This window comes from Babylonia areolata, chromosome 20, assembly GCF_041734735.1.
Source record: "Babylonia areolata isolate BAREFJ2019XMU chromosome 20, ASM4173473v1, whole genome shotgun sequence".
Classification (NCBI taxonomy): Eukaryota; Metazoa; Mollusca; class Gastropoda; order Neogastropoda; family Buccinidae; genus Babylonia; species Babylonia areolata.
Genome location: NC_134895.1, coordinates 53,360,539 through 53,485,618, shown reverse-complemented (window position 1 = coordinate 53,485,618; position 125,080 = coordinate 53,360,539). Strand labels below are relative to the sequence as shown.

Here is a 125,080-nt window from a genome sequence, read left to right as displayed (position 1 = left end):
AGAGATAAACCACTCGCGGCGGCCCCTTCTTACTGTCTATAACAGTGCTGGAGCCGTTTTGGGGCACACACGCAGTGCGGAAGGGTGGGGGTAAATCACCCACTCCTTCCCCACCTGAAGGAAACTAGTCGGTTCTGACGGTTCAGCTGCAGTAAAGCGAAAGTTAAGTTACGCCTGGAATTCCCCACGTGTAGTAAGATTCGCTGTATACAATGAAAACCGATTCATTTTTGCTTTGGTTTTTAGCACGTTTGCATCTGCTTGAATATAGATAATATAAAAAGAAAATAAAGCAGCTCCCCCCACCACCAACTCCCCCCCCCCTCCCTCAGCGCAATGTTGCACATGAGAGAGACAGTTATAAATTATTGAACTGCGTTTTCGTAACGCTACTTTTTCTTCACACTTTCTGGTTAACATCACCATTTCTTCAAAAAAAAAAAAAAAAAAAAAATCAAAACATAAAACACATATTCAGCTCTGTCTCTCTTCTAACATCTGTCTATACATACATATATGAATACATATATACATAATTTCATATAGATCTATCAGTATGTAAATCTAAATCTATCTATATGTACATAATCATATATATAATTCATATATATATACGAACGCTTCATGTTGCCCGAGCAGACCGTTGTATTGTGCTGTATCTCTCTCTCTAAGTCTCTGTCTCTGTCTCTCTCTCTCGGGAGTTTTACATGGCTGTTAAAAGCATCTACGATTCTGTACTTGTATGTGTTCGTGACAAAGGTATTTATTCAGACTTTTTTCAGTGTCCAAGAGGGGTTAAACAAGGTTGTATGCCAAGCACACAGCTGTTTTCCTTTTTCATCGGTGAATTGGCAGTGGAGTTATCAAAGAAGGGGAGATATGGAATACAAATGATACCTGGCGCAACAGATTTGCTCTTAATGCTATTTACTGATGATGTTGTTCTCTTGTCTGACACACCCATATGGTTACAAAATCAATTAAATGCCCTGAAGCAAGAAACAGACAGACTACAACAAACAGTGAATCTCGATAAGACCAATATTATAGTTTTCCGCAATGGAGGTCATCTTTCGACTCGTGAAAAATGGTGCTGTGGTGATAAGGAAATAAAAGTAACCAATACATATAAATATTTAGGAATGTTATTCACAACAAAATTGAGTTTGACATCTGCGTGGGATGAAGCAAACAGAAAAGGGAAAAAAGGTGTAATCCAAATTATAAAATCACTCAGGAGACTGCGTTCGACTGACGCTTTCCTTTCGTTTGGGCGGGGCAAAGGCAGCTCATGAATAATGAATGCATGTCGCGGCGCAGGCTGCCTGGCTTCAGCAATTTCTGCGAGTGTTATCTCTCTTTTCTAATCTCCGATGGCACGCACACACACATGCGCACGCGCACACACATACACACTCATACACACACGTGCGCGCATACTCACAAACACACGCCCGCGCACACATGGACACACAAACTGACGAACACACATACAGACACTGACGCACACATATACAAACACGCACGGACATACACACACATACATGCACGAAGAAAAAAAGAGAGGAGAAACAAAAATTAAAACAACAACAACAACAACCCCAATAACTGAAAATATAGATGCATACATTCAAGAATCCTGCTACATGTATAATGAATTACACAGTAATGCGTGTGAATGACTGGTGCGAAAGCGCTTTGATTTGTCTCTGCACAAGATTCAGCGCAAAATAAATACCATTATTATTACAAGTTATTATTATTTCTGTTTCGCACTCATACACACAAACACGTACACACGACTCGAATTCACAGCACACACCCCGTCCAGCGCACACAAACCCCTTCACACAACACACAAGCAAACCGCCAATGAAAGCATATACAAAACATTTCACAAATAGTAAGTGGCAACCAGCAGATACATATGTGTGGTGTGTTGCTGTTAATCTTTTTGGACAGTTAATAAGATGATTCTTTATATTTTAAAAAAAAAACACCTTTTCGTTTAATGAGTGGAAGGTTATTCCATAAATTTCCACCAGAGAATAGCAAGCTGGATTTGTAAAGATAATTTCTAGGTCTAGGTATACATAACAAATGGCTGTGTCTGGGGTCCTTAGTTTAAAAGTTTCTGTAATCTTTTTTTTTTTTCTTCTTTTTTTGGGGGGGTGGGGTGGGGGGGGGAGGAATGGGGGGCATTTCCATATGTAATATTATACATGCAAACAGCCTTGTTGAAGAACAGCCTGTTGTGGAAAGATAATACATTGAGTTGTTTATAATCCATATGGGTTTGGGAGTTCGACTTCAACAATACTAATTTCAATGCTCTTTTATATATACGGTAAATGACTTTAAAGTATGTACTACAACAGTTGTCCCACAAAGTTGACGCATAATCGATGATAGGCAGAACACGTGCTCAGAAGAAAAAATAGCTTTCGTGAGTCAACGTCAAGGACTGATCTCTTTTTTTCTTTTTCTTTTTTCTTGTTCATTGAAGTACTTGCTGGAGAGATGTTTTCATAATTAAACTATAATTGTAACCAAAAAGTCAAAAGTCTCTGAATGTTGTCTTGAAATTCATCTGTTAGTTAGGCATCTGGATTGCTTGAATGAAAGGAAGTGTCATCTGTGTGTGTGTGTGTGTGTGTGTGTGTGTGTGTGTGTGTGTGTGTGTGTGTGTACCGTTGGAAAACACAGGAAACTGCTGTGGTGTAGTTCATTGAATTGCTTCATCTTTGTGGAGAGCTCTACATTATACCCAAGACTGAAAGAAACACATTAATGAATGTAAGCAAAGCAATAAACAATACAAGTTGTTGTTTTTTTTCCAACAGGAAAGAATATAGAAAGGGATCATGGGGGAAGCAAAGGAGGGTTTCATGTATATATTGATGATGTAATTGCATGAAATCAGAAAATAATTGACGTTCAGTTCAGTTCGTTCGGACAAATCCATATACGTTACACCGGCCACATCTGCTGAGCAACTGAATGCCTGATAGACCTTGAGGGAAAATAAAATAGAATAAGATAAAATAAAACAAAATAAATGGATAAATAATCAAATGAATTGTTAAAAAATTAAACAAAATAACAATGGTGAATTAATTGATTAATTAATGACCGTAAACAAATAAACAAAAATAAGTAAATAACAGAAAATAAAACTGATTAAAAACAAAACCATATTACAGAATCAACATTTTTAAACGTAATAAAGATCAGTGAAAAATGAATGAAACATTAAATCGAAGGGGCACATAAACAATATTATTTCTGTTAATGACAATCTATGAATTGTAGTACGTTAGACTGTAATTCTCTCTCTACCCTCCCCTCCCTCCACATACACTAGCACACCCACACACACTGACAGACACATAAACCCATATACTAAATTGAATAGATGTATTATATCAAAAATATATAATGCACCATACCACTTTCACAACCATGACCACTCTAATACTCCCAAATTTGAACCGACAGACCGAGAAAAACACGAGAGAGAGAGAGAGAGAGAGAGAGAGAGAGAGAGAGAGAGAGAGAGAGAGAGAGAGAGAGACTCGGAGAAAGAGACAGACAGACAGAGGGAGAGAGATACTGAGCGATAGGTAGGGAGAAGGAAGGGTGGAGACCACTGAGATCGTGTTTATAGGTCAGTGGTGGAGACAGAGGGAGAGACAGACAGACAGCCAGACAGAGGGAGAGAGATACTGAGTGAAGGGGAGGAAGGGGGGAGACAGAGATGGAGAGAATGAAGAAGAGGTAGGACGTGCATGGATTGAACATTAAAGTAAAAGCATAATACCAAACATAAAAAAAACACCTGTAGTTCAGTGCGGGGTAATCGGTCGGGTATCAACTGATAAAGTATTTCCTGACAATGTTGTAAAGTTTACCACGGACACACTAGAAACACAGACAGACAGACAGACAGACAGACACACACACACACACACACACACACACACACATTCGAAACAACAGGTTGTAACATGGGCTCATTTTGTTTACTACAAGTGAGCCAACACAAGCAAGTTACCACACACTGGCACACACAATCACACACGGAATTCGCGAAACGGAAGCGGGATCAAGGGATCGCTCCCTTCTGGTCAATTGTTCCTACTCCAAAAGGGAATGGGACGTTTCCGTAACAAATCAAGAAAACGAAACCACACAAAAAGCTTGACAACAATGACAATATAACGACAATCATGACAGACACCCCGCATAACCAGATCCATTATTTCACATAGTAACAACGACAACAACAACACAAGAAGAAGAAGAAACAGAAAAAAAAGAGAGAGTAAAAACAAGGGAGGTAAGATTATTTTCCAGACAGAGGCTCATTTCCGATTCACATTATTATTCCTGTTCCTGGAGTTTGCACAGAAGGTTGGTGAGCTGGGTTGTATGCTCAAGATAACAAGTATTACGCATGAGTTGAGATATAGCCACTATCAGATACTTAATAGACAGTTAGATACGTATGAATGTTGTTGTTGATTTTTTACGACCAGAGCATGAATAATTACATTGGCAAATAAGGCAATAATCAACAGATGAAATCAGTATGTCGCCAGTCGGCATTTCATTAACTGATTTTGATGGAACGGTTTGGGCGAGGTCGACTGAACGCCGATTTTGTTTTCTAACAACTTTTATTGCGGTAGTTTCTCTTATTTTCTGATAAAATAAAAGTTGTGGGTAATCACAAATGTGCATTCCATGATGGCGGAAGTTCTTCATTCCAAACTGAGCCAAGACTGGAGACGTAGATTTCGTCATGCCCAACAGAACAAGCAGTGGTCACTTGGCATACCGAGGCTGAGTAGTGTAATGATAGTGATGATAATTCTGGTTCTACATAAATTTACTAGTGTTAACCAGTGCAGTACTGCCAGTAAGTGTCCTTTGCTTTTTATTAAGACAATGAGAAAAGATGGTTTGAAACATTGCGTCCTGTATGTTACAAATTTATCCAGAACCAGATAGCCAGCAATGAACCATTGATTGAATAAATGTGACATCATCTCATGCTAATTAATTTGGTTATTTGCTTGAATGAAAGGCAGTGTTGTGAGTAAAAGTCAAACCACTCGCCTGAAGAAAAAAAAGAGATTTTGTTAAGGAAGAAATTTAATTCTTTTTATTTTATTTTATTTTTTCAGCATCCCCAACAATAAAAGTCGAAACAGCATTGCAGTGTTTGCTGTAAAAATTGCTTTGTCATTCACAGAGAATTGTTGAAAAATGAAGATACTGCCTTGAACTGTTTATTGACTTCAAAAATTGCTTTAAAAAAATATAATTTATGTGTTGACATCAGTATTTAAAAAAAATATATATATATATATTTGAAACTGTCACCACTCTTAGTCATTCTGAGAGACTGTGGATGGTTTCTTGTCGGCTGGGAAGACTTAAAAGGAATGAATAATGATTCAGGTACAGAGTGGTATGGTTGAAATAAAAATTGATTAAAAAGTAAAATATAACTTTATAAGGACTTGTGGTGGCTCACACATAAACCTCATTGGGTCATAGTTACAGCTTAACAGCTTATTTGCTACTGATCTTGTAACTATTAGTGTTAACAAATGTAGTAAACTGTAAAGTAGCATTGCCCATATTGAGACAAGCCAAGAACTTCTGACCATGGCTGCTTCCCAGCACTTTGCACATTGACACTGAGTCAAATGAAAGAATTTGTTTTAGAAAGAAGAGCATAATAAATTATGACCAAAAATATGCAATTTGCACTTTGACTAGCTAAAAAGTAACTTTCCTACACTTTAGTCAGATGGAAAAGAACAGATGTGATCTTTGTAAGATAAATGATCTACTTTAACTTAGTTTAAGTGATATTAGAAGTGCCATGTGTGTGTGTGTGTTTCTGTGTGTGAGGTGTAAACAGAGAAAGGATAAACAAGAATAGTGGGATCAAAGGTCCGTAAATTATATAAGTGAAACAGCAGTTAACAACATGAACAAAGTTCTACAGATATATATATATATATATATATATATGTAGGTTGTATAATAGAAACACTCCTGTTGGTCAATGTAACAGGGATTCCGCAATTTTGAATAATAATTAATGGTTGGACATTATTTCTTTTATGTTTTGTTCTGAAAAAAACAACTTTTTCATGACTGTGGAAGCAACCTGACAATTCTCTGACAGTGAAGTAAATAGTGGTTTCATGTGATTTGTTTACCCCAGACATGATTTTTTTTTTGTGGTTTTTTTGTTTGTTTTTTGTTGTTTGTTTGTTTGTTTTTTTGCTAAACTTTTTGTCTTAAAACAATCAGTCCTATGCGAGACACCAGAGAGTTTTCCAGTCTGTATGTATAAGATAATAGTATAATCAACAATCCATCATTTTTTGTTGTGTAATTTCAGTTGTAAACCCCATTTCCTTTGTTTAAGTACTCCATTGTCAGTACTAGCTTGACATCTGCTCCACATTGAACTTGAAGACTGAAGAGGTCTGCAGCATTCTGAAAGTGATTGATGGAAAAGTATTTCAAATGTATTGTCTTTTCCGTGCGCATCTTTTTTCTTTTCCTTTTTTGTGCGTGCTACTCTGTGATATTGTCTGTAGTCAGTTGCCTTAGAGTTAGAGTTAGAATCTGTTGGAAATATGCATTTCATTCAGTTGATAATATAATTTATATGTATATAATTATAATGAGGTTGCTGTATGACCATCTTTGGTGATGGTAGTGGATCACTGTGTAACTGTTGAGTGTTAGTGTTACTGTAATGTTAGAAGATATACATTTTTGTATGAATGTCATACCAGTGACAATCATGCTGACATTTAATCATATGAATAATATACCAGTGATAGTTATGATGTCATTTTATATATGAATATTTATAAATACCAATGATAGCCTTGATGTCTCTGCAACAGATAAACAAGGATCAGCCAGTCTCTTGAACCGTGGTCACAAAAGCTGTGAAGGTTGGTTTTTCTTTCTGTCTGTTGTACTGGTGTTGTAAATTTTAACATACTCTAGTAAACATGCAGTTACTTTTTATTCTTGCATGGATTTGTAACAGTGTACAAGTTGGTTTCTGTTGTCATAACTTTGCACACAACAATCTCTTGCACAAATTTCTGTCTTTTTCAGTCTATCTTTCAGTTTGTGTCGTTAACTTGTTATGAAGCTGCTTGTCTGCATTGTTCTTGTGGCTTTCGATGGGATTTGAGGATTTGGGTTGTATTCACCTCTGGGTTGCTGTTGAAATGGGTCCATCATGACAAGCTTTGAGCATACATAGGAGTTCTATCTGTGCAGCACTCAGTGACTTGTGAAGTTGTGTTGGTGTTTTTTGAAGTTGCAGATGTTTGCACATATTTTGTGGAATTATTCATCAGTACACAAGCATACAAATACTTACAAACACACACACACACACACACACTCTCTCTCTCTCTTTCTCTCTCTATCTCTTTGTCTGTCTGTCTGTCTCTTTCTCTCTCGCTGTCTGTCTCTTTCTCACTTCTCCCCCCCCCTCTCTCTCACATTCACTCACACAGTCAGTAACACACACATAAACACTTAAGAATAATTGTTTGGAATGTAAATTATGATCAAGGACACAAGATGGGCAGAAATTCTGGGGCAATATTTTTGGAACCAAAGACTGAAACAGATACGGTTTTACATTGAAAGGTCTAAAGGAATTCATGGGCTATGATAAATATAACTGTCTTTATTTTAATGTAAACTGCTTGCCTTTGAAAAGGTATTTCATGGAGAGAGAAAAATTTCCTTTTAGGTACATTTAATTTAATTTATGTTCTTTACTTTTGCTTGTTATTTTGAGTGGCATTTTCAACTTCTGTGTTTGACTTTGAGATACAACAAAGCAGACTTTTTTCTTCTTTTTTTTTTATTATCCAGTCAACAGAGAAAAGAAATGGCATAGCATGCATCCATGTTTTTATTCCAGTTTCCATTATTGATGTCTGGATCTGACATGGATTATGTGATTAATGTAGACTTATGCATGCACACATTGTTTACAGTTATTATAGTATAAATAGTTATAATCTTTTCTTCTTCTAGTTCTGTCCTGGTAATGAATTAAGTGTAAAACAGTGGCATCAGGTGAGTATTTGTGGTTTGTAGATGACACAGTGGACAAGCAGCATTCAGCTGAGTGTTATTTTCAGTTGATTTTTCAGAAAGGATAATCATTTATATGTTTCATTTGTTCATTTTGTTTAAATGTAGTATACAGATACAGTATATATCTAATTCGTGGTAATTCTTAGTTGTGTATTATTACTTGTAGATTATGGGACTGAGTTTCACAGCCATTTTCAGATTTTGGTACATTTTCCAGTGGTTATAAATGAATTCAGGTGACTTTTTTTGTTTGTTTGTTTTTGTTTCATCTGTTTTTAATCTTTTGATGGGGTTATTGTATTCCGGTCAGACACAACTTTCTTGTCAGAATAAACCACATAACTTAAGATCTGCTGAAATTGGTGTGTACTATTTCTGATGTCTGTCTGTCATTCTTCATAGAGTACAGGTGTAAATGTCATGAATTCCTAATGTAGATTGGTAAACATTCACAGTGATTGAATCTAATTTCGTAATTTTGGTGTTACACTGTTGGTGTATTTCTGTTACATCTGTTTTTGTGTTATTGTTGATGAAATGTGTCTGTTGTGCATGAACACTTTTGTTTAATTTAAGTTGTTTTATTTTGGCATGCTTTGTAATTTGCATTGCAGCTGAGAATTGCCTGCTACAAACATGAGCAACTGCATTTTAATTTAACTTATTTTTTGCCTCTGGACCTGTTTCCCATTTCTGCTTCCATTTTATACATTGCTTATAGTCAGCCTGTCTGAATACCTGTTGTGGAAGGTGAAGTGAAGGTGTAGAAGGTATCATCATGTGATAATGTGATAGGAAATTAAAGAACAAACAGACCAAATGGTACAATAATTGGTCGCAAATTAAACAAGAAAACCCCACAATGCCTTGATCTTCAGCTGTACAAAGTCAAAGAATCAGCTAATATGATGTGTGAATAACAATAAGGCTCATGCATTAACTGCACGCAATCTTCAGTGAAATTGCATGGAAGTCCATCATGACCTGTATCCCCTGGTTGTTGACACTTTGTTGAGAGGTTGAGTGTGGCAGAATGGTTAAGACCCTTATCTGCCAGTTCAGTGTCTGTGAGGGTGTGCGTTTGATTCCCACTCTCGCTCTTCCCTCAAGGTTGACTGGAAAATCAAACTGAACATCAAGTCATTCAGGTGAGATGATAAACCAAGGTCCCATTTGTAGCACACACTTGGTGCACTGAAAAAAAACCCATGGCAACAAAAGTGTTGTCCTCTGGCATAATTCTGTGGAAGAAATCCACTCTGATAGGTATACAGATATGCATGCACTCAAGACCTAAGTACGTTGGGTTATGCTGCTGGTGAGTGTGTATGTGGTGTAGCATGTATGGATTTGTCTGACTGCAGTGATACCTCCTTGAGAAACTGAAACTGTGCACTGAGCCAGCAAACTGAGGGGTTGAATAACCTGTTTAATCAGGAGTAGATGCACAAGCATTGCTTGACATTGGTGGGAAAATGCATGCACTAGTGGCTGAGCAGTGTGTGGGGCCTGGGTCTACTGTAGCTATCTGATGAATCATTTTCATTCTATTCCTAGGGAAAATTCAGTTGCTCATCTTTGTGGCCGGAACTTGCTGTACAGTTTGCGAGTGTTATTTTCAGTTGGCGGTGTTGTTTTGTTTTGTTGTACCGTGTTCCTTTTGCTGTTTCCTACAGGCCTACCTTTCCTTCCTAACAATCAGCATGCCTGCTTACTCACGAGATTCTGACAACATTCGAAAACTGAGCGCCGAGGTGGAGCGGTTGCGGACACATGCCCACCAGCCCCACCTCAAACTCTCGGTGACGATTCGGGAGATGGTCAACTACTGTAACTCAAACATGGCTGGGGACCACCTTATTCACCCTGAGAAGGAAAACCCATTCAAGCCCAAAAAGTCATGTCAGATCCTCTAGATGAAAATAGTGGAAATGTGGCAAAATCTTGGTTGTATACATCATGTGTGGTCTTTAGCTCTTGTCCAAGAGCAAAACTCCCAGGATATGCATATAACGAGTCAGTTTACTTCGGAAGCTGAATATGTAATTAATCAGCTTTGGAAAGATAGGGAGAGGGAGATAGTGTATTTTCTTTGTTTTGGAATTTGCCCCTTTTCAAGAAATCAGATCTGAAGACAATTTTTTTAGGGGTGTGTGTTGCTCTGAGGCATAATGATGGGGTGGACCACAGCATTCCAAGTATTCTGTAACCTAGAAAGGTTTGTTTCTGATAAAAGAACTTTTCATCCTCTTTTAACCCAGCACCTGTTGTAAAGCATGTTGTAAGGTTGGTTTTTATGTTGTTGCTGTTGTGATTTTGTTTTGATATGATATACATAGACTAGAGTGCTTCTTCACTTGATATGTGAGTATTATTGGATTCCTCAGTTTGTTTCATCTGTCTATTCAGGAGGTTTCAGTTGTATATTGACAGTGTATATTACTTTTTCCATTGTGGTAAAGTCAAATTAAGTCTTGAGTATAATGTATTATATAGTGGTCATATATTTATATGTTCTCTGTTCTCTTGAAAGGAGAAAATTTCAAAGGGAGCAAAGGTGCAGTTGTGTGCGCACATGGATAGAGTGACAGTGGATTAAATGTGTGAGGAAGGATTCTTAACTATTCAGCACAGGTCTACATTAGATCTGGATCAGGGTGATAGATCAGGTTCAGACAGATGCTGCATCACTCTACGTCAGTCTTTGAATATGATCCAGCATTCTCAAAGCTGTTGATGAATGCATGCCATACTTAAAGTAAGCATTGTAAAACCCATCCACAGTCTTGGGTTTGTGCCAAAATGTTGTTCTGGTTAAATATTATGATTTGAAGTTCATAGTAACCGGGGTTTATGAAGTATGCATGCTAGTGAGTAAACAAGTTAAACAAGTACGTGAATTGAAAATGAGGTGCTATCAGGAAAATAGTAATTTTCATTATCACTTCTTCATGCAGTTTCAAGTTTTTTGTTTATCTGATAATTACTTGAGTTAACTCTTACTTCTTCCAGTTTTCATGAATAGATTCCTGACTTTAGTTTAAGAAATACTGTTGAAATATTTGTTTTTGTCATTTTATACCCTAGTCATTTTATGCCATGCTTCATAGCCTTTTTTATTAGTGAAACAGACACACACAAAAAAAACAACAAACAAACAAAAAAACCCAGTATTCCCTAGTTAATGATTCAAAAGAGAAAAGTGAAAGTGGAACATCCGGATAATGGCAGAGCAGTCTTTCTTTTTTTAACATTTTCTGGCAGAATACTTTGGGGCTGGGAGTGTGACAGAATACACACACACGCACATGCACTCTCTCTCTCTTTCTCTCTCTCTCTCCCCACACCCCCCCTCTCTCTCTCTCTCTCTCAAGCAGATGACAGATACCAGTTTTTCAATTATGACCTTTGGAAAAGGTATGATCTGACTGAGAATTATTTTGAGAGATGGTGAATTTTTAAGATCAACAAGGAGAGAATAGTTCCAAATATTTTTATTAGTAGGAACCAGAAAACTAAAAGAACAATGACTGACAGTTTTTACATTCATTTAATTACTAGGATTTTATGTAGCTTTTCACTTCAGGGTATAATGGGGTATAAATACTGACTTAACCTTAAGCCGAGGTCAAATTTGTTTACTTTGTTGTTGTTGTTGTTTGACATTTTTTTTGTTGTGCAAAATATTGGCCAGATAACTAATTTGAAAATGCTGTTAAACTGGAAATGTAAATGAGATCTTATGCATACATGTGCGCTTGCGCTTGAATTTTTACTACTTACCCCCCACCCCAACCCTGCTGAACCCCACTCCCCTCATTCCACTTACCACACCACTCTTCATTATGCAGGTGAATCAGTTTCTGCCAGAGTGTATCACAGATTATATGACCATTTGTTTATTATTCTCTAGGATTTTTTCCTTTCATTGTTGCTGTTGTTTATTATCATTAAATTCCTTGTGAAAATTTTTTTGAGAAACATCAGGCAATCTCTCCATATGTTGTTGATTGGAGGAGACAAACCAGCTACATTTTGTTTCCCTTGGTGGATTTTTGTTTAATTTGTTATTATCATTATCTTTTTTTTTTCTTTTTTTCTTTTTTAGAAGCAGGAGTAAAGTATTCCTGTTTGTCTTTGTTAAATCACACAGCTACTAACTACAAAGTACCAGATACTCAGATGTGATAAATATGTGAAAAATTAATGAATACAAGAATTAAAATATGTGAAAAATAAATGAATACAAAAAATAACTGAAACTAACTGAAGAAGTGTTTCTGATAATTATTCATGGTGGTTCATGTAGAATATTATTATGAATGTCCATTAAAAAAAAGGCATCAATTGAGGCTGTGGTAATTTTGTTAAGTTCCTTCCTTATCCCATATTAACGTTAAACCCTATGTGCCATTTGAGTGTTACTGTTATATTTGGTTTTGGCAACCAGATTATTTTATTTGGCATACCCATGCATTTTAATCATTTTTCTTTTCAAAAAGTTTGATTCGCATTTGAAGAAACACAACTCAGTTTGAAGTTCCCTGCCACTACAGCACTGAATGGTGCAAGGGAGAAAAATAATGAGTAGGGTGGAAGTATTTATAGTTTGTATGCTAATGCCGAAAGAAAAGAGAGGGGAAAAAAGGTATTTATTCTGAGAGGGTTGGTTTCTTTCCGTGCAATCAGTTCAGACTTTTTTTCATCTTCCTTTTTTTTTCTTTTCTTTTCTCCTTTTGTTTCAATGATATTGAGATATTTGATTCTCTAAATCTAGTACATTTTTAGATTCTGTTTGTAGCGATATCTGATGATGGTTGTTTTGAATTTCTGTGATCAGGAAAGAAATTTTAACCTGTTAAACCTGATTCCTCTGTGATAATTATTAGATTGTTAGTTAGACAAATTCTGATTGATTGAGGCTTTCATAATGACAAGAAAATTGTTTTCTTCAGTATAATTGATTATTTTATGTGAGTGGTAAAACATTTGATGAATCAGTCAGTTACATTGTTAAGTTAATTATTTAATTGTTGGCTTGCTGACAGATTGTGTCAGGTCTTTTTGTGACATCTGTGGATGAGAATAATTTCTCCGAAAAAGAAAAATCTGCAAAGGCCAACAGACAAAAGATGGATAAACCTTTGAAATAGAGCAAAATGCTGTGATTGTGACGGGCAGGTATTGTGTTGAAAGGCAGCATACGTTATACACCTTCAGACACGACACAGGCCCTATAAGTATGAGGTCACAAAACATTCCTGTCACAAATCAGCCATGAACATGATGATAGATCATATACTTGTTGTCAGTGGAAGGGGGGTGGGGGGATCAGACATAATAAAAATGAAGCGAGATTTTTTTTCAAATTCATGAAATCATTTAGAATTATGTTGTTGTTTTTAAATACATAAATATTTGTAAGCTTTTGAGTGGATTCGCTTGCTGATCTTAAATGGCAGTGCCTTATTTGATGTAATGTGCATGTTGTCGCTTGTGTTCTTTATTTTTGTTGGTTTTTTTGTTGGGTTTTTTTTTTGTTACTTCATTTAATGTATCGTTTTAAGTTGTTTTAAACTTCTTTGGTTTTCTGTTCACCTGTTTCGTATGCATGCAGTTTTATTTGAGAATGTCATTGGCTTGCTGTGTTATACTAATAAACTTTTGGTTTCATCTTCTTAACTTGTTTATTGTTGTCCATTTTCTCTTTGCGTATGTTTTTTTCTGGCCTGTTGGCTTTGTCTAAACACATTCTAGCTCTTCTTGCTTTCTCTCTCTCTCTCTCTCTCTCTCTCTCTCTCTCTCTCTCTCTTTCTCTGTGAAAGAGAGAGGGGGAGAGAGAGAACTTGAGAGAGTTGGTGAGGGGGTGTATATGTATGTGTGTGAGAGAGTGAGAGTGTTGATATTTGACTTTTTTTTTCTTTTCTTTTCTTTTTTCTTTTTCTTTTTTTCTTCTTGTTGAATATGTTGTTGAATTTTATCCGATACTGGGGTGGGTTTTTTTTTTTGTTTTGTTACATTTTGACTCCCCCCACCCACTCCAACTCCCTTCAAATCTTATAACAGTATTGACTGCTTGTTACATTAAAAGTATTGACAACTCAGTTTTTATGGAACATGTTACATCATGAAGAAGTTATTTATCATAGAGAAAGGTAAGAACAGAGGAACACATGATCATTTACATGCATGCATATTCAGTGTATATTTATACTGTAACACATATGCAAAGTTTTTTATTCTACACTCTCACATGCACATTCATGTACATTTGTGAAAATGTTTGTGCATAAACTTAGGCACACAAATTTACAAGAAAGACAATAAGTATAGATATGATGTTATAAGTGTTGGAATTAGTGTTGTGTATCTTGATTCTGTCTGTGGTCAATGGACACATCACTCACACAACACACTCTCTCTCTCGCTCTGCCTTTCTCTCACTCTCTCCCCTCTCTTTCTCTCCCTTTCCCCATCCCACACTACCTGTCCCTGTACCTGTCCAGCTCACACCCACCCTCTCCACACACAGACATGTTTGTGTTAAACAGTACAAAGCCACAAACGGGCGCAAGGCTTGCTATATGGTTCCCAGACACAATGCATCAACTAATTACTTGTAGGCAGCTTTTCTTCCTGAAATCTTGTTGGAGCTGACATGAACCAGACTGCTTTCCTTCAGGAGATCCAAGTACATTCGTGCAGCATGGGCTCATCTTGGCCCAATCAGTCTGAAAGGTTAATTAAATAGATGATGTATCACTCGATGAGATTGGTCTCTGTGAGTGTCGAGAGTACCACTCAAAATCTGATCAGGGAAGTGGTCATGCACAAGCCTGGCAGCACTGGTCTGTCGTTGATTCTATCCATCATATAAAGGAAGGTCTGAGACTGGCTTATGCTGCAGTGTTGTGTGGAGTGATGGCAAGCTGAGGAATCCTCTTCCAGCAGTGTCGGAAAATTAAAGTTTGTTTTCTATTGATTATTTCACAAGTAATGCTATACCTGTTTTGCTCATGTTCAGGTTTATAACAGGTGGGGATAGGTTGTTGTGCAAGTTGGATCTGTAAGACTCGCTGTCCATGTCTTTCAGGTCTTCTGGATGATCACTTGTTCTTTTTTTCTGGTGCTGAGTGATTCTGACTGATCACCAATGTAGTCACTGGCATTGCAGTTTATCTCCTTTGGGATCCACAATAATGCTGGCTTAGTGGTTGGTGTGTTGTAACTGTTTTCAAAGTGCCGACATATGTGAGAACTATCATCAGTAATACTGTGACTTGATGGAGAACAGAACTACTCTGGCATGATAGCAAGAACACAGGACACCTGAAAACCAAGGAACATTTGAAGACACCACACATGCACTCACACATGCTTGGTGCATGTACACACATGCACTTGCACACACACACACACACACACACGAGGTAGTGAGAGATCATTTCAATAGATGATGAACAAGAAAATTATAGGAACAAAAGAATAAATGAATAGATGGATAAATAAATGATATAATAAGAGGGGGGAAAAAAGCCCCGAGAACACCACACCTCCACAGTAAAAGAGGAACCAGAAAGGAGCGGAAAAGACATGAGGCATAAAATGGCACCATCCTAGATATGATCACTAATTTTACACTTCATGGCATGAGCTCAAATCAACATTTTCTGAGTGTCTCTAGCATGTCAGTCTGCAGCAGTGAAGATGGCAATGGTGTGTAATTGCTGACACAAAAACTGCAATGTATTGGAAGTTTTCACTGTAAAGTAAGCTGGAAGTTTTCACTGTAAAGTAACACTGTAAAGTAAGCTGTTAACTCTAACTGATGGATTTTATTATTTGAAAAATCCAAAACAAATGAAAGCAAAAGCAGGAAAAACAGCCATCCACTCATAATCACTCCCCTAACACCCCCATACCCCCTACCCCCACCCCCCTCCAACAACAAAAAGCAAAACAACTCCTTCACTAAAAACAAACCCAAAAAATGCTTTTTGACCTTCAATTAATCTCAGTTGCATTTCTTCTTCTACATTTGTGACCTTCGACTCTCATGTTCACTTTGTATAAATTTACAAATGGAATGTATATACTAATATAGAGATGAAGACACAAGCAGATCTGCACATATGTTGACCTGGGAAAATGGGAAATACTCCACCCTCAACCTTCCAAGTCGTGATGCCGGAATTGAAGCCAGGACTCGCAGAATGAAAGCCTAACACTCTAACCACTTAGCTGCTGCATTCGTCATTAACCAAACCTCCAACTGTATGTGCTGAGTTCATAAAACAGAAGTGTGGATAAACACAGTTCATTGATTTTATCGTGCTGCAGAGGTCTGGAGTGAAAGTGAAGGATGAATAAATCTTCAGCGGTTCATAGAAAGCCTTCCATTTTACGTTAGAATTTTCTTTGATAAATGTCTCCATTCGTAAAGAGAAATCTGTAAGGGAGGTTTTAAATGTGCACTTCCTCATCCTCCCCATGAATCATTTGAGGAGGAAGAGTCGCTTTGTTTTAATGGAAACAGCACAGGACTGAACCTGACAGTTGTTCATTTTTCATGCTGCTGAACCTTAACCCACAGAGTTGCACCCTGGCCTGTCTGCTACATTTCCAGTGCTGACAGTCCACAAGGAGCTGTCGCTGTTGTGACAGTTGTCATTGTCAACTTGTTCTGGTGCAGTCTGTGTTTTGCATCCTAAACGTGTACTTCCTTGTTCAAGGTTTGTATCCTGGACACGTACATCTTGGGTGCTTGTGTTCTGCTTCAGAGAGGGAACCGGGATCTGAAGACTTCACTGCATGACTCACCAGAATGACACGTAGTTACACAGTAGCAAATCAGTATGTACACTACGCACACGCCCATAGAACATGTCTACTCATGTGCACAAACACAAGAAAGAGAACTGTGACATGCTTGCTCATGTGTACGCACATAAATGCATGATGCATGCATATGTGCACAACCATTCACAGCCACCATGCTCAATGTATTTGAGAGTACATGGGCAGGTATTTTTATATACTGTATGCAGGTCTGTGTATGTTTATGTAATTAAGACATGTTCTGCGTATCACACACAGGTTCTTTTTTTGTTCTTTTTTTAAGCAAGCAAATAAACAAAATCTGTATGTTCGGTTGGAGGAAAAAAATACAATGATAATCTTCTGACGGTCATAACAGAAAGCAGAGAAGCAGTGACAATGGGAGAGAGAGGGTTGTATGGAACAGCTGAAAAACTACTTTGTGTGTGTGAATGTTTGTACTTAATGTGTGCAGAAAGTTGTGTAGTTGACCTGTGTTAAGTTATGGATATTATGTGTGTCTGTGTGTTTTAAAGTTAAACTATACATTTGAAAGTGGACCAGTGCTGTATTATGGATAGTATGTGTGTCTGTGTGTTTTTAACTATATATTTGAAAGTGTTTTTGTGAAGTGGAAAGGTGACAGTGTTATAATGTCATTACCTTTCATTCTTTCTCATTCTGTCTCTTTTCCTTGTTTCTTTCAGACTTTCTTATGTATGAGAAAGAGTACACATATGTGTGTGTTGTGTGTCTGTGGTGAATGTGTGTGTATGTTTGCAGTATGTGTCTGTTGCGTGTGTATGTGGTGGTGGTGTGTGTATGTGGTGGTGGTGTGTGTCTGTGTTGTGTCTATGGTGTGTGTGTATGTGTGTGCATGTTCATCTGTTCTGTGTGTGTATTTGTGGTGTTTTTCATGCAACTTTTCTGACGAAAGGTTTCCCTGACTGTGCATGCAGGTAAGCCCCAGCGGCCGCCATGAACAAGTTCCAGGAAGGGCTGCAGCAGCAGCGACGCCTGATCGAACAGCTGCGCTGCGAGGCGCAGATCACACGCCTGCGTGTGTCCCAGTCCATCGACGATCTGGTCAAGTACTGCGAAGCCCACGCTGAGGAGGATTACCTGATCCATGGCTTCACCAAGCCCAGTGACAACCCCTTCAAGGAAAAGGGAGGCTGCAATATTCTCTAGTGCCTGCCGGTCAGGCATGGGTGATGGCATTGTCACGGAGGAGATGGAATTGTCTGGATTTCTTGTTACGGTCAACAGCTGCACCATCTTCTGTTTCCTTCTTTCCCCCTTATGGGTCTTCAGCTCTGCTGCCTTGTGTCATCACCACCTGGGATGAAGAAATTGTATCAGTACCACATGGCATTATTACTTGAGAGTCAGAAAACTGAAACGTGCTCATGAATATAAAAAAAAATAGTGTAAGCTTCAAATTTAGATACCTGTGAAAGCAATCATGCGTGAGTGTGTGATACACAGTTGGAATTATGTTCTCCATTAATGACATTTGGGTAATTTTGTGGATGTTATATTTGTTACAGTAGATTCATTTCGAATTACTTAGGGTTCTTTGTTTACAAGATTGTATGTTAGTGTCAAGTCATATTTCATTGGGATCATTTATTCATGATTTTTTTTTTTTTTTAATAGTAAATCAATATACATTCGACTGACTGAGACCAGCAGATGAGCTGCATTTGAAATTCTGTTGCATCACAAAGTTGGCCAACAAGTATGGTAGGCAGGTATAGACCAGGGTCGTTGCTGTCTTCAGTTCCACTTTGAAGGATCTGAGCTTGATGTGTTACTAGTATCCTTGACCACGTGGTAATCCATTTATTGCACTGGTATTTTGATTAATTGATTATTATTGTTGTTTATTCAGTATTTTTTTTTGTAAACCTACTTAATAAATAGCTGAACTGATGTGCATTCAGACTTTGCAATATTGGACCCGTGCATTCATCCTTTTTTTTTTCTTTTTCTTTTTTTTTCTAATATCCCCACTCCAATCACCCCTCCTCTGCACTTCTAATTATAGACTTTTTTGTCTCTGAAACAAATTTTTAAAATCTAGCGCTGAGGAATATTTTTTGTTTTTATACCAGAAGCATATTAAGATTTGGGAAGTTTGACAGTTGTGCAAGGTTTTGATATTTATTTCTTCTTCTTTTTTTTTTCTTTTTTTTTTGTGAGTGTTGTCTTCCTCTGTATATCTTTTATATACATACATATATATTCTTTTTGTATGTTTATTCAATGGATACCAAATAAATCACTGTGCAATGCTGAATTTATGTATATGATTTTGTATGCGATGTATGATTGTGTGTATGTAATATGCAGTAAACACACAAAAGTATCAAAAATTCAGTGAAGCTTGCTCAGTAATAGTGGTTTTTTTGTTGTTTTTTTTATAATTGCATGCAACAACTCACTAATTCCCTCCCTATCAGCGTGAATATGAAGATAGTAAACTTGTTATGGATTATGCCTCAATCACTATATATATTTGTTTTATCCATATATGGATGTGTATAAACGCATGTCCTTCGATAATGTTCTTTGCCATTGTTAATTTCAGTTGTGAAATATCCACATAAATTGAAAAAATGAACAACTTTATTTACAGTGATATTTGAAGATTGTTTGGTTTCTCAGTGACCAGTTTGAACACCTTTTCAGCCCGGAAATGTACAATAAGCAACATGATTTGATTCCATCCACATTGTTCCCCCCTACCCCTTTGTCCTCACCATTTGTGCTATAGTTGTGACTGTTGTGCAATAACACAGAGAATCTCACTTGCCTTTGAATAGAATGACCCACGAGCAGTTGTAAATTTATCAGGGATTCAGAAAACAAACTGCTTCAGCCTTATTTCAGATTTTGATTTGAAATTATTTCTTCCAGCAAATCGTAACACTTTTGAGGTGATCATCTAGAGTGCAACAGGGATGTTAGTGTGGCCATGGAAAAAGGTTGTCAGCAGAACTGTGTATGCCATTGTCAGCTTCAGAGAGCAGTGCAGGTTGGGCTTTCATTAAAGAACATTTTGAGATAGCTGTTGACATTCAGAGATGATGATGATAATAGTTTCTGTTGTACTTCAAAATACAGTGATGCTCAAGGCACATCACATGAGTAGATATAACAACAAAAACAAAACAAAAATTTACATAAAAATAAAAATCACAAATTCTTTTTTGGTAAAACTATCCCATGCTTAGAACATAGTCTTCTCAAACACATAGTAAACCCAAATATCATCCATGTAATCATAATACCCAACCACATGTGCACAGTCACAGGAATGTATGAATACTCGCACTCAGACTCTCACACACCCTACACACACACACACACACACACACACACCTCTACAATTTGCTTCTCACAGTTCTTTCTGTCTATTTTGCATGTAGAGCAGCAATTCCCACAGTCCAGTCAATGGTGGTGAGCTTTTTGTACTTTAAAGATCTGTACTTTTCCATCGTTCTGTAAATTGGGCTGCAACTCCAACTTTCATTCTTTTCAGCATGTGGGCTTTAAAAAAAAAAATCTTTTTATACTAAGACAATTTTACCAAGCCAGCTAAGTAGCTATATTCCATTTTCAGCAATGCACATGCTTGGTGTTTTCTTGTTTTCATAACCACCTGAAGGTGAACATTTCAACTGGATCTTCAGTGGTATTTGATCTTATGCATGTGTAAATATGCCTAGGGGATTAAAGCATTAGCAGTCCGCATATATGCTGATCTTGGAGATCAGAATATATCCACCCCTTGCCCACCAGGCATCAATAACGGACTCAAACCCAGGACCCTCGGATTGAAAGTCCAGGGCACTAACCACTCAGCACTCGTCAGTTCTTTTCAGTCTGCCTTCCATATATGACTAAATGGTGTGATACAGTGTGCTGCAGAAAGATGCAACTGGTCATGACACACTGTTCCTTTTTCACACACACTCTCTCTCATCTCTCTCACCCAAGTCCGGCTCTTCACTGCAGTCCAGTTTAACACACTCAGCTCATAACAGCAAACCAAGGTGCAAGATACTTGATTGGTCCAAGGAGCACTTCAGTGGAACATACCTGCACAGGTCATCATGCAGAGCAACATATCCTAACTGTGACTTGTACACGCCTGTACAACTGGGTTATGCTGCTGGTCAGGCATCTGCTTGGCACAAGTAGTGTAGCGTATATGGATTTGTCCAAACACAGTGACGCCTCCTTGGGTAACTGAACAAAACTGAACTGTACAACTAGAGTATGACAACTTTTACAGTCACCATAACACCCACATGCAAACGCTCATCATGAATTGCTACAACTTATACTGCTGCTTCTGTGACACAGCCTTTAAAAAAAAAAAAAAAAAAAAAAAAACATTCTCCAGCTTTGACAACCACACTGCCTTTTTAAAACAACAACAACAAAAAACAACAAAACATTCTTCAGCTTCAGAAGGATTGAGAGAAGGATGAATTAACTCAACAGACAGGGACAGAGAGATGGGTTGGGTAAATGTTTTTTGTTTGTTATTATTTGTTTTTTGTTGTTTATTAAAACTTAAAGATTGATTCAACAAAGAAAGTAATATTCAAAGAATTAAAAGAATCAAACAAACGAAACTGAAATAGATAAAGGAATTTATCGTGCTCTTGTGTGTGTGTGTGTGTGTGTGTGTGTGTGTACTGTTTTGCTCAAGGAAAGTTAAGAGGATGGTCCAAGTCCCAAGTGATCACTTTCATGTAAAACACCACAATGAAAAAAAAAAGATATCCGTGGAATAGGGTGATTTTGGGGGATATTGATTTCTCCTCCTTCCCCAAGTGACGACAGTGAAGAAGCCAGACCACGGACTTATAAATAGATATCGATATACCTTTAGATATAATATCTATACAAATCTATTTTTGTACGTGAACCACAGTATTCAAGGGAGGTAAGTTGGTTCACTTTGCAAATGGGAGTTCTTGAGAGTGCTACACCTTGCATTACACAATGGCAGACGACGAGGAGCTTGAAGTGATACAAGCAATTTTCTGCCAGCCTGGAGAAATATGTGTCACCGATTATGGTATGATATTGCGATGTTTCTAGTCTGCCCAATCTTGTTCTTTCTTTCTGTTCTTTGCATTTATCGAACTGCACTATTTTCTCTAAGTTAGAGGTACATGTAAACATGTCGCAGTGAGCCTCGGTGTATCTCAAGTGATCAGTAACACTTTTAGTAGCAGCCTGTTAAAAACAACAACAACAACACCAACAACAACAAAAATCACGTAAAGTATAATCATAACAATGCATCCGAGTGTACATATGCACTTTTGGAGATTTATCACAGAAAAGGTGTAAATGTTGTAATTGTACATTATATTGTATCTTAGTAATGCTTCACCTTCTGGATAACATGATTGAAGACAAAAGCGGTAGAGAGGATCATCCAAGTTTTAAAGAACTTTCATTGTGTCAGCAGGTCTTGCATTCATGACTCTGTAAATGTAATGGAGTTCGACATAAACTGCCTACTGCAGAGTGAACTGTGCTTTGAGTCTTCAGTGTTGGCAGATTCATGGGGGACTCGTTGGACTTGGAGGGACATGGTGGCCGTCTTCACTCTTGTGGGGAGGGGGAGATGTGTGCTCACTCAAGCTCCATGACAAATCAATTAATGTCATCAGTTGGGGACATAGTAGCTGGTGTCCTAAGTTTGTTAAATCTGAACGGGCACAACTGAACTTGACCAATCTGACTTAATGTCAGTGAAGGGTCTGCTCTGGTGTGTGACCTACTGGTAACCTAAAATTGACTGTTCCCTGTGGACTACTGATGCTGGAACTGTAACAGATGAACCTGCGTGTGGCTGTGTATAGTATCTCAGAATCAGTGGCATGAGAGTAATGTCACAGATGCAGATGGGGCACAAAAGAATGTGTGTGTGTGTGTGTGTGTGTGTGTGTGTGTGTGGAGAGGGAAAGGATTGTTTGCAGAATTTTAAGGGAGATCTGTAAAAAAAAAAAAAGAAGAAAGAAAGGATTGAACCTTATGAAGGGAAGAAGAAAAAGAAAGATGGCATCAGGACTGACCAGTTAACTGGACAGTATCAAGATGATCGCAGCCACACGTTTCAATCCTGTGCTCTTTTAGTCTTTAACAGGCTGAACAAATATGCCATATAATGATATGCAGTTAGAAAATACTGGCATGTAATATTTGTGTAATTTAAACAAAGCAGCAGTCTCATTTTGCTTACATTATTGAATGATTATATAATTTATTGATTTTTTCAACTATATATCAGTTTGCAGTTGTCCTTGCTTTTGCCACAGCACAGAATTATATGATTTTAATAATCTAATATGAGCCACATATGCAGTATCCTTACAACAGACTAATAGGTAATCACATAATATGCATTGACAAGGTGGTGAGGGCGGCAAAGAAGTGAAGGTGAGACTCGAACCGGACCTTGCCAGGGATGAGCCTCCCCATGGTGTGACCGCCCAGCTGTGCCTCTCCCTTCCGTCCAGCTACCCCTCCACACAGCCGGACATCTCTGTCCGCAGTGACAGCTTGTCCAGAGAGGAGATCACCCACCTCCGAAAAAACCTGTGCGCTTACGCCACTGAGAACCTCGGCAATCCGATCTTGCTGGACCTTATCAACTTAGCTGGAGATTATGTGCACAAGCTGGTTGAACATAGACAAGAAGCAGCAGTGAGAGAGAGTAAGACTTGCCCCAAGTCACAAGAGGCAGAGGGGGTCCAGAGTCAAGGCACCGACTGCAGACTGGTGCTTCTACACCTAGACCACATGCGGGCCAAGACTCAGTATGTCAAGCTGATCAAGAAATGGGTCGGGGAGTTGAGTTTAAATGGTTGCCTGATGTTTTGTCAGCGCCTTATTCTCATCGTGCTTCAAGGGTCCAGCAGTGCTGTGAAGGTAGAGCGTGTTGTATGTGAGACTGTCGGTACGTGTGTGGTTGCTTTGATGAGCGTTGTGTGTGTGTGTGTGTGTGTGTATGTTGCACATTCCATTGGGGGGTGTGTGTGTGACCTTTACTTTATATATTTGTTTTATTTCATATTAGGTATTGTATATAGGATTTTATATGGAGGGATTCTGTCATAAATGTTGGGACTTTGGATTGGAGATTCATTCCATTCATTTAACCCATTCAACCCTGGGGAGTTTCAGCCTCGGCATGCTTCCAGGCCACATTGATGCAGGAAAAACCCACAGAAAATATGCAGTTTGCCTTCCAAATTATGTGTGGACATGTCCAGAAAAAACACAGGAAATATGCTGTTTGCCTTCCAAATTATGTGTGGACATGTCCCGAAATCTGCAGAACTTTTAGAAATTAGTTCCTTTTCTGTACAGTTTTTGGATATGTAGGAAGATGAAAACTGATTTCATGAGACAAAGTCACATGATGACTGATGCCAGACCAATGCTCAGACGCAGGGCTGAAAGAGTTGAGCTTGTGTCACTGTCAACAGTCCTATTTTTCTTTTGCATTTCTCTTTCTGGTTCAGGTCCCAGCTCCAAATTTTCTGAAATTCACATGTATAAGTAAATACTGTGTGAACATGTTGATGTATGTGTTCTGTTTGTAAATGCCTAGGGCTTATTTTCAAGATCAGGCTTAAATGCTCATAATAATAGTAATAATAATGTATAGATAATCTACAAGCATGTGCATATTGTGTATGTGTGTGCACAGTTTGCATTTGTGTTGCATACTATGTGATGTGTTTTGTGTGGTTAATTATGATGTTGTCCAAAATATACACATTTGGTTGGTGTATTATGTCATGTGTGTGTACTTGTGTGTGTGTGTGTGTGTGTGTGTGTGTGTGTGTTTCAAACATGCATAGAAAGCATGCACGGAAATTGTTGTTCGGTTGGGCCTAAGTGAATGTCTGTGATATATATTTATTGTTTCCTGACAGGAGTACATTGTGCGGCAGAGGACTAGCAATGTGGATGTGGACGCCAGGGGCCATGCCTGCAAGGAGCGGATGTTGTCAGTGCTGTGTGATATTCCATTGGAGGGACATCATCACAGGTGAGGGCTTTGGCATCAGTCCCCACATGGGCAGGGTTTAAAGGGGGAAGGTGGTCGAATAATTGAGACGCTTATCTGCTTATGTTACAGTGTCTGTGAGAGTATGGGTCTGGCTTCGAATCCTAGTCTCCACCCTTCTTCCAGGTTTGATTGGAAAATCAGAATTAGACTGAGCGTCTAGTCATTTTATAAGATGATAAACCGAGGTCCTGTGTACAGCATGCTCTTGAAGCACTGAAAAAGAACCCATAGCAACAGCGGTGTAATTTGTTTACGCCTCAGTTTTATGTTGTCACGCAGATATAATGATCAATATTTTGTGAATAACTGGTGGATTAAAGCAAGTGTAGAATTTTCTCTCTCTTGTGTTGACAGTCATTTTTTTGACTGTTCAGCGTAATGTCATTATTGAAAGAGGGTTTTCGATTCCACCCCTTCCCCCCACTCTCACAGCGTCTTTGAGTGTGTGGACATTCTGCTCATGATATATGGTGAATGATAATTGTGTTTCCCTTCGTTCTTTAGTTTCACATCTTTTCACTGTAAGTGATATTAGGTGAAGCTAGGAAAAAAATTGAGGGGGGAAAAGAAATTACTGTGTACGCATGCAAGCAAGTGAAAGTGTGTGTGCGTGCATGTGTGCGTGTGTGCGTGGTGTGTGTGTGTGTGTGTGTGTGTTACATATAGAAAATGATTGATTTAAGTTTTGTTAAAAAAAAAAGGAAAGAAAGAAAAACATAACAATATAACATCTTTCTAATGAAAAACTAGCAACTGTAACAGCGAACCAACTGGACTATTTAACAAGGATTTGAAAAAGTCATACATTAGCAGTGGACTGCTGAAGATTGTCAACACTAAAGATGATTTCAGTTCAGGGATGTGAGACTTAAACATATGGCAAGTTGGTATATGATCAGCTGTTATGTGAGCACCACAGATGCAAGAAACATTACTGACATACTTGGTCTTAAAACAATTCATTTTCCATCTGCAGATTAGAGAAGTGATTTGCCTCTTTTGAAAATCATTTTGGTAATGTTTTCCCATGAAACCATGTATCTTCTATATATTTTTATGTAACTCCGACTTACCAGTGTTTTTTTCTTTAAGCTGAAATTTTGACCATTGGACTTTTTCTACCATGGTGTAACATTCCTGTAGTGAAAGCGAAATATTTAAATCTAACTCCTTCATGGAACTTCTAGCTCCTTTTTTTAGCCAAAATGTCAACTTTTTCATCACAGTAAAAACCGCAATGAGAAGGAATCCACCAAAAGGTTATGTAAGAGCCTCTAAGAAAGAGTTCATGAATCAAATGGTTCATTTCAGTAATGAGTTCATACCTAACCATTTCTTTTAAAAGTTCAAAAGCGTGAAGAACTGATTTAGAATCAACACAAAATAGAAACTGAAATGTAGTTTTTGGAAAGGATATTATGAAATTTAACGCCATTAGTTCAGCTGTGAAGATGGACTTATTCTCTCAAAGATGAAATGAGTTTTGAAAGTTAAGGTCTGGAATATCGAAAGCTGCACCAGCTCTATTATTTACAACAGAGCCGTCAGTAAATATCTTTCAGTGATTAACCCTTTCACTGCCAGTCAATTTAGAGTACAGAATTCCCTTGTGGTATAAACACAGAAAAGACAATGGCTAAGAATAGCTGGGGATTCCCCCCTGCAATGTATAGAAAATATGGCCTATCCTACCACCGAACATTAAGAGCAGTAGGTTCATGGATAACAGACCAATGATCTGGTCACCTTTCAGTGACATGGGTCCTCGACCATGCCTGTGCATGAATGCGAGCTTGGCGGTGAAAGGGTTAAGGTATTTCTCTTCCAAATGAATTCTTACATGCAGTGTAAGTAAATTTATGTTGTCATCTTTGGTCAGATCAGTATGATCAATATCAAACTGCGCTCTTTGGACTTCCCATACAGGTGTAGGTGATACCACAGACCTCTTAGTAAAATGTGGGGTTTTATTCACGCAGGAATTTGTTAAAATATTTGACGTGTATGTTCCCAGCATGGTTTGAGAGGATATAGATCTAGCTCTCTATGGAAAATTGCAGTTGGATTTGAGTGTTATTTCGGATTCCAAATCATTTTCATCAGTTAAACTTCTCAAGACAAATTTACTACACGCAAGTTCCCTTTGATCCTCTAATGGTAATACTCCCGCTGGACTGTACGTTTTCTTACTGGAAGCATGGACTGGTAAGCCAAGTGCCAGTTTATATGCTCTGCAGACTATGCTTTGAATTTTTTTTAGTAAATATTTCTGTGCACTGAAGTACTTCTTGTGCATATTTTAGCTTTGACCAAACAAGTGATATGCAAAGGTGTAGTAGAGTGAATATATGTCCTGGCTCCATGGTTGTTTGCATACTATTTTCAAGAAGTTTAATGTTTTCCTGGCCTTTGTTAAAATGTAATCGATATGATGACTCAAAGTTAGTTTTGATGTAAGGTGCACTCCAAGGAATTTAACTACTTTTTTATATTCCAGGGTGTTATCGTAAATTTTAAAGGAAGGCAATGCTGTTGAAATGTCAGTCCCTACCGATGTTTTCTTATTTGAAATGGAATAGACTGCATCTTTCATTTCTTGGTGTGTTAGAGGAGCATTAACGTAATGTTGATTATCAGGAGTAGGATCGTTATAGATTTAAGATTTTTCTTCTTTTTCTCTGAGTGCTTTCTTTGCCTGTGGTAGTCCATCTAGTCTGCTTACTTTAGAAAACAAATTGACAAATGCTTCAGTTTTTTCTGATGTCGAAGGGAATTTGTTATTTCCTAAAGTGACAGGATATTCTGGGAGTTTTAACCCATTCTTCATGATATTTAATTGATTCCACACTTTTTTAATATCTTTATAGTCTGAGACTTCGGTGTTACAAAATGTTGTCCAGAATGTTTTCTTGGCTCTATTACTGTATTATTTTTTTATTTGGCGTGGTTCATAGCATTGTGTTTCAAAGTCGATACTTTTCTTCTATATATTCTTACACACACACACACACACACACACACACACAGAGAAAAGTTCATGACATCTTAGTTTACAGATCATTTTAGGAACCGGTATGTCCATGTTGTTTATTGCTGGCTACTGGAACGGTGTTTTAAACCGTCTTCAAGCTTGAGAACTGGAATGCACCCTGTGGCTAAAGACCAAGGAGTTACACTCATTCACATTCATCACAGAGGATGAAATATATCTCCATTCATTATTAACATAATTGTTAGATAGGCACCAAAACTTTTGGGAAGAGTGTTGGACTGATGGGAGGAAGGAGGAAAAATGGTTAAGACGCTCATTTGCCAGTTGTATGTCCGTGAGGGTCTGGGTTCGATTCCCACTAACGCTCATTCAGATCAGACTAGAAACTAAGGTCCTGTATTGAGCACACACTTAGTAACTGAAAAAAAGAACCCATGGCAACAAAAGTGTTGTCCTCTGCCAAAATTCTGCAGAAGAAATCCACTCTGATTGGTACACAGATATATATATATATATATATATATATATATATGCATGTACTGAAGGCCTGACAAACGCGTTTGGTTCTGCTGCGGGTCCAGCATCTGCCTAGCAGATGTGTAGCGTATATGGATTTGTCGGAGTTTTGCGACACCTCCTTGAGAAATTGAAACTGTTGGGACTGATGGTCATGGGTGCTGACCTGTTAGTGTCTTAACCCCCCTTAAAGTGGATACACACTAACACAGGCAGAGGATCAGATGTGTGCATGAAAGATTCTTCAGTCCACATCAGTGTTGGATAGGTCAAGGAAACATGAACTTACACAGCATACACGCCCCTGAAAATGGAGCATGGCTGCCTTACATGGTGGGGGAAAACACACTTGTAGACACAAAATCTTATTTGTACATGGTAGTAAACCCCATTGTTTCAGAATCATGCTCACATTTCATAGGGTTTTTGAGTTTGTTTTTTATAATAAATTTTCTCTCTTAACAATATTGTTGTTTCAGATTTGACAGCTTTGGGGTGGTTGAGAAGAATACAGCAGGAGACCTAGAAGAAATTTTCTCAAAATGGTGCTTGCGTGATATATTTTCTGAACATGTTGAAAGACTGAAACATTTTCCAGGAAGATGAGTGTTAGAAAGTGAGCATGTGTATGAGGAAGGGGAGTGTGTGTGGGGTGTGTGTTGGAGGTGGGGGGGGGGGGGGATAATCACTGCTGTCTTCCTGATGCAAGCAAATGTGTGCTTTGAATGAATGTATGTGTTTTGGTTCAGGAAGTAAATGCTTGGAGAATGATGTCTGTTTAATTGTGTGCGTGCGTGTGTGTGTGTGTGTGTGTGTGAAGCACTCGTAGAACAGTGTCTGGTTTAGTGTGTATGTCTTGGAGTTGAGTGTTTAGTTTTGAGTGTCTGCTTACATATGGTCGAGTGGGATTGTGCACAGGACTTCCAAATTGATTATGTGTGTAATGCCTGCAATTAATTCACTAACAACTGAATGATATGTTCAAGAGGTAGAGCAGCTCAACAATATTTTGCCTGATGCATTCAGCAGAGTTGTAAAATGGTAAACTCCTGCACTCCCATGCAGGCTCTTTCTTCCAGCTTGTGACTGATAATTTTTTTTTTTTTTTTTTTTATCAAACCCAAGATCACCTTTCATGGTATATTTCATGCAGCATTACACTGATGACTGTATGCTCTTTGCACATAGTCTGATAAACAGAGCCATCCCAGTAAGTGGTAATTCCTTCCATACATCAGTGGTATTAGTCCCTGTTCTAATAATGAACATACCCACTTTTGGTGGAAATACTAACCCTAGTCATGTGTCTCCTTTTACAACATTAATATGGTGGAAAATGGATTCTGTTGTTGTTTGTTTAGAATTGTTTCAGTTTTTTTTTGTATTATCTTTTTTTGGCTTTGTTCATGCTCTTGTAAGATTTGTCGGAAATTTATGTTTTGTGTATGAGTTTGAGTATGTGCACATGCACACGTGTTAATGCATGGATGCAGATGGGCATGTGTGTGTGTGTGTGTGTGAACTGTTACCTGCATTGTTGATAGTTGCCCACATGATTCTACCTTCTTAAAAGTTAAAATGGAGGTAGGTTTACCCATTGACATTCAGAACTGAGTAGAGATATTGTTTTGGAAAAATATATTGGGAGCCCTTCCTTCTCAATACCTTTAAAAATACAAAAACAAAGATGAATTACCTCCAGATATTTTTCTTGCTGTGTGTGTTTATCCAGCCTCTTTAACTTTGCAGCATAACCAAATCACACATTCAACGAAACAAACCATCTTCATTCTTACAAATGTTGAGTTTTTTATTATCAAAACAAAGCCCTACAGTAGGAGGATCTGTACAAGACCAAACATGTGATTATAGAGACAATCAGACATATATTGATATAAACTGATGAAACCCAAGCCTGAAGTTTAAAAAAAAAAAAAAAAAAAAAAAAAAAAAAATTAAGCGCTCTACCAGTCCAGTAAAACAAGGTAACATGATTAATATCTCCAACATGAAACATTCTGTTGTTCAGCAAAACGTGAAGTTTGCAGTGGTATGTTGCCCACCCAGTACATATATGCCCACATGCATTTTGTAAAAACAATTATACAGTCAGCGCTTCAGTGAAAACCACAAGCCAACAGACGTGGGACACACACCATCAGAGGTAGAAGGAGACAGGAGGGTTGGGTGGGATAGGGGAGATGGGGGTGGGGGGGCTGGGTAGGGGTGAGTGAGCAGTAGGATCACATCATGACTTTCCCCTTGGCCATGAATTTGTACACAGTCTGTGCAGAACATGATCTGTAGAACTGAACTGAAAATTTTTTTAAAGATGACCATTTCTGTACATGTTCTGAATAGATAGACTCGTTGTGAAGATGGAAGTCTGACACAGGTGTGATCCAACTGACTAAAACATGCGCAGCATCACTGACTAAACACATCCACAAATCCTTCCTCTGACAAAGAGAACAAACAGGCAACTGGAATATCCACTTATGATGAAAAACACTTGTATTGTGTGTCTGTCAGAGACCGGATTGACGATGGGCACTGCCAACTCTTAGAACATGTATATTTGTGTGCTTGCAAACTGAACGTCTGTTCAAATTTCTTATGAAGTTAAGTAAATGCTATATTGTTAGCTATAATCATCAACAGTACAGAGGGATGACAATCTGTTATTTGAAAAACAATTAAAAAAAAAAAAAAGGGACTGTAGTAATTCGTTCCCTGCTCTTACTGTGACCTTGGTTTCGATACCCCTCCACTTCTGTGCTGGGGGCGAGTCTTGTCAAGATCTGTGTCGACAGATTCATGGAGGAATGATGTGAAGGGCCATGACGGCGGTCTCCACTCTGAGGGGACACTCACTCAGTCCAGCTCCTGACTTAGTGATTGCTGTCGTTATTAGTGGGCTGAGTAGGTGGTGTTTTAAGTTCATTAAACCAGAACATGCACAACTGTGCCTCCTTGCAACATAACACTGATAATTCCCTGTGGACTGCCGACAAAGGGACTGTGACAGACACAAGGGTGTGGCTGTATATGGGGGATTTGGAATGAGCAGCATGGGACTAAAGCCACTGAAATGCTGCTGATGGGGTTGTAAAACAAAAAAAAAGAAAGAAAAGCAAATGAAAAATCAACAACCAGTACTTGGTGGGGTGCCTACTGTCGACACTAATTGAAAAACAATAAGATGGTACATGCAGCAAAGGAGACACAGCACAGATACCATTGATCAACAAACTGTTTGTCACCATCATGTTCATTAACATCTAATGACTATCATCTTCATAGCTCTTCATCAGTTGATCAGAAGGCATTTTATGTGTGAGCACAATGAGAAAAAAAAAATTCAAACTGACAAGATGTTGGCAGGTCTCTGGAGTTTTTCACCACAAAGATGTTCACCCCTAAAGTGAAGAATATGTAATATTCTTCTTCTAACAAGTGATTTCACTCATTAGCTGTCAAAGCTGGTGAGTTAACATTTCAAAAGAGTATGAGTGGTCTTTGTACATGTAAACACAAAGACTTTTCATCAAGGATGTAGACAAAGATATCACTGCTGGCATATACAGCTCTGTGTAAAAAATTAAAAAAAATTAAATCTTGCACTCTGCTGTTATAAACCCTTTTCATGAGTACATATTTAAAATATCTCTCTCTGTATAGTAATAAAGATAAAATCTGTTTGTGGATGCTGAGACAACAGCTAAAACAATGTTGTGTACACTTTAAAAAAAAAAAAAATCCCTGTAGATCATGCAATACTAATTATGATAAAGATTCAGACCATCACCAAGATATCATGATTTACTATTCGGGTCTTATTCACAAATATAGGGATCCAAACATGCACACAAAATTATTTCTACACACAAAAAACACTGAACTCTGTTCACAATAGTTCATATATCTTTCTTTTTTTACTTTCTCCCACACCATATATGTATATAAAATGCACATTCGTGTTAAATGCTATAGAAATATAAATATACAAATTTGTATAAATATACTGCATTAACCAAAAAAAAAAAAAAAAAAAATGATGACATTAAGTCTGCAACAACTTAAAAAACAAACAACTACCACAATCAGCCAAAAAAAAGGTGCTACCACATTCAGCCAACTACCTATCTTCCAAGTTAAAAATCCAGTGGCTAAAACCACATCACATTCATGAAAAATAGATGAGAGACAGAGAGAGAGAACATAGAACTGTGCATAGCGATGTTCATTATTTGAATGGTGTAAAAAATAAGAGTAATAAAAAAGCCAGGTTAAACAAAACTCATCCTGAATTAAAAACAAAACAAAAAATGAGAAAAACAAAATGAAGAAAAGACACGTACTGTACTGAGCAATGCATACAACTAAGGCCTCATCCAGGTGTTTTATAAATAAATACAAGGAGGGATAAAAACTCCACACAAAACGGGCCGTTCTGTTCCGCCAGGTTCATGAACTTTGGTCCAGACAGGATCATTCTACTGAACACATTTGAACCACAAACCAATGTCAAAGGACTGCACACTATCTAATGACTTGGGCATCATTAAAAAAAAAATCCATTGTCAACGCTGAAATTCGATGCTTTTGTAAGAGTGGCACAACACTTCTTTGTTGCTTTTTAATAATATATACATAGACAACAACAACAAACTTTACAACAGAAACTGGAGAAGCAATACGCAAAGTGATTTTATCCTTACTGAGACAAATGAGGATTTTTTATGACTTCTTTTTCTTTTTTTCTTCTTCACATTTTACCAAATTTCCAGGCTATTATTCACAAAGCATGAACAGGGGAGGGTGTAGGGTGACACAATCAGATCAATAAACAACAAATCAGAGGTATTGTCTGATCATCACACAGAAATCAATATGGCCTTGACATTATCTTCACCATTTACTGACTGAAAATGATTACAATATATCCTGGTCAACAGAGGTAAATATATCTGACATGAAAACTAAAATAAAAAATAATAAATTACATAAGAATAAACAAACATAAAAGTTTTTGAACCACACTCAAGAATAGCGTATGCCTACATGGAAAAAAAAAAAATGTTCAAAATAAGAATGAGAAGAGAGAGCATCAAACATTACCACTACCTTCACCACAGTCACCATACCGGAACCCCTAACTTTCAATGGTTTTTACATTCTGTCTTGTCTTTTTAAAAGAACAAAACTGAACAGGACTTGGGCAAATTTTGAAACCAATGTATTAGTTGTCTTGGCTCAAACATGTCAGTCTTGCAATAAACACAGGCAGGCCAGAGCTGCCTTCCCTTGCACTAAACCGACTACTAGATCTTTGGCCACATTAAGTAACAGCTACAGTGAACATATTCAAACCATTTAGCAGTATACATCCACAACAATTATCCTCAACCCCCTAAAAAAAGGTGTGTTTTTCTCTTCACATTTACCAAACAAGTCTACAGCAATGGCAGCTATAGAAACCTTGTTTATACTGTGAACTAAAACTTGCAGCACTTGCAAACAAAGTGATCCTTTAATGTCATAATGCTTGTGAACAAACTGGTCCAAATGATAAATAAATGTTCAAGCAATTTAGTTATCTGCATGTCTTGAACATATGTTTTACTTTTTTTTTCTTTTCTTTTTTATATCTCTATCGGTTCCCAACAACTGTTGATACAGTGAAAACACTGCCATCTTCTGCTGTCTCTGACATGATTCATCATCTTCCTGCACTCACTGATGCTAGACAACCAAAAACAATGCATCTACAAGAATACCTGAATAAAAAGATTTCTACAAACCAAGGGAACAAACATGAATACATAAATATATAAATAAAGAGATTTCTAAAAACAAATAGAACAAAGTAGAATACCTAAAGTTATAAATACTAAGTTTTCTTACAGAAAAAAAAGAGAACAAAGTTGAATGCATAAACATATAAATAAAAAGATTTCTTAAAACAAAAGGGACAAAATAATAACCACAATGGCAGTAGTATACTTTCAGCAACTGATACCATGTGTTTCCCTTTTGGGGGGAAAAAATAAGGTTGTATGTAATTCTACATCACTTTCAACAGCAGCAATAACATAGCAAAATGCTCCCAAACCCATAAGAATAAGATGTTGTTAACACTCCACATATTTTGTGCACATTTACAAAATCATCAACCAGACTACTGACAGACACAAAGCCTATGTTGGTGTTATGTGAAGTAAGAGTAACATACACTTCGTACTGACCTCAGCAGATCCTGGATCTGAGCCATAGTCTCAACAAAATATACTGTGAATATATAATAATATATGATATATATATATATATATAAATACAGACAGACAGAGGGAAAGTGAGAGAGAGAAAAGAGTGTGGTGTAAAATTAATTCCTACACTGAGGATAGACAGTGCAACAGAAAGTAAAGAGAATCCTATTTACAACAAAGCAAACATGTGTATATAGATATATATATATAAACCAACCTGCAGCTATACACTGCATTTATATCCGTGAAAACATCAAAACAAGATGTGCAGACAACCGCAAAGACAACACCAAAGAAAGTCACCAGACTCAACAACTACTAAGGAGAAGCAACAAATATATTGTACACATGCAAACATAAATTCACCATAACATCATTACAAAATGTCTGTAAATATATATATATATATTTTTAAAAAGCCAGACATTATGACTGTCACAAACAATGAGGTGGGAAGAGAGAGAGAGGGGGGGGAAAAAAGGCATGGGAATGGTCTCTGAGAAAAAAAAATCTGGTTCAAAGAATTACACAACCAGGATGAACTATATATTATTATTACTACTATTATCATCATTACCATGTTTTACAATCATATGTAGTGATGACTGAACCAAACATGTTATTTCTGGAGGAGACACTCCGGCTTTGGTAGATATCTTCAAACAAAATCAAGACCAAGCATCAGAAATGGAAACATCTGTCTTTCTTCTTTCTTCAATGAAATGAAAGTAGTGTGATCAGTATCACTGTACACAGAATCCAACATACAGTATCTCATTCTTCTCACACAAGGTCCCCTCCAAACACTGTTAGGATTAATGACCAAATGATTTATTACCCTACCAGAACCCCTCCAAACACTGTTAGGATTAATGACCAAATGATTTATTACCCTACCAGAACCCCTCCAAACACTGTTAGGATTAATGACCAAATGATTTATTACCCTACCAGAACCCCTCCAAACACTGTTAGGATTAATGACCAAATGATTTATTACCCTACCAGAACCCCTCCAAACACTGTTAGGATTAATGACCAAATGATTTATTACCCTACCAGAACCCCTCCAAACACTGCTGGGAAGATTAACTAAATGATTTATTATCCTACCAGAACCCCTCCAAACACTGCTGGGAAGATTAACTAAATGATTTATTATCCTACCAGAACCCCTCCAAACACTGCTGGGAAGATTAACTAAATGATTTATTATCCTACCAGAACCCCTCCAAACACTGTTAGGAGTAATGACCAAATGATTTATTACCCTACCAGAATCCCTCCAAACACTGTTATGAGTAACGACCAAATGATTTATTACCCTACCAGAATCCCTCCAAACACTGTTAGGATTAATGACCAAATGATTTATTACCCTACCAGAACCCCTCCAAACACTGCTGGGAAGATTAACTAAATGATTTATTACCCTACCAGAACCCCTCCAAACACTGTTGGGAAGATTAACTAAATGATTTTTTTCCTACCAGAATCACCCCTCATCTGTTGGGAGGAATAACTTGAAAATTTATTACCCTACCAGAATTTACCATCATCATTAAAAACCAACAAACACTCTCTCTCTCTGACAATTTTATACCTAGTCCCTTCAGAAGGTACAAGGGAGCTGGCAACATAGCACTGACCAGAAACTGATACGGTCATAATTATTTTTCTCATTTTCTTCTTAGTTAAAACATTTGCTAGGTGGACCTAACCAGAACGCTTTGTTTGGTAGGAATTCACTCTGTACAACCCACACAGAAACAACACAAGCAAATTCTTCAGGTGTGAATGTCCACGCACACAACACGCTGATCAACTCATGAAAAAAGGTGTGCACTCAATATGTCTGCAGCTCGTTGGCCAATTTCTCCTCTCCCCCACAGGCAAACAGAAAAAAAAAAGAGAAGAAAATACCACCCCTCACATAAATACATACATAGACACATACACAACAAAAATAACCCAAGAATCACATAATCATCCCCTGTAGCCAAATTGATTCAAGGCATAAAAAAAAAAAAAAAAATCTCCACCACTGCAAGTGAGAGGAGAATGGGGAGGGGGGTGTCAGGGTAACATGCGGAAATATTGACTTGACAAACACAAAAATCTTCTCAACAGATAATATAACAAAAGATACATGTTTCTTTCTTTACATTAACAACAACAACAACAAACAAACAAACAAAAACTGCACAAAAAACAGTGACAGAAGAGAATTTTACAGAAAACTGAAGAAAGCAGGAGGGATGTTTCAGGCGAGAAGACAAAGTGCTGAAAGCAAACAAGGAGAAGTGGAAGACAGAGAAAGTAAACCTGCAGGCATCGCAAAACACCGTCAGCAGGCAAGACAGATCCAGAAAAAAAAAAAAAGGTTCAGAAAGCTGCACAACAGACAGCGCAGAAAGAAAGCATACAAAGACGACAAGCTGTTGGCTGCCATAGAAGCTATCACAGCTGTGTGTTAGTAAAAAAGCCTTCTGCACATCTATCTCCATGACTGCTGGTGGTGGTGGTGGTGGCGGCGGCAGTGATGTCATCGTATCACCGTGGGCTTAGAAGTTCGAGTATGTGGCACGGACCTGCACACACAAATACACCTTGTCACCAAAAAGCATTCCTCAAGACAAAACCACACCTGTCACAATAAAGTATTCCTCAAAACAAAACCACACTATTCACCATATGATAGCATATCCCTCAGGACAAAACCACACCTGTCACCATAAAGTATTCCTTGAGGCAAAACTAGACCTGTCCTCGTATGATAGCATATCCCTCAGGACAAAACCACACCTGTCACCATAAAATATTCCTTGAGACAAAACCACACCTGTCACCATAAAGCATTCCTTGAGACAAAATCACAACTGTCACATCACCATAAAGTATGTCAGTTCCAGAATTGAGCCAACACTCCTCCTTTATGATTCAATGTCACTGCTTGCTCTGAAGCCTTGGCAGTATCACAGCAAACAATGTTTCTACCTAATCTCTCTGTCTGCTGAAGAAGTAAACCCTGAGTAACCCTGTGTTTCTTTCATTGAACGCTAGCAGGTGGACTGCTCAGATGCAAAAATACCTACATGAAACTTCATTTTCTTGGCTGAAGATACAGTTGACCTTACACATTTCCACACACGTCATTTTTATCATGTGCCATTCTGTTGTTGTTTGTTTTATATCTTGCAATCAATGACTCATGAATGACAGCCATGCATACAGTCCACATGTTTAATACATGACAAAAGCAGCTGAAGGACCTGTAGCCACATAAAATACAACAAAATTCACTGATGACTGCCAGCAGCCAAACTCCCCACTGCAATGTATGTAAAACTGGGGGCTGACTCAAGTCCAAATCAAGATGGGCACAGGTCTCTGAGTAAAACAATGAGTACTTCAAATACCTGTCCATGTTTGAGTATCCTGCACATGTTCAATTGTAACATCCCTCAAACATGTCAACGCTTCCTCCTGCAAATTTTGTGCCTCACACCCTGATGACCATAATTACAGTTTAAACTGTACATAATTACTGCCCCTGCCTCCAGAAAACAGGAACTGAGTGAACAAGGCAAGTAAACAGCACGCTCAACTTGTGTCCTGACAGAAATAATGACAAAAGACACGAAGAGGAGGGTGAAGAAAGGTGAGAGAGGCAGAGAAACACCAAGAGACAATCAGAAAGAGAGAGGCAGAGAAACACCAAGAGACAATCAGAAAGAGAGAGGCAGAGAAACACCAAGAGACAATCAGAAAGAGAGAGGCAGAGAAACACCAAGAGACAATCAGAAAGAGAGGCAGAGAAACACCAAGAGACAATCAGAGAGGCAGAGAAACACCAAGAGACAATCAGAAAGAGAGAGGCAGAGAAACACCAAGAGACAATCAGAAAGAGAGAGGCAGAGAAACACCAAGAGACAATCAGAAAGAGAGAGGCAGAGAAACACCAAGAGACAATCAGAAAGAGAGGCAGAGAAACACCAAGAGACAATCAGAGAGGCAGAGAAACACTAAGAGACAATCAGAAAGAGAGAGAGGCAGAGAAACACCAAGAGACAATCAGAAAGAGAGAGGCAGAGAAACACCAAGAGACAATCAGAAAGAGAGGCAGAGAAACACCAAGAGACAATCAGAAAGAGAGAGGCAGAGAAACACCAAGTGACAATCAGAAAGAGAGAGGCAGAGAAACACCAAGAGACAATCAGAAAGAGAGAGGCAGAGAAACACCAAGAGACAATCAGAAAGAGAGAGAGGCAGAGAAACACCAAGAGACAATCAGAAAGAGAGAGGCATAGAAACACCAAGTGACAATCAGAAAGAGAGAGGCAGAGAAACACCAAGTGACAATCAGAAAGAGAGAGGCAGAGAAACACCAAGTGACAATCAGAAAGAGAGAGCCAGAGAAACACCAAGAGACAATCAGAAAGAGAGGCAGAGAAACACCAAGAGACAATCAGAAAGAGAGGCAGAGAAACACCAAGAGACAATCAGAAAGAGAGGCAGAGAAACACCAAGAGACAATCAGAAATAGAGGCAGAGAAACACCAAGAGACAATCAGAAAGAGAGAGAGACAGAGAAACACCAAGAGACAATCAGAAAGAGAGAGAGACAGAGAAACACCAAGAGACAATCAGAAAGAGAGAGGCAGAGAAACACCAAGAGACAATCAGAAAGAGAGAGGCAGAGAAACACCAAGTGACAATCAGAAAGAGAGGCAGAGAAACACCAAGTGACAATCAGAAAGAGAGAGGCAGAGAAACACCAAGTGACAATCAGAAAGAGAGAGGCAGAGAAACACCAAGAGACAATCAGAAAGAGAGAGGCAGAGAAACACCAAGTGACAATCAGAAAGAGAGAGAGGCAGAGAAACACCAAGAGACAATCAGAAAGAGGCAGAGAAACAACAAGAGACAATCAGAAAGAGAGAGGCAGAGAAACACCAAGAGACAATCAGAAAGAGAGAGAGGCAGAGAAACACCAAGAGACAATCAGAAAGAGAGGCAGAGAAACACCAAGTGACAATCAGAAATAGAGAGAGAAACACCAAGTGACAATCAGAAATAGAGAGAGAAACACCAAGTGACAATCAGAAAGAGAGAGGCAGAGAAACACCAAGAGACAATCAGAAAGAGAGAGAGAAACACCAAGTGACAATCAGAAAGAGAGAGGCAGAGAAACACCAAGAGACAATCAGAAAGAGAGAGGCAGAGAAACACCAAGAGACAATCAGAAATAGAGAGAGAAACACCAAGTGACAATCAGAAAGAGAGAGGCAGAGAAACACCAAGTGACAATCAGAAAGAGAGAGGCAGAGAAACACCAAGAGACAATCAGAAATAGAGAGAGAAACACCAAGAGACAATCAGAAAGAGAGAGGCAGAGAAACACCAAGAGACAATCAGAAAGAGAGAGACAGAGAAACACCAAGTGACAATCAGAAAGAGAGAGAGACAGAGAAACACCAAGAGACAATCAGAAAGAGAGAGGCAGAGAAATACCAAGAGACAATCAGAAATAGAGAGAGAAACACCAAGTGACAATCAGAAAGAGAGAGGCAGAGAAACACCAAGAGACAATCAGAAAGAGAGAGGGAGAGAAACACCAAGTGACAATCAGAAAGAGAGAGACAGAGACAGAGAAACAGCAAGAGACAATCAGAAAGAGAGAGAGACAGAGAAACACCAAGAGACAATCAGAAAGAGAGAGGCAGAGAAACACCAAGAGACAATCAGAAATAGAGAGAGAAACACCAAGTGACAATCAGAAAGAGAGAGGCAGAGAAACACCAAGAGAATCAGAAATAGAGAGAGAAACACCAAGAGACAATCAGAAAGAGAGAGGCAGAGAAACACCAAGAGAATCAGAAATAGAGAGAGAAACACCAAGAGACAATCAGAAAGAGAGAGGCAGAGAAACACCAAGAGACAATCAGAAAGAGAGAGGCAGAGAAACACCAAGAGACAATCAGAAAGAGAGAGAGGCAGAGAAACACCAAGAGACAGAAAGAGAGAGAGACAGAGAAACACCAAGAGACAGAAAGAGAGAGAGACAGAGAAACACCAAGAGACAATCAGAAATAGAGAGAGGCAGAGAAACACCAAGAGACAGAAAGAGAGAGAGACAGAGAAACACCAAGAGACAGAAAGAGAGAGAGACAGAGAAACACCAAGAGACAATCAGAAAGAGAGAGGCAGAGAAACACCAAGTGACAATCAGAAAGAGAGGCAGAGAAACACCAAGTGATAATCAGAAAGAACCTCCTGTCTTTTTTGTCTGGAGATTAACATTTTCAACCTGTATTTCTACTTAATTGTTCTTTTTTTTTTTACAAAAAGTCATAAACAATCAAGCTTAGATCAACGCAGAATGGGAATTCAGATCATTGAGGGTTTCAAGGACTGACTCAACTTGTAAAAGCTGAGCATTTTTTTCTGAACAGTCTATGTACAAGACCCATTCAGTGAAGCTGATGGACAGACTTTTCCTCAGAATAAAAAATCAACTGGACACACACATTGCCTCCAATGTCAACTGAATTCAATAAATCCATCTGACCTGCATAGTCAGAAACTGTGAACATTAATAAACATATACCTTATACATTCTCTTCTTAAAGTTCCAGTACAACTGATTTACTATCTTTCACAAAAAATCAGGTCATGGAAAACAAAAAGTTACTCAATACCTAGTTTATGAAATTAACTCAACAGACAGGATTTATGTTACAACTATCCAACACACAAAATTATTGTTCAATTTTTAACAACAATAAATGTGTGTTCTCTTAAATGTCGTGATGTGTGTGTGTGAGGGGTGGGGGGTGGGGGGGAGGGGATAAGAAAGTAAAATTAACAAGAAAGGAAAACGAAAACAACTGTTGACCACATCTCACTTCCCTGGAGATTATATCATGAGAACAAGAGAGGCAAGGCCTTCAAGACTCACTTGTGATACACTTTTAAAAAAATCCAAGCTTTTTATGTATTGAGTATAATTTCAAAATGTAATGTTTAAGATGAGAAAGATCAGTTTAAAGCAAATTAAGTCCCCTAGCATTAATTACAGAGTAATTTCCCTTTTTACTATCTGCACCAAAACGTTTGCAAAATAAATAAAACTTCCATGCTTAGCAAAAGAAGTTCCTGTTTGAACAAAAAATGATAATAATGACTCCTCTTGTTGTTGGTTCAGAATATCAGATCAAAGTGCCAAGTTTAGAGAATACAAAAAATATAAATATAACAGTAAATGCAGTTTGCATATAATTAGGCTTCATTTTTTATTTTTTTGTGCCCATCCCAGAAGTGCAATATTGTTATAAACAAGATGACTGGAAAGAACTGAATTTTTCCTATTTTTATGCCTAATTTGGTGTCAACTGACAAAGTATTTGCAGAGAAAATGTCAATGTTAAAGTTTACCACGGACACACAGACACACACACAAGACAACCGAACACCGGGTTAAAACATAGACTCACTTTGTTTACACAAGTGAGTCAAAATTCACCGCATCACCAGTATTTGTACACCAAGCTGCCTCCTTCACATCCACATGCTAACTGCAAACCAAATCATAAAAACAAAACAGAAGAATCCGTATTGAATGTACACATTACATCCTCATCCAAGAGAAAAACCTCTTTAAAATAATCCCATATAATATGCAAATAAACATAATAAAATATATTTCATACATAAAAGGAAAAGTGAAAATTAAAACGTAATAAAGCAAAAGAGTTCACAATTTTACATATTAAAAACAGTATTGGTTTGCAACTTGTTTTTTCTTGCTTTCTTTCTCAATTTTTTTCCCCTTACCTTTGTCTTCAGCTCTCTCCCTCTCCCCCAACTTTCTGGTATGTCACTCTTTGATACACGCACACCCACACACAGGTAAAAAGAAATACGATGAGTAAGCCACTTGCATTTCAAACTCACAGCACACTGCTCAAGCACTCGACTTTAAAAATATATATCGGTGTATTCACCACAGCAACACTTGCAAAGATTTTTCCCTTCCCCTTGGAATGTGTGTGTGTGTGTGTGTGTGTACAGGGGGAGGGGGGAGATCAAGAGAACACCACCACACTCCAGGCGATGAAGCCTTGTTGTCACTGTCCACTAGCAAGCATGAAATAACAGCAGCAACAATGGAACACTTGCAGCTGGTGTATTTCTGACAAAAACTATCAAAAATTCCTGTGGAAAACGAAAAAAATCAGAGTAATATATATTTACACCCATCTGATTGGCCCACACAGAACAAAAATCTCTTTTACTGATACCCTCTTTAAAAAAGAAAATTCCTCTTTACATAATTGTCATATGAAACCTCTTTTCATTTAAATATTTTATTCTGTTATTAACAAAACAAGTATCTGGAGTGAAAGTTCAACACATTGCAAAATGCACACACACACACACACACACACACGAGGTATCTTCCAAACATGTGTAAATTACCAGCTATTTGAGTTAAGTATGAAATAATTCTGTCAGCAAAAAAAAACAACTACTGCATGTAAGACCAACAGTTCAACGCATCTGGAGTCACTGCTACTGGTTTGGCCAATTTGTGTGTGTGTGTGTGTGTGTGTGTGTGTGTGTGTGTACGTGTGTCAAGAGAGAGACAGACATGGGGAGGAGCACAAAATAGGACTGTTAACTCTGTGAAAAGGAACATCAAAATACCCCCCCATCCCCCGACCCATAAAAAAAAACCCCAATAAAAAACAAACTCACGTCCAGTCCAATGTCGATACCATAACTTTTTTCTTCAATAAGTGAGAACTAGGAGCATCACACTCATCACTCCAGTTGAGTCCAAGTTTTGAGTCTTGAGGAGGATGAAAAGTTTCCACACCGTATATCACTGCACAGCACTAGCACTATAAAGCAGCCAACATGTACATGTAATGAATGAGAAGGTGGTGAATACAGTGGCAAGACACGCTGACATCACACAGTACACAGATCCATATCCCCGAATAAATAATAATAATTTTCACCCCCCAAAATTCCAGACATTAAACCTTTCATCTAACAAGAACACTTGACAAGCTTTGTTGTTTCAATTCAATGATACACATGCTTCACACCCCTTCTGCACAGTCAGCAAGATGTCACGCATTTCATGTTAACCTTTCTTTTTTTACTTCTTTTCTTTTTAATACAAATGAAACCTGTGGGTAGGTGTGATATAAACAGCACATCAGCACTGTTTGGGTGGTTGTTGGACTTTCAGTGCTTCAATGCTGTGACTGAATGGTCGCCGGTTGTGAGTTGGTTTTGGTTTTTTTCAAAGTATCTTTTTCTCTATTTTTTAAAGTATTATCAATTTGTCTCCAAGAAAGATTTTCAACATATATCAATAAATACAGCACATTGGTCTGGGTATGTAATCTCATCCTTTAGCTCCCCCCCCCCCCCCCCCCAACCCCCCTTGCTTTTTTTTATTTTTTTTTTTTAACACCGCTTTCAAAAAACAACTGAACCTTCACACAGAAATGCTTTTATGTTACCCATCTTGCGCAAACAGAGTAAAATAAGCATGTACATAGCCACACTGATACACATTTTCTTTGCATGAAAAAGAATGTGCACACCAAAAAAAAAACCAACAAAAAACCGCCGAGAAACCACTGCAACGTTAAAAACTGTGTAGGCTCACAAACAATAAATTCAGCAGCTAAAGAAAAAGCTGCTTTGGTGACTTGAAAAGTTTTAGAAGTTTGCAGCGTTAAGAGTGTACAAGTGGGCTCACAGCAGAAGGAAAGAAGACACTCCAGTCAATGACTTGAAAAGTTTAGAAGTTTGCAACGTTAAGACTGTGCAGATAGGCTGACAAACAGTAACAGCACCATGAGAAGAAGTGATATTGCCCCAGTGACTTGAAGACACTGTCACATCACATCACACTGTGCAGTCTCAACCGTACCTGAACAGAAGGTGATCGTGTGACAAGCCCTGAAACGTCAGCCAGCCAGAATTAATGTCTTCGCTTATGGCAGAAAATCAACTGTGCCAATCATGACCTAGGCCACTTTCAACGAAATGGCTACAGTTGAGTCTGAATTAAGTAGCATTAAAAAAAAAGGATCAATAAAAATTATGAGGGAAAAAAATCTCCAAATACGCATTTACTGCAAAACAACTTTTCTATTTTTCATTGTGAATACAGAAATGTTAATGAATATAAAATATATACCCCCTCCCCAACTCATCTCTCTATCTCCCCCCCCACCCTCCCCCCCCACTCATATATACATACACAACCCCCTCACCATATCTTCATAAACACACACACACACACACATCACACATTTTGAAACAACTTTTTATTTTTTCATTATAAATGCACAAAATGATTTTAATGTTTGTGTGAAAGAGTGTCCATTTCTATGTGGAGTGTACGTGTGTGTGTGTGTGTGTGTGTGTATGCGCGTACGGGTGTGTGTGTGGTGTGTGTGGTGTGTGTGTGTGTGTGTGTGTGTGCACATGCACATTGTTAAACTGAAGAATACACTCATGATTTTCATGAGGGTTCATCCTTATTTGTGGTGTCTTTCAGCAATCTCTTCAACCTTCTGTGGAATCATTTTTCCTGTACACATTCAATTTCTCAAATCAAGAGCACAGCACGCACACACACACACACACACACACACACCCATAAGCCCTCTCAGGATAAATGAAAATGAAGGATAGTGACAACACACTCACTGCTATTCAGTGATAGCAAGCACTATCCACATCAACCAATGCTAACAAACACAGAAGAAAAAAAATATATATATATATAAAGACTAACATTTACAACAAAAGACTGTAGTGTAACTGTCTCCTCTACTGCTGTGACTACAGATCCATAAAGCATGACTGACGTGCTCACAAAACCAAAAGGATAAAAAATGAAAATGCTGATCAGATCACTCAGTTAGAGGGCAGTCACACACACTGCAAGTTTGTTAGCCCTGTGGCTCTCTGAACCTCCATCAACAACAGTCTCTGGAAAACATGACCACATGAGAATATCCAGCTCTGCTGGTTCTGAACCCTAACTCCGTTCCACATCACATCCCCACCCCCTCCCCCTAAAAAAGAAATGGCAGCAGAAAAAGGCAAACTAATTTTTTCATATATCAGTTATACAACATCCCCCATGAGGTGAAATGAAAACACAGATTTTATTCTCTGTTCTCCCCTAAATTTCAAGGACACTGAAGAGAAATCTGTTTTCAGAATGGCTGCTCCGACTAAGAGAAACATTTTACGCTGCAGAATGTAATACGTCTTCCTCTGCCTGGGAACAGAATTGTCAGTATTATCATATGCCCCACTGCCCTGGTTGTGTTAGGTAAAAAACCAACCTATCCACTTCAGTATTCAGTATTGTGTGCAGCCATGACAGAAGACCACATCAGGAGGGGGCGGAGGGGGAAAACAACCCCAAACATTATGAAGAATCTAAACAAGTGATGATAATGGTAACAATAACAACAACAAAAATTAATAATAATAAATCGCCCAAAATAATGAATGTTTACACTAAATACATGTGAACAGTTATCCAATCACTCCAAAATAAAACTCTAGCCACAAATACAAAAATATGATTTATTTCTGCAAATGAGAAAAGTACAGAAAAAAAAAAAAAATCCAGTGCATGTAAATCAGGGGAAGAAAAATAAGTAGCACACACACATGGATTGCAAAACTTTTAACTAAAATTTTTTTTTATCAAAAAGTAGGATGATGATGATTTAGCACAGTTCTATGACACACTCAAAACAAGTAAATAAAAAATAGAAATGTATAAAAAGCACACCCCAAAGTGCACAGAAAGCGGCTCACTCGGGCAGACTTACTGTGTGGCTGGTCGAGCGCAAGTGATACTTGTAGGGCCAGGTGGAGATGAAATCGGTGGACGATGTTTTATAGATATCACGGTCACGACTACTAGTAAGCATGCTTCCCTTTAACTCCCTCGACTTATGGTCGGGGAAGTCAAAGCCAAAGCCCACACGAGGTGAGCTGCTGCTGATCAGAAACAGAACAAAAAAAAACACACCACACGTCATGGTCAATATGCATGCCACTCACACTGGGATCAAACTGCAATCCGCTATAAGTTTTAATGCAGTGTCCACATCTTCACTAGAAAATCTGCTTCCTTGAACTAGAATAATGCCAGTATCTGGGATCAACAATCCACATTCTCTTTTCTTTACCCTAAAACAACAGTTGAAAATATTACTGTAATTGTCAGTATCAGGTATTGCCCTTTGCGATAATAGCAACAGCTGTTAACATCCTGCACAGACACAGTATTTTGGCCAAAAAAGTCAAACTTGTCTGAGAGGATAAGCCAGCTTTCAGAACTTGTACAATTCACTTTCCTTTAAAAAATACCCAGGGCACATGACAATCATCTTCCGTAAACAAGTGCCTTTGGATATGCCAAGTTAAAGTCTTGATTACACAGGGCTGATACAACCCACTGAGACAGACACACTAAAGTAAAATGTTACACAGGGCTGACACAACCCACTGAGACAGACACACTAAAGTAAAATGTTACACAGGGCTGATACAACCCACTGAGACAGACACACTAAAGTAAAATGTTACACAGGGCTGACACAACCCACTGAGACAGACACACTAAAGTAAAATGTTACACAGGGCTGATACAACCCACTGAGACAGACACACTAAAGTAAAATGTTACACAGGGCTGACACAACCCACTGAGACAGACACACTAAAGTAAAATGTTACACAGGGCTGATACAACCCACTGAGAAATGTTACAGAGAACAAACAAGACAAGGCAACAGACAGGACAAAAGAAAAAAGAAAATAACCAGAACAAGGTTTTTAGAAGGTGATTGTACTCTTTCCAACTGGAAAAAATAAACCCCTATGCATCACATTATCAACGAACCCTAGCCCATTTGGAGTTTAGTTAAAACTTAAAACAGCAAAAAACACTTTCAGAATGTGAACAATTTATTCAAGTTTTAAACAGAACCCTCTAACATCTGTACACAAGATTTCACCACCAAGCAATTCTCAAATAAGCATGATTCCGTTTGGCATGTGTAGTATACTTTCTGTTTGAAACATGCAACAGACTGACTTTCAAGTAAGCACAGCCCTAACATGCAAGATCTTGCATGGTCAGCCAAGCATGTGCATCACCAGCCCCCACCCCCAACCTCCACACACACACACTTTCTCTCTCATGCATGCATGCATGCTTGTTTGCTTGCACGCAAATACACACGAGCACACATCACACATATGTGTATACCTGCCAGTGTGGTCGGTTCATTTCAGACATACACTTTCTGCAATCATCAATGCTCAACATTTGGATTTTTTTCTTATTGAATTAAACACACACACACACACACACTCACACACACACACACACACAAGCACAGACACAAAAAATAAGCAACTGCACACACACATACACAAACACCAAATTCTATGAAAGTATTTCCAATACTATGCAGTTCAATCAGTAATTGTCCCATACAGCTTTTTATGACAGAACATAAAATTACCTTTATATTTGAGGAATAAACAATGCACTCATGGTTTACACATAATGCATTCATGGTTTATTCATAATTAAATCTATCCAGATCACTTTATCCAAACTTCAAACTTCACTCTTTGTGGTACAAATGGGGAACAAGGGGGTGTGACATTCTCCATGTTCATCATCACTGTGTGCACCAAAATACGTATCATGGTTTTTACTGGTTGTTTGCTTGTTTGAATGCTCTTGGTTTATTTTTCTTTTTTGTTGTTGTTGTTGTTTTTTAACTGTATAGGTAACTAAGTTACCAGCAGAAACTTATTTGGATGATTTGTGAACCAACTTCATTTATTTAATTTCAGCTTGCTTCTCTGGCGAATGTACAGATGTTTACCACTGGATTTTTAACAAGTACAGGTAATCAATTGCTCAACAACCCCAGAAAAACAGGCAGTATACCCACCAGATGAACTCACTTCATAAAATGGTTCCATCCACCAGCTCAACACTTGTCTCTGTTTCTCCCCATCCCTCATCAGTTATCAATGATTGAGTATCCAAACAGCCTCCAACGATTATTTTTCACAACAACAAAAAACAGAAAAAAACATGATTGTTCTTTTCTGTTAGCTTTATTTTCCCCCTCTGACAAAAGTACTGTTTTTATACAATGTTAAAGTGTGTGTGTGTGTGTGTGTGTGTGTGTGTGTGTGTTAGAGAGAAATCAAGATAGCATCAGTGCGTGTATATCATGTCTTTGAGACAGTTTACAACATGTGTGTCCAAACTCACATGACTTTGCACGTGCTTAACTCAACTGACTGTTCGCAGAGACATCAACTGCTGCATGTTCATACTCCTTCCCTGTCCCACCTCTAATCTCCCTGACGCATTTCTCAACAAACACACCACTACGGGCCTAGCCAAACACCGTATGACCACAGCACAGCAGATACAATGACCACAAGCCAGAAGGTCGCAACACTAAGCTTCAGAACTGTCCAAAGAACAATGCACAGCACAGCAATGAGAGTGTGTGCAAAGAAGAAAAAATGCACAGTTTCAAGTAGGTCTGCCAACTTCCTGCCATGGTGCATGGACAACAGAAAGTGAAAATGACACAAATGGGAAAATCAGAATTACACAAATTGCCTCTGTCAGCGAAGTGTAATCACTGGATGCACACGCTGGTTTTCGACTTGATGAGACTAAAGAAAGGCAACGAAAAGCTGTCCACATTTCTGGGCAATGTTTCAGCAAAGAATGTTCCTAATCATACATCTTAAGTTTCAACTCAAATCAAGTTAATGAAAAACACTGAAATACTGTCCACATTTTGTGCGGTTCACATTTACAGGCAATGCATCAGCAAAACAGTATCATAATCATACATTGTTTTTTCATTTATGCAATTATGTGAAGATCAGGCATCTGCTCTTTTTTCCCCCTGCAGATGTGGTGCAGCATATATGGATCTGCCTGCACACTCCGACAACTCCATGAAACAGAAACCTTTAATTCAATTCCAATCAAATGAAAGAAAAATACTTGAAATGCTGTCCACAATTTTTTTGAGCTGCACATTTTTCCTTCTGCATTCTTTGAGGAGTGTTTAGATAAAAAGCGTTTCTTGTGACAGTTCTGAGGACTGGAATACAGTACTTGGACAGAGGGGACTGCAGATCCAGCCAGTGACGAAAGCTATGAAAGAGGGAGTGAGAACGCTGGGTCCTACAAGAAAGGGAAAAAGGAGCCAAGGATAAACTCTCAGTATTCAACAACGCCCAGGTCAACTGCTTTCACATCCCCACAAAAAGAAAATTTATTGACAACCATTTCTAGTCATTCAGTGGCCACCGTTCAGTGCACTTTTGGATCTGATGCTGGGACAAATGTCACCAAGCTTCCTTTCTTCACATACGCTCACTTGCATACACTCACACACAAGCGCACACTTGCACACACACACAAACATACATACATGAACACATAATATACACATAAGCTGCAAAAAGAAATATTTGCACCCAAGCTCCAACAAACAAAAATAAACTTTGTCCCCTCAAAACAAAATTGATCAATGATTCTATCCATATCTAATATATCCACTCTTTGTCATGTCTTAAATATGCCTGCTTACAATTAGCACCAACCGGTGCACATCATCGCAGAAAACCACAAAATGCCACCATGTAAATGGGAAATATACACACACCGAGTGCAACCAAAGACACACAGAACCAGAAGCCAGCAAGATTACAATAATAATACATATAAATCAACAAACCATCAACCACTGGGAGGATAACCAAAAAGTATATTCACAAAAAACACCCCATAAAAAACACAAAAACAATTAGGTCATAGCTGCAGTAATCTGAAAACTGACACTGCATCAAAAGTCACACACAGTAACATGCTTGTCTGGCACATTAGTAATGACCCAGTTGTCAATGGCCTGTGTAGGGTTCAGCCTGGCGGGTAACGTGCAGCAGGCAAGAGCCAGGTGTGTGAAGCCTATTACCACACTTTGAAATGATGGTGATGTCAGCAACATGTCAGCTATGTCGATTGATCCCGTCAACATGATGATGCTGATGATGAAGGGAAGTGTGGTGAAACTGGATTGATCAAACAAAATGTGCACACATAAACACGCACACACACACAGGGTAAGAGACAATGGACAGACTCCACAACTACTGTGGTGATAACTTCGTCTATTACCACATATGTGAAAAGGCGTTAGCTGCAAGTGCTGCTACTACTATCACAGGTGAAACTCTCTCTTGGCATGGTAAGGCCAAAGAAATAAATTACCATCATTAAAAAAAACCCCAAAAAAACATATAAAATGTGCTGCCATTTTACCGATCAAAGGACCAACTACAGAACCAACTAACCATCCTCTGACAAAAGAGAAAATAAATCTTGGCATGTTTTCTGTTCCTCAGAAATTTTCATTTCATTTCTTCCTCTTCAAAGAGAGGTGCAAAATGTAACTCTCTCAGACGGGCACAATAGCCGTGTGGTTAAAGCATTGGACTTTCAATCTGAGGGTCCCGAGTTCAAACCTCAGTAACGGCGCTTGGTGGGTAAAGGGTGGAGATTCTTCCAATCTCCAAGGTCAACATATGTGCAAACTTGCTCGCGCCTGAACCCCCTCCATGTGTATATGCAAGCAGAAGATCAAATACGCATGTTAAAGATCCTGTAACCCATGTCAGCGTTCAGTGGGTTATGGAAACAAGAACATACCCAGCATGCACACCCCCAATAGCAGAGTATGGATGCCTACATGGCGGGGTAAAAATGGTCATACACATAAAAGCCCACTCGTGTAAATACTAGTGAACGTAGGAGTTGCAGCCCACGAAAGTAGAAGTAACTCTCAAACTTTAAGCTGATTTGTGCCCCCTTATTTTGAGATGTGGGAACTGTTAGAAATAATGGGAAGGTCATATTTCACCAAATCCATGTGACAGAGCAAGTTACGAGTGCCTGTGACCAGAGAGGAGGAACGAGAAATATCATATCATTATAATTAAAAATATTATTTCAAATACCTGTTATGAATGTGAAAATATGGTTTGCACATGGCAAGTGTGGGTGAATCATAAGCTGTGCATGTTCATGTGTGTGTGTGTACGTATATGTATGTGCAGTAACCTCAGTCTGAATTTGTCAGAGCTCAGGTGAAGGGCATCTGTTGAGACGCTGGAATGAAACCTTGACTGTTCCGTACATCAGGTGGGGAAAATTGTAAAGTTTTAATCTTATCATTCATTCAATGGTTAGTCGCTGGATAATTTTATTCAAAATTCAACTTGCAATTAAATAGTTATTGAGAAGGTAGTAGTAGCTGTTGGTTTTGAAATGTTTTGCTCTGTGATAAATTAATACTTTTTCTGTGCATTTATAAGATGTAGTGACTCTCTTAAATGAATATTATATTGTTAATTGGAAATGGTATGAATACATGAGTGGTGTTAAGGGACAGTAAATGTAAGAAAAGAACATAAGGCGACAGTGAAATGAAAGTGGGAACATCAAAGGATTAGCTGGATGCTCGTTCAGTGTGAAGGAAGGAAGAATTTTAAATGGAGTGTGCCAAGAGCTAAAAACATGGAAAAAGTGTTATCAGGGCTCCATGTTGACCAGCCATGGAGTGGAGGGACCCCTTGTGGAACTGATGTTCAATGGAGGAGGAGGTGCCCGATTGTCGCAAAGTTGTGTGGGGTGGACATTGACATGGTTACTGTGAGTAGACTGTCAACTGGCTGGCCTAGGACTGAGTGCGATCCTGTGGACTGGATCGAAGCAAAGAGCAGCTGTGCAATGAGAGAATTGTGAATTGTAACATTCAAGAAGTCTGTTCCCCGGTTTAGAAAAAAAACAATAACTGTTGTTTCCAAGTGAAAAGAGTGTGCGTGAGTGAAGAAAAAAATTTCATTTTGTCTTTATAATCATAACTGGCTCAAGGGAAAATTCCTTGTGTCTGTTTTTCTGTTTGCTGAGAGTGGTAGACTGAAGACTGAAGTGAACTCACTGGTTATTTCTTTCCTCCTGTCTGTCTCCTCACCTACTTAGTTACATTCACATTATTACAATAACAGCGTCCCTTGCTGTGTGTGCGGTGCCTACGGTTTCTATGGCCCACAGATTCTGTGCTCAGTTTTCTACTTTTTTGTTTTGATTTGCTGTCTTCAGTGTTTGGTTTCGGTCATGCACAATGTAAAGAACTGGGGAATGCTTTTTGGACAAACAAGTGACACACCCATCACTGAATATTGCACTTGACAGTTATCATCCGCTGGCTGGTATTTTGTGTTCAGAAACTGCTCTTTTGAATGCTCATTCTTGTAGCATTCACTGGCCGCAATGCCCATGTTTGCTTGAACGTACAAGCAGAATTCCGATGTCTATCCAGTCAACAAGAGAACAGTGTCACGGCTCGTTGGCGATCGTTGTGTGTGTTTGTGTGCGCCTCTTTTCTCCTTCCTTTCTCCCCCCTCTCTCTTCCCATCTCCTTCACCACCTTCTCTCTTCCCGTCTCCTTTACCACCCTCTCCCCCTCGTGTGTATGTTCAGCTTAACGCCCAGCTTACGCATGTGCATTCCTTGGGATGTGTGTGTGGTATATTCCAATTCTTGAATATTTTGACATCAGAGCAGAATTCAAGAATTTATGTATATAGGGGAGAAATATTTCCCTTTGTTGTTGATGCCAAGCTCTCTCAAGAGACGGGTCACCGTTCCAGCGGGTGAGCTGTTGGGTGCCGTCTGTGAAGTTGTGGGGCGTTTGCCATGTCACCCCCTTCTTCTTTGATGTGTGTCAGTGTTAGTCTGTGTGCGTCTGTGTTTTCACCCTGCGCCTGTGGTGTGCCTGTTTATCTGGTGACAGGTGAGGGAGTAGTGTGTTTGTCTTGTAGTATTAATTTGATGACGTGACCTGAAATCTGTTGACATAAAGTGAAATAGGTATCAGGAGCTTGTCAGGTTGGGGTAGTGTGGTTTTTCTTTTTATCGGAAATCTTTTAAATCCAATATTCTTTTATTTACAAATATTTGGGGGGAATTAGTAAAATTCTGTTTTGTGCTTAGGTGTGTTATTCTGCCATATATTCAGCTCGGATTATTGTTTCAAATCTGTTTTCTTTATTGATGAAAAATGTCTAACTACAGTCTGTAAATTTTCCCAAACATTTTGTGAAGATGGAAATGAGGTATGTTGTGATAACGCTTTACTGGGTGTTTCTATTATTTGAACAAGCAGGATAGATACTGGCATGATTTACTGTCATTTAGGATTGGTCGTAATGGACGCTTTGGATTGTGTGTAAGTTTACGCCTGTCATTAGTGGGGAAAATTATAACAAACATTTAAAGTATTTTTCTTGTCTGTAGCTTTCATGCGGAAGTGACCAATGTAAAAGGTTATCCACTTGCTCCCTTGTTTAGTATAATGAATATTGCTTAAGGTGTGGGGGTGTACTCTTTTTGTAACTTGTAAGAAAGGCATAGTCTTCAAAAAAGTGGGAGTGGGTTCCAGATTTTCCTGTGAGATTTACTCCCTGTGCCACTGCCTTCAACGGATCTCCAGGACACAACTCTGGAACAGTCCTCGTTCCCCTTATACTGTGTCTTTCCTAAATTTTCCTCACACCCACTCCCACTTCTCACCTCCAACGTACCCTTTCCCACTGTCCCCTTCACCCCATCCTACCTCAGCCATCAAATGTGCCAGTGTCGTCAGTCTTCAGCTGTTGGGATGAGTTCCAGTCTGAACTCTGGCAGCGTTGTTGAGCTGAACTGGTGCTGCAGTTGACTATGAGATTGTAGTAGAACTGTGCTGTGGTTTGACAGGGGATATCTATTTGAGTGCTTTGATTTGTTACGTGTATCTATTTTTTTCATGACCACAGTAAAGAACGGAGCTGAACTTTTCTGTGTCTCTGTGTTGTCCGGATGTTAGCTAGTCTGGGAAGGGGTGGGGGTACATGGGCAACTCCTTCCAGATTGTGACAAACAGTCATGTTGCTATAAACATGGACAGAAAGCACACATCTTTGTTCAAATGAGTCAACAAAAGAACTGTCATGTCATTATAAACGTGGGAAGAAAACACACACATCTTTGTTCAGTTCAGTTTAGTTGCTCAAGAAAGCGTCACAGCTTTTGGACAAATCCATATACACAACACCACATCTGCAAACCAGATGCCTGACCAGCAGCATCACCCAACGCCTTTTGTCAGGCCTTGAGACATTTTTCTTCATGTGAGTCAACAACAAAATTGTCATGTCATTATAAACATGGGAAGAAAACACACATATCTTAGTTCAAGTGAGTCAACAACAAAACTCTCATGTCGTTATGAATGTGGGAAGAAAGCACACACACCTTTATTCAAGCGAGTCAAACCTGGGACAATCATGTCATTACAAACATGGACACAAAGCACACACATCTTTGGGTAAATGAGTCAACAAGATTACTGTCATGTCATGATGAACATGGGAAGAAAACACACACACATTCATTTAAATGAATCAAAAACACTGTCATGTCGTTATAAACATGGGCAGAAAACACACACATCTTTGTTCAAAAGAGACAACAACAGAACAGTCATGTCTTTATAAACATGGGAAGAAAACACATCTTTGTTCAAAAGACACAACAACAGAACAGTCATGTCTTTATAAACATGGGAAGAAAGCACACACATCTTTGTTTAAATGAGTCAACAACAGAACAGTCATGTCTTTATAAACATGGGAAGAAAACACATCTTTGTTCAAAAGAGACAACAACAGAACAGTCATGTCTTTATAAACATGGGCAGAAAACACACACATCTTTGTTCAAAAGAGACAACAACAGAACAGTCATGTCTTTATAAACATGGGAAGAAAACACACACATCTTTGTTTAAATGAGTCAACAACAGAACAGTCATGTCATTATAAACATGGGCAGAAAACACACACATCTTTGTTTAAATGAGTCAACAACAGAACAGTCATGTCTTTATAAACATGGGAAGAAAGCACACACATCTTTGTTTAAATGAGTCAACAACAGAAATGCCATGTCATTATAAACGTGGGAAGAAAGCACACACATCTTTGTTTATGTGGAATCTGGAACGATACGTTGCAGGAACCTTTGCAGATCATCGTCGTAACGAGTCATGGGAGCGCATGGCTTAATTAGTCTATGAATCTATCTATTTTTGTTTTAAGCTCAAATTAAGTTTAAATCAAGTTTAAGTGAGTCAACAACAGAACTGTCATGTCATTATAAACATGGGCAGAAAACACACACATCTTTGTTTAAATGAGTCAACAACAGGACTGTCATGTCATTATAAACATGGGCAGAAAACACACACATCTTTGTTTAAATGAGTCAACAACAGAACTGTCATGTCATTATAAACGTGGGAAGAAAGCACACACATCTTTGTTTAAATGAGTCAACAACAGAAATGCCATGTCATTATAAACGTGGGAAGAAAGCACACACATCTTTGTTTATGTGGAATCTGGAACGATACGTTGCAGGAACCTTTGCAAATTATCGTCACAACGAGTCATGGGAGCGCATGGCTTAATTAGTCTGAATCTATCTATTTTTGTTTCAAGCTCAAATTAAGTTTAAATCAAGTTTAAGTGAGTCAACAACAGAACTGTCATGTCATTATAAACATGGGAAGAAAGCACACACATCTTTGTATAAATGAATCAACAACACTATCATGTCATTATAAACAAGAACAGAAAGCACACACATCTTTGTTTAAATGAATCAACAACGTTTTTCATGTCACTACGAACATGGGCAGAAAACACACACATCTTTGTTTAAATGAGTCAACAACAGAACTGTCATGTCATTATAAACATGGGCAGAAAACACATACATCTTTGTTTAAATGAGTCAACAACAGAACTGTCATGTCATTATAAACATGGGCAGAAAACACATACATCTTTGTTTAAATGAGTCAACAACAGAACTGTCATGTCATTATAAACGTGGGAAGAAAACACACACATCTTTGTTTATGTGGAATCTGGAACGATACGTTGCAGGAACCTTTGCAGATTATCGTCACAACGAGTCATGGGAGCGCATGGCTTAATTAGTCTGAATCAATCTATTTTTGTTTTAAGCTCAAATTAAGTTTAAATCAAGTTTAAGTGAGTCAACAACATCGTCATGTCATTATAAACATGGGAAGAAAGCACACACATCTTTGTATAAATGAATCAACAACACTGTCATGTCATTATAAACAAGAACAGAAAGCACACACATCTTTGTTTAAATGAATCAACAACGTTTTTCATGTCACTACGAACATGGGAAGAAAACACACACATCTTTGATCAAATGAGTCAACAACAGAACTGTCATGTCATTATAAACATGGGAAGAAAACACATGTGTCCTTGTTTAAATGAGTCAACAACAGAACTGTCATGTCATTATAAACATGGGAAGAAAGCACACACATCTTTGTTCAAAAGAGACAACAGAACAGTCATGTCTTTATAAACATGGGCACAAAGCACACAAGTCTTTGTTCAAAAGAGACAACAGAACAGTCATGTCTTTATAAACATGGGCACAAAGCACACACGCCTTTCCCAGTCTGAGCCAAGTTACAGCACAGCCAGATTACATGAAACAATGACGGGGATCAAAACAACAAACCAAAATGTCATTTTAAGGATAAAAAAAGGATGGGTGCAATTCTACAACAAAGCTTCACACTGCCCCACAAATCAGCTTAAAAAAAAGAAGAAAAAATCCAAACAAACAAAAACCACATTAATATATCAAAGAAGCATACATTAATACAAAAAACGGCATATCAAAGTTATAACCTATGTTGCAATAATTATGTCACAACAGGGGTGGGAAGACTAACTACAAAACTCTTTTTTTTTTCCCAAGAGTACAAAAATGCACTGCAAATAAAAAACAAAAAACAACATATATATATATACACAATAACCATCCACTACGAGAGGAATGGAGTGAAGTGGCACACAGGGTCGTAAGTAAGTGCACCACTGGAAAACAACACAGAATCATACCTAGTGTTCATCGCCTTCCGTAAGCTATACATCTGGTTTCTTCTACAATAGAAAAGAGAAAGAAACGTGAAAGGGTTTAATCAATTAAAGTCACCACACCCTAAACTCAACAGCAGCTGTTGTCACAATGCCACTGAAGGTAAACCTTGCAAGCATACTTTCAAACAAAAACAAACAAAAAAATTTGATGGCTACTGGGAAATCAACTCAATCCTACATGTGTGATAAGAAGGAAGGTGGAGGTAGAGAGCATAGAGTCCTGTAGCCATTGTGGCCAGCGGGGCAGTGAATTCATGTCTAATGTGCCTGACCCTAGGGCTCGACACAGCAAGTTGGGATCCAACCCTCTCCTTCAGCAGAAAGGAAAGACTCTTTCTAAAACACTACTCTTGCAGCTCGCACACAATTAAAAACGCTGGTCTCTCCACAACCAACCAAGCCAGTCATTATTTCTTTGCAAATGATCATAAACAAAATTCAAGGGAAAGAGGGGTGGGGGGGGGGGGGGGCAGAAGGGATGGACGGGGGATCGGTATCTTAATATTTGTATTTCTTTTTATCACAACAGATTTCTCTGTGCGAAATTTGGGCTGCTCTCCCCAGGCTTCACTACAATGCCACCATTTTTTTTCCCCCTGTATACAGTTTTATTTGTTTTTCCTATTGAAGTGGATTTTTTTTACAGAATTTTGCCAGGAACAATCCTTTTGTTGTCGTGGGTTCTTTTACGTGCGCTAAGTACATGCTGCACACAGGAGTTCGGTTTATTGTCTCATCCAAATGACTAGCGTCCAGACCACCACTCAAGGTCTAGCGGAGGGGGAGAAAATATCGGCGGCTGAGCCATGATTTGAACCACTGCCCTCAGATTTTCTCGCTTCCTAGGCGGACGCGTTACCTCTAGGCCATCACTCTTAGAGGTTCATAACTAGGCACCAGCTCCCATGAGAGGTGTTGGGGGGAAAAGACAGGGAGGAGTGTTCCTTCACATTCTGCCCTTCAAAACAATACTGGGCACCACTTTCCACCACAAAGAAAAGAAAGCAGAGATGTCTGAACAGGAGTAGTGGGGGGAAGGGAGGGGCGGGGGGGGTGCGGGGGAGCTACAGTGGACAGGAAGAGAGGGCGAGAGGGGAAAAAAGAGAGAGAGGGTTAAGAAGAAAGAAAGAAAAAGAGAGTGGTGGAAGAAAGAGAGAGAGAGAGAGGAAAAAAAAGAGAGAAAAAGAGAGCTGTGGAAGAAAGAAAGAAAGAAAGAGAGATAAAGAAAGACAGAAAGAGAAGAAAAGAATGAGGAAAAGAGAGAGAAAGAAAGAAAAGATGCCAGGGAAAGAAAGAGAAAAAGAAACAAAGAAAGAGAGGGAAAGAAAGAAAAAAAAAGAAAGAGAAAGAGAAGAAAGAGAGAAAGAAGAAAGAACGAACAAGGAAAGAAAGAAAGAAAGAAAGAGGGTTGAGGGAAGGGAGGAGAACGACACCCACCTCTTGGAGCCTGCAGGGGAGGTAGTGGAGGTGGAGGTGGTGGTGGTGGAGGTGGAGAGGCCGTGGCGGGGTCCTCGCTTGGCGTGGGCGGCGTTGGGGTGGGGAGAGATGACCGACAGGGAGGAGATCTTGGACGACTTGAGGGGCGACACTGCACTCTGACCAGCACTCTTGGCCCCCGACATGCGCAGGGGCTGCGTGGTGGAGCGCTTATGGGGCTTCCCATCCTCAGTACTGAGCACAAGGCATGGGGTGGGTTACCAGGGTTGAGGTGGGGGTTGGGGAGGGAGATCACTGTTATCTTCATCGATGCTTAGTGTCACCATCATGCATATGATGTCATCGTCATAATGTTGACACATCATCACTGTCACACAACCGTGAATCATCACAGTCATCATCGTTATCTTCATCGATGCTAAGTGACGCCATCATGCAACTGATAATGGTGACTTAGCATCACTGTCACACAACCGTGAATCATCACAGTCATCACTGTTATCTTCATCGATGCTAAGTGACGCCATCATGCATATGTCATCGTCATCATGTTGACACAGCATCATCGTCATGCAACCGTGAATCATCAGAGTCATCACTGTTACCTTCATCGATGCTAAGTGACGCCATTATGCAACTGATAATGGTGACTTAGCATCAATGTCATACAACCGTTAATCATCAGTGTCATCATCGTTATCTTCATCGATGCTAAGTGATGCCATCATGCAACTGATAATGGTGACTTAGCATCACTGTCATACAACCGTTAATCATCAGTGTCATCATCGTTATCTTCATCGATGCTAAGTGACGCCATCATGCAACTGATAATGGTGACTTAGCATCATTGTCATACAACCGTGAATCATCAGTGTCAACATAAACATCGTTTCTGACTGCTGTGGTTTTTTACTGGTCGAGACCAGCATGCAGCGCTGTATCATATGGAACATGTTTCATTAATTTCTAAAAGAAAAGAAAAAAACGTTGTCCTTTGAGCAGTATCAGCAATCTGATTTTCAGCTGTGATGTTCTGTGTAAGTGTGTGTGTTCAATATGGACAGAAAAACTGAGGAAAGGCATTCAAGCACTATCACTGCAAGTTTAATGTTTGCCAGTTTGGATAAAACCACTTTGATCCTTTTCAAATCTGACTTATGGATAAAACCACTTTGATCCTTTTCAAATCTGATTTTCAATCATCTTCGCCCCCCCTCCCCCTTCTTGCTCACCCTCTCCCACCATCCCTTGGCTGAGAAAATAGCATATACCTCATTCAAAAAACTGATGACAAACAAAAGGGTTAACATGGAATTCCTAACAAATAGTGAGGAGTTACAACACACACACAAACACACACACACAGTCTCAGTTTCAAAGAAGTGCCAAAGCATGCAGACTGATCCAAAAAGCTAAGTGATATCTGCTTTAAGAAAAAGAAAAAGGGGTAGGGGCAGGAGGTATGGGAGGTGGGGGGTGGGGGCAGCAGACACAACTACTTGTTTAACCAACATGCTCAACATGCATTTAGAGCCTATCAAATCTCTCTCTTTTTTGTTGTTGTTTGTTTGTTGTCGTTTTTTTTGTGTTTTTGACTCACTTGTGTAAACAAAGTGAGTCTATGTTTTAACCCAGTGTTTGTGTGTGTGTGTGTGTGTGTGTCCGTGGTAAACTTTAACATTGCAATTTTCTCTGCAAATACTTTGTCAGTTGACACCAAATTTGGCATAAAAGTAGGAAAAATTCAGTTCTTTCCAGTCATCTTGTTAAAAACAATATTGCACCTCTGGGATGGGGAAAAAAGAAAAAAGAAAAAAAAAAGCCAAATTATATGCAAATTGGATTTACTGTTATATTTATATTTTTTTTAATTCTCTAAACTTGGCACTTTGACCTGATATTCTGACAACAACAAAAGCAGTCATTTTTATCATTTTTTGTTCAAACAGGAACTTCTTTTGCTAAGCATGGAAGTTATATTTATTTTGCATGTCTGGTGCAGATAGTAAAAAAGGGAAATTAATCTGTAATAAATGCTATGGGGCTTAATTTGCTTTAATTAAACTGATCTTTCTCATCTTAAACATTACATTTTGAAATTATACTCAATACATAAAAAGCCTGTGTGTTTTTTTTACTCTCATTGTACAGGGCTTTCACTATGTTCATTCGCCCAAGTGGTTTTTTCGGAAAATACTAAAATCAATATTACGAGTGGACATTATAGATCTATTGGCTAAGCCCTGAAGGTCATGGGCAAAAATCAATTGCATACACATATTTATACATATTCAAAGCACATGCTCATATTCTTCACGAATGCGAACGACACCATTCAAGTTGTTGACCTGCCCGTTCAATCCAATATTCAATCGACAATACACGATAACATGTGATGAAAAGTTGGAGAAGGAGACCGTTAAATATTTATTCAGAGAAAGATTTGTGAACGCCTCATCACTTACTGGATTATGCCCCAAACTGCCATAAAAATATCCACAGAATCAGTCGGAATTCACAGTTAAAAATAATAAACCATGAGAGTTAATACCCTTGAATTGATGAAACATAAAAATTTCCAGCCTTGACTTTTCTCAAAATGAAGTCCTTTTCACTTCATACGACGTTTAGAAGTACTTTTACTTGGCTCTACATGTTATTAGCTTAACGAAATACTTAATTTTCATATCAACTTTAAAACTATAAGACTAGAATGAACATAAAAGAGAAATTGAATCGACCGTGTCAACCAGGTGTAACTAAACTTGTACATCTATCTAGATCCAGAGAAAACGGCTAAATGTTGCAGTGTGATTGCGGCGATAGCCACGTCTCCTTTACTGCGGACTTAAAAAGAATTTTTAATTGCCCTTAAAGATTTTTTGAATGCCCAAGATACACCAGAGTAATATGTTTAAACAGCGTTCTCACTGGGAATACCGCAATCGATTTATCGCCCTTTAAAAAAGCATGTTTAAATATTATATTTTTGAACGTCAGCTAAGGATCCACGATTGTGTAATGGGTAAGACAGTTTCTTCTAACCCAAACACGCGGGGTTCGAATCTGCCGTTTGACTTTTTTTTTCTTTTTTCTTTTAACCTGAAGCTTTATAATAACAAATACAGAACACATTTTAACGATTAGACTTTTTAAAAAAAATGTATCACAACTGAGTCTTGAAGGCCTTGCCTCTCTTGTTTTTGCCCAGAGGGCTGGTTGTAAAAAAACGAAGTAATGTTTATTCCACAACCCTCTTGAAATAAAATGTTTCATTTTGTTTTGGTTTGTTTCTCTCTCTTTGAAATGGTATGTTACAAATATTCTAAACATACAAAAAAAAAAAGTAAATAAATTTAACAGTTAATAAATAATACCAGTGAACATGGCAAAAAAAAAAAAAAAGGAAAAAAAAAAGAACACAAACAGCAGCCAAAAATTCCAAACAGCAGTAAATTAAAAAAAGTAACAGACAGACAAATCAGTAAATCCAGCCAAAGACAGCAGCAACTGGTGCTGGCCCTTTCCTGCCCCACTGTCAAAAGCTGTATCAGCTTCACAAAGAACTAGTGGTAGGATCCCCAAGTCTTGCCTGGCTGGCCACACAGATAAATTTCACTTTCCCCAGGACACTGAGTTCGGACAAATCCATACGCCCTTTACCACATCTGCTTGCCAGATGCCTGACAGCTGCACATCCCCGACACGCCTGATCAGGCCTGGAGTGCATGCATATATCATGTTTGTGTACCTCTCTGAGTGGTTTCCTCTGCAGAATTTTGCCAGGGGACAGCACTTATGTTGCTATGGGGGTTTTTTCAGTGTGCTAAGAGTGTGCTGCACACAGGACCTCAGTTTATCATCTCACCCGAATGACTAGACGTTCAGTTTGATTTTCCAGTCAAATTATCTGCCAAGGGAAAGTAAACATTGTTGCTTAAAAGTGAAATTCAGCAGGAAAGAACTGATATTTCAGTAAGCAAACAAACTCCCTGAAAAAGAAACGCATGCTTTTGTCAACTTTCATTTGTTTCTTTTTTGTTTTTTTGTTTTTTTTACCTGTTCAGACCTGTTAAGGAGAAATATAAAAACATATCATCAACAAGGTATACTGAAATGAAAAGCTAATCCTAGTCAATTAAAGCAATACTTGACATCTGACATTGCTAAACATTATTTTTGTTTGACATGCATTACACATCTTTTTATTTGACATGAACATACATGTAAATCCACAAAACTGGAGTTCACTGGTTTTTTGTGTCCGGAAGGCATCACTGACACATGCGGCATGCACGTGGTTGTTATGTTTTGAAGCACCGGTGTGTGTGTGTGTGTGTGTGTGTGTGTGTGTGTGATTATAATTTTTATGCACCATGTTTCTTTTTTTTGTATTTCAATGGAAGACACAATAGAAATAAACTATTATTATTATTATTAATTTTATCCATTTTATTATTATTATTATCATTATTATTATCATCATCATCATTATACACCTTTAGCATGTGCATTCTAGCTGACTGAAGTACTTAACAAAAATAAACGTACCGTTTGTCTTACTAAGTCTGGGCATACGGGGTGTAGTCCAGCAAAATCATTGGACTAAATTTCAACCGTTTTAGTCTGCATGTAGACTCGGACTTCATCAAAGTCTTCCGCCATGAATACCAACTTTCAGTGGATTGTCGCGGACAACACGTTTAGTCTAGACGTTTCCGTTTACACCAGCCCCATGAATACAATCCCTGAAAACGGAGCATAACTGCCTGCATGGCTGGGGGGTAATAACAATCATACACCTAAATGCCCACTTGTGTATACGGGTAAACATGGAAGTCACAGCCCACGAATCAAGAAGAAGAAAAAAAACCACACACACAAACAAGTACTTACGATCCAAGTGTGCCTGTAGTGGCCGAGCGAGAGTGCTTGCGCAGCAGTTTCAGCTGGTTCAGTTTGTCACCTTGAGTTTCTCCGCTGTCTTGACTGCGTGTTTGGGGAGGATCGTAAACCTGAACGACATCATAAGTCTTTCTTGGAAACAGTCCTTGGAAACAGATAAAGGATCACAGACCGGAATTTCATCACAAGTCCTTCTTGGAAACAGATAAAGGATCACAGACCAGAATGACATCACAAGTACTTCTTGGAAACAGATAAAGGATCTCAGACCTGAATGACATCACAAGTACTTCTTGGAAACAGATAAAGGATCACAGACCTGAATGACATCACAAGTACTTCTTGGAAACAGATAAAGGATCTCAGACCTGAATGACATCACAAGTACTTCTTGGAAACAGATAAAGGATCACAGATCTGAATTTCATCACAAGTCCTTCTTGGAAACAGATAAAGGATCACAGACCTGAATGACATCACAAGTCCTTCTTGGAAACAGATAAAGGATCACAGACCTGAATGACATCACAAGTACTTCTTGGAAACAGATAAAGGATCACAGACCAGAATGACATCACAAGTCCTTCTTGGAAACAGATAAAGCATCTCAGACCTGAATGACATCCAAGTCCTTCTTGGAAACAGATAAAGCATCTCAGACCAGAATGACATCACAAGTCCTTCTTGGAAACAGATAAAGGATCACAGACCAGAATGACATCACAAGTCCTTCTTGGAAACAGATAAAGGATCACAGACCTAAATGACATCACAAGTCCTTGGAAACAGATAAAGGATCACAGACCTAAATGACAACAAAAGTCCTTGGAAACAGATAAAGGGTTGTAAAAAGTCACTGCATCAGAAGGCCTTCGAGGAAAGAGATAAAAGTGTCAAGCTGGATTGCTACCTCTTCCATAAGTCAACATCATACATAAATTCATCAGTAAGACAGTGCAACAGACTCTGCAAAAAAATTTTTTTTTTTCAACCGCCTGTTGCTGATGCTTAGTACAGGAACAGTCAATTCAAAAACACTCAGTGCTTATTTATGGAACATGATCCGTTCAAGTAAAGTCTTGACAACCCAACAAAGAAAGAAAACAGATGACACTCACGTTGTCATACTTGCTGAAGCGGTTGTCGTTGTCCACTGTATCGTGGATGCGCATGTCATCAACGCCCGACAGCAGATTGGAAACGCTATGGTTACGCTCCCGCTGTTTATCCTTCTCCAGAGAAGCTTCTTTCCGACGAGATCGGTAGCTGTCACCTTCAGACCACATCCACATCTGGCGTCTGAACATAAGAAAGCAGAAGAGATAAGCAACAAGAGCGGGGGAGACCACATCCACATCCACCGTCTAAAGACAGAAAACAGAACAGAATTATAAGCAACACAGAACAGGGAAGACCACACCCACATCCACTGTCTAAAGACAGAAAACAGAACAGAATTATAAGCAACACAGAGCAGGGGAGACCACATCCACATCCACAGAAAACAGAACAGAAATATATGCAACACAGAGCAGGGAAGACCACACCCACATCCACCGTCTAAAGACAGAAAACAGAACAGAATTATAAGCAACACAGAGCTGGGAAAACAAACCCACAGCAGACGTTATCTTTGCACTTGAAAGCAAGCAGTCTTTGTGGAAACTGTTGGGCTTTGGTGTGCTAAAGAATGCCAAAGTTTTTATTACTTGAATAAAATTAATTATTTTCCAAATGAATGTATATGACGATTCTACATCAAATAATATCCAAGTAGTTTAAACGTATATTGGTGTGAAAGCAGAGTGTGTGTGTGTGTGTGTGTGTGTGTGTGTGTGTGTGTGTGCATGTCTATGTGTGTGTTTGAGTGTGTGTGTGTGTGCATAAGCATGTGTGAGTCTGTGCATTTGTGTGGGAGTGGGGAGGGTTGGGGGGGGGGGGGGGATTGAGTGCATGTTTTTGTGCAAATGTGACTCTGTGTGTGCATACATGCATGTTCTTGTGTGTGTGCATGTTCACATGTTTTCTTTCTTTTCTTTTTTTTTATTCTCTCTGTCTTTTCCCTTCTTTGTTTGCCTTTTTTTCTCTCTCTCCCTCCTTTCCTTCGTTTTTGCTTATATACCATCACTGTTGTCTTTTTTATTTTTTAAAATTTTATTTTACTTATTTATTTTATTATTATCATTATTATCTATTTATTAAGTTTTTTTTATATTATTATTATTTAGTTATTTATATATTTATTTATTTTATTTTATTTTGTACGCTTATACATATTATTATTAGTTGTAGTTCTTTTATACGTATTTATCTCTTTTTTTTCTATTCTTTCCTTTTCAAGGCCTGACTAAGCGTGTTGGGTTACACTGCTGGTCAGGCATCTGCTTGGCAGATGTGGTGTAGCGTATATGGATTTGTCCGAACGCAGTGACGCCTCCTTGAGCTACTGAAACTGAAACTCATATGTTTGCATATGTTTTTATATGTGTTTCTGTGCGCACCTGTGTTTGTGTGTGAGAGAGTATATGTACATGGGTGTTCGTATGCATTTCTGTTTGAATGCATTTGTGTAGATGCGTCTATATAAGAATGTGTGTGTTTGTGCGAGAAATAGTCAAGAGTTCATACACACACATAATCAAACAAACGTGTGTCAGCAATCACAGGCAGGCCACACACACACACATACATACACTCTCCCCCCCAACACACACACGTACATACACCCTCTCCCCCCACCCCCAAACACACACACAGTACTCACTCTTCCAGAAAGTTCTGCTGAGGTCCGATGACAGAGCCAGGGCGACAGATGCGGCACCATGCAATGGTCTCCGCGGCTGTGAACTTGTAGTGCTTCATCATGTAGCAGGCAATCAGGGTGCCCGTGCGACCCAGACCCGCTGTGCAAGGGAAGCAACCACAGCCCGTAAGGATAAGGACTGTACTGTTTGTGGTGTTTGTCAAGCTAGGATTACTGTTTGTGGTGTTTGTCAAGCTAGGATTACTGTTTGTGGTGTTTGTCAATCTAGGACTGTATTGTTTGTGGTGTTTGTCAACCTAGGATTGTACTGTTTATCAGCCTAGGAATGTACTATTTGTGGTGTTTGTCAACCTAGGATTACTGTTTGTGGTGTTTGTTAACTAGGATTGTACTGTTTGTGAACCTAGGATCGTGCTGTTTGTCAACCTAGGATTACTGTTTGTTGACTAGAATTGTACTGTTTGTCATGTTTGTTGACCTATGCCTGTACTGTTTGGCGTGCTTGTCAACATGGGATTGTATTGTTTGTTGTGTTTGTCAACCAATGATTTTATCATTTGTTGAGTTTGTTGACCCAGGAATGCACAGAAGGGGATCGAGGCACTAGCAGGTCTGTACATATGTTGACCTGGGAGATCAGAAAAATCTCCACCCTTTACCCACCAGGCGCCATCACCGAGATTCAAACCCGGGACCTTCATATTGAAAGTCCAACGCTTTAACCACTCAGCTACTGCGCCCATCATGTGTATGTTTGTCAACCCAGGACTGTAGGATTGTTTGTCCACCTCAGATTATTCTGTTTGTCATGTTTGTAGACCTATAATTGTACTGTATGTTTGTTGACCTAAGACTGTACTCTTTGTGATGTTTGTCAACCACATATTGTGCTGTTTGTCATGTTCGGCAACGTTGGTTTACAGCTCAATCTGCACAAAGAATGATTCATGGTTCCTCGGTCTCAAACATGTACACATGCAAAGTGCATGCACACACACACACACACACACACACACACACACACACACAACCTTTGCAGTGAACTGCCACGCCCCCATCGGTATTTTCCGACAGCTCCAGAAACTGACGGACAATGGCGTCGCTGGGCGTGCTCCCGTCAATGAAAAAGAGGTCATAGTGATCAAACCCTGCGTCCTTGAAGCGACGGGCATCGTAGATCTTCTTGTTCAGCCTGACAATGGCTCTCACGTTGTTCTTGCGGAAGTAATTGAAGTAAGCCTCAGGGGCGTGAAGGGGATACCCTGCACAGACAGCAAAATCAAAATAGAAAATAAAAACAGATATTTACTTTTACTTTAATCCTCTGCCTGTATTAGCTACCAGATATCTCCATTAAGGTCTATCTGGTGCTGTCGTGGTTGGCTTCCCCCAGGTACAGTCATTTTCCTTCAGTTTTTTTTCCAAATGTTCCAAACCAAGTCCCTTTTTTTTTTTCAAAATGTTCTAAACCAAGTTTCCTTTGGTCTGCCTTGCACTCTTTTTCCATCTGGTGTCAAGTGAAGGGTTACTGGAAGGGCAGCTGGTGGCATTCTAAGGACCTATCTTATCCAGTGCCATCTTCTCTACTTCTTATTGGCGATGCTTTGCATGAAGATTCTTTTCCAGACCTAAACCAATCAATAATAATTCAGTCCATAACTAAGGCACCTTTCCAAATAAAATATGCACAACTGCACAGTACAATGTAAAATGTATTGACAATTAAAACATGCATTTCAATACTAAAATGAAAAACATTCATAATCATACACAGACATCTAAGCAAAGACTTCAGTTTACTCAAACACTAACCTATATATACAAACACTAAAAATCATAACACTAAACAACACTCATCATACATCGCAATACCTAAATAACTATCATGAGCATTATTATGAGCATTTACGCCTAATCTTGAAAAATAAGCCATAGGCGTTTACAGATAGAACACATATGTAAATATCAAAGAGAAAAAACTGAACACAAGATACCAAACATCACTGAAAAGTATTCATCCCATATGTTTCGGTTTGAGCAGAGGGGATCCTAAGCATACGGGTATCAGAAGAAGAGCAGAGTTGGCGTGAGATCAGAAAGATACTGTGGATCAGAAGCCTCAATGGACTTGAAAAAAGAGAGACGACTTTGTAAATAATTCTTTCTTGTACTGGGAGCCAGTGTAAAGTATGAAGGAGAGGAGAGACGTGATCAAATTTACAGGAACGAAAGACAAGACGAGCAGCATAGTTCTGGACTTTCTGAAGCCTAGCAATGAGGTAGCTGGGTGGACCAACAAGTAGGGAATTACAATAATCCAGGCGGGACAGCACAAAGACACAGAGGAGAGTTTTAGTTGCATCTTCAGTCAGATGACGAATGGATGCAATTCTGCGAATAATGTACAAATCATATAAATAAAAACAATACCAAGTAAGATCAGAGTCCATAAAATGTGTTTTCCTGTTCTGTGCTTCCTATGCTTCCTGTTTTGTTTTTTAATTCAAACCCCATCCTTCATGGTTCCAAAATTGCTTCAGCCACTCAGTCATATTTCTCCCTTTTCCTCTCCTTGCTTTGTTTCTGAACGAAGCACAACAGTAGATGAAGATACGGCACAGCCTCATTGAACTCCCCCCCCCCCGTCCTACTCCCCTCTCTCTCAGCCTCCCTGAACCCCCCTCCCCCAGACCCCCTGTCCCACTCCCCTTTTTCTCTCTCTCTTGTGTGTGTTTGTATGTGTGTGTGTGTTGTGCATTGTGCATTCCTTCGTGTGCCTGTGTATGTGGTGTTGTGTTCTGCTGCGTCACGTCTGGAGATTCTAATTCTGTTTTTTCACTAACATGCACACTTACTGCGATGTTTATACTGTCAAGGCATTTAAATATCTCCTTAAAGCCATCACCATTCATCATAACATACCGTTTTCAACTTTTGACTTGGGGTGGGGGCCGCAGAAGGCGAGGAATTTGTTTGGCACAATCCAGTTGAAGTCTCCATTCTCCACTTTCTGCACACCACAACACAACATACACAGTATAGCATGCTCTACAACAAAGCAGTCAAACAGCTGTAAGGCAGCACCAGTGAAAGGCCACAAGATGTAAGGCAGCACCAATGTATACATAAACCACCAGCACCGGAACTGGAACTGCAGACAAAATTCGACAGAATAAAGGAAAGAAGAGCGGAAAGAAGACAAAAGAAAAGAAGAGGAATGACAGAAGGAAACAGAAATGTCGGTAGATAGGTGGGTATACATGCAGATCAACAGACTGAGAGAAAAAGAGGACCTATTCCATAAAAAAAAAAAAAAAAAAATTTTTTTTTTAAAGTTTCTCATGGTAAGCACAATTTGCAGAGGACAAGAATTTTCCGATTTCCATGAATTTCTAATCTCTGGTAATAAAGCACACATACATTTTTAAAAGCCTGTTTTACTCAAGAGTTTGATATATCCATTAAACATTTAAAAAAAAAAAAAAAGATAAGGCAAGGTCATAAACTGATATAATTTTTTTTTCAACAAGATATACTAAGAATCAAACAAACATGCTGTTTTACTGGCAGGAAATATTTATGAACATGCACACACACACACACACACACACACACACACGCATACACACACACACACACGCACACGCACCACATACACACGCACCACACATAAACACACACACACACTACATACAAGACTTCACAAATTAATATAATTCAAACTCCCAAACAAGCTACACCAAGTCTTAAAAACAGAAGCACCTAATATTTGCACATTAACATAAATACACACTTCAACTCACCTCATAATGCTCATACTCATCCACATCAAAGGTCTCAAAGTCAAAGAAGTTATTTGCATATGCCTGAAAGATATAACACAAACATGATCAAGAGATATTTTCTGTCAGACACATTTCTTCAAAGACTATAAATATCACTTCCAAGACCTGGTACACAATTTTGTTTTTAATGGTAAAGCTGACACAAAATGCAAAACTGCAGCCAACTATTTCAACAGTTACATGATCCACACACACATGTACGCGCGCACGCGCGCGCATGCACACACACACACACTCACTCTGAGTTTCTCTCTCTCTCTCTTTCTCTCATTCACACATTCGCTCTCTCATATATGACCAAAAATCAAAAACTTATTAGTAATAAATAAATAAATAAATATATATATATATATATATATAGAGAGAGAGAGAGAGAGAGAGAGAGAGAGAGAGAGAGAGAGAGATAATTGGAGAAATAGATAGACAGATAGACAGATATCATGTCTGCATTTAAAAATGAAACTTACAAAAAAAATCAAAACTTACTAGTATGTATGTTTTATGTGGCCTGAATATTTTAAGGTTCTTTCTGGGTTGTTTTTCTTTTTCTTTTTTTTTTCTTCTTTTTTTGTTGGGAGACTTCTTGCATTCTGTGTGCCTCTGCCACATTTGTATTGAAATAAACTCTTGGTCCAGTTGCCTCCAGACTTTCCACAGAGTGTCAAAACCATGGAGCACCTAATACCAATTATCATGGGTATGACAAGTAAGAGCTAAAGAACTATGTTTTGTGCCACTGTACATAAAAAAGGTGAACAAATATCAAATACTGAAATGCCAGTTATTGCTGGATTAATTGCAGGTCACAAGTTTCTGGCTAATCTGGAAAGTGAAGCCCAACACTCTATCAAATTCAATCTGCTTTTTTTGTGTCATAGTGACATAATTTTGTTGCACTACAGACAACTGGAACAAGTTTATTTCACAGACATGCTGTGTGGAAGAATAAAAGTAAAAAAAACAAACAAACAGAAAATGCCAGGGCACCTTGTCAAGCCCATGGAGACAGTCTAGAAGAGTGAGGTTGTAGGAGCAGGGTCCAAACGAGGCATCTCTGCAACAAACCAAACAGCACATTTTTTGTAAAATCTAAAATGTATTAAAAAATTTTTTTTTTTAATAATAAAACAACAATGAAAACAAGAGAGGCAAGGCCTTCAAGACTCACTTGTGATAAATTAAGTCCCCTAGCATTAATTACAGAGTAATTTCCCTTTTTTACTAACTGCACCAAAACGTTTGCAAAATAAATAAAAATTCCACGCTTAGCAAAAGAAGTTCCTGTTTGAACAAAAAATGATAATAATGACTCCTCTTCTTGTTGTGTCAGAATAAGAGGTCAAAGTGCCAAGTTTACAGAATACAAAAAATATAAATATAACAGTAAATGCATTTTGCATATAATTAGGCTTCTTTTTCATTTTGTTGTGCCCGTCCCAGAGGTGCAATATTGTTTTAAACAAGATGACTGGAAAGAACTGAATTTTTCCTATTTCTATGCCAAATTTGGTGTCAACTGACAAAGTATTTGCAGAGAAAATGTCAATGTTAAGGTTTACCACGGACACACAGACACACACACACACAGACAACCGAACACCGGGTTAAAACATACTCACTTTGTTTACACAAGTGAGTCAAAAATCTCACTGGCCAATGTCACTTGCTATGTTATATTGATTCTTCTGCATATTCATTCCACAGCATATATTTCCTCCTACTTTTCTTATACAGAACACTAACACATACATGCACACATGCACACACACACACACACTCACATACACACAATATTACTGTACAAGCTGTCCGAAAGCTATCAAAACAGCAATTTAATTTCACACGCTCAGCTTTATTCCCTCTCTCTCTGTCCCATTATGTTCTCGTGCATTATTTGATACAGCCCCCTTCAATGGCACACACACACACACACACACACACTACCAGTCTGTGATCAATGAAATGAAAGTAACAGCTTGCTCTTATTTTGTTTATCTTCTCAGGAATGTGGCCTATGCACAAACTGACTGAGGCACAAGCTGGTGTTCAATATTATACACACACACAGTGACACACACACACACACACAGAGTGATATATATATATATATATACACACACACACACACACAGAGCTAAAATACACTGCTCACTGTATTTATATATATATATACACACACACACACACAGAGCTAAAATACACTCTGCTCACTATACACACACACACACACACATACACAGCTAAAATACACTCTGCTCACTTGCCTAGCAAATGCAAGCTCTGCATCATGAGATTTCGGCTGCAATGTCTAACCTTCTTTTCAAGTTCATATAAAAATAAGAAGGCAGCAACAACATTTTTTTTTTTTTTTTTTTAATAATAGTGTTCTGTTGGTGTTACTAAAGTATGTTTTCTAGTAATTTCAGCATTCAATTGATTTTACCAGGATCGATCACAGAGAACATTATCTAGTGAATGCCGAGATGGTCAAGTCATAAATCAGGAAGCTTTGGGTGTTTATATTTGAGATGATATTCATATTCTGCAACTGATAAAATGACTGTGGAAGGAAAAATGAGATAAGACATATGCATATCATTATGTCTGAATTCTTAAAACTATTTAACAAAGCAAAACATATCTTTTGTAAAGACCTGAAAATTCATCTAATAATTTCCAGCTAGCTCTGGTTTTTCTGCCATGTTTATGAAATCAGCAAAGTTGTTACAGTTCTGGTCAAACAAAACATCCCAATCTCATCACAACACAAAATGTTTTCAATGTGCACTGATGATGCAGTGATGAGAATTAGGATGATTACTGTGATAAACACCTCACATCTTTTAGACACTCTCACTTTTGATGAATGAATTCATGACACTCAACAGTCTCAAAGTATCATAACCACTCCCAATGCTTAGTACTGTGCTTTATAGAAATGATATGTCCATCAACACATTAATTATTTTATTTATCTTTTTTATTTTTTTAAGAAAGAAGCGATCTATTCATGCTTTATACAGGTTTTAAAAACTAAATAGATGCTTTGTATAAAAACTCAGTTTAAATGGTGTCCATTTATGAACTGTTACGCGTGCGCACACACACACACACACACACACATGCACGCACACGCACACACACACACATACACACACCTGAAAGGCAGGAACGGAGGGTTGGATCCTGCCACCAATGGCTTGTACGCTTCCTCTGGTGTCTTTTTTAAGTAGATGATCTGACAACAAGCAAACCCTACATACACATCTGTTAGAGTGGCTGTTGAGCAGACCCCAAAATTCAAGGCCCAAACAAACAGACCCATTCCCAAACATCCAACAAAAACCCTTCAACCACTAAGGTCACTCAACTCATCTTCACATCACAAAGAAAAGCAGTGTAGACTGCACAGACAGGTACAGGTGAAGGGGTTAACAGGCACAAACTTGGTAAATACATATAATATACTTCTTTGCATGTCTTCATGTGCTGCTGCATGCCATCATACACTTCTGAATGTTTTGTTTCATGGTAGGCACTTGAAGCCAACTGTATGGGTATGGGGATTACTGTGAACCATTATCAAACAAGAGGTCAGATTTAAGAAGGTAGAAACATTAGAGAGAAGTTTTGAAAAGAAGCTGTTCAATGCACACCATCTCCAAATGTTTGTAACAGAAAAAACCAGCATATGACACCCAGGGAATAGGGTTATCATTTACAATGTAAAATCAACCCTCAGCAACCCCAAAGGCATGACAGTGACACTGTAACAAATGTGAATAGCAGCTAGAACCTTAAGGACAACAAACAAAATGCATACTTTTCAATGTTTACTTATCATGAATAATCAGGTGAAGACGTGCAACATGACTGTACACCTTCGGTCCACACTGTAACTGACAAAACAATGAACACCACAATGGGACAGACTGGACACACAGCAATCAGAATCACAAGCCACAATTGTCCTTTCCTTCAGATCTTTTACAATGGCCCGTCTTCAACTTCAGACCTTTAAATCATTACATTACAGTCAATCAGTGATCAATACTCACGGAGTACGATGCTATAAGGAAAGCTGCATTGGCTCTCTTCCGAGCATCAAAGCTGGTGTAATGTACAAGTCGTTTTTTCGCCAGCGAAAATGACTGAAAATAACAATAAACCACAAGTGTGTTAGTGTGTATGCACAAACTGGCATGCATGCATGCATGCACATGCGTGCGTGCGTGTGTGTGTGTGTGTGTGTGTTTGTGTGTGTGTGTGTGTGTGCGCACCCTTGTGGATGTTTAACAGTCTATATTATTCCTAAGTTTGAAATCAAAAGTGTTCAGTCAAGGTGTGTACGTCATGCGAAACCTATTCAAATCTCATATTGAAACGAAACGAGATGAAATTCTATTTTAACAGGGTAATGAGGTAAGCAAATACATATGCTTTTTTCCACCCAACCCTGGGCATATTAAAAACTTTTTTTTTTTTAAAACCATGCACAAAATGCAAATATTAAGTGTAAGAAAAAATCTAAGTACTAGATCAAGAAAAAAAAAAGGGGGTGGGGGGTGCGGGGGGGGGGGGGGGGAGGGGTAAGATACATCCATAGACCACTAACAAGATTTTATACACACACACACTCATGCACTCAGGGGGCCGGGCGGGGGGTTGGGGGGGGGGGGGAATTGGAAAGGAAGAGAAGGAAAAAAAAAAAGTCAGGCATCATATACTACTCACACACAAACAAGGACATCAATCAGTAAGACAGCCAAACACTTTTAAAAAAATAATAATGATTTTTTTTTTTTTTTTAAATAGTAAAAGTGTGTAAACTAATTATTTACTATGCAGTCCCTATTCAAAACTCATACAGGTGGTAATCAAGAAGATGTGTGAATTATGAGGAATCTCTTCAAAACTGATAGGTATCAGCAAAGGTGTGTAAATTAGGCTGCACCTATTCAAATTTGATACATACTGTAATCCTTTGATCCCAACTGGACTGAAGGGCAATTTTATATTCACTCGGTGATTCTCCTCTTAATCTCATGGGCACAAATTCACTCCTGGGCTGCATCGCGCGCAAGAGAGAGAGGTAAAAGAAATGGAATGCACATGGTGAAGTTCTCTCACCTTTAACTTTTTGTTCACTTTGCAGCAGTACCGGTACAAGTTTCCCAGGTTCAAGGGTCCAAAGTCTGCATAAAAGCTGTAATGAGACAAAATACATGCATTTATTATCTATAAGAAGTTAAGATGTGAAAACAACATATATGGCATACATAAATTAAAACAGACAAAAGCAGGCATACAATTATATTCGTAAATGCTGTGATTTTACAAACATTTTCATAGGGTGTATGATCATATTACTTTGCATTACTATTACTTAATTCCCATTCAAGGATCAGATGACAGAAATGCTATTGCTAGTTTGCTTAAAAATATTATCCTTACAATCATATTTACAACATACACATGTGTACACAGAAAAATGTGTATGGGCATCCAAAACAGAATTTTAATATTTATGAAAATCTCAAAAAGCAAGAGCACACAGCCTGTGATTCACTGAATAAGAACATTCTTTTTTTTAACCCTTTGAATTTCCAAGGATGGAAATTTCAGTCCCATTCTGGTGTGCAAAAAAAAGCCCCAGTGGGGCCCAAAGTGAAACGGAAATTTCTGTCCACGTCATCGTACAAATTTTCCAATCGCAAAATCATTAAATTCCTGTGAAATCGGATTGTGTGTTAATTTTCCTTTCAGAAAAGTAAAGATTACAAATTTTTATACTTTCTTTTAGTAGCTTGCATGCTAGATTTTATTATTATTTTTTAATTATTACCGTGATCAAAACATTTCTTGGCAAATAGTGGTCACTGAGCCTAAGATAGGCTTGGCACTGAAAGGGCTACCCTATTTAACCCTTGTTTACAGCCTCAGCAGGTTTTCTGGACTAATGTAGAAAAATGCAGAAAACATTCTGTACTCGACTGATTTTTGCCTCAAGAGTCAAAATTGACATGTGTAAGACACTGTAGAAGTTACTTCTCTTTGCCTGTGGTTTATGCATGTACGTAGAATGTGGAACCCATTTTTATTAATGAAACAAAAAAATGAGACAAAAGTTAAAAAGATCACACACACACACACACACACACACACACACACTAAAACTGCACAGAAACCAAGGGAAGGAAGGATGACACGAGGAATAAGAAAAAGGGAGGAAAATACAGCAGGATGGTCATGTCACACAAAGAGGTGGTTTATAATGCTGAACTTCCTCAAGGCTAAGTATACGTGCAAAAGCGCATGAATACCAAAGTCATGAGAAAGAACAGTGAAAATGATTCTGCTAGTTCAAAATAGCACATGATTTGACAGGCTGCATTTCTTCCCACGCACAAATACGCACACACACTCTTCTGAGAGTGCTTTATCTCTGTCTGTCTCTCCTTGTCATACATGTATAATTAATACATACATCATAAACTACATACCAGTACAAATTGTTTACATGCATTCATACACCTTCACATACATCTACACATGCACTTTACAGACCAACTTCAACCACTTCCTTACGCACACATGTATGCGCACACTCACACACACACACACACATACAAACACTCACACAAATGCATGTAAGAAATGCACACCAGCACAAACACCTACCAAATACACACAAGTACATGACTGCAGCCACTACAACACACACACACACACACTGACATGCATGCACACACACGCACACACACATACACACACACTCACACACATTCACTCACTCACTTTCTCTTCCTATCTATCTCTTGTCAGATGCAATAAATAAGTCATTTCCAACCATACTATTTCTTTAAAGTGTTATATATATATATATATATATATATATATATATACACACACACATCTACACAACACACACAGACTATCAAACTGCACAGCTGACTGGTCAATTCCAGCCACTCCACTCCTTGATCTCAAACTCAAGAGACACAAGGGCTGAATCACCTGTATTCACACTTAGTTTCAGGTGTAAATTTTTCCCAAGGTTCCCAAACACCCCACCACCACTCCAGCCACACAAAGCCATCAATGAAGCTTCCCCACAGCCCACAAAGCCAGCTGGGGTATTGGGAAAAGGGGCATGGCCCCTGGACACTTCTGACATTGTCAAGTGGAGAGGTGGATGTGGCAACTATTGTGTGCCTGGGGAAGGGAAGTGAGGGGGGACATTATACAATTTTATTCTCAAACAGAAACACCCAACCAGGCAGCACACTCAGACTTCAAAAGTCCAATGCTGTCAGACTTGTCAGGGCTGACTGAATAGCTCAGTTAAAGGCCAGACAATGGGCTGTTAAAAACAGGGATTGGGGCCAGGCTGCAGGCAAAGCCAAAGGAGGGTTCCCAAACTGGAGAAAGGACTGCAAATATTTCCACTGGTGATTAATGTGGCATCAGAGGACCCCCTCCATTGGTGGGGGTTCCAGAAGTCAGGGACTATTTACTTTACTAATTAGCACAGTTTGCCAGTTTCATTCAGGTGAACATACCCACCTCAGATGACTTGGCTACCACAGATAGCCCAAGAAAGTTGGGGGTGGGGACCTATCTAATTTGACACCATTGCCAACAGAGTGACAGTAAACTGAGCTCCTTTAAAGAATTCTTGACTGTCCAATAGTCTTATAGTCAAAATAATAATCACATGATCTAAAAATAAACACACAACTCAGTCCAATATCATTAAAAAAAATAAATACAATTACTGGCAGTGCAGACAAATCAACGAAAGAAGGGTGCACTTTAAATATGTTCAAACAGAAAAGGAATTACAGGAATACACTGACACTGATTAAGTTCATACTTTTTTCTTTTTTTTGTACGCTTACAGTTGACTTCATCAAGTTTTTGAGCCTTATTTAAGTTATTAATATTATCATTATCAGTGGTAGTTCTCTTTTATGTATTTATCAATTATTTATTTATCTATTTACTTATTTCTTTCTATTTTATTTATTTATTCATTCATTCATTTATTTCTTGTTTGTTTTGTTCTGTTATTTTATTTTATTTTATCATTTTACTTTATTGTATTTATTTGTTTATTTATTTATTTATCTATGTATCATTATTTTTTAATTTTTCTCAAGGCCTGACTAAGCGCGTTGGGTTACGCTGCTGGTCAGGCATCTGCTTGGCGGATGTGGTGTAGAGCATATGGATTTGTCCGAACGCAGTGACGCCTCCTTGAGCTACTGATACTGATACTGATCATACTTGTCCATTTCATGGTGATGATGAGTTGCTCTGTACACTGTGTGCATCTTTCTAATTCTATTCACATGTGAACAGACACACTCACGCACACAAAGAGACTCCCAAGCCCATCCCCTAGTAAAGTACATTTCCCATCATACTGCTACCCTTGTAAACATATCTTTAGTTTTGCTCAGGATTTTGTATTTCACATACACACACACACTGAGTGTCATAAGAAAAAGCATACCCCAACCTCCTTCCCCTGCCCACCCACCCCCACCCCTCCCAAAAAAAGAAAAATCAGTGGCTCTGCTTAACACAATGGCTCTGCAGAGATATATATATACTATATATCTTAAGTTTGTGCAAAATCAGCTGAAGAAGGCACGTTCACCTAAGTTTCACTATAGTTTCAACCAGCAATTAATACTGCTCACAGAAATAATATCAAATTAAGCATTCTATGGCAATATCTGCTGTTTTTTTTGCCAGAGGCAAGGAGCAACAAGGCCATAGCCAACCAATCAAAACCACTGGATTTTAAACCATCAAGTGCTCTGACTGCTGCTGACTAACTCGTCACTAGCTTTATGGTTGCTTTTATCAGACTGCTATGAAGTCACTGCTCTGCAGTTTGTGCCAGTTTGTTCAGTAAGGGAATCACACTGTCTGAATTAAAGGAATGTGCTATACAAATGCCATTAAAATGATAAATCATTAATATGTTATTAATGCTGCGCACTGTTGAAAGAACAAATTCAAACTTTGCCGATTAAGAAAATGGGTTTGCAAAACTCTGGATGGTAGACAGACAGAGAACCAGATCTGCTCCTATAAAAACAGCAGCAGTGGGGAAGAGTGAGTGAGGGTTAACAAATCAACAGTAAAGTAGACCAATAAATGTCAACACAAAAGTTCTCTCTCTCTCTCTCTCTCTCGCACACACACACACACAGTGCTTTACATAAACAAAGACATTTTTATACATATGAGGCAGACTTTAGATAAGGCTGACAAATCTACCTATAGACACACTCACTCAGAGTCAGAGACAGAGACATGAACAAGCATACACACAGTATATATAGAAACAAAAAGGTTCATAAAATATACATGATAACATGTACAAGACTCTGGACAAGGCTGACTCCCCACTTACTTCTCATACACCAGCTCATCATCAGTGCAGAAATAATGAGTGTGTGCGGTGGACTTCGGGCGTGTTCGAAGAGTGGCAAAATACAGGCGATCTGCACAGATTAATATTACAAAATTATTTGAATTCATAATTAATTTAAGAACATTATTTCTAACAAGTGAACGAAGCTGGTATCATAAAATTCATATAACACTAATAACAGCTTCTGAAATGTGAGAACCACCAGATCACATATAGACAAAAGTACAGTAGTATTGTACATGCTCTTGTGTCGTACTACTTAATATGACATTTTTATGTTTCAGTAGTGTCAGTGGGATATGTGTATGTGCATGAATGTATACATGTGTGAGTCAGTGGGTTGTGTGTGTGATTGTGTGATTGTGTGTGTGTGTGTGTGTGTGTGTGTGTGTGTGTGTGTGTGTGTGAATGAGAGAGAGTGTGTGTGTGTGTATGTGTGTTTTGATTCACAGGTGGAAACTTGGGTTGGATTTTATTGCTCACAACAGGAATGTAAATTATCTACAGGGTTGTTCACAAATTTCTTCTAAGATAAAAGGACAGTTGCAATATTTCAGCGTTTCATATTATAATCCTTAGTATTTTACTTTTAAAAAAATCCAATCAATACAACTGCAAGGACATGTGTGCTTAGGTTTGAACCCCAAGAGTTTGACCTTACTTCTTTTCAAAGCAACAGCATGTGGTCTGGGACAGGCTGTACAAGGCGATGCAAGATAGACAATACATGACAACACTAAATGTATAGTATATTATATAACAAACTGTCCATTTCTGCACTGTCTCTTATCTTCTATCTGTGGAGAAAAATGTCTGAACAAAGCTTTCGTTTAATTTCACCAAAAACAAAGACAGCAGCTGTTTTTAATCCCATGGGGCCAGGTGGGGGTCTTTCATTCTTAAATTTTCAAACACAAGGAAACTGTTCAAATCTTCAGTGAATCAAAGACCTATAAAATTATATGTATCATAAAACATTTGTTTTTCATGCCTTCTTGAAAAGGCAAGATGCATATCATGTATTACATGTGCCTCATTAGAAATTAGAATTTAAATGATCTTAAGTTATATGATTATATCATATGTCTGTTACTTTTTTTTTTTTAAATCTACTATCTAGTTTCAAATACTGTTAAGTTAAAAATATACCATAAGATTAAGAAATAACATAAAACAGAAGCACCCCTTGTTCACACTGACTGAGGCCAGTCTGAAGTCAGACATAGTTGGCTGTATTGGGCAAATGCCCAATACAAATGAACCCTTCACTGGCTTCAGTCACCCTTGCCTGACCTAAAATTACCTCAACAGTACAACTTTATAACAGTATATTCCACAGTTTCGGTAACTGACATGCCTAGTACTTACCTATTAAATCACTACCTCCTCATATATTCCTCTGTCAGATCCTAAACCCATACCATTATTTGAACAGCTTTATGTTTATAAGAAGTTATACATATATACCTTAATCATACAAATATAGGCTTTGACAGCCTTTCATATGTTGTTTGAAGTACTGAATTTTAACAGTGAACGACATACCAACTCATAATACTAAGAATAGTGTGTGCCACAAATGTCTAGCTAGCTCACAAGAAATTCTTAAAGACATAAGTCCGAAACACTTTATCCCAAAAATCATCCGACAAATTTCTGAAAAGGTTCTATGTGTTCCTGCAGTGGATAGTTCTGTTGTTAAATGAGGGAATGTTCTCTTCAAATTATTACTTTGTGAAAATTTTGGTGAATAAATCTGAAATGAGGGAATCAATGTTCCATACAATTTTAATTCTGTTGAAGTGTTCGTACATAAATTTGTGATGAAATTATAGCACCCAAATCAGTTTTCACAAATAGCTTTTTTGAAATTGAAGATGTTCTCTTCTTATTAGACTGTTTATTGACTACAAGGTAAAGTAGGCATTCATATCAGAACGCATACACAGAGACGAACACACACACACACACATACACACACAAAGGATGTGGGGGTGGACATAAAGAGGTGGTGGGTATTGAGTGAGAGAGACTTCTAAATAATGGAGGAAGCTAATGACGGAGTTGCTGAGTGTTGGGTGGAGAAGTCAATCACTCAATGTCCCCAGAAATGGAACTGTGAAAGCATTTAATGAGAACAAATTATTTACAATGTTTGCATCACAGTGGCTCTGAAGGATGTTGAATGTTTCATTATGTATCTCACCCCTTATTCTTCTAATGTTCTATAAATTCATTGGAATATGATTGGTGAATTCAAAATTTTCAATTTGTCTTTATTAAGTTTATACCAACATTTTGTTTCCCCTGAACTCTGTTTCTATTCCCATCACATTTTGCTTGGTGAATACACTTGCAGGAAGTATTTTAGTGTTTGAGTCATCATGATAAAGGAGTCAATCAAAAAACCTGAAAAAGCACCACTTTACTGTGTGGTGGTTTTCTTTTGTTGTTGTTTTTTTTGTTTTTGTTGTTGTTGTTGTTGTTATCTATTGTTATTTCTATAAATCAATGTGGTAATCAGGGGAGGGTGTGCCAATTACTCATGCATTTGTTTTCATTTCACTTTGTTACTTATTGGCGAGCATTTGAATAAGCTGAAAGGGGATTTCCAGTTTTAACTGTTTGAAGTAGGCAATACACTATACAGTCTTTTAAATTTGAATAACTTGTATAAAGACATAAGTTATATGTTTAAGTAAGAGTTTGTGAAATATACTACTTTCACTTGTGACAATATACCAATATAATAGTTAATACTTACTTGTGACAATGTACCAAACACAACTAATGTACATCTTCATACCCCCAACCTCCCCCCCCCCCCCCTTAAAAAAGATAAAATGATTTTTAAAAAAAATCAATTATGAGAGGTCAGTAACCCGCTATCACACTTCGTTAAAGTTAGAACACGAAAAATGCATGATGAATCATCATTAAAACAAGATGGGGTAGATAAAACAGTGATACAGTCTCAAAAAAAAAGTCCAAAATGCCATGAAAATAATCTTAGATGCCACATTGTGGACTCTTACGCCGTACTGTGCAAGTTGCCTTGAGCGTCTACTTTGCAACGCTGCGGTACTGCTCTCATTGCCTAGGCTGTCTGTAACCTAACGACCCGAAAGACAAAACATAGCGAAACTAGGTCAAGTTGTAAATACATGGATTATGAACAAAAGGAGCAGGAACATGCAGTCGTATGTTACCTTTGATAAACTCAGATGCGCTTCCAATAATTTCGTGCTCATCTGCCATAATTTTGAAGTCTTTCAGGAGCGGAAAATAAAAAGAGGAAGAGATCGGCTGCTAGTCAGACCGCCCTGCGATGAGGTCTTTCTGTCCCCAGTCACAGTGGCTTCGGACACGCTGCCAACAAAATCAGTCCTCACGCCCTCACAGCTGCTGCCCTTGAGGTTAGAACAGATGATATAAGAAAACTAAAGCACCACAGACTGAGCACAAAGTTGTTCACAGAAACTATGTTATGTGGTTGAGGGCAGCCATGTTTGAATGAGAGGAAACGAAGACTAGATGCACGTGATATGGATGGGCCAATGGGAGATGCCGTATTACATGTCGTCATGACAATTTGAACTTCGACCAATGGACAAGTGTATTTTCTGGTACAGCTGGACGTTCAAACGTCACTGATGATTGTAAACAAAGGCACATGCACGTACACGAACACGTGTAGTCCAAACCTGTTTGATAGAAAACAAATTTAAAAAAAAAAGATGCACACATGCAAACACACACAGATACACAAATGCATGCCTGCACCACCACGCACTTTCGTTCGAATATGTGCGTGAACTCAACCCATTCGTAAAACCCATCAGAGGAATTATGGACACGAAAAACTAAACAAAACAAACAAAAAGTAAAAGCAATAAGTTGTGAGCACATGCAGGATATTCCACAAGACATAGTTATGAATTGCGAACTTTAAAGTACTCATATATAAATGTGTGTGTGTGTGTGTGTGTGTGTGTGTGTGTGTGTGTGTTGCCAGTTCTGGCTGGAAATAACTCTGTGGCAACAGAGGACTCGGCGTCAGTTTTAAATATTGTGTTGCCAATGCCCTCCGGCCAATGATTCGAAGACTGGGAGTTAACTGTCACAAGTAGGCGAGATCTCAAGTCAGAGTACGCACTACAATTGTCCAGAAAATGCAGTTCATCCTCAAAAACTCCACGTGCATTACATAGCCGGTCTTTCCTAGTTAAGTTGTAGTGACGTCCTCGCTCAGTTTCAAATTCATGTACACTTATTCGCAACTTGATGAACATATGCTTCTCTATTTTTAGTATTTTTGCAGCTGATCAGGTAAAGTTGTAATGTATAAGTGTTTGTAATTTTTGCAATTTTACAATAAAAGAGCCTTGAAATGTTCCCGTTCTTTGTTCCAAAATTGAACATAGTTATCCGTAGTTTATTCATGACAGAATTTTTTTTAGTCGCTTACTGTTTAGTGTGCCTTGGTTCTCCCACACGTGGGAGAATCCAATTGAAACCAGTATCTTTTTGATAAAATCAAGCCAAGGAACTTTTTCTAATGAATTCATCGATAATTCATATCATCATATGCTTGCTTCAAATCAGTAGTGAACAATCTTCTTTCGCCGGATGATATAACCTGACCGTGACACTGCGGCCAGAGAAATGGGGTATCTGCCAAACTCTGCCAGGACTGGTAACTTAATTGACCTTTTGTGTACCTCCAGTAAGCTCCTACAGAAGTTGACATGTGCATTTTCTGATGGGCATTTTATTGTGCCGCGCAGACGGAGATAAAGGCATTAAATTAGTGTGTGTGTGTGTGTGTGTGTGTGTGTGTGTGTGTGTGTGTGTGTGTGTGTGTGTAACGGTGTATCGTTGGCTGCACATAATATATTGCCCAGGGATATCGAAAAGATAAAATCTCCCGGCACCCTTCACTGCCACCAGGTGCGCCCTGCGAAACAGGAATCGAACTCAGGGAGCTCGGGCGAGAATCCCGAGTTGGCTGTTTAAGTTAGTTCTGAGGGGGCTTGGGGGGGTAGTGGGGGGGGATGGGTGTTGTTTGGAGCTGGTCAGAGGTTTGTCCTGTTGAATGGAATGTCGTATTGCAGGGGGTGGGCCTTTCTAGTTGTGTGGCTGAGGCGGCTGACAGAGGGGAAGGTGTTTGGAATCATTAACATGTGCGAGGCTGTTGTGCACCTTGTAAAACATGGTGAGTCTCGCACGCCTCCGTCTGGCTTGCAGCGTTGGCCATTCCAAGTCAAGGAGCATGACGTCCACACTGGAGGTTTGGCGGAAGCTGTGTGAGACCCAGCGAGCTGCTTTACGTGACGTTGCACCTTTTCAATATGAATTTTACATGAATAAATACATAGATAAGTAATGATAATCCGGCATAATAATAACTAATTAAATGAATAGATAAACATTTAGAACAGTAAGAACGTTAATGGGACATGTGCCCCGCTGTTGATCAAAAGCCACAGGCCGTCGGTTGTATTGCAAGGAACCACATGGTTTCTGCTGTTTGAGATGGCAGTTTCTGCTGTTGTTCGATCTCTCGTCAGGTCTACGCAAAAAGCAATCTTCAGGGCAACTAAACCTTAACACTCAGTTTTGATCCACTGTCGGTTGTATTGCAAGGAACCCACATTATGGTTTCTGCTGTTCGAGATCAGTGCCCCGCGGCCGGCAGTCTGTGCTGCTGTTCACTGATCGATCTTTCCACGGAAAAAGCCGGCCGCCTTAAGGGCAAACTGACACCCAGTTTTGATCTTGATAAATAGGTAAACGCGTCGCGGCAGAATCAGTCCAGTTGACTGGCGTAAGTTGCGACATGGTGCCAGTTCGGGGGTGGGGTTCTGATCAGTGGCATATCGGTAGAAGATCAGTGCATGGCCAGCTCCCTGGAAACTTTAGTTTTGAAACTTAAATGTGGCGGAGCCTGCTGGACTGTGGCGTCGCTGAAGGTGTTCCAGTTCCGCTGACACAGTTCCTGGCTTGGAAAAAAGGAGTTTTAACTGCCCCGTCTTACAGGGCTGGATGGAGAAGCACCCACTGCATGTGTTGTCAGTGCCGGCAGTGGCGAACAACTGTGTCAATGTTGGATGACTCTGTGATCGAGATTGTCAGGTCTTATTGGTCTGCCTGTATCTTTGTGATGTTAAATAGTTTTTACAAGGCATCGCAGTTAAACCTCAACCACCTCAAAGAAAAAGATATGCCCGGCAATTGTTTCCTGCTACAGCGGTCCTGGAGAGTTGGGAGGTATTCGGTTCAAATCTCTGCGATAGCTTTTCTACGCTGCCAGGGGTGCTAGATCGATATATAGTCCCATTCGATGAAGCGGGCTGCGCTTCTCTGTGCACGCTCCAGTGCACTGATGTCCTTCTGTTTCAGTTTCAGTTTCAGTAGCTCAAGGAGGCGTCACTGCGTTCGGACAAATCCATATACGCTACACCACATCTGCCAAGCAGATGCCTGACCAGCAGCGTAACCCAACGCGCTTGTCAGGCCTTGAGAAAGAAAAAAAAGGTGAATAAATAATAGATAAGCTTACATAAAAAAAAAAATAAAATAAAATAAAATAAATATGTCCTTCTGGGTGTGAGAAAGAGTGTCTTCACACTCGGCTAATGATCTGTAGGCCTAGTTCACAGCGCCAGACTTGTTCCCAGCCAAATGTTAATGGGACGTAACTCTGTATCGGTAACGTAAACAAAATATCTCAGTGGTGGGGAATCAAAAGGGATTTTAAAAATAATAATAATAATTTTTTTCTAATGGGCATAAATGAGACATAACTCTACCTGGGTATTAACTGTAAAAAAAAAAAAAAAAAAAAAAAAGACAGATTCAGATCCAAATTGTTTTCAAAGTCCCCTTACACTTGGCAGTTCACAAAAAAATTATGTCCATATCTCTCACTCTCGCAGATTTTTATATCCTTTGTTCATTCCAAAATTTTTGCCAGCGTTTTTTTTTCATTCATTCATTTTTTTAAAATTTAAGTCTTTTTGTTTCATGATGTGCATAATCTAAAGAATTAATTTTCAATTTGATGTCCTGCTCTTGTTTTGTATTGATATTAATTCTTAGTTTTAAAAACACTACCCTGTTAGTTAATTAAAAAGACAAAAATAAACAAACCATAGACATTTCTTTCAAATGATATACATTTCCCCCAGGGTTCCAAGTAGTCATTTGAAAGATATATATATCTGTGTGTGTGTGTGTGTGTGTGCGTGTATGTACGTACGTATGTATTAAGACCATCAAAGTAATGATTATAGTACACATCTTTAACATTTTATCCTCTCCCCTCATTTCACACCGGTCTCCACACACCCTTTGACCTGCTCACCTCCTCCACAACTTTTGTAAGCAATTATGAATTTTAAATATTTCAAATTACTCTTTACTTTCCCCAATATCCAATGAATAAATAAATGATGAAATTGGGGGAGTCTGAAACTCACTGTGGTATGGAAATAAAAGATTTTTATTGAAAATGCGTTTTCTGCATACACATGCATACACGCGCGCGCGCACACACTATATACACATACACATGCACACACACATGCACGCGCGCACACACACTCACACTACATACACATGCACACACACACACACACACTACATAAACACTACACACACACACACACACACACACACACACACACACAGAGTACAGCAATGCAAGAGAGAGGGAGAGGAACTGAAAGTGGGATAAAAACAGACAGACAGACAGACAGACAGACAGACAGACAGACAGACAGACAGACAGACTGACAGACAGACAGACAGACAGACTGACTGACTGACTGACAGACTGACAGCAAAAAAAAAAAAAAAAAAAGAAAAAAGAAAGAAAAACAGCTCCTTCTTATTGTATTTGATATATTTGTCTCATTAATCATGCCAGCCCCATAGATTATACACCACACACAGACACACCACAGCACACACACACACACACACACACAAAACGGCACTGCCAGTTATCCAGATATGGTATTCAGACAATAATTTAAACAACAAACATTTCATCCACAGTTAATCCAGCCAACGTTCAATAAAGTTAAAAAAAAATTTCACGGGCTGATTGGATCCTGGAAATAATCTTTCTTTTTTTTCCCCCAAATAAGGGCACAAGCACGCTTGAAAACACAGCTTGTTCTTCTTTCTCCTTCTTCTTCTTCTTCTGCGTTCGAGGGCTGCAAATCCCACGTTCACTCGTATGTACACGAGTGGGCTTTTACATATATGACCGTTTTTACCCCGCCATGTATGCAGCCATACTCCGTTTTCGGGGATGTGTATGCTGGGTATGTTCTTGTTTCCACAACCCACTGAACGCTGACATGGATTACAGGATCTTTAACGTGCGTATTTGATCTTCTGCTTGCGCATACACACGAAGGGGGTTCAGGCACTAGCAGGTCTGCACATATGTTGACCTGGGAGATCATAAAAATCTCCACCCTTCACCCACCAGGCGCCGTCACCGTGATTCGAACCCGGGACCCTCAGATTGACAGTCCAACACTTTAACCACTCGGCCATTGCGCACGTCAATTCTTCTTTCTTTTTGTTCTCCATTTTGCAAAATAAAAACCAGACGTTCACTGATCCCAATTTCAAATAAAATATAATCATATAGCATCTCACACAGCCCCTGAGAAAGAGTGTGCTTTCTCTTGATGTTTTAAATGAATTGCAAAATGTATAGCAATGCTATACTGCTATACTGCAATGTCCCAACATTGACCCTTCTTTCAGTGACACGGAATAGTTATATCAAAAGGTCGTGGTAAATGCTATACAGTCTATAAACAGGAAATCAATGTATCAAATGCAACACAAAGTACAGTAACTTAATAACAATAATAATAATAATGACGACAACAACAACAATAATGAGAATAATAATGATGATAATAATAATGACAATAATCTATTTTCATATCACGCTACAATAGAAGTTGAAGCAAGTTCTTAGCCTTTTACAAATCCAATACCTAAAAATAATCCAATAAACGCATATAAAAGAATCATAAAAGTAATGAAAATACAATTATTGATTCTATAAGAGCAGAACTTAAAAGACCAACAAATAATGCAGCAACTCTTACACTCCATCATACATACAAAAAACAACAACAAAAAACAAACTAAAAAACCCAAAAAAATGAGAATATATTAATCACAGTTAAAATATGTATTGAGATATTTCAGAAGCATTTTTATAATTCGTACACAAGGTATACAGAGAATAACTGAAATAAAGTAAAATCATAGGATACGTTAGATGAAAGGGGTATAAATCCGCAACCTTTCAATGATTACATTATTAAATCATTTTATATCATAAAACAAGGGGTACAAATCAACAATCTTTGAATGATTACATTATTAAATTATTTTATATTATAAAACAAGGGGTAAAAATCAACAACCTTTCAATGATTACATTATTAAATCATTTTATATCATAAAACATGGGGTATAAATCAACAACCTTTCAATGATTACATTATTAAATTATTTTATATTATAAAACAAGGGGTAAAAATCAACAACCTTCCAATGATTACATTATTAAATCATTTCATATCATAAAACAAGGGGTAGAAATCAACAATCGCTCAAAGATTATGTTATATCATCATGCTGCATCTTCACTATCACGTTATAACATTCATTCATTTCATTCATTATGCCCATCACTCCTGGTGGAGCATAGGCCATCGACGACCCCTCGCCATCGCACTCTGTCCTGGGCTGCTCTGGCCATTCCAGTCCAGCTGGTCCCTCACTGCTTCAGCTCTGCCTCGGTATCTCGCCCTTTCGGCTTTCACTGCACCGCGTCATAAGTCTCCGGGATGGAGACCCTTCCTTGCCCAGGTGAATGTTTTGGTTCTTTGTCGTCGATGCTTCTGTAACTGGTCTTTTTTACAGGCAGGGTAGTTAACCCTACGCAAACCCCTTTATCCTCCGGGCGAGCTGGTCCTGCCTTAGTCGCCTCTTATGACATGCATGGCAGGGCAGTGGGTCTGTTCTATCAGTGCCCAGCCCACAGGGCAGATCACGTTATAACAAAACACAGTAAACAAGCACAGGAGCTTTCCCTCCTCCATTGGATCAACAGTGTCACTGTGTTTTTGAAGAGAAATCTGTAGGGGGTGTGGAGTGGTAGCTCAGTGGTAACACATCCACCCAGGAAGCAACAGAACCACACAGCACAGGTTCGAATCCCACACTCACCAGTATTTCATGCCCCTCCACTAGACCTTCAGTACTGGTCTAGATGCCAGTACTTCGGACGTGACGATAAACCAAGGTCCCATGTGCAGCATGTATGTAGCGCATGTAAGAGAACCAATGGCAACAAAAGACTGTCTTGGGTAAAATTCTGTAGGGAGAACCACTTTGATAGGAAGACACACACACTAGCAGGCAGAAACAAAGAAGAAGAAAAAAGTGTGGTGGTGCACTGTGGCGACAAACTCTCCATGGGGAGAACTTTCAGCCTGATGTTCATCTTCATGCAGATACATCAGCTGTTACAAAATGTAATGAAATACAAACATAGCACAATATATCAATGCTGACTGCGTCAATAGATTCTGAACGCCCAGAACATTTTTCCATGTGGAGAGAAAAGCAAAATTTGTTTCCCCCCCTTTTTTTTAAATAAAAATGTCAATGAACTCACAGTGATCAGACACAAACTTAGAACAATCATATTGAAAACAAATTGGGGAACGTATGCTACTCTGAATTCCAGAAAATAATAATGTATTTAAAAATACATCTCATAACCCACAAAACAAAATAATTATCACAAATAAAATAAATGCAAACATACTGTCAAACAACCATGCAGGCAAAAGAAATGCACAGACATGATCAGAAAATAGATCCCAGAAGCTTTAGAGAGTGTATTCACTGATATGGTAACCCAAAATATATATATACTTCCAGTATCATGAGCAGCACAGCACCAGGTAAAATATAACAACATGACTGTCACTGTCAAAAATATTTTCTTACATATGAATTTGATGGTTACCTTTTTGCCTGATGCCTTGATACAATACGCCTTCCTTGACAAATGTACATCAGATTGAAAAAGCTGTGTTCTGAGAGATAAAAAAAAAGTCATATGTAATATATATTTTCATTAAATTGTTTATTTACCGGTACTGCTTAAATCAAAAATGCTATTCCTGTAACATATTTTCGGAAGGCAGAAGAAAAAAGGAAGGGAATGCTACAGAGAGAGAGAGAGAGACAGAGAGAGAGAGAGGGAGGGAGAGAGAGAGAGAGAGAGAGAGAGAGAGAGAGAGAGAGAGAGAGAGAGAGAGAGAGAGAGAGAGAGAAGATTAAAGAGGACAAATGGAAAAGACAGATGAAATGGCTGAGAAATGGGTTGAGAAATACCGTAAAACCACAACAATACAGCGTAATATGATGGAGGAATTGTGGAGGCAACAACCAGTGTGATAGCTTTGTCTTCAGCAACAGAGTCTACAACTACAAAACAAAAGATGGAAATAAGTGTCTGCCCTTGTTTCAATCCACCTCCATTTTTCTTTCCTTTCATTATCAAAAACTTGTAATTTCCAAGTTCACGAAACAATTATTACACTTTGTACTCATGTGAATAACTTCCAACTTTTTTCTTGTCCTTCTTGTAAACTATCACAAAAAATTCCTCAACAAAAAAGAAAAAGAAAAAAAAAGAAGAAATAAAACAAACTAAAAACAGATTTAACTGTGAACATTTTTCTCAGCTAACTTCATATTCTAGAGTTTATCACTGCTCTTCGTTAAACAGTTGCTGTAGTTGGTGCAGGCAGTTGGTGTTGAAGAGTTATAGAATAAAACAAAAATAGACAAAACTGCGCACATTTTTTCTCAGCTAACTTCACATTCTAGAGTTTATTAGTGCTCTTCATTAAACAGTTGCTGCAGGTGGTGCAGGCAGTTGGTGCTGAAGAGTTAAAACGCAGATGTTGGTGTTAGCGTCAGATGGTGCTGAAGAGTTAAAACGCAGATGTTGGTGTTAGCGTCAGATGGTGATGACTCGCTGGTCTTTGGGAAAGCTGACGGGCTGCACCCCAACCTCCACCAGCAAATCGTTGATGTTCATGTGGTCTGCACTGGACGTGTCCTGATGGCAGAAGTGAGCCTGCTCCCCTGGTGGTGAAGTCACAAAGAGACATCACTGACACGACTGGACGGAAGAAAAGAGGTAACGCATGTGGATGTGTACAGACAGACAGACACACACACACACACACACACTGACCTCTCCCTAAAACATTATATGCCAAACCATTATGTTCATCTCTGTCTAAGCTAAAGAACTTTTCTCTGAATGGTTTATCCTGAATCTCAACTAGAGAAATTCAAAACCAAATTCCCAACTGTTGAAAACATAAATCAAAACTGTTTGTATGTCTGTGTGATTTATCCCCATTCCACCCCACCCCCCCCCTTCCCCGAGTGTAGCACTTAAATATATGTATTATTTTATAAAAGTGTTGCATAGACCTGCATGCAACTGAGGCACAAACACACACACACACACTTGAGGCACACACACACACACGCATGCACGCACACAAACGAGACATACAAAGACACAAGATCCCATCTTATGCTAACAACTCTACATACAGCTACCTGTAGTGTACCCACCTGGTCCCAGAATGAAGGCGCTGACAACTCTACATACAGCTACCTGTACCCACCTGGTCCCAGAATGAAGGCGCTGACAACTCTACATACAGCTACCTGTAGTGTACCCACCTGGTCCCAGAATGAAGGCGCTGACAACTCTACATACAGCTACCTGTACGCACCTGGTCCCAGAATGAAGGCGCTAACAACTCTACATACAGCTACCTGTACGCACCTGGTCCCAGAATGAAGGCGCTAACAACTCTACATACAGCTACCTGTAGTGTACCCACCTGGTCCCAGAATGAAGGCGCTGACAACTCTACATACAGCTACCTGTACGCACCTGGTCCCAGAATGAAGGCACTAACAACTCTACATACAGCTACCTGTACGCACCTGGTCCAAGAATGAAGGCGCTAACAACTCTACATACAGCTACCTGCACTGTACCCACCTGGTCCCAGAATGAAGGCGCTGACAACTCTACATACAGCTACCTGTACCCACCTGGTCCCAGAATGAAGGCGCTAACAACTCTACATACAGCTACCTGTACCCACCTGGTCCCAGAATGAAGGCGCTGACAACTCTACATACAGCTACCTGTAGTGTACCCACCTGGTCCCAGAATGAAGGCGCTGACAACTCTACATACAGCTACCTGTACGCACCTGGTCCCAGAATGAAGGCGCTAACAACTCTACATACAGCTACCTGTAGTGTACCCACCTGGTCCCAGAATGAAGGCGCTGACAACTCTACATACAGCTACCTGTACCCACCTGGTCCCAGAATGAAGGCACTGACAACTCTACATACAGCTACCTGTACCCACCTGGTCCCAGAATGAAGGCGCTGACAACTCTACATACAGCTACCTGTACCCACCTGGTCCCAGAATGAAGGCGCTGACAACTCTACATACAGCTACCTGTACCCACCTGGTCCCAGAATGAAGGCACTAACAACTCTACATACAGCTACCTGTACGCACCTGGTCCAAGAATGAAGGCGCTAACAACTCTACATACAGCTACCTGCACTGTACCCACCTGGTCCCAGAATGAAGGCGCTGACAACTCTACATACAGCTACCTGTACGCACCTGGTCCCAGAATGAAGGCGCTAACAACTCTACATACAGCTACCTGTACGCACCTGGTCCCAGAATGAAGGCGCTAACAACTCTACATACAGCTACCTGTAGTGTACCCACCTGGTCCCAGAATGAAGGCGCTGACAACTCTACATACAGCTACCTGTACACACCTGGTCCCAGAATGAAGGCACTAACAACTCTACATACAGCTACCTGTACGCACCTGGTCCAAGAATGAAGGCGCTAACAACTCTACATACAGCTACCTGCACTGTACCCACCTGGTCCCAGAATGAAGGCACTGACAACTCTACATACAGCTACCTGTACTGTACCCACCTGGTCCCAGAATGAAGGCGCTGACAACTCTACATACAGCTACCTGTACCCACCTGGTCCCAGAATGAAGGCGCTGACAACTCTACATACAGCTACCTGTAGTGTACCCACCTGGTCCCAGAATGAAGACACTAACAACTCTACATACAGCTACCTGTACTGTACCCACCTGGTCCCAGAATGAAGGCGCTGACAACTCTACACACAGCTACCTGTACTGTACCCACCTGGTCCCAGAATGAAGGCGCTGACAACTCTACATACAGCTACCTGTACCCACCTGGTCCCAGAATGAAGGCGCTAACAACTCTACATACAGCTACCTGCACTGTACCCACCTGGTCCCAGAATGAAGGCACTGACAACTCTACATACAGCTACCTGTACTGTACCCACCTGGTCCCAGAATGAAGGCACTGACAACTCTACATACAGCTACCTGTACCCACCTGGTCCCAGAATGAAGGCCCCCCCCTGCTGCTTGGTGTTTCCCTGGTACTCCTGTGACTGCATGGCTCGCCACACGCTCCTCAGCACTCCCATCACAGGGTTCGACTTCACATGCCTGCTGTCTGTGATACATACCAACAATTTGTAACATCAGTCGCCAAAGTCTTTTTGCCACTCTGTGGAGGGTAAGTTGTAATTCCTTTTTAATGGTCGTATGACTGTTACTCTCACTCACTCATTCCCTCGACCGCTGGGGTCGTTGGGGGGACATGGGACATGAGGAAGATGTCATAGCTCGCCACGCCGTTCTGTTGGCAGCTGTCGTGAGGAGATCTGGCATCGTCATTTTGGTCCATTCCTTGACGTTGTCGGACCAGCTCTTTCTCTGCTGCCCCCGTCTGCGCCCTCCCTCTACAGTCCCTTGCAGGATGGTTTTGGAGAGGGTATTATGTCGTATGACGTGACCAAACCATGCCATCTTCCGTCGTTTGACAGTCGCCAGCAGTGGTTCTTGGGGCCCAACAAGGTTGCTGACCAGGTTCCGCACATAGTCATTGGTCTTGTGCTCCTTGTAGGAGATGTGTAGTAGTCTCCTCAAGCACTTGGTTTCGAATGCTTGGATTCTTCTTTCTTTTTCTGCCATCAGTGTCCATGTCTCACATCCATATAAGAGGATGGAGACCACCAGTGACTTGTAGAGCAGGAATTTTGTGTGGAATCTGATGCTGCTCTTCCATACCCTGTTCAGTCTGGCCATCGCTGCCGTTGCAGAATTAATCCTATTTCGGATTTCTGCTGTGCAGGTGCCGTCTTTGGACAGGGTTGCTCCCAGGTACTTGAAGCTGGTCACTTCTTCCAAGGGCTCACCATTCATGGTGATGACTGTTACTCCCTCCTCCTAATGCCCCACCACTCTGCTGTAAAGCTTTTTTTTTCTCCCCCCACCTGACCCCACTACGTCCAGCGTCCTATTCCTCACCCATATTCCACATCCATTCAGAGACAGCAACTGGGGACCGTTTCTTCTTCTGTGTTCACTCGTATGCACACGAGTGGGCTTTTACGTGTATGACCGTTTTTTACCCTGCCATGTAGGCAGCCATACTCCTTTTTCGGGGGTGTGCATGCTGGGTATGTTCTTGTTTCCATAACCCACCGAACGCTGACATGGATTACAGGATCTTTAACGTGCGTATTTGATCTTCTGCTTGCATATACACACGAAGGTTTTTTTTTTGTCAATCAGCTGTTCACATATCTCTGTAATGGCCAACGGCACATGGTCAAGAAACTTTCCTTACACGCTAGCAGTGTTCCCGATCTCTGCAGGAGGAAAACCACAGTCCAAAACTTTTCCACAGCTACTGGTGAAGGGCATGAAACAAAACAATAAAATGAAGAAATATCTTGCAGAAAGAAACAAAACATGGAAAGATGTAATAATAACTCATGAGTTTCAGTTTCAGTTTCAGTAGCTCAAGGAGGCGTCACTGCGTTCGGACAAATCCATACACGCTGCACCACATCTGCCAAGCAGATGCCTGACCAGCAGCGTAACCCAACGCACTTTGTCAGGCCTTGAGTAAAAAAAAAAAAAAGAAAAAAAAAAGAAGAAATAAAATAAATAAATAATAATAATATAATTAAAAATAAATAAATAAATAATAATAATAATGAAAATAAAATAAATAAATCGATGAATAAATAAATGAAATAAAATTTTTTTTAAAGAAGAAAAAAAACACCAAAACTTTTGTCACTTTTGTCTCACCACAACTATTCAATTGATGATAACAACTATTACATTCAAAGAAGAAGAAATAAACCCATCTCATGAACAACTGATAACTGCACACAGTAACATTGAAAAGAATATATATGAAATCGGAGTTATAACTATTGAACAATTGATCTTTTCACAGTAAAATAAATAAGAAAATAAAAATAGGAGCAATCATAAGTAATCAACAATAGATCTTCGTGCAACAACATAAGAAATCATAACCAAAGAACAACTGATCTTTGCACGCAAAATAAATAAGAAAATAAACAAAAAAAGGGGTAATCATAACAAATGAACAACTGATCTTTGCACAATAACATAAGTTAATCAACAAACATGGAGTAATCATAACTAATGATCTTTGCACAGTAATGTAGATAAGAAAATAAACAACAGGAATGCAAGGCCTTCAAGACTCACTCCATATATATATACATACATGATTATATATATATATATATATATCATATATATATATATATTTTTTTTTCTTTAACCATTAAAATGTGTTCTGTATTTGGTATAATAAAGCTTTGGGTTAAAAAAAAAAGAGAAAAAAAAGAAGGCATAACAGCAGGACTGAACCAAGCATATTCTGTCTGGACTAAGTCGACTTACTTATAGCCCTTAAGCGTGTCTACCAATGAAGTTCAAAAACTCATATTCATACATGTCTTTTTAGTGTGATAAATTGATTTACAGTATTCAAGATGATAACACTGTTTAAATCATGTTATTCTGGTATATCTCAATTATGTAAGAAACTGTTTATTAAGTCTGCAGTAAAGGAGATGTTGCCATTGCCTCAGGCACACAGCAACATATAGCTGTTTTCTCCAGATCTGCGGTGATCTGGGCTCAACAGACTCAGTCACAGAAACTACAACCTGGTCCATTCAATTTCTATTTTATGTACATTCTAGTTAATTCAGTATCTACTTTCAAATATTCATATGCAGTTAACACGTGGATGCTGTAGTTAGTGTCAATGTATGTGTTCTGTCCAGAATTTGTATCTCTTTTCTTTTAGTTGTGAACAAGAAAAAATGAGGTCATGCTGTCTGCAAACCCACACATTTTCAGGAACCAGATCCTCAGTGAAATAAACTGTTCATGAACTACAGCATAATCTGGAAGACAAACAGCCTGTTATTGTCATGACTGTGAAGATTTTTTCCCCACTATGTTCAATCCAAATTTGGTATAGGCAAAGTATTTCCAGAGAAAATGACAATGTTAATGTTTACCACGGACACACACACACACACACACACACACACACACACACACACACACACACACTCACTCACTCACTCACTCATTCACACACAAAAAACACCTCACCTACCCCACACACATATACACATATGCACACTCACACACACACAACCGAACACACAGACTTACATTGTTTACACAAGTGAGTAAAAAAAGGGGTACTGGTAATCATAACTAACGATCAACTGATCGTTGAGCAGTAAAACAAACAAAAAAAGAAAAAGAAAAAAAAAGGGGCAATCATAGCTCATGAACACTCGATATTTGTAAACTAACATAAACATGGATCATCCATACTTTTAAGGTCTCCAACAGCCATTTTTTCATGGAGTCCCAGGGCTCTGTAGACCTGCCGCTCTGGATCACAGTACAGGGCATGCTGGTAGTTGGTGAGTGTCTTGAAAGACTGCAGAAAGAAAGGTACAGACATGTGCATCCAACAGTGTATGAGGGGACAAGTTGTGGAAGAGATTAATCAAAGGTACAAAACCACAGACACAGACACAGGCACACACATACACACACACACACCCTCACAAACACACACACACACACATACATGCATACACACACACATACAAACACATATACTGCCTTCACCTGAGCATGAAGGATAGATATTCACCCCCGCCACAAAACTTCAGACATATTTCAGAGTACACAAACATGGACTACCAAAATATGTGTGTCTTCACAGGAGCATAAAAGACTCTGATTCAGATACATCAAGAGAATGATGCACTGAACATTTTACTGATGTGCAGGTGAACATATACTGACCAAATGAGAATTTATTTGGAATACCTTTCAAAAGCAAATAAAGTTTATCACACAAGAATCATCTCTATAATTCTATGAAGGAACACAGAAGACAAAAACACTATGCTGATTATCTTAAAAAAAAAGAAAAGAAAAGAAAGAAAAACAAAAGAGTAAGACACTGTGTAAAATGGTTTAATAAGCTAAATCTTTGATTACTGATTCAAACAACTGAAATAAGTATGAATAAAGCACCATACAGGTTTCAGCAGGATCAATATCAGCTGGAAAAGAAATGAAATAAAACGGCATAAAACTTGCCTGTATGAATTTGTAAGGTGATGGTCCTATGACTACCAGTCCAACATTTGCTTCCTGTAACAATCCAAATATGTGTGAATATATATGTAAAATATTTTACGTGCAGCCGTACCAGAAATAACCAACACCAGATCAACAAACACCATTATGCTAATGAGTAATAAAAATACATTTTAATCAGCATCTTGTGAGCTGGTAATATGGATTGTTTCAACTGAAACTTACTTTACCAAACAAACAATAACAAAAACACCAAAAAACCCAAAATTACCACCATAATGTGTGAAAAAAATGTGATGTGATGTTTCAACAATCTGTTCACAATTTTGTTTGTTAGTCATTCACTTCTAATATTTCAATGGCACCTTAATAACTTCCTAAAATCCATACATCTTCCAGTAATACCCGGTGTACACAATCATGAACTGTCATAAAAACTGAGAACACCAAGGCATACATACGCTGTCTAAAATCACATCAAGTGAAGAGGTAAAACTGAAAACTACATATGCACACACGTACATACACATCTTAGTTGCAAAGTCACACTAAATATGACCATTTATTTCAATTTCTAAAGAAATGAGTAGGGGTGTAAAGAAATGAGGCAGTATAGTTCCCCCCCCCCCCCCCCCCGTTTTTTGTTGTTTTTCACACGTGTAATAATATTAAATCAGTAAACCATATGCCATTCTAAGTGCATATGCATACACATACATAACCAAACTAAAACAATAAGTCTCAAGTTGTACATACTTGCATGGATAGATCTTGAATACATATTTCAATCATAAAATGCACGGATGGGTAGGGCTGTGTGTGTATGCGTGTGTGTGTGTGCGCGCGCGCGCGCGCGTGTGTGTATGTAGATATGTATGTGAAAAAGTGTAAGTGAAAAGTGTGTGTCTATGTGCGTGTGTACACATACATTCAATAATAATGTTCATTCGATCTTTTGCTTAACGTCTACCCACAAATGTGATTTTAGACGAAAATTCAACATCTCCCCCACCCCACCCATGCCTTAAATCATCACTGCTTTCCCTGTTTCTCTCTCCTCAATTAGCATTTGAAAAAAAGGAGAAAGAAAAAAAAAAAAGTAAAAAAGAAGAAAAAAAGAAAAAGAAAAAAGAAAATAAACAAAATAAAATAAACTAACGAGTCAACCGGCAGAATTACAACAAAGAGCCAGTTGGGTTCCACATTAAACTGAACTATTTGAAACACATGTTGATTATCATATAAGACATTTCTAATGGAAGCAGATGGAACTGCAGATTTTGGATATGACATAGGTAAATATGGTTTTAACTGTTGACATGTATGGATGATATGCACGGGGGTAACTGCATTGCCGCAAATAATAACGTGTGTGAGCATCACTCCACAAAGAATGTGGAAGAAGGGACACAGAAGCATGACAAGCACAGAGTATTCACGCCTTATATCATACAAACCTTTAACAGCTGCTTTGGAATGAGAGCAAGATCTGTTGAAAATCAAACACACACACACACACACACACACACACACACACATCAATATATACATATATCTCCCTCTCTCTCTCCCCCCCTTTAATAATAAATAAATACATAGATAATAATAATAAATATATATATATATACACACATACACATACACACATATATACATGTATACAAATATATATATGTGTGTGGCCGGGATATCAGTATAACAGGGAGTGTAGAGTACAACCTAGTCACAGTCCCCAACCTAAATGGACTTCCATAGCAGCATCTTCATCATCAGCAACGTCACTGCCATCCTCCTCCTCTTCCTTCATCATCAATATAAAGGAAAAGTCCCAAATAATGTGGCCTTTCATCCCCTGCTCTCATGGTGACCTCAGTTTCGATACCCCTCCACTTCTGCGCTTGGGATGTGTCTTGTCAAGATCTTCAGTGTTGGCGTATTCGTGAGGGACTGTTGTTGGAGGGACGTGGTGTCAGTCTCCACTCTGAGGGAGACGCTCACTCAGTCTGGTTTCATGACTAAGCCATTATTACTGTCAGTAGGGGTATAGCCCTTGCTACTGGTACCATGTAACCCAGCACTACCCGCCGCATATGAAGTTGCCCAACGACGGACCAGGCGGAGGAGGAAACCTTTCCCAATGGCTGTGAAGGCGGAAGAGGATGACCAAAGGGCAGGGGGAGCTCTTATCCTTAGCTGGAAGTCCTCCTAGGAGATGGAGCTCCTAGCCGAGGCCATCCTACACATGGCAGTATCTGCACTTGTGGGACTGAGCGTCGGTAGGCAAGAGAGTGGGGAAGGGACTGCACAACTCCTCCTCACTAAAAAAAGTCACCTGTGCTGGTTAGGCAGTGGCCTGCCCAGCATCGAAAGCCTGCTGATCCAGTGCCAGCTACGCTGGACAGGACATGTTGTCCGCATGACAGACAGCAGGATCCCGAAGATGCTCTTGTATGGCCAGCTGAAGGAAGGCCACTGCGAACTTGGAAGACCCTGCAAGCGCTTCAAGGACACCTTGAAGACAAACCTCAAAGCCTGTGACACAGACATCGCTTCCTGGGAAACTGATGCCCTTGACCGCTCTCGCTGGAGGATGCTGTGCTCTAGTGGCATAAAGATATTTGAAAAAAAGAGAATGCTGGCCATTAAGGAAAAGTGTGAGCGAAGGAAGCAGGGTTCAACTTCTGGAGACGTTTTCCCTTGCAACACCTGTGGGAAGTGCTGCGCATCCAGAATTGGCCTCTTCTCCCATATGAGGACACACACCGACAGATAAGCCTGCCTGCCTACTCATCCGTCGGACCGACGGGAGACTCCATCAGGAGGCTTAGCAGGTGGTGTCCGAAGTACGTTAAATCAGAACAAACACTACCGAACACCACAGAAGTGACTAAGCAGCAATGCAGTGTCTCCTCTGGTGTGTGGCCTCCTAGCAACCTAACATCAATTGTTTCCTGTGGACTGCCAGTGCTGGGACTGAGACAGACAAACCTGGACTGTGGCTGTGTATGGCCACTGAAATGCAGATGATGGTGTGGGCGTGCGCATGTGTTTGTTTGTTTGTTTGTGTGTGTGTGTGTGTGTGTGTGTGTGTGTGTGTGTGTGTGTGTGTGTGTGTGTGTGTGTGTGTGTGTGTGTGTGATCAAAAAGTCTTCACATAGAAACATGAATGAACAGAATGGATGAACCTCCTGCCTCACCTGACGTGTCCTTCAAATAAAAAAAAAGAAAGAAAAAAAAAAAAGACGTCTATCACATGAATGAATGAATGAACATATGGATATTAATTTTTATTATTCAAAACCACATTAGAACAGTTCTGAAATGGATAAAGAGAAACAAAACTAATCTTATACAATATATTTGTTTATAAACCAAACACAAACACTTTTTGACAGAGTACTCATCAGAGTAATAGACTATTGCCAGTATTTGACATGACAGTAAATAAATAAGTTGTTCTGTTAAATTTATTGCAACATGCTCTCAGCACATATGAAATAATGATAACTGGATACAAGAGAAACAGCTTTTGTACTTCCCTTGTCACCAACACTTCAGTACCACCCTCATCAACACTGTTCCCTCTGTGTGTGTGTGTGTGTGTGTGTGTGTGTGTGTGTGTGTGTGTGTGTGTGTGTGTGTGTGTGTGTGTGTGCGCGCGCTTGTGTGTGAATGTGTGTTTGTATTAGTCAATGCCTGTGTGAATGTATGTGTCCATGCATATTGTACTCAAACCATTATTTTTCTAACAAATAAAACACAATTACAATTCATAGTTTGAAGTTACATAAGAATTTTACCTTCAGCATATTCCTTTGCGACAAAGTCCAGGAAATGCTGCAATGAGCAAGTAAATATGTATATATATATATATATCTTGGAATCTTTTGTGTCTCTTACAATGCCATTCACCTTTGCAACCACCTCCTTTGAAAACAAAGGAAAAAAGTGTGTGTGTGTGTGTGTGTGTGTGTGTGTGTGTGTGTGTGTGTGTGTGTGTGTGTGTGTGTGTGTGTGTGTGTGTGTGTGTGCGTACGTGTGTGTATGTGAGTGTGTTTGTGTGTCTGTGCTATTTATCATTTTAATATGTGTGTCTAACAGATAGGGGTTGGGCAAGAAGGTAAGAAAGAGAGAGAGAGAAAGAGAGAGACAGAGACAGAGAAACAGAGAGGAAATGAAACGAAACAAAATGTTTTATTCAAATAAAGGCCATAGCCCTTTACTGAAGGGGTGTGACAAATGTACACTGAAATACAGGAATCGTAACAGTCATACTAAATACCACAGCTACATACTTTGTATAACGTAAATTGCACAAAATCAAAATAATACAACAGCAATATACCACACATGTCATAAAATACACTGACAAGAAAAAACAACAACAACAAAACAAACAAACAAAAACAACTACGATATTAAAGCATTCAACCTTTTCAAAGATTTGTAAATATAAACTGTGAGCCCAGCATGGGTAGTTTCATTTCTGGATGACAACAAGTTCAATCTAAAATTACAAGGGCTGTTATAATATTTGGGTTCACACACAGAGAGAGAGAGAGAGAGAGAGAGAGAGAGAGAGAGAGAGTAAAATGGATGGGGAACAACAATAATGCAAATGTATAATTATGATAATGATACAGACACACATTATACAGAAGGGTTCTAGAGGTATAGCGGACAGCAATCTGAAGTGAGACACCCTGAACAGAGATTAGCATTATTATTATCATTATTAGTATCATTGTTATAACAGATTAACATACCCTTATGAAGATAACAATCGTCTTTTGTTTGGCAAACAGTTCCATGAAGCGAAGTTCGTTCCCGTGCTCATCATACACACACAACGTCCTCAGCTTCTCAAAGTCTACGTCCATCTCTGGACGAACACCACGCGACATCCTCACATCTTTTAAGTCCGGTGCCTCCAGCTTGCTGCTCTCCCCATCAGTCTTACTCTTGCCGCTGTCATCTTTGTCGTCTGCCGTGTCGCCATGCTTTTTGTTGGGCAAAAACGACCACTGTTGTCTTGCCGACGACGACATTTCCTCACGCTTTCCAACAATGCTCACACAAGGAGCAGCAGAATGAATCCATGGGGTGGCCAACCGGGGGTAGTGTTGAAGAAAAATTAATTAATGACGTACGTGCGTGCAAGCACCGACTTGGCAACAAGACGCTTTGTTCTGGAATGGAGTTATCTTCCCGTGGAGGGGAGATAAAGCATAAGAATATTCACTGTGGGAGGTTACAAGATTTGTTTCCCATTAACGATATTCTCCACGGGGATTTGGCATTGACATATATAATTTTATAGTATATTATATATTGTTGTATATATATCTCAGTGGGATTTGGCTACTTGCATTGTTTACGTTTGTCGGTTGAGTATTCGGCCTTGGTGTCGGTGAGACTGCACACTGTTTCGTGTGCGATTTGTATCGCACACACACACACACACACTCTCTCTCCCTGAATGTGTGTGTGTGTGTGTGTGTGTGTGTGTGTGTGTGTGTGTGAAGATACTTTACTTTCAACATAGTCCATTGCCACAAAGTCAAAATAATACTGGAGCAAAAAAAAAAAAAAAAAAAGAAAAAGAAAAAAAAAAAAGGTTATTTTTTCTTTCCCCCTAACATTTCTTTTGTGCCTCTTACTAACCCACGTCCTACCTCTTCCAGCGAGAGGGGAAAGAATTTTAATGTGCGTATATCATCTTCTGCGTGCATAAGGAGGGTTCAGGCATTAGCAGTTCTGCACATATGTTGACTTGGAAGATCAGAACATCTCAACACTTTACCTACCAGGCGCCGTTACTGAGATTTGAATCCTGAACCCTCAGTCGAACTGATGTCAACGTACCATTGCTTCATATTGATTCAGATTCAGAAAATCCCTTTTTCCCCCATATACATGACTATTAGCTAATGGATTGCATTCGGCATGATAAAAATGTGTTACACTATTGACAGGTGTGCTTTTTTTCATATATCAAAAAATTGTTCTATTGAAACGTTTTGTCTCATTCTTTATATTTTCATTGTGTATTGTATTGTACTGTATTGTATTTCCTTTTTTGACTACAGCACCACTCCCCCTTTTTTTTGTATTTTTTCCTGCATGCAGTTTTATTTGTTTTTCCTATCAAAGTGGATTTTTCTGCAGAATTTTGCCAGGAACAACCCTTTAGTTGCTGTGGGTTCTTTTACATGCACTAAGTACATGCTGCACATGGGACCTTGGTTTATCGTCTCATCCGAATGACTAGCATCCAGACCACCACTCGAGGTCTAGTGGAGGGGGAGAAAATATTGGCGACTGAGCCGTGATTCAAACCAGCACGCTCAGATTCTCTCGCTTCCTGGGTGGACGCGTTATCTCTAGGCCATCACTCCACTTTTCATCATGATCTTTTCACCAGTCATGGATGTGTATGCTTTACTCCTGAAGGCAGCAAAAAAGAAAAAGAAATTTAGGTGGCACTGCACTGTGTTTGGTTTTCACATACATTCCATAGTAAGGATTTCTTTTGTCGAAATATCACGCAAAGTCTAAAAGATATGCACATTCAGTCATGGCGAAAATCACTTGAAGACAGTACTAAATATCTGTTCTATAGGAGCATCAAACCCAACTTTTGTCAAGAAAAATATATCTCACAACTTCCAGATACTTACATATATGCTCTGATAAAGTGTCGTTCCAGTGACATAAACTGCAGATCGAAATAGGAAGAAAACAGAGACAACCGAATTTGCAAGGAATGTGATATGGGTACTGTTGGAGAGGAATTTCATTTTGTTTTAGAATGTCCCCAGAACACTGTAATTTGAAATAAATTGATACCACATAAATATAAATCACATATGTCAATGTTCGGTTTATGCAATTTAGTCAGTGCTGGGAAGAAAACACAACTTAATCTAAGTAAATTCATAAAACTTGGAAAGGTTGTTCACTTTTGTTACATCAAAAACATACTTGCCAGTATGTTTAAGTTTGACTTGTTTTGTTGCTAACTGATCATCATTAGCACATGTGTGTGTGTGCATGCGTGGGTGTGCGTTTTGCGTGTTTCGGAGACATCGTTGGACTGAAGTAGTGATTCAATGAGTATGTATTGTTATTGTATCCTCCACACCCCAAAAGGGGCAAAAGGATTAAATTTGTTTGAATCTTTGAGACACTCTCCCTCAAGAGAGCAACCTGATTTTCACTGAGAAATATGTTGTGATAAAGAGTTGTTGAAATAATACAGTGCCATTTGCAGTTATCAAAATCTGATACAATTTGGAGTTACCAAATCTAATACTATTGGAGTTATCAAAATCTGCCTGGTCCCTATCTCAGTTGGCTTGACTTTATTATTTTTCAAATCACGCGAGTTCCCTTTTCGCAGTTCCTTTTCTCTTTCACTCCCTGGTTTCAACTAGCAGGAGCTGACAGCTGATGAGAATCACTCAAAAGACTGCAGGGTTTTCATTTATTTCTTTTCTAGTAGACATGTCTTACAATGAAAGAGAGTGAAAGAAAGGGTAACAGGAGAGAGAGAGAGAGAGAGCAGGACGGAAAGAGAGAGAGAAGGAGGAAGTGGGGAGAAAGCGAGAGAGAGAGAGAGAGAGAGAGAGAGAGTAAAAGAGACAGAGTGCGGGAGGGAAATAATTTGTTTTCAACACACCGATACTCACACACATCTTTCAATCCAAAGATGAAGATTTATTTGTGTTTTGTTCAGATATAGTACAGAACGGTGTCTAAATATTTTACAAAGCATATAATAATAACAGTACACAGGATGATAAAAGAAAACGGTTAACCACAAACACTTCAATGGTCAAAATGCAATCTCGTGAGGCAGAATAACATTATTATGGAGTCTTATCAACATGGTGAAAACCTTCTGAGCAAAAACCTCTGTAAGAGCAAAGTCCCACAAAGAGAAGCCACAAAATGGTGAAAATATGAGTGGTGTGGGTGTTTCAGTGGTTTAAACACACCACACACATGCATCACACACACATGTATGCACACACACACACATGCATACACACACACACACACACATGCATGCACTCACACACACACACACATATGCACTCTTGCATACAGGCTGGCTGAGACGGAAAGTTGTCTGTGGCAGTGGAACAACTAACTCATATTTCTCTTAAACATGTACAATGAAATTTAAGGCACAATGCATCATCCAAAATTTTGCTCTTTTCTTCCATTTTCATGTGGCTTTGGTTCATGGAACTTTGTACAGACGAGATTTTCTCTGAGCGGGTAACTGCTCAGATAGGGAGGAAACTAAGTGAGCAGCAAGCCAACAAAAATGGCTCTTGAATACACTGCTTTAAATAGTGGAGTGGAGTGATGGCCTAGAGGTAACGTGTCCACCTAGGAAGTGAGAGAATCTGGTTCGAATCACGGCTCAGCCTCCGATATTTTCTCCCCTTCCACTAAACCCTGAGTGGTGGTCTGGATGCTAGTCATTCGGATGAGACAATAAATCAAGATCACATGTGCAGCATGCACTTAGCGCACATAAAAGAACCCACAGCAACAAAAGGGTTGTTCCTGGCAAAATTCTGTAGAAAAATCCACTTCGATAGGAAAAACAAATAAAACTGCACACAGGAAAAAATACAAAAATATGAGTGGCGCTGAAGTGTAGCGACATGCTCTCCCAGGGGAGAGCAGCCCGAATTTCACACAGAGAAATCTGTTGTGACAAAAAGAGAAATAATGCTAACTCATGCCCCATTTCATGAATTTCGTGCATGCTTCTCTGGTATGTAGATCACATGCACACTCAAAGGAATTTTGTCAATTTAAACAAGTCACAGATTAGGAAACATGGCTAAGATTTTTAGAGGATATGAAAATAAATTATAGAAAAAAGATAAGAAAGAAAACGTCCCTGAACATTGACCACCAACCCATATTTACACAATAAATTTGCTAAATTTGCAACAAAAAAAAGAAAAAAGAAAAAAAGAAAAAAAAAGTATCTATTATATATAACAACGCACTTGTTTTTGTAACGTTACATTCTCAGCTGTTCGAGCACACACACGCATATTTGAAATAAAAAGAACATTAAAGATTAACAAGAAACAAATCTGAATAACAAAAATAAACACACGCTCATATTGCATTCAAAACAATATTTTCAGTTTACATACACCTTTTCTTTAACCCCCCCCCCCAAAAAAAAACCCCACCCAATTTATATATATATAATATATATATATGAGCATTTCTATCCAAACCTTGATAAATAAAAAAGAATCAGGAAAAACAGGCGCCCAACAGAGAAGAACGGAGACAATGAGAATGCACAAAGTACTGCACAGAAATGAAGAGACTCAGTGTGTGGAATAATTCCAAGGAAAGTGAGGAAACCCCAAATCTTTCAGAGGTTCCAGTACGCAGGAACAAGCGAAAGGGGGAGGAACCTCTTGCATAAAACAGCAGATCTTGAAAAAAAAAACTACAACAACAAATTAAAACAGCAGGAACAACCCCCCCCCCCCCCCCCTTCATCCCCCGCCTCCCCCAAAAGAACGCACCTTCCAATTTTTCAGTGCTGAAAGAAATTCATACATAAACTAACCTGTGCTCTATTTCACTGCAAATAATCCTCAACAGCAGTAAGTGCCTATGCACAAAACAACCCCGGATCACCCATACACTGACAATCCCTATGTCTGACTGGCGCTCTGGGTAATCATGTAAAGCAGCACAAACTGAAAATGGCGAAAAAGGAGCTTTTGGAAACCCCTACATACATTCAAATTCAGGCTGTCACATCAAACCATCTTCAAATGTAACCAAGAGTACAACTGGATAAATTACAGAGTGGATAAATTATGGAGCAAGGAATGTGAATACATTAACACATTTCTAACTTTTGCAAAAACAAAACCAAAAAAAAGAAGAAGAAAAAAAATAACAATAAAAAACAACAAATCATTAACAAGTATACCAATGCTATCACTAAACAGAATCTATATAATAAACAGATTCCTTGTTGTAACATCAGTTATAGATATGTACACACTAAACAAGAGCACAAGAGTAGGCTGTCTTTTCTCAGATCTGTTCACAGTGGCACAATAAATACTGAATAAATGTATAACAAGCGTAAACAAATGTATAACTTTTCATGTACAGGAAAAATTCATAAATGAAGATCATGTTGCAGAATCTGCATCAGCTTATTATTTTCAAGCTTGTAATAAAAATAAAATTCATATCTCAAGACTGAACATACTAGTTCCAAGAAAACCTCTTGACAAGATGAACAACTGAACTTGAAAGCAATACACTGATGCCGAGTCCACCACCTGACCATGCTTCCTCCACTCTTTCAAACTGAAGACCATTGGGGATTCCCCCTGCACCCAGTATGTACATCCATATGTACACCCCATACTTTTTTTCTTTCTATGAATGAACTATCCCTGCATATTGCTCTTCCACGAGAATCCGCTCCAACGAGTTAATAACCTGGAAACGAAGAGCACCTGTTCACAAACATGAGTGTTACAGGGATTCCAGAACAAGGCTCTGACTTTCCGCTTACCCACCTCTTCCACTGCTCCTCTTACTACATTATTCCCTTCTTCCACTGCCTCTCTCACTGCACTCTCCCCTTCCACTGCACCCTTCCACTGCACCCTCCCCTTCCACTGCCTCTCTCACTGCACCCTTCCCTTCCACTGCCTCTCTCACTGCACCCTTCCCTTCCACTGCACCCTTCCCTTCCACTGCCTCTCTCATGGCACCCTTCCCTTCCACTGCACCCTCCCCCTCCACACCCACTGCACCCTTCCACTGCCTCTCTCACTGCACCCTTCCCTTCCACTGCACCCTCCCCTTCCAGACCCACTGCACCCTTCCCCTTCCACTAACCAGTGGACTCTGAACTGGTCTACTCACATTTCCCCAACTTACGCCATCATATTTACATCATCAGTCATTCTCACTACGTCACAAGTGGAAGCCATGGTGGTCTACCCAACTTCGTCATACTTATACTATCAATCAAACTACATCACTAGTGGAATCTTAAGTGGCCTTCCCACCTTCCCCTAATTTACCCCATTACATCTACACTATCACATGTTCAGATGCTAATCCTTTAGAGAAACAAAAACTCTTCACATCTTCAACAAAGTTTATCCTAACCATGAATAGTTACTGAACACTAAGCCTAGAGAAGAAAGAAAATCTCAAATTACTCCAGAGCTATATGTTAGAAATTTTTTTTTTCTTTTTAAAGCAGTTTTCCATTGCTTGATAGGTAGTCTATAAATTCTGCAGAAGATTCAATTTTTGAACAGAAACAAAAAAATCACCCCACACATACAAAAACCACACGCAAAAAAGCTGATGCTGCATTACAATATATCGTTTTCCCCATGGAAAAGCAGGCGGAATGTCACACACACAAAAAAAAAGATCCCATCGTGAGCTCGGAATCGAATCCAGACGTCGCTTTTTGAACAAGCCCGTCTCTTGGCTGCATGTTGTCATACTCACTGCCACGTTTCCCAGTTCTTGTTCATGGTACTGGTATGTACAACGGCCAGCCAACAATACCCAACAGTTCTCAGTCTGCCATTACCTAGTCAGCAGTATTTACATTATTTACAGTCCGGTGTGAGATGGAAGAATAATTTTTCTGGTATGTACAGGGTAATTTTTTTCTTATATATATGTATTATAAGGAAAGAAAATATTTGCTTTGCCATTTACACGCTAACTCACACGCAAACAGACACGCTCCCATCACCGTCCAGCCACCTAACAATCGTAGACGCTCATCAGCCCTTATTTTTCTACTCGTTTCACCACAATACATCTATAACATCTGACACTACTGGATGCACCAAACACACATCTATTCCATCTCACACCATTGCATCCACCAAAAAAAAAATCATGACCACACATACACACACACGCCGTTACCCACCATGTGAATATCTCCATGGTTACAGGGCACACATCCTCACACTGCATCACTGCTCTGCATTGAGCAAGCATACGGTCCCCCCCCCACCCCCCCACCTCCCCCGATCTTTTTCTCCTTTTGTGAGCTTCCAATCCTCTTTCATCTTTACCCACAATCCTCTAAAACTTGCCCTGTCTGTCTCCCTCATCACAGACATTGCGTTCCTCTCCTCATCGCTATACACACACAGCTGTTTGTTGGTTTCTGTCATCTACCTTCAATTTCTCAACAAACTTGTCTACTGGCACTGCAACTGAGCAAAGGTACAACAAGGTTAATTTTCTTCTTTTTTTCCTTCTGAAACAGATACTTTTTTCCCCCCCCCCAACACTGTATCTATTATGCCATCAAAGCCATAATATCAATCTGGTGAGGAGTCTTCTCTTGATCAATTTCAGTTTCAGCCCAGTGCCGCACTGAACTAAGTGCTTGGCTTTGCGATGTGATTCTGTATATGAAAAGAAAAAGGTATTTTAAACTGTTCGTGTGTGCCCATTTCATTCAAATTATTAAACTGTATTTTGGCGAAACATGTTTTTGTTAAAGCAGCATCTGATTCCTTCACGAGGTTTTTTCCCCAACACAGTATATATTCATTATTCTAATACCAACAGTCATCTTAATTTCATATGCCTTTCTAAAAGGAAACAGATCATATGAAACCTGCAAAGAGGCTTTTATATTTTTCTATGCATGTTATTACTAAGTTGTCTTTAATCTGATTTGATCTTCTAACACTGTGCATTAAAAAAAAAAAAAAAAAATTGTGGAGATGAAAATGGGACAGCCTCAAGCACGAAGCGACACTCGGCAGCATTGGCAAATCTCTCCTCCACTTTGCTGGAAAAATGGCACCACATATGGCAAAGCATCAAACGCATGTAGATCAACACCACAACCAACTTTCTTACTAAATTCAACATTTGCCCAGACTGCTGTTTTACTCTAAACGTTTCCATGCAAAAATTAAACTTCTTAAAAAAAAATTAAAAAAAAAAAAAAAAAGTATTTGGATGTTTAATAATCTTAACAAAGATTTTACACATTCAAGTGCTAATTTTCATAAGAAAACTATGATTTCCAAAAAATAAAACAAAAGATGTCCACTGTCCACCTATTTCTGACCCACTTTTATACATACATCAAACTGAAAGACCACCGGTGTTTACTTCACGGTTTGGCATTACTGGTAAAGCCGAAGATAAAGGTTACATGTTTCATCGGAAAGAAAAAAAATCTTCCATCCATTCTGCATGAGAGAGAAGGGAGAGAGAGAGAGAGAGAGCGAGAGAGACAGAGAAGAGAGAAACAGAGACACAAGGAGAGAGACAGACAAATGGAGGAATTCTTGAATTTCCACCTCTGCAATGCCGAACATGTTGTTGTTGTCAGCACAAAACCAGTACCTTTCCTTAAACCCACCTGAACTAATGATCTGTACTGATCAGTAAACCCAGGCTCCTATGGACAAAAAAACCCCCAAGAGCCTGCAGAGATGCAAAGCTTGTCAGAGCACTACCATCACACAATGCCAGCAACTTGTTTCATCCATTTATGGGATGCGTAAACCATCCTGCTTGTTCATCGTACACTGACAACAAACAACAAAATAAGTACCCCTCCCATATTTCTTTTATACCCCTCAAAACTCCATTTTTTCCCCCCAAACCAAAGTGCATGTACATTGTTGGAACAATAATGCAGATGTTATTTTCCTCATTTTTTTTAGGCACTGGTGTTGATCTGTTGCAAATTTTCTTACATCCCTTCCCCCCCCCTCCCCCCCTTTCCCCCCAAATACATAAATGTTGGCAACAGTTGTAAACGAATCTCACTCTCTGGGGAAGAGAAGAGAAAAGTATTGTCCCTTTCCAAACAGCATCTTTGCACGTCAGCTGTCTCCAGACCTTCAAGCCAGTTCACCGTCCGTGTTCAGAGGTTGCATGCTCTGGAACCATGACAAGACAAAAGACATAAGTCAGTGCTTATGTTCAATGGTATCAGAATACATCACTCAGTGATTATGTTCAATGGTATCAGAATACATCACTCAGTGCTTATGTTCAATGGTAACAGAATACATCACTCAGTGCTTATGTTCAATGGTATCAGAATACATCACTCAGTGATGATGTTCAATGGTAACAGAATACATCACTCAGTGATGATGTTCAATGGTATCAGAATACATCGCTCAGTGATGATGTTCAATGGTATCAGAATACATCGCTCAGTGATGATGTTCAATGGTAACAGAATACATCACTCAGTGATGATGTTCAATGGTAACAGAATACATCGCTCAGTGATGATGTTCAATGGTATCAGAATACATCACTCAGCGATAATGTTCAATGGTATCAGAATACATTGCTCAGTGATAATGTTCAATGGTAACAAAATACATCACTCAGTGATGATGTTCAATGGTAACAGAATACATCGCTCAGTGATGATGTTCAATGGTAACAGAATACATCACTCAGTGATGATGTTCAATGGTATCAGAATACATCGCTCAGTGATGATGTTCAATGGTATCAGAATACATCACTCAGTGATGATGTTCAATGGTAACAGAATACATCACTCAGTGATGATGTTCAATGGTAACAGAATACATCGCTCAGTGTTGATGTTCAATGGTAACAGAATACATCACTCAGTGATGATGTTCAATGGTATCAGAATACATCGCTCAGTGATGATGTTCAATGGTAACAGAATACATCACTCAGTGATGATGTTCAATGGTATCAGAATACATCACTCAGTGATTATGTTCAATGGTAACAGAATACATCACTCAGTGATGATGTTCAATGGTAACAGAATACATCACTCAGTGATGATGTTCAATGGTAACAGAATACATCGCTCAGTGATGATGTTCAGTGGTAACAGTATACATTGCTCAATGATCATGTTCAATGGTATCAGAATACATCACTCAATGATTATGTTCAATGGTATCAGAATACATCGCTCAGTGATGATGTTCAACGGTATCAGAATACATCGCTCAGTGATGATGTTCAATGGTATCAGAATACATTGCTCAGTGATAATGTTCAATGGTATCAGAATACATCGCTCAGTGATGATGTTCAATGGTATCAGAATATATCACTAAATTGTAATGTTGAAAAGTAATGCTCATTGACGACATTGTTATACTAAGAATGGTGATAAACATAACGTATGTTACATGATGTGCATTACCATATCCTTCTTATCAAAGGAATATATCAAGTACGTCGTGTGATGATTCATGAAGTCATGGAAGTAACCATACGGTATGGCATTTCCTTTTTTTTTTTTTTTAAATCCGCTTCATCTCTCATGAAGATACTCAGTAAAGTGTCAACATCAATTCTACGCCCGCTCTAACAATAGTGCCTGTCCCTCGTTTCAACACTGCACACTTCTTACTTGTTTACAAAACCTGTGTCACATTTTCTCACCAACACCTAACACAAAGTCAATTCAAATAAAAAGAAGACGCCACTCTGCTGGCGCTCTGAATGAACAGGAGGAGGAATGGAGGAATAGAAATAAAGAGGAGGAGACAGGATAGCACTACTGAGGACCAGGTGGAGTGATGGCCCAGAGGTAACGCGTCCGCCTAGGAAGCGAGAGAATCTGAGCGCGCTGGTTCGAATCACGGTTCAGCCGCCGATATTTTCTCCCCCTCCACTAGACCTTGAGTGGTGGTCTGGACGCTAGTCATTCGGATGAGACGATAAACCGAGGTCCCATGTGCAGCATGCACTTAGCTCACGTAAAAGAACCCATGGCAAAAAAAGTGTTGTCCCTGGCAAAATTCTGTAGAAAAATCCACTTCAGTAGGAAAAACAAATAAAACTGCATGCAGGACAAAAATACCCCCAAAAAAAGGGTGGTGCTGTAGTATAGCGACGCGCTCTCCCTGGGGAGAGCAGCCCGAATTTCACACAGAGAAATCTGTTGTGATAAAAAAAGAAATACAAATACAAGCATGAGCAGAAAGAGAAGGGGAGGGTGAAAAGGAGGAGGAAGACGGGGAGAAAGCATCAATACATGAAAGGAGGACACTGAGAATTAATACACCCCCCCCCCACACACACACACACGCACAAACACACTACTCTGAGAAATGTTCATTGTTTCACTGTAATTTCCAGGAAAAACAAAGATTTCTTTTTTTTCTCGTTTCACACATTTTAAAATTCATATGTACCTGGAGACCGAGCCCGTGAAAAGAAAAGTATTCTTGTAACTAATGAAAAGGTTCACCACTGAGCTTTGTGTAGCATTCAAGCCTGTGCTCCCCCTTCCCCTCTCCCAAACCCCACCTCCACTTTAAAAAAATTTTTTTTTTTTGTCCTCTGGAAATTTACCTCCAAAAATGTTTGGATCAGAAAACTTGTGACAGCTTCCATATCTTTAGAAAGGTGATATGCTAGATCTTGCGGTAATATGTGACAGCTTGCCAGCTCTCAAGGCAATATTACAGCTTGCCAGCTCTCAAGGCAATGTTACAGGTTGCCAGATCTTAAGGTGTTATGTTACAGCTTGCCAGATCTTAAGGTGACATATGTAACAGCTTGCCAGATCTTAAGGTGACATATGTAACAGCTTGCCAGGTCTTAAGGTGACATGTAACAGCTTGCCAGGTCTTAAGGTGACATATGTAACAGCTTGCCAGGTATCAAAGTGACACACTATGACTTGCCAGATCCTTTCCCCTAGGTGACATGAGCATGTGAACACAGCAGTCAATCTCGCACCACAGGAGAAGACTTACAGAAGGCAAATGCTGTCTGGATCCAGTTTTGTCCATGTAGACTTTTTCATCCTCGGTGGTGGTCTTGCGGTACACAGGGTTGTCAAAGTTCATGCTCTTGATGTTCCTGTTGCGGTATCGGCGGAACACCAAAATTCCCACCTGCACAAACAACGCTGCATTTTAAACCATGTCCCTTTTTATGAAAACAATTACATGATTTTAAAAGTTTTTTGGGTTTTTTTTCCACACAAAATCTGTCAGGGTTGAAACCCTCTGCTTGTGTGATCCCCACTTGTGTTTGAACAGTGTAAGGCAGAAGATAATTTTGTGCCTTGGCGTGATTCATTTGACTCATTTCACTGAAAGTAAAGAAAACATTTTCAAGACTCCTACCCTCCCATCAAAAAAAAAAAAAAAAAAAAAAGCAGCATCAACTGAACAAACCTAGGAACGGCTGTACATGTCAATCTGGACAAATTCTGTGTGTGGAAATGCCACTGAAATTGTTTTTGTCTTTATTCATCCGACTGGAAAATACCTGTGTATCCAGAGACATCTCACTAAATACCACTGAAACTGTTGACAATTTTTATTTCGATTGGAACGCCACTGAAACGGTTTATGTCTTTATTAATCCAATTGGAAATTACTTGTAGATCTGAAGACTAGTCACTAGATGCCACTGAAACTGTTTATGTCTTTATTAATCTGCTTGGAAATTGCCTGCACATCTGAAGATTTGTGACTATATGCCACTGAAACTGTTTAAATCTTTATCAGTCCAACTGGAAGTTACCTGTGTATCTGAAGACTAGCCACTATATGCCGAAGAAACTGTTTACATTTTTATTAATCTGATTGGAAATTACCCATGCATCTGAAGATTTGTGACTATATGCCACTGAAATTGTTTAAATCTTTATCCGTCCAACTGGAAGTTACCTGTGCGTCCAACGACTCATCACTCACACCACACAGTCTCTCAGCCAACAGTCTGATCCAACGCAACGCCAAACGTTCAATCAAAAGAAGAAGCAGCAGCAGGGTCACCCCCTATCTCCTTTCAACCCTTTCTCTCTCCCCCTTAAAAAAAAAGAACCACGAAAAACAAAAAACAAGAAAACAATGTTCACCATGACATAACCTTCACCATGACATGACGTTCACCACGACATGACGTTCACCATGACATAACCTTCACCACGACACGACGTTCACCACGACATGACGTTCACCATGACATGACGTTCACCATACTCACAGCGATCACAAGGAGACCGATGAGGAGGACAACGGCGATGACGATGATGGCCACATGACCCAAACCCTCGTCAGCCTCTTTGTTGACCGGCAGACTTTCCGTACTGGTGACGCTGGTGGGGGAGGCTGGGGTGGTGGTGGTGGTGGTGGTAGTGGTAGTCTTGGTGGTGGTGACGACAGGCTTTTTGGTCAAGGAGTTCGGGTGAGGGGTTTGGGTTCCGGGGGCAGAGGTCGTGACCTTGGGGGTGACAGGGGCTGGCGCAGCGGTGTGTTTCTCTGAAACAGCAAAAAAAAAAGAAAAAAAAAGAACAGAATATAAATATTCATAGTGAGTTCTGCAATGACAGAGAAAAGCTTTTCTGCCGTGAAATGTTTCCTGATTCCATGAGAACAAATTTACAATGATAACTGTATTCCAGAAAAGTAAAAAAACCACATGTGACTAAAAACTTTCACCTTCTGTTTAGTAGTTCAGGGCATTGTTCTTAGCTACAACACTCATCCAACACAAAAACCTGACACTGGTCTGTTTTTTTTTTTTTTTTCTCTCTCTTTCTGTTGCTGTTGTTTGTTTTTCCAATTTATGACTGAACACATAAGTTGTGACACACACACACACGTGTCTGATGCACATGCACACAAACCACAACTTTAGCAAAATACATACTATAGAAGCTCATCAACTTTTTATAGAGATAAAATATACTTCTTTTTTTTTTCCTAATTTTTTTTTTTCCACATATAAATTTCCACATTAGTCTGCTTCATTTTCCATACAAAACCTCAACATATTCACACTGACAAAACACTGTCAAGATCAACACGCTTTTTGATGCTCCACATGATGTCTACATACCTTCCACACATTTCGTGCTGTCTTCTGGGTCCTGCATGTACCCGTTCTTGCACTCGCAGGAGTACGTCTGCTCCGAGTTGGGGAGACATAACTGCTCGCACCCTCCGTTGTTGTCTCCACACCGGTTCTCATCTGCAGACAGACAGTGACACATGACTCCGGTTCTCATCTGCATACAGACACATGACACCAGTTCTCATCTCCAGATGATGACACATGACACCGGTTCTTGTCTGCATACAGACAGACACATGACACCGGTTCTCATCTGCAGACGATGACATGTGACACGGGTTCTTGCAGACAGTGACACATCATAACACCTGTTCTCATCTGCAGACAGTGACACATGACAACGGCTCTCATCTGCGGACAGTGACACATGACAACGGTTCTTGTCTGAGGACAGTGACACATGACAACGGTTCTTGTCTGTGGACCTGAAAAACAACAACAACAACAAAAAACAAATAGACAAACAACAACCAACACTGGAAAAGAAAATTAAGCAAAAGTACAGTTACATTAATACACATAAATATTGTAAGTCTTGCCTCTGACGCTGACCACTATTTACCTGAGGGCTGAAAAATCACCAACAGGAACCAGAACACAAAAATAAGGATACATAATACACAAAACTTTATGTAACATGCTAACAAAACCAAACAAGGCCAGTGGGCAAACTCACATATCCTCAGCACAAAAAAACACAGGAACATAACCCAGTAAGGATGCTAAATTATCAAGTCCAGAAAAGGCAAAAAACTATTCAAATCTTTACAAACATGCAAAGGTGAATGAACCCACAAGGCAGCAAAAACAGAAAGGAAGGGATGACAGAAAGAAAATAATGACAAAGTCGGAAATAAACTTACAAAGAGGAAGATATTTCTGTTTCAGTATCTCAAGGAGGCATCGCTTCTTTGGACAAATCCATATACGCTACACCACATCCACTAGGCAGATGCCTGACCAGCAGCATAACCCAAGGCGCTTAGTCAGGCCCTGGGCGCATGCCTATATATTTGTCTACCCATCAGAGTGGATTTCTGCTACTGAAAATTGCCAGAGGACAACCCTTTTGTTGCCATGGGTTCTTTTTCAGTGTGCCAAGTAAACTGCACATCTGTTTATCGTCTCATCCGAACGACCAGACACTCAGTTTGATGTTTTGAGCCAAACTTGGGAGAAAAGGCAAAAGCAGGAATGGAACCCAGGCCTTCAGACACTGTATCAGATGAGTGTCTCAACCATTCTGCCACCTTCCTCCTTTGAGAACGAGCAGGACAGAAAAGAAATTTCTAGCATAGAACGTGTTTCTAGAAGGTGGGGGTGGATTCTGTTTATCAAATGAAAGAGCCTCCAGCATCCCCACAAGAGGTGCCATGTGGAAAGAGATCAGCTCATCAAAGTGGTTAAGAGTGTAGCAGGTCAAGGGCAGCCAACACAAACATGATAAGATAAGATAACTTTATTACCTCCAACTGGAGAAATTTGGTCAGGTGCATTATCACAACATAGACAAGTAAACAACATGGGGACCATAACTGTAAAAGTCAACAACAGCTTTTACGAATATTACGAAGACACAAATGTAAAAAATATCACATACATCGTTTCATACATACATCCACACACTGCAGGTAATAACTAGTATTCTTAATGTAAAAACAGAAAGAATTAAGAAACATTATTTGAATATAATCATAAACATAGCCTACTATACTGCACATTGATTATAATAGACAGATAAGATAGGAATAAAGATGAATTGCGGAAAACCACAACCAGATAATCAGCACACACCCGCACCCCCCACCCCCACCCGCGGATTACTTGATTAAACAAGAGTAATAAACATATGTTCTCAAATAAAAGCATTTCACATGAACAAGTCAGCACAGCAGTATTCCATGCAAAACGGGATGACTCACATGATGATGACTGCCGGTAGGAATGGAAGATGTGGATGTCCATTGGAGAGTCCAAGCCTTGGGCGATGGTTTCCACCTGTCCCTTCTGGAATTTATTGTAGCGACAGATGGACTCTGATGGCCAGTCACTCCAGTACAAGTAATCCTGTCAACATGAAAGAAAAGCGCTAGATTTGTTGTTGTTGTAATTTAATAATAAACTGTTATGAAAACACCATGTAATTCAACAAGAACGTAAACATTTTTGCTGAAGTAATGACACATGAGGACATTAGTCCCCTTTTTGCCAACCCCCTATCAAAGTTACCAAAAATCAAACAAAGAAACAAAAAAACAAACACCCCCCCCCCCCCCCAAAAAAAAACAACAACAACAAAACAACCAACAACACACATACATCCATGTAAACTAACAAATAAACATACTTTAGGAAAAAGAGCATATTAAAAGAAAGTAGTTTACTATCCCCCACTCCTACAAAAACTCACACACCCAACTCAAACACAGTGATGGTAAAGTAGTTCACTACCCCCCACCCCAATGAAAACTCACACACCCACCTCAAACACAGTGATGGCAAAGGAATGACCCAGGTGTTGGTGTCCACGCAGGATCTGACGCCGGTTGTTTCCATCCAGATCTGAACTGCTGATGACGTGGGTCTTGGCATCGATCCAGTACAGGCGATCATCCACATAGTCTGTGCAACAGCAGTGATGATGGGTAAGACAGGTAGGCCTAAACTGCGTACAGCGTGTAACTGTGAACGGTTTGCGTACTGCCCAACTTTGAAGCATTCTCAACACACATGTTTCACAATTACAAAGGGGAGGTTACCTACTTCCGGGAGGTTATCGGCCGTAGTTGCTTTCGTTTTCTCCGCATAGGCGGATAGTAGTTTGCACAGGACAGCAATGTCAGACCCCTGCCGGAGTCTGCACTAGTTGGGTCACGGTTAAGTATGTGTAATTAAATTCAACGTCTGTTTCAACCTCATTCTCGTACCTTAAAATGAATACCCATTTCCAAGAACCAGTCGAACATATCCTCCTTGAGAAACTGAAACTGATGAACAGGACCAGGGACCGTTTGAGCACACAGGTGTCCATACAGATATCAGTTTCAGTTTCTCAAGGTGTCACTGCATTTGGACAAATCCATACAAGCCACACCACATCTGCCAAGCAGATGCCTCACCAGCAGCATAACCCAACACGTGTAGTCAGGCTCTGAGTGCATGCATACATAAATGTGTACCTATCAGAGTGGATTTATTCTACCGAATTTTGCCAGAGGACAATACTTGTTACCATGTGTTCTTTTTCAATGTGCCAAGTGCATACTGCACACTGGACCTCAGTTTAATCGTTTAATCCGAATAATGAAGACGCTCAGTTCTATTTTCCAGTCTTCTTCTTCTTCTGTGTTCGTGGGCTGCAACTCCCACGTTCACTCGTATGTACATAAGTGGGCTTTTACGTGTATGACTGTTTTTACTCCACCATGTAGGCAGCCATACTCTGTTTTCGGGAGTGTGCATGCTGGGTATGTTCTCGTTTCCATAACCCACCGAACGCTGACATGGATTACAGGATCTTTAATATGCGTATTTGATCTTCTACTTGTGTATGCACACGAAGGGGGTTCAGGCACTAGCAGATCTGCACATATGTTTACCTGGCAGGTCGGAAAAATCTCCACCCTTTACCCACCAGGCACCGTTACCGAGATTCGAACCGGGACCCTCAGATTGAAAGTCCAACGCTTTAACCACTCGGCTATTGCGCCCGTCATTTTCCAGTCAAACTTGGGAGAACGGGCAAGAGCGGGACTGGAAGACAGACCCTCACAGACATTAACCATTCGACCACCTCCCTCCTTCCATGCAGGACGCTACGTACCGATGGTCAGACCGTTGGGCCACACAATGCGTTCACCGATGACGGTCTGGCGGTTCTTGCCATCCATTCCGCAGCTCTCAATCTTGGGTTCCACACCCCAGTCAGTCCAGAACATCAGTCTGCAACAAGGTATCGGCTGATGTGAGTGGGTGGGTGAGTGAGGGGGGTGCGGGGAGGGAGGGGGGAGATTTATCTTTTGAGACAGAATGAAAGAAAAGCATGGCTGATCAAATTACTGTTTGCACACACATACACCAAAGGAAGAAAATGGGGCACGTAAGGTATTTTTTTGTGTTTAAAATTCACTTTCCTGCTCTGTACAGTCAATTGATTTACATTTTGTGGTGTTCTGTTTATTTGTTAACCTTTTCACTTCTGAAACTTTTCGTGATTTTGCAAAATAATCAACAACCTCTAAAAAAAAAATACCCCCCCCCCCCCCCCCCCAAAAAAAAAAATCAAAAGTATGCAAATTGCATGTTTTCTTGAAGGAAAATGAATGGAGAATATAATCATCATGACTTCAATGCTGACAGTATTGAGATAACTCCCAATGAGGGGAAGATAACTCGGATTTTTGGAAAAACAAAAACAAAACCACACAAAGAATATTTGGAAAAAACAACAATGGGGAATTCATACAAAACAGTACAGAGAACTGACACAAAACACAACACAAACACAACACTACACACACCCACCCCTTGCCCGGGTGCACGACGATGGCGCGTGGCTCCTCCAGCCGGTCCTTCACCAGCACCCTGCGAAGAGCACCGTCAAGGGAGGCCACCTCGATGGTGTCCAGGCCGGTGTCCGTCCAGTATATGTTGCCGTGCACCCAGTCCACTGCCAGTCCATCAGGGGTGCTCACGTTCTCCCCCACCACCGTTGCCACCACGCCCGTGCTCAGGTCCACTCTGAAAGCACCATCCACGGACAGTAGCTATTAGAATAATGATGATAATGATAATAATAACGAAGATGCCAACCCCTGTCCAGTGTTTGTAGCAACAATCAGGAAATTTGGTAGGCACATTTTGAATTTGGTAGGAACACTCGAACTCCGGGCCACATCAGCAAACGTACATTTTATCTACAAGGCATACAGGGCATACTTCACAGCTTAATCCACCAGGCACAGATGCTGTTTGACCGAGACACAACTTGATTCAGCCACATTCTCTCTCCTTCGGGCTAACAATTAAGCTGATCGGTCTACTCAATACTGTTTCAATGTAAACACGCATGCAGTTAGCTGAGCATCATCATGTGAGACCAAAGTTAGTAGTGACTGCTCTGGCCTCGTGATCAAGCATCTGGATAATCATACGACAGGAAAGCATGTGACCAGGCTATGTAGTCGAAAATGAACTCAGAACAATTTCTAAGCTAGCGTAACATCAGCACAAACAGCGATCGAGCGTAACAAAATACGGCAAAATCATAACAGTTGGTATCTCTGTAATAATAATAATGTATGACAGTCAGACTACGACCATCAGAACAGCAGAAGAGGCCACTGCTGTCCCAACAATCTGGGCTAGATTTTTTTTTATCATAGTGGAGAATGCCTTGCCCAAGTTACATCCCCATTACTTTCTCAGCCGAGAGGGTTTTAGGACAGTTGAAGCTAGGATGGTTCCCAAAGGCTGCAGCACCAAAAGCCAGTGCAATCTTGCCTCCAAGTTTTCGAGTCACAGTCCTTCATATATATAATAATAATACAAGGATATATAACTTGTATGGCACAAAATCTCCACCTACGTCCACTCTAAAAGAACCATCCACTGACAGTAGTAATTATAACAATATATAGTACTTACACAGCACAAATTTTCCACACACGTCAACTCTGAAAGATTCGTCCATGGACAGTAGTAATGTCTTTCACCACCACAGGCAACTTTCATCCACAAGACAGCGGACTACCACAGGCCACTTCAGTCTATATCAAGGTGTCATGTTTACCGACTGTTTTTCACACTGTAACAAAACTTGACAGCTGCAGCCATTTTTCATGCACAATCGAAGAGAGAATAACATTCCCACAGTGTTGTTGTTGCCTCTGTCTTTGGACACTTTCAATCAAATCTCGACAGTAACTGTCGATAACATTTTTACCATGTAAGCACAATAGCACATCGATGTATGCATTAACACAACATCCATTTGAAACGTGATTAACGTAAACAGCTTGCACATTTTTCTAGCTTTTATAAACTAGCTTGTTCAATCCCAAAGCTATGCTAATATACACACACACACACACACACACATATTAGAATGGAGTGGGGGGGGGGGGATGTTTTAAACATGGCAAGAGATGACAAGTTCTGCTCATCTCTCTCAAGTTTTCCTTAAAAACTTTGCAAGTGAAGAAACAAACTGACTTCATGATTTGCTCCTTGGTGACGTCAGTCCAGAAGACGGTGTTCTTTTTGAAGTGGAAGTCTAGGGCGACGGCTCCTTCCACCTGCTTGTCGTCGATGAGCAGAGTGTACTTCTTGGTGTACAGGTTGTAGCGGCGGAGATCCTTCCGGTCAGCCAACAGCAGCTCCGGCTCACCCTCTGAAAAATGAGGAGTTTGCATTATACGCCCCGCTCGGTTTAACTCATTCTACCCCACAGCTACAAGCCTGCTGCAACTCCCCTGGACCAGTACTACATGAGACCACTGCAGAAAAAACAACAGAGTGATTCACTATAACGGTGAAAATCAATGGAGAATTGTTGATTTAATCAGTCAAACAAAACTGTGTTTTCATGCTGCCACAATCTGTAAATGGTTCAGTTTAGAATGTGAACGGTACCGAGCAAGAATAAACGAAACAAGAATAGTGTGTTGGTATGAGAATACTTGTACCTGGTCCACAGGGGAAGTAATCATGGTATGGTGCAGAAAGAGTTAAATATATTTACCATTTCAAACTGATGCAAACCAGGCCTATCCATCTGCTCCTCTTGGCCCAACATTTTGTGGCAACTCAAGAGGTAAGGTGTCTCGATACGAGTCTGCCATCTGCTGGCCAGTGAAATGACCTTTCTGGCTGGAGCTAATTTCTCATTCCAATGGCCACCATTTTTCAGATAAGTAACATTATCTTCTT

The 125,080-nt window shown here is 39.4% G+C and overlaps 5 protein-coding genes across 13 annotated transcripts in view; 2 read left to right on the top strand and 3 right to left on the bottom strand.

Moving 5' to 3' along the window:
• The first annotated feature begins 4,324 nt into the window (after nt 1-4,324).
• LOC143294726 (guanine nucleotide-binding protein subunit gamma-1-like) lies at nt 4,325-19,285 on the top strand. Its single transcript, XM_076606172.1, has 3 exons — nt 4,325-4,413; nt 6,942-6,992; nt 17,943-19,285. The coding sequence occupies exon 3, from the start codon at nt 17,962-17,964 to the stop codon at nt 18,172-18,174; it is 213 nt and encodes a 70-aa protein (XP_076462287.1). The 5' UTR covers nt 4,325-4,413; nt 6,942-6,992; nt 17,943-17,961; the 3' UTR covers nt 18,175-19,285.
• A 2,710-nt stretch (nt 19,286-21,995) lies between these two features.
• Nucleotides 21,996-29,238, top strand: LOC143295187 (RWD domain-containing protein 3-like). Its single transcript, XM_076606759.1, has 4 exons — nt 21,996-22,081; nt 23,429-23,946; nt 24,960-25,075; nt 29,084-29,238. Exons 1-4 carry the CDS (start codon nt 22,006-22,008, stop codon nt 29,208-29,210), a joined length of 837 nt encoding a protein of 278 aa, XP_076462874.1. The 5' UTR covers nt 21,996-22,005; the 3' UTR covers nt 29,211-29,238.
• A 1,157-nt stretch (nt 29,239-30,395) lies between these two features.
• Nucleotides 30,396-84,010, bottom strand: LOC143294725 (dual specificity protein phosphatase CDC14AB-like). Of its 9 annotated transcripts, XM_076606162.1 has the most exons (17): nt 83,708-84,010; nt 80,478-80,568; nt 76,178-76,253; nt 75,106-75,198; nt 74,206-74,285; nt 72,035-72,101; nt 71,006-71,068; nt 70,125-70,212; nt 68,234-68,464; nt 67,203-67,341; nt 65,557-65,737; nt 64,430-64,548; nt 59,531-59,764; nt 58,055-58,096; nt 46,759-46,927; nt 44,829-44,857; nt 30,396-37,464 (listed from the first exon to the last, which is right to left on the bottom strand). In XM_076606162.1, the coding sequence occupies exons 1-17, from the start codon at nt 83,754-83,756 to the stop codon at nt 37,419-37,421; spliced, it is 1,797 nt and encodes a 598-aa protein (XP_076462277.1). In that variant the 5' UTR covers nt 83,757-84,010; the 3' UTR covers nt 30,396-37,418. The 9 variants fall into 9 exon arrangements, with proteins under 9 accessions (XP_076462277.1, XP_076462283.1, XP_076462281.1 ...); XM_076606168.1 differs by lacking the exons at nt 44,829-44,857; nt 46,759-46,927 and adding an exon at nt 48,207-48,243; XM_076606166.1 differs by lacking the exon at nt 44,829-44,857.
• A 4,421-nt stretch (nt 84,011-88,431) lies between these two features.
• Nucleotides 88,432-104,401, bottom strand: LOC143295184 (peroxiredoxin-like 2C). Its single transcript, XM_076606757.1, has 7 exons — nt 103,993-104,401; nt 103,027-103,063; nt 100,684-100,715; nt 99,227-99,280; nt 98,444-98,552; nt 95,085-95,207; nt 88,432-92,708 (listed from the first exon to the last, which is right to left on the bottom strand). Exons 1-7 carry the CDS (start codon nt 104,272-104,274, stop codon nt 92,581-92,583), a joined length of 765 nt encoding a protein of 254 aa, XP_076462872.1. The 5' UTR covers nt 104,275-104,401; the 3' UTR covers nt 88,432-92,580.
• A 7,171-nt stretch (nt 104,402-111,572) lies between these two features.
• LOC143294724 (low-density lipoprotein receptor-like) overlaps nt 111,573-125,080 on the bottom strand; it is a 31,327-nt gene continuing 17,819 nt past the window's right edge. Inside the window, exons 10-18 of the mRNA XM_076606161.1 lie at nt 124,364-124,541; nt 122,675-122,890; nt 121,974-122,092; nt 120,633-120,772; nt 120,073-120,217; nt 118,136-118,267; nt 117,281-117,555; nt 116,038-116,178; nt 111,573-113,199 (exon numbers count right to left, since the gene is read on the bottom strand). Coding sequence (XP_076462276.1) covers nt 113,161-113,199; nt 116,038-116,178; nt 117,281-117,555; nt 118,136-118,267; nt 120,073-120,217; nt 120,633-120,772; nt 121,974-122,092; nt 122,675-122,890; nt 124,364-124,541 — 1,385 coding nt within the window. The 3' untranslated portion in view covers nt 111,573-113,160. The remainder of the gene's footprint in view (nt 113,200-116,037; nt 116,179-117,280; nt 117,556-118,135; nt 118,268-120,072; nt 120,218-120,632; nt 120,773-121,973; nt 122,093-122,674; nt 122,891-124,363; nt 124,542-125,080) is intronic.

Excerpts from the sequence above, each read along its gene's own strand:
- LOC143294726 (XM_076606172.1), top strand. The coding sequence starts at position 17,962 with ATGAACAAGTTCCAGGAAGGGCTGCAGCAGCAGCGACGCCTGATCGAA.
- LOC143294725 (XM_076606162.1), bottom strand. The coding sequence starts at position 83,756 with ATGGCAGATGAGCACGAAATTATTGGAAGCGCATCTGAGTTTATCAAA. Across the intron at positions 67,342-68,233 it reads CGTGGCAGTTCACTGCAAAG|CGGGTCTGGGTCGCACGGGC; the intron begins GTTGTGTGTGTG and ends TCCCTTGCACAG. Across the intron at positions 44,858-46,758 it reads TGCGCTCGACCAGCCACACA|GGCTTGTCACACGATCACCT; the intron begins GTAAGTCTGCCC and ends CTGACGTTTCAG.
- LOC143295184 (XM_076606757.1), bottom strand. The coding sequence starts at position 104,274 with ATGTCGTCGTCGGCAAGACAACAGTGGTCGTTTTTGCCCAACAAAAAG. Across the intron at positions 99,281-100,683 it reads TTCCAAAGCAGCTGTTAAAG|GAAGCAAATGTTGGACTGGT; the intron begins GTTTGTATGATA and ends GGATTGTTACAG. Across the intron at positions 98,553-99,226 it reads CACCTTACAAATTCATACAG|TCTTTCAAGACACTCACCAA; the intron begins GCAAGTTTTATG and ends TTCTTTCTGCAG.
- LOC143295187 (XM_076606759.1), top strand. The coding sequence starts at position 22,006 with ATGGCAGACGACGAGGAGCTTGAAGTGATACAAGCAATTTTCTGCCAG. Across the intron at positions 22,082-23,428 it reads AATATGTGTCACCGATTATG|GTGGTGAGGGCGGCAAAGAA; the intron begins GTATGATATTGC and ends TGCATTGACAAG. Across the intron at positions 25,076-29,083 it reads TTGGAGGGACATCATCACAG|ATTTGACAGCTTTGGGGTGG; the intron begins GTGAGGGCTTTG and ends TTGTTGTTTCAG.